Genomic DNA, 144,179 nt, shown 5'->3' on the forward strand with positions numbered 1-144,179 from the left:
AAGTAAAATGTGTTTTAAAACCCGATTTCTACACTCCGACGGGGCAATTTTTAAAATCGATTGAAATTGTATGGAGAAAGGATTGTTTTTTGAAGCCTGTCGAAAATACACTCACCGAGCCGTTTTTTGTATCGACCGACATACAAGTTTGCCTAGCTTACTTTTTCTTCCGGATTGGCCGCGGACCTCACTTTTCAATATCTAGGGATGCCATAGACCACCAAAAGAGGCTTTTTAACATTTTCAACAATTTCGACTTTTTCGGATTTTCATCGTAAGGGGACTCGGGGCGACTTTTTTCGAGTCTGTCTAAAATACACTTACCAGATTTTTCAAAGGTGCGGACCGTCATACAACTTTGCCTAGGTCAATTTTTTGTTCCATATCGATCGCGGGTTTCACTTTTCAATATTTAGGGCTCGAGTAGAGTACGAATATAGGGTTTTCTCATTTTTCGACATTTTCGACTTTTTTGGGATTTTTTCGGGTGTATCGAGCTTCGGCATAGCCATACCGTTTATGTTTCTCAATTTTTTATTTGACTAGTCGTAAGTACTCGAGTAGATGAAACTTTTTGCCGAAGACACCATGCCTCGGAAACGACTCCTTCATGCTCAAAATTGGGGCCAAAGGTGATTTTTGTTACCTTTCCTTAGGGGGCCCAACACTTAGAAAATTTTCAAAATCGCGATTTTTCGATTGCGAGCTAGCGCGTTGCGGTCTTCGGCAATGTTTTAGATCTTGATGAGATAAGACTTTTTGGCCATGAGACATTTACCCCTCCGACCCCTCCTTCCCCCCGCAAATCGCCCATCAAAGTGCAATTTTTGCTTTTTCACCTCTTTGCACGCACTGTTCGGCCCAAATGGCCACTTTCTATGGGTCTGAGCGCTTTGCGGTCTTCGGCAAACTTATAGATCGTACCAATTCCTAATTATATTTGTTCCACACCACCTTCGTACCTATTCATCCGTGGACGCTATTCACGTACCAAGGTAATTTTTGTTCATTTTGTCAACATTTTTCATTTTTGACTGCTTATATCGGCCTTGCCATGAACCGATAGCGCTTCGCTGTGTTCTAACGTAAGTTAGTACTACTCAATACCTTTCCAAATCATGTCTTAGATTGTCATTTGCTTGCATACAGCCGGAGCTATGAGCGATACCGTAAAAAGTACCGAAACTTTGAAAAATCTTTGGATCGCCCATATCCCCCCTTTGGGGGCCAGATATCGAAAACAATTCTGAATAAAAAAGTTGCGCATCAACGTGTTCTAGTTATGCCTTGAACATTTCACTTCGCTAGCTGGCCGGCAACTTAGCCGTAATTGGGATTTTAGGGTGTTCGTGGAGGGCCCATTTCCTGCGACTTGGTATCTTGTGGGCCCTATGTTTCTCTAATATCTCCACGAGTTTTCAAGATAGCGTTCTCATACTTTCAGGGTGTTTAGAGCACTTCAAGACCTTTCCAACGCTATGCCGTTTGCTTCGCTCGGACATCTACAGCCGAAGTTATTTGAGGTACTTGGTACCTTACCCTGTTTTCTCAGTACTTGGTCGAAAATTTCGATCAGCCATATGACCGACTTGGACAACCCTGGGCGGGTTGGCCCCATATAACTTAACTTTCGTCTCGTAAAGGCAAACTTATAAATGTTCTACGTCAACTCGCTATCTCGTACCGCCTTGACGGTATACTTGGTTCAAGGGCCATTTCCAGCGACTTGGTCGCAATTTCGCTCTAAGTTTCGCTAATACCTTCGTCCGTGGACATGGTGATTTTTTGTTCGTATTTTTCCTTGATAGTCCCACTCAAGACTATTTCACACCAGAGCCAAGCGACCCGCTAAGTGCCATACAGTCTGAGCTATAATTCCTGAAAGATACCTCTACCAGTTTTTGCCATACTTGGGTGCAAACCATGAATCACCCATATCTCCATTTTGGAGGCCAGCTACCGCCTGGGCCACAGATACTTTTTTGTTGTTCATACCATGCACAGTTTATAATTGTTCTACGCCAACTTGCTATCTCTTCTCCAACTTGCCGTTATTCTTGGTCCAAGTCCCATTTCGTTCGTTTTTGGACCCATTTTGCTATATGATTCACTAATAGCTTCGGCCATGGACAAGCTGATTTTCTATTTTTATTTTTCCTTGATAGTTCCACTCAAAACCATTCCAAAACACCCCGCAACTCGTCGCTCGATGGCAAACTGACCGAGTTATAATTCATGAAAGGTACCTCTACCTGGTACAGCACATGGTCGGCCCAAATCATAAACCGACCAAACGACCGACTTGGAGCACCCTGACCGGGTTGCTCCCATATAATGAAAGTTGCGTCTCTACCCGCCCATCGTATGAATATTCTACGCCAAGTCGCTATCTCTTACCGGTCAGCCGGTATTCACCTTTCAAGGGTGGTTTTGGTCAAGTGCCATTTCCTGCGACTTGGTCCCCGAATTGGACCATCATCACCTAATATCTCCGTGGTCTTTCAACTCAGCCTCATGAAACTTTCAGGGTAAATAGGTCTCCCCAAGACCTTTCCAACGGTATGCCGTTTGTCTCGCTAGGCCATCTACAGCCGAAGTTATTAAAGGTACTTGGTACCTTACCCTGTTTTTTTCCATACTTGTTCGTACTTGGGTACAAACTTTGGATCGCCCATATCTCCACTTTGGAGGCCAGCCAGCACCTTGGCCTCATATACTTTTTTGTTGGTCATACCATGCACCAAATATAATTGTTCTACGCCAACTTGCTATCTCTTCTCCAACTTGCCGTTATTCTTGGTCCAAGTCCCATTTCGTTCGTTTTTGGACCCATTTTGCTATATGATTCACTAATAGCTTCGGCCATGGACAAGCTGATTTTCTATTATTATTTTTCCTTGATAGTTCCACTCAATACCATTCCAAAACACCCCGCAACTTGTCGCTCGGTGGCAAACTGACCGAGTTATAATTCATGAAAGGTACCTCAATTTGGTACACCACGTGGTCGGCCCAAAACATAAACCGACCAAACGACCGACTTGGAGCACCCTGATCGGGTTGCTCCCATATAATGAAATTTGCGTCTATACCCGCCCAACGTATGAATATTCTACGCCAAGTCGCTATCTCTTACCGGTCAGCCGGTATTCACCTTTCAAGGGTGGTTTTGGTCAAGTGCCATTTCCTGCGACTTGGTCCCCGAATTGGACCATCATCACCTAAAATCTCCGTGGTCTTTCAACTCAGCCTCATGAAACTTTCAGGGTAGATAGGTCTCCCCAAGACCTTTCCAACGGTATGCCGTTTGTCTTGCTCGGCCATCTACAGCCGAAGTTATTAATGGTACTTGGTACCTTACCCTGTTTTTTCCATACTTGTTCGTACTTGGGTACAAACTTTGGATCGCCCATATCTCCACTTTGGAGGCCAGCCAGCACCTTGGCCTCATATACTTTTTTGTTGGTCATACCATGCACCAAATATAATTGTTCTACGCCAACTTGCTAACTCGTCTCTAACTTGCCGTTATTCTTGGTCCAAGTCCCATTTCATTCGTTTTTGGACCCTTGTTGCTCCATGTTTCGCTAATAGCTTCGCCCACCAACATGCTGAATTTCTTTGCGTATTTTTCCTTGATAGTCCCACTCAGGACCATTCCAAATCACACCGTAGATTGTCGCTCGGAGGCAAACTGACTGAGTTATAATTCATGAAAAGTACCTCAACCTGGTACAGCACATGGTCGGCCCAAACCGTAAACCGACCAAACGACCGACTTGGAGCACCCTGACCGGGTTGCTCCCATATAATGAAAGTTGCGTCTTCGAACGTCCAACATATAAATATTCTACGACAAGTCGCTATCTCTTATCGGTCAGCCGGTATTCACGACCCAAAGGTGAAAATGTATGGAGAGCGTTCACAAAATTCCGGACGAATTTTGTAAACGTGTTTTTCCGTTTTCTCTCAATTGCGGGCGAACTAAGCGTCGGATCGAAAAAAACCCAAAAGTAAAATGTGTTTAAAAACCCGATTTCTACATTATTGCCGAAGACACCAAAGCGCTATCTCGAAATTTTAAAAATCGATCGAAAATGTATGGACGGCGTTCACAAAATTCGTCCGGAATTTTGTAAACGTGTTTTTCCGTTTTCTCTCGATTGCGCGCGAACTATGCGTCGGATCGAAAAAAACCCAAAAGTAAAATGTGTTTAAAAACCCGATTTCTACATTATTTCCGAAGACACCAAAGCGCTATCTCGAAATTTTAAAAATCGATCGAAAATGTATGGACGGCGTTCACAAAATTCGTCCGGAATTTTGTAAACGTGTTTTTCCGTTTTCTTGCGATTGCGGGCGATTCAAGCGACGGATCGAAAAAATCTCAAAAGTAAAATGTGTTTAAAAACCCGATTTCTACATTATTGCCGAAGACACCAAAGCGCTATCTCGAAATTTTAAAAATCGATCGAAAATGTATGGACGGCGTTCACAAAATTCGTCCGGAATTTTGTAAACGTGTTTTTCCGTTTTCTCTCAATTGTGGGCGAACTAAGCGTCGGATCGAAAAAAACCCAAAAGTAAAATGTGTTTAAAAACCCGATTTCTACATTATTGCCGAAGACACCAAAGCGCTATCTCGAAATTTTAAAAATCGATCGAAAATGTATGGACGGCGTTCACAAAATTCGTCCGGAATTTTGTAAACGTGTTTTTTCGTTTTCTCGCGATTGCGGGCGAACCAAGCGACGGATCGAAAAAAACCCAAAAGTAAAATGTGTTTAAAAACCCGATTTCTACATTATTGCCGAAGACACCAAAGCGCTATCTCGAAATTTTAAAAATCGATTGAAATTGTATGGAGAAAGGATTGTTTTTTGAAGCCTGTCGAAAATACACTCACCGAGCCGTTTTTTGTATCGACCGACATACAAGTTTGCCAAGCTAACTTTTTCTTCCGGATTGGCCGCGGACCTCACTTTTCAATATCTAGGGGTGCCATAGACCACCAAAAGAGGCTTTTTAACATTTTCAACAATTTCGACTTTTTCGGATTTTCAACGTAAGGGGACTCGGGGCGACTTTTTCCGAGTCTGTCTAAAATACACTTACCAGATTTTTCAAAGGTGCGGACCGTCATACAACTTTGCCTAGGTCAATTTTTTGTTCCAAATCGATCGCGGGTTTCACTTTTCAATATTTAGGGCTCGAAAAGAGTACGAATATAGGGTTTTCTCATTTTTCGACATTTTCGACTTTTTTGGGATTTTTTCGGGTGTATCGAGCTTCGGCATAGCCATACCGTTTATGTTTCTCAATTTTTTATTTGACTAGTCGTAAGTACTCGAGTAGATGAAACTTTTTGCCGAAGACACCATGCCTCGGAAACGACTCCTTCATGCTCAAAATTGGGGCCAAAGGTGATTTTTGATACTTTTCCTTAGGGGGCCCAACACTTAGAAAATTTTCAAAATCGCGATTTTTCGATTGAGAGCTAGCGCTTTGCGGTCTTCGGCAATGTTTTAGATCTTGATGAGATAAGACTTTTTGGCCATGAGACATTTACCCCTCCGACCCCTCCTTCCCCCCGCAAATCGCCCCACAAAGTGCAATTTTTGCTTTTTCCCCTCTTTGCACGCACTGTTCGGCCCAAATGGCCACTTTCTATGGGTCTGAGCGCTTTGCGGTCTTCGGCAAACTTATAGATCGTACCAATTCCTAATTATAATTATTCCACCACACCTTCGTACCTCTTCATCCCTGGCCGCTATTCGCGTACCAAGGTAATTTTTGATCATTTTGTCAACATTTTTCATTTTTGACTGCTTATATCGGCCTTGCCATGAACCGATAGCGCTTCGCTGTGTTCTAACGTAAGTTAGTACTACTCTTTACCTTTCCAAATCATATCTTAGGTTGCCATTTGCTTGCGTACAGCCGGAGCTATGAGCGATACCGTAAAAAGTACCGAAACTTGGAAAAATCGTTTGATCGCCCATATCCCCCCTTTGGGGGCCAGATATCGAAAAAAGTTCTGATTCAAAAAGTTGCGCATCAACGTGTTCTAGTTATGCCTTGAACATTTCACCTCGCTAGCTGGCCGGCAACTTAGCCGTAATTGGGATTTTAGGGTGTTCGTGGAGGGCCCATTTCCTGCGACTTGGTATCTTGTGGGCCCTATGTTTCTCTAATATCTCCACGAGTTTTCCAGATAGCGTTCTCATACTTTCAGGGTGTTTAGAGCACTTCAAGACCTTTCCAACGCTATGCCGTTTGCTTCGCTCGGACATCTACAGCCGAAGTTATTTGAGGTACTTGGTACCTTACCCTGTTTTCTCAGTACTTGGTCGAAAATTTCGATCAGCCATATGACCGACTTGGACAACCCTGGGCGGGTTGGCCCCATATAACTTAACTTTCGTCTCGTAAAGGCAAACTTATAAATGTTCTACGTCAACTCGCTATCTCGTACCGCCTTGACGGTATACTTGGTTCAAGGGCCATTTCCAGCGACTTGGTCGCAATTTCGCTCTAAGTTTCGCTAATACCTTCGTCCGTGGACATGGTTATTTTTTGTTCGTATTTTTCCTTGATAGTCCCACTCAGGACTATTCCATACCAGAGTCAAGCGTCCCGCTAAGTGCCATACAGCCTGAGTTATAATTCATGAAAGGTACCTCTACCAGTTTTTGCCATACTTGGGTGCAAACCATGAATCACCCATATCTCCACTTTGGAGGCCAGCTACCGCCTGGGCCACATATACTTTTTTGTTGGTCATACCATGCACAGTTTATAATTGTTCTACGTCAACTTGCTATCTCTTCCCCAACTTGCCGTTATTCTTGGTCCAAGTCCCATTTCGTTCGTTTTTGGACCCATTTTGCTATATGATTCACTAATAGCTTCGGCCATGGACAAGCTGATTTTCTATTTTTATTTTTCCTTGCTAGTTCCTTTCAAAACCATTCCAAAACACCCCGCAACTCGTCGCTCGGTGGCAAACTGACCGAGTTATAATTCATGAAAGGTACCTCACCTTGGTACACCACGTGATCGGCCCAAAACATAAACCGACCAAACGACCGACTTGGAGCACCCTGATCGGGTTGCTCCCATATAATAAAATTTGCGTCTCTACACGTCCAATTTATGAATATTCTACGCCAAGTCGCTATCTCTTACCGGTAAGCCGGTATCCACCTTCCAAGGGTGATTTTGGGCAAGTGCCATTTCCTGCGACTTGGTCGCCGAATTGGACCATCATCACCTAATATCTCCGTGGTCTTTCAACTCAGCCTCATGAAACTTTCAGGGCAGATAGGTCTCCCCGAGACCTTTCCAACGGTATGCCGTTTGCCTCGCTCGGCCATCTACAGCCGAAGTTATTAATGTTACTTGGTACCTTACCCTGTTTTTTCCATACTTGTTCGTACTTGGGTACAAACTTTGGATCGCCCATATCTCCACTTTGGAGGCCAGCCAGCACCTTGGCCTCATATACTTTTTTGTTGGTCATACCATGCACCAAAAATAATTGTTCAACGCCAACTTACTATCTCTTCTCCAACTTGCAGTTATTCTTGGTCCAAGTCCCATTTCATTCGTTTTCGGACCCATTTTGCTATATGTTTCACTAATAGCTTCGGCCATTGACAAGCTGATTTTTTATTTGTATTTTTCCCTGATAGTCCCACTTAAGATCATTCCAAAACACAACGCAACTTGTCGCTCGATGGCAAACTGACCGAGTTATAATTCATGAAAGGTACCTCTACCTGGTACAGCACATGGTCGGCCCAAACCATAAACCGACCAAACGACCGACTTGGAGCACCCTGACCGGGTTGCTCCCATATAATGAAAGTTGCGTCTTCCAACGTCCAACATATAAATATTCTACGACAAGTCGCTATCTCTTACCGGTCAGCCGGTATTCACCTTTCAAGGGTGATTTTGGTCAAGTGCCATTTCCTGCGACTTGGTCCCCGAATTGGACCATCATCACCTAATATCTCCGTGGTCTTTCAACTCAGCCTCATGAAACTTTCAGGGTACATAGGTCTTCCCAAGACCTTTCCAACGGTGTGCCGTTTGTCTTGCTCGGCCATCTACAGCCGAAGTTATTAATGGTACTTGGTACCTTACCCTGTTTTTTCCATACTTGTTCGTACTTGGGTACAAACTTTGGATCGCCCATATCTCCACTTTGGAGGCCAGCCAGCACCTTGGCCTCATATACTTTTTTGTTGGTCATACCATGCACCAAATATAATTGTTCTACGCCAACTTGCAATCACTTCTGCAACTTGCCGTTATTCTTGGTCCAAGTCCCATTTCATTCGTTTTCGGACCCATTTTGCTATATGTTTCACTAATAGCTTCGGCCATTGACAAGCTGATTTTTTATTTGTATTTTTCCTTGATAGTCCCACTTAAGATCATTCCAAAACACAACGCAACTTGTCGCTCGGTGGCAAACTGACCGAGTTATAATTCATGAAAGGTACCTCTACCTGGTACAGCACATGGTCGGCCCAAATCATAAACCGACCAAACGACCGACTTGGAGCACCCTGATCGGGTTGCTCCCATGTAATGAAAGTTGCGTCTTTACCTGCCAAACGTATGAACATTCTACGCCAAGTCGCTATCTCTTACCGGTCAGCCGGTAATCACCTTTCAAGGGTGATTTTGGTCAAGTGCCATTTCCTGCGACTCGAAATTGAACCCGAATTGAACCATCATCACCTAATATCTCCGTGGTCTTTCAACTCAGCCTCATGAAACTTTCAGGGTAGATAGGTCTCCCCAAGACCTTTCCAACGGTATGCCGTTTGTCTTGCTCGGCCATCTACAGCCGAAGTTATTATTGGTACTTGGTACCTTACCCTGTTTTTTCCATACTTGTTCGTACTTGGGTACAAACTTTGGATCGCCCATATCTCCACTTTGGAGGCCAGCCAGCACCTTGGCCTCATATACTTTTTTGTTGGTCATACCATGCACCAAATAAAATTGTTCTATGCCAACTTGCTAACTCGTCTCCAACTTGCCGTTATTCTTGGTCCAAGTCCCATTTCATTCGTTTTTGGACCCTTGTTGCTCCATGTTTCGCTAATAGCTTCGCCCACCAACATGCTGAATTTCTTTGCGTATTTTTCCTTGATAGTCCCACTCAGGACCATTCCAAATCACACCATAGATTGTCGCTCGGAGGCAAACTGACCGAGTAATAATTCATGAAAAGTACCTCAACCTGGTACAGCACATGGTCGGCCCAAACCATAAACCGACCAAACGACCGACTTGGAGCACCCTGACCGGGTTGCTCCCATATAATGAAAGTTGCGTCTTTACCTGCCAAACGTATGAATATTCTACGCCAAGTCGCTATCTCTTACCGTTCAGCCGGTATTCACCTTTCAAGGGTGATTTTGGTCAAGTGCCATTTCCTGCGACTTGGTCCCCGAATTGAACCATCATCACCTAATATCTCCGTGGTCTTTCAACTCAGCCTCATGAAACTTTCAGGGTAGATAGGTCTACCCAAGACCTTTCCAACGATATGCCGTTTGTCTTGGTCGGCCATCTACAGCCGAAGTTATTAAAGGTACTTGGTACCTTACCCTGTTTTCACCATACTTGTTCGTACTTGGGTGCAAAACATGAATCACCCATATCTCCACTTTGGGGGCCAGCTACCGCCTTGTCCCCATATACTTTTTTGTTGGCCATATAATGCACAGTTTATAAATATTCTACGCCAACTTGCTACCTCGTCTCCAACTTGCAGTTATTCTTGGTCCAAGTCCCATTTCATTCGTTTTTGGACCCATTTTGCTATATGTTTCACTAATAGCTTCGGCCATGGACAAGCTGATTTTCTATTTGTATTTTTCCTTGATAGTCCCACTCAAGACCATTCCAAAACACACCGCAGCTTGTCGCTCGGTGGCAAACTGACCGAGTTATAATTCATGAAAGTTACCTCAACTTGGTACACCACGTGGTCGGCCCAAACTATAATCCGACCAAACGACCGACTTGGAGCACCCTGACCGGGTTGCTTCCATATAATAAAAGTTGCGTCTCTACCCGCCCAACGTATGAATATTCCACGCCAAGTCGCTATCTCTTACCGGTCAGCCGGTAATCACCTTTCAAGGGTGATTTTGGTCAAGTGCCATTTCCTGCGACTTGGTCCCCGAATTGGACCATCATCACCTAATATCTCCGTGGTCTTTCAACTCAGCCTCATGAAACTTTCAGGGTAGATAGGTCTCCCCAAGACCTTTCCAACGGTATGCCGTTTGCCTCGCTCGGCCATCTACAGCCGAAGTTATTCATGGTACTTGGTACCTTACCCTGTTTTCACCATACTTGTTCGTACTTGGGTGCAAAACATGAATCACCCATATCTCCACTTTGGGGGCCAGCTACCGCCTTGTCCCCATATACTTTTTTGTTGGTCATATTATGCACAGTTTATAAATATTCTACGCCAACTTGCTACCTCGTCTCCAACTTGCCGTTATTCTTGGTTCAAGTCCCATTTCATTCGTTTTTGGACCTTTGTTGCTCTATGTTTCACTAATAGCTTCGCCCACCAACATGCTAATTTTCTATTCGTATTTTTCCGTAATAGTTCCTTTCAAGACCATTCCAAATCATAGCGCAACTTGTCACTCGGTGGCAAACTGACCGAGTTATAATTCATGAAAGGTACCTCAACCTGGTACAGCACATGGTCGGCCCAAACCATAAACCGATCAAACGACCGACTTGGAGCACCCTGACCGGGTTGCTTCCATATAATGAAAGTTGCGTCTCTACCCGCCCAACGTATGAATATTCTACGCCAAGTCGCTATCTCTTACCGGTCAGCCGGTATTCATCTTTCAAGGGTGATTTTGGTCAAGTGCCATTTCCTGCGACTTGGTCCCCGAATTTCACCATCATCACCTAATATCTCCGTGGTCTTTCAACTCAGCCTCATGAAACTTTCAGGGTAGATAGGTCTCCCCAAGACCTTTCCAACGGTATGCCGTTTGTCTTGCTCGGCCATCTACAGCCGAAGTTATTAATGGTACTTGGTACCTTACCCTGTTTTTTCCATACTTGTTCGTACTTGGGTACAAACTTTGGATCGCCCATATCTCCACTTTGGAGGCCAGCCAGCACCTTGGCCTCATATACTTTTTTGTTGGTCATACCATGCACCAAATAAAATTGTTCTATGCCAACTTGCTAACTCGTCTCCAACTTGCCGTTATTCTTGGTCCAAGTCCCATTTCATTCGTTTTTGGACCCTTGTTGCTCCATGTTTCGCTAATAGCTTCGCCCACCAACATGCTGAATTTCTTTGCGTATTTTTCCTTGATAGTCCCACTCAGGACCATTCCAAATCACACCGTAGATTGTCGCTCGGTGGCAAACTGACCGAGTTATAATTCATGAAAGGTACCTCTACCTGGTACAGCACATGGTCGGCCCAAACCATAAACCGACCAAACGACCGACTTGGAGCACCCTGACCGGGTTGCTTCCATATAATGAAAGTTGCGTCTCTACCCGCCCAACGTATGAATATTCCACGCCAAGTCGCTATCTCTTACCGTTCAGCCGGTATTCACCTTTCAAGGGTGATTTTGGTCAAGTGCGATTTCCTGCGACTTGGTCCCCGAATTGAACCATCATCACCTAATATCTCCGTGGTCTTTCAACTCAGCCTCATGAAACTTTCAGGGTAGATAGGTCTCCCCAAGACCTTTCCAACGGTATGCCGTTTGTCTTGCTCGGCCATCTACAGCCGAAGTTATTCATGGTACTTGGTACCTTACCCTGTTTTCACCATACTTGTTCGTACTTGGGTGCAAAACATGAATCACCCATATCTCCACTTTGGGGGCCAGCTACCGCCTTGTCCCCATATACTTTTTTGTTGGTCATATTATGCACAGTTTATAAATATTCTACGCCAACTTGCTACCTCGTCTCCAACTTGCCGTTATTCTTGGTTCAAGTCCCATTTCATTCGTTTTTGGACCCTTGTTGCTCTATGTTTCACTAATAGCTTCGCCCACCAACATGCTGATTTTCTGTTCGTATTTTTCCGTAATAGTTTTACTCAAGACCATTCCAAATCACAGCGTAACTTGTCGCTCGGTGAAAAACTGACCGAGTTATAATTCATGAAAGGTACCTCAACCTGGTACAGCACATGGTCGGCCCAAAACATAAACCGACCAAACGACCGACTTGGAGCACCCTGATCGGGTTGCCCCCATATAATGAAAGTTGCGTCTTCCAACGTCCAACATATAAATATTTTACGACAAGTCGCTATCTCTTATCGGTCAGCCGGTATTCACGACCCAAAGGTGAAAATGTATGGAGAGCGTTCACAAAATTCCGGACGAATTTTGTAAACGTGTTTTTCCGTTTTCTCTCAATTGCGGGCGAACTAAGCGTCGTATCGAAAAAAACCCAAAAGTAAAATGTGTTTAAAAACCCGATTTCTACATTATTGCCGAAGACACCAAAGCGCTATCTCGAAATTTTAAAAATCGATCGAAAATGTATGGACGGCGTTCACAAAATTCGTCCGGAATTTTGTAAACGTGTTTTTTCGTTTTCTCGCGATTGCGGGCGAACCAAGCGACGGATCGAAAAAAACCCAAAAGTAAAATGTGTTTAAAAACCCGATTTCTACATAATTGCCGAAGACACCAAAGCGCTATCTCGAAATTTTAAAAATCGATCGAAAATGTATGGACGGCGTTCACAAAATTCGTCCGGAATTTTGTAAACGTGTTTTTTCGTTTTCTCGCGATTGCGGGCGAACCAAGCGACGCATCGAAAAAAACCCAAAAGTAAAATGTGTTTAAAAACCCGATTTCTACATTATTGCCGAAGACACCAAAGCGCTATCTCGAAATTTTTAAAATCGATTGAAATTGTATGGAGAAAGGATTGTTTTTTGAAGCCTGTCGAAAATACACTCACCGAGCCGTTTTTTGTATCGACCGACATACAAGTTTGCCTAGCTAACTTTTTCTTCCGGATTGGCCGCGGACCTCACTTTTCAATATCTAGGGGTGCCATAGACCACCAAAAGAGGCTTTTTAACACTTTCAACAATTTCGACTTTTTCGGATTTTCAACGTAAGGGGACTCGGGGCGACTTTTTTCGAGTCTGTCTAAAATACACTTACCAGATTTTTCAAAGGTGCGGACCGTCATGCAACTTTGCCTAGGTCAATTTTTTGTTCCAAATCGATCGCGGGTTTCACTTTTCAATATCTGGTGCTCGTGTAGAGTACGAATATAGGGTTTTCTCATTTTTCGACATTTTCGACTTTTTTGGGATTTTTTCGGGTGTATCGAGCTTCGGCATAGCCATACCGTTTATGTTTCTCAATTTTTTATTTGACTAGTCGTAAGTACTCGAGTAGATGAAACTTTTTGCCGAAGACACCATGCCTCGGAAACGACTCCTTCATGCTCAAAATTGGGGCCAAAGGTGATTTTTGTTACCTTTCATTAGAGGGCCCAACACTTAGAAAATTTTCAAAATCGCGATTTTTCGATTCCGAGCTAGCGCTTTGCGGTCTTCGGCAATGTTTTAGATCTTGATGAGATAAGACTTTTTGGTCATGAGACATTTACCCCTCCGACCCCTCCTTCCCCCCGCAAATCGCCCCACAAAGTGCAATTTTTGCTTTTTCACCTCTTTGCACGCACTGTTCGGCCCAAATGGCCACTTTCTATGGGTCTGAGCGCTTTGCGGTCTTCGGCAAACTTATAGATCGTACCAATTCCTAATTATAATTATTCCAACCCACCTTCGTACCTCTTCATCCCTGGCCGCTATTCGCGTACCAAGGTAATTTTTGTTCATTTTGTCAACATTTTTCATTTTTGACTGCTTATATCGGCCTTGCCATGAACCGATAGCGCTTCTTTGTGTTCTATCGTAAGTTAGTACTACTCTTATCCTTTCCAAATCATGTCTTAGGTTGCCATTTGCTTGCATACAGCCGGAGCTATGAGCGATACCGTAAAAAGTACCGAAACTTGGAAAAATCCTTGGATCACCCATATCCCCCCTTTGGGGGCCAGATATCGAAAAAAGTTCTGATTCAAAAAGTTGCGCATCAACGTGTTCTAGTTATGTCTAGAACATTTCACTTCGCTAGCTGGCCTGCAACTTAGCCGTAATTGGGATTTTAGGGTGTTCTTGGAGGGCCCATTTCCTGCGACTTGGTATCTTTTGGGCCCTATGTTTCGCTAATATCTCCACGAGCTTTCCAGATAGCGTTCTCATACTTTCAGGGTGTTTAGAGCACTTCAAGACCTTTCCAACGCTTTGCCGTTTGCTTCGCTCGGACATCTACAGCCGAAGTTATTCGAGGTACTTGGTACCTTACCCTGTTTTCTCAGTACTTGGTCGAAAATTTCGATCAGCCATATGACCGACTTGGACAACCCTGGGCGGGTTGACCCCATATAACTAAACTTTTGTCTCGTAAAGGCAAACTTATAAATGTTCTACGTCAACTCGCTATCTCGTACCGCCTTGACGGTATACTTGGTTCAAGGGCCATTTCCAGCGACTTGGTCGCAATTTCGCTCTAAGTTTCGCTAATACCTTCGTCCGTGGACATGGTTATTTTTTGTTCGTATTTTTCCTTGATAGTCCCACTCAGGACTATTTAATACCAGAGTCAAGCGTCCCGCTAAGTGCCATACAGCCTGAGTTATAATTCATGAAAGGTACCTCTACCAGTTTTTGCCATACTTGGGTGCAAACCATGAATCACCCATATCTCCACTTTGGAGGCCAGCTACCGCCTGGGCCACATATACTTTTTTGTTGGTCATACCATGCACAGTTTATAATTGTTCTACGCCAACTTGCTATCTCTTCTCCAACTTGCCGTTATTCTTGGTCCAAGTCCCATTTCGTTCGTTTTTGGACCCATTTTGCTATATGATTCACTAATAGCTTCGGCCATGGACAAGCTGATTTTCTATTTTTATTTTTCCTTGATAGTTCCACTCAAAACCATTCCAAAACTCCCCGCAACTCGTCGCTCGGTGGCAAACTGACCGAGTTATAATTCATGAAAGGTACCTCTACCTGGTACAGCACATGGTCGGCCCAAATCATAAACCGACCAAACGACCGACTTCGAGCACCCTGATCGGGTTGCTCCCATATAATAAAATTTGCATCTATACCCGCCCAACGTATGAATATTCTACGCCAAGTCGCTATCTCTTACCGGTCAGCCGGTATTCACCTTTCAAGGGTGGTTTTGGTCAAGTGCCATTTCCTGCGACTTGGTCCCCGAATTGGACCATCATCACCTAATATCTCCGTGGTCTTTCAACTCAGCCTCATGAAACTTTCAGGGTACATAGGTCTTCCCAAGACCTTTCCAACGGTGTGCCGTTTGTCTTGCTCGGCCATCTACAGCCGAAGTTATTAATGGTACTTGGTACCTTACCCTGTTTTTTCCATACTTGTTCGTACTTGGGTACAAACTTTGGATCGCCCATATCTCCACTTTGGAGGCCAGCCAGCACCTTGGCTTCATTTACTTTTTTGTTGGTCATACCATGCACCAAATATAATTGTTCTACGCCAACTTGCTATCTCTTCTCCAACTTGCAGTTATTCTTGGTCCAAGTCCCATTTCATTCGTTTTCGGACCCATTTTGCTATATGTTTCACTAATAGCTTCGGCCATTGACAAGCTGATTTTTTATTTGTATTTTTCCTTGATAGTCCCACTTAAGATCATTCCAAAACACAACGCAACTTGTCGCTCGGTGGCAAACTGACCGAGTTATAATTCATGAAAGGTACCTCTACCTGGTACAGCACATGGTCGGCCCAAATCATAAACCGACCAAACGACCGACTTGGAGCACCCTGACCGGGTTGCTCCCATATAATGAAAGTTGCGTCTTCTAACGTCCAACATAGAAATATTCTACGACAAGTCGCTATCTCTTACCGGTCAGCCGGTATTCACCTTTCAAGGGTGGTTTTGGTCAAGTGCCATTTCCTGCGACTTGGTCCCCGAATTGGACTATCATCACCTAATATCTCCGTGGTCTTTCAACTCAACCTCATGAAACTTTCAGGGTAGATAGGTCTCCCCAAGACCTTTCCAACGGTGTGCCGTTTGTCTTGCTCGGCCATCTACAGCCGAAGTTATTAATGGTACTTGGTACCTTACCCTGTTTTTTCCATACTTGTTCGTACTTGGGTACAAACTTTGGATCGCCCATATCTCCACTTTGGAGGCCAGCCAGCACCTTGGCCTCATATACTTTTTTGTTGGTCATACCATGCACCAAATATAATTGTTCTACGCCAACTTGCAATCACTTCTGCAACTTGCCGTTATTCTTGGTCCAAGTCCCATTTCATTCGTTTTCGGACCCATTTTGCTATATGTTTCACTAATAGCTTCGGCCATTGACAAGCTGATTTTTTATTTGTATTTTTCCTTGATAGTCCCACTTAAGATCATTCCAAAACACAACGCAACTTGTCGCTCGGTGGCAAACTGACCGAGTTATAATTCATGAAAGGTACCTCTACCTGGTACAGCACATGGTCGGCCCAAATCATAAACCGACCAAACGACCGACTTGGAGCACCCTGATCGGGTTGCTCCCATGTAATGAAAGTTGCGTCTTTACCTGCCAAACGTATGAACATTCTACGCCAAGTCGCTATCTCTTACCGGTCAGCCGGTAATCACCTTTCAAGGGTGATTTTGGTCAAGTGCCATTTCCTGCGACTCGAAATTGAACCCGAATTGAACCATCATCACCTAATATCTCCGTGGTCTTTCAACTCAGCCTCATGAAACTTTCAGGGTAGATAGGTCTCCCCAAGACCTTTCCAACGGTATGCCGTTTGTCTTGCTCGGCCATCTACAGCCGAAGTTATTAATGGTACTTGGTACCTTACCCTGTTTTTTCCATACTTGTTCGTACTTGGGTACAAACTTTGGATCGCCCATATCTCCACTTTGGAGGCCAGCCAGCACCTTGGCTTCATTTACTTTTTTGTTGGTCATACCATGCACCAAATATAATTGTTCTACGCCAACTTGCTATCTCTTCTCCAACTTGCAGTTATTCTTGGTCCAAGTCCCATTTCATTCGTTTTCGGACCCATTTTGCTATATGTTTCACTAATAGCTTCGGCCATTGACAAGCTGATTTTTTATTTGTATTTTTCCTTGATAGTCCCACTTAAGATCATTCCAAAACACAACGCAACTTGTCGCTCGGTGGCAAACTGACCGAGTTATAATTCATGAAAGGTACCTCTACCTGGTACAGCACATGGTCGGCCCAAATCATAAACCGACCAAACGACCGACTTGGAGCACCCTGACCGGGTTGCTCCCATATAATGAAAGTTGCGTCTTCTAACGTCCAACATAGAAATATTCTACGACAAGTCGCTATCTCTTACCGGTCAGCCGGTATTCACCTTTCAAGGGTGGTTTTGGTCAAGTGCCATTTCCTGCGACTTGGTCCCCGAATTGGACTATCATCACCTAATATCTCCGTGGTCTTTCAACTCAACCTCATGAAACTTTCAGGGTAGATAGGTCTCCCCAAGACCTTTACAACGGTGTGCCGTTTGTCTTGCTCGGCCATCTACAGCCGAAGTTATTAATGGTACTTGGTACCTTACCCTGTTTTTTCCATACTTGTTCGTACTTGGGTACAAACTTTGGATCGCCCATATCTCCACTTTGGAGGCCAGCCAGCACCTTGGCCTCATATACTTTTTTGTTGGTCATACCATGCACCAAATATAATTGTTCTACGCCAACTTGCAATCACTTCTGCAACTTGCCGTTATTCTTGGTCCAAGTCCCATTTCATTCGTTTTCGGACCCATTTTGCTATATGTTTCACTAATAGCTTCGGCCATTGACAAGCTGATTTTTTATTTGTATTTTTCCTTGATAGTCCCACTTAAGATCATTCCAAAACACAACGCAACTTGTCGCTCGGTGGCAAACTGACCGAGTTATAATTCATGAAAGGTACCTCTACCTGGTACAGCACATGGTCGGCCCAAATCATAAACCGACCAAACGACCGACTTGGAGCACCCTGATCGGGTTGCTCCCATATAATAAAATTTGCATCTATACCCGCCCAACGTATGAATATTCTACGCCAAGTCGCTATCTCTTACCGGTCAGCCGGTATTCACCTTTCAAGGGTGGTTTTGGTCAAGTGCCATTTCCTGCGACTTGGTCCCCGAATTGGACCATCATCACCTAATATCTCCGTGGTCTTTCAACTCAGCCTCATGAAACTTTCAGGGTAGATAGGTCTTCCCAAGACCTTTCCAACGGTGTGCCGTTTGTCTTGCTCGGCCATCTACAGCCGAAGTTATTAATGGTACTTGGTACCTTACCCTGTTTTTTCCATACTTGTTCGTACTTGGGTACAAACTTTGGATCGCCCATATCTCCACTTTGGAGGCCAGCCAGCACCTTGGCCTCATATACTTTTTTGTTGGTCATACCATGCACCAAATATAATTGTTCTACGCCAACTTGCAATCACTTCTGCAACTTGCCGTTATTCTTGGTCCAAGTCCCATTTCATTCGTTTTCGGACCCATTTTGCTATATGTTTCACTAATAGCTTCGGCCATTGACAAGCTGATTTTTTATTTGTATTTTTCCTTGATAGTCCCACTTAAGATCATTCCAAAACACAACGCAACTTGTCGCTCGGTGGCAAACTGACCGAGTTATAATTCATGAAAGGTACCTCTACCTGGTACAGCACATGGTCGGCCCAAATCATAAACCGACCAAACGACCGACTTGGAGCACCCTGATCGGGTTGCTCCCATGTAATGAAAGTTGCGTCTTTACCTGCCAAACGTATGAACATTCTACGCCAAGTCGCTATCTCTTACCGGTCAGCCGGTAATCACCTTTCAAGGGTGATTTTGGTCAAGTGCCATTTCCTGCGACTCGAAATTGAACCCGAATTGAACCATCATCACCTAATATCTCCGTGGTCTTTCAACTCAGCCTCATGAAACTTTCAGGGTAGATAGGTCTCCCCAAGACCTTTCCAACGGTATGCCGTTTGTCTTGCTCGGCCATCTACAGCCGAAGTTATTAATGGTACTTGGTACCTTACCCTGTTTTTTCCATACTTGTTCGTACTTGGGTACAAACTTTGGATCGCCCATATCTCCACTTTGGAGGCCAGCCAGCACCTTGGCCTCATATACTTTTTTGTTGGTCATACCATGCACCAAATATAATTGTTCTACGCCAACTTGCAATCACTTCTGCAACTTGCCGTTATTCTTGGTCCAAGTCCCATTTCATTCGTTTTCGGACCCATTTTGCTATATGTTTCACTAATAGCTTCGGCCATTGACAAGCTGATTTTTTATTTGTATTTTTCCTTGATAGTCCCACTTAAGATCATTCCAAAACACAACGCAACTTGTCGCTCGGTGGCAAACTGACCGAGTTATAATTCATGAAAGGTACCTCTACCTGGTACAGCACATGGTCGGCCCAAATCATAAACCGACCAAACGACCGACTTCGAGCACCCTGATCGGGTTGCTCCCATATAATAAAATTTGCATCTATACCCGCCCAACGTATGAATATTCTACGCCAAGTCGCTATCTCTTACCGGTCAGCCGGTATTCACCTTTCAAGGGTGGTTTTGGTCAAGTGCCATTTCCTGCGACTTGGTCCCCGAATTGGACCATCATCACCTAATATCTCCGTGGTCTTTCAATTCAGCCTCATGAAACTTTCAGGGTAGATAGGTCTCCCCAATACCTTTCCAACGATATGCCAATTGTCTCGCTAGGCCATCTACAGCTGAAGTTATTCATGGTACTTGGTACCTTACCCTGTTTTCACCATACTTGTTCGTACTTGGGTGCAAAACATGAATCACCCATATCTCCACTTTGGGGGCCAGCTACCGCCTTGTCCCCATATACTTTTTTGTTGGTCATATCATGCACAGTTTATAAATATTCTACGTCAACTTGCTACCTCGTCTCCAACTTGCCGCTATTCTTGGTCCAAGTCCCATTTCATTCGTTTTTGGACCCTTGTTGCTCTATGTTTCACTAATAGCTTCGCCCACCAACATGATGATTTTCTGTTTGTATTTTTCCGTAATAGTTTTACTCAAGACCATTCCAAATCATAGCGTAACTTGTCGCTCGGTGAAAAACTGACCGAGTTATAATTCATGAAAGGTACCTCAACCTGGTACAGCACATGGTCGGCCCAAAACATAAACCGACCAAACGACCGACTTGGAGCACCCTGATCGGGTTGCTCCCATATAATGAAAGTTGCGTCTTTACCCGCCCAACGTATGAATATTTTACGCCAAGTCGCTATCTCTTACCGGTAAGCCGGTATTCACCTTCCAAGGGTGATTTTGGTCAAGTGCCATTTCCTGCGACTTGGTCCCCGAATTGGACCATCATCACCTAATATCTCCGTGGTCTTTCAATTCAGCCTCATGAAACTTTCAGGGTAGATAGGTCTCCCCAATACCTTTCCAACGATATGCCAATTGTCTCGCTAGGCCATCTACAGCTGAAGTTATTCATGGTACTTGGTACCTTACCCTGTTTTCACCATACTTGTTCGTACTTGGGTGCAAAACATGAATCACCCATATCTCCACTTTGGAGGCCAGCTACCGCCTTGTCCCCATATACTTTTTTGTTGGTCATATCATGCACAGTTTATAAATATTCTACGTCAACTTGCTACCTCGTCTCCAACTTGCCGCTATTCTTGGTCCAAGTCCCATTTCATTCGTTTTTGGACCTTTGTTGCTCTATGTTTCACTAATAGCTTCGCCCACCAACATGCTGATTTTCTGTTCGTATTTTTCCGTAATAGTTTTACTCAAGACCATTCCAAATCACAGCGTAACTTGTCGCTCGGTGAAAAACTGACCGAGTTATAATTCATGAAAGGTACCTCAACCTGGTACAGCACATGGTCGGCCCAAAACATAAACCGACCAAACGACCGACTTGGAGCACCCTGATCGGGTTGCCCCCATATAATGAAAGTTGCGTCTTCCAACGTCCAACATATAAATATTTTACGACAAGTCGCTATCTCTTATCGGTCAGCCGGTATTCACGACCCAAAGGTGAAAATGTATGGAGAGCGTTCACAAAATTCCGGACGAATTTTGTAAACGTGTTTTTCCGTTTTCTCTCGATTGCGCGCGAACTATGCGTCGGATCGAAAAAAACCCAAAAGTAAAATGTGTTTAAAAACCCGATTTCTACATTATTGCCGAAGACACCAAAGCGCTATCTCGAAATTTTAAAAATCGATCGAAAATGTATGGACGGCGATCACAAAATTCGTCCGGAATTTTGTAAACGTGTTTTTTCGTTTTCTCGCGATTGCGGGCGAACCAAGCGACGGATCGAAAAAAACCCAAAAGTAAAATGTGTTTAAAAACCCGATTTCTACATTATTGCCGAAGACACCAAAGCGCTATCTCGAAATTTTAAAAATCGATCGAAAATGTATGGACGGCGTTCACAAAATTCGTCCGGAATTTTGTAAACGTGTTTTTTCGTTTTCTCGCGATTGCGGGCGAACCAAGCGACGGATCGAAAAAAACCCAAAAGTAAAATGTGTTTAAAAACCCGATTTCTACATTATTGCCGAAGACACCAAAGCGCTATCTCGAAATTTTAAAAATCGATCGAAAATGTATGGACGGCGATCACAAAATTCGTCCGGAATTTTGTAAACGTGTTTTTCCGTTTTCTCTCAATTGCGGGCGAACCAAGCGACGGATCGAAAAAAACCCAAAAGTAAAATGTGTTTAAAAACCCGATTTCTACATTATTGCCGAAGACACCAAAGCGCTATCTCGAAATTTTAAAAATCGATCGAAAATGTATGGACGGCGTTCACAAAATTCGTCCGGAATTTTGTAAACGTGTTTTTTCGTTTTCTCGCGATTGCGGGCGAACCAAGCGACGGATCGAAAAAAACCCAAAAGTAAAATGTGTTTAAAAACCCGATTTCTACATTATTGCCGAAGACACCAAAGCGCTATCTCGAAATTTTAAAAATCGATCGAAAATGTATGGACGGCGATCACAAAATTCGTCCGGAATTTTGTAAACGTGTTTTTTCGTTTTCTCGCGATTGCGGGCGAACCAAGCGACGGATCGAAAAAAACCCAAAAGTAAAATGTGTTTAAAAACCCGATTTCTACATTATTGCCGAAGACATCAAAGCGCTATCTCGAAATTTTAAAAATCGATCGAAAATGTATGGACGGCGTTCACAAAATTCGTCCGGAATTTTGTAAACGTGTTTTTTCGTTTTCTCGCGATTGCGGGCGAACCAAGCGACGGATCGAAAAAAACCCAAAAGTAAAATGTGTTTAAAAACCCGATTTCTACATTATTGCCGAAGACACCAAAGCGCTATCTCGAAATTTTAAAAATCGATCGAAAATGTATGGACGGCGTTTACAAAATTCCGGACGAATTTTGTAAACGTGTTTTTTCGTTTTCTCGCGATTGCGGGCGAACCAAGCGACGGATCGAAAAAAACCCAAAAGTAAAATGTGTTTAAAAACCCGATTTCTACATTATTGCCGAAGACACCAAAGCGCTATCTCGAAATTTTAAAAATCGATTGAAATTGTATGGAGAAAGGATTGTTTTTTGAAGCCTGTCGAAAATACACTCACCGAGCCGTTTTTTGTATCGACCGACATACAAGTTTGCCTAGCTAACTTTTTCTTCCGGATTGGCCGCGGACCTCACTTTTCAATATCTAGTGGTGCCATGGACCACCAAAAGAGGCTTTTTAACATTTTCAACAATTTCGACTTTTTCGGATTTTCAACGTAAGGGGACTCGGGGCGACTTTTTTCGAGTCTGTCTAAAATACACTTACCAGATTTTTCAAAGGTGCGGAACGTCATACATTTTTGCCTAGGTCAATTTTTTGTTCCAAATCGATCGCGGGTTTCACTTTTCAATATTTAGGGCTCGAGTAGAGTACGAATATAGGGTTTTCTCATTTTTCGACATTTTCGACTTTTTTGGGATTTTTTCGGGTGTATCGAGCTTCGGCATAGCCATACCGTTTGTGTTTCTCAATTTTTTATTTGACTAGTCGTAAGTACTCGAGTAGATGAAACTTTTTGCCGAAGACACCATGCCTCGGAAACGACTCCTTCATGCTCAAAATTGGGGCCAAAGGTGATTTTTGTTACTTTTCCTTAGGGGGCCCAACACTTAGAAAATTTTCAAAATCGCGATTTTTCGATTGCGAGCTAGCGCTTTGCGGTCTTCGGCAATGTTTTAGATCTTGATGAGATAAGACTTTTTGGCCATGAGACATTTACCCCTCCGACCCCTCCTTCCCCCCGCAAATCGCCCATCAAAGTGCAATTTTTGCTTTTTCACCTCTTTGCACGCACTGTTCGGCCCAAATGGCCACTTTCTATGGGTCTGAGCGCTTTGCGGTCTTCGGCAAACTTATAGATCGTACCAATTCCTAATTATAATTATTCCCCACCACCTTCGTACCTCTTCATCCCTGGCCACTATTCGCGTACCAAGGTAATTTTTGTTCATTTTGTCAACATTTTTCATCTTTGACTGCTTATATCGGCCTTGCCATGAACCGATAGCGCTTCGCTGTGTTCTAACGTAAGTTAGTACTACTCTTATTCTTTCCAAATCATGTCTTAGGTTGCCATTTGCTTGCATACAGCCGGAGCTATGAGCGATACCGTAAAAAGTACCGAAACTTGGAAAAATCCTTGGATCGCCCATATCCCCCCTTTGGGGGCCAGATATCGAAAAAAAATCTTATTCAAAAAGTTGCGCATCAACGTGTTCTAGTTATGTCTAGAACATTTCACTTCGCTAGCTGGCCTGCAACGTAGCCGTAATTGGGATTTTGGGGTGTTCTTGGAGGGCCCATTTCCTGCGACTTGGTATCTTTTGGGCCCTATGTTTCGCTAATATCTCCACGAGTTTTCCAGATAGCGTTCTCATGCTTTCAGGGTGTTTAAAGCACTTCAAGACCTTTCCAACGCTATACCGTTTGCTTCGCTCGGACATCTACAGCCGAAGTTATTTGAGGTACTTGGTACCTTACCCTGTTTTCTCAGTACTTGGTCGAAAATTTCGATCAGCCATATGACCGACTTGGACAACCCTGGGCGGGTTGGCCCCATACAACTAAACTTTCGTCTCGTAAAGGCAAACTTATAAATGTTCTACGTCAACTCGCTATCTCGTACCGCCTTGACGGTATACTTGGTTCAAGGGCCATTTCCAGCGACTTGGTCGCAATTTCGCTCTAAGTTTCGCTAATACCTTCGTCCGTGGACATGGTGATTTTTTGTTCGTATTTTTTCTTGATAGTCCCACTCAAGACTATTCCATACCAGAGCCAAGCGTCCCGCTAAGTGCCATACAGCCTAAGCAGTAATTCATGAAAGGTACCTCTACCAGTTTTTGCCATACTTGGGTACAAACTTTGGATCGCCCATATCTCAACTTTGGAGGCCAGCCAGCACCTTGGCCCCATATACTTTTTTGTTGGTCATACCATGCACTAAATATAATTGTACTACGCCAACTTGCTATCTCTTCTCCAACTTGCCGTTATTCTTGGTCCAAGTCCCATTTCATTCGTTTTTGGACCCATTTTGCTATATGTTTCACTAATAGCTTCGGCCATTGACAAGCTGATTTTTTATTTGTATTTTTCCTTGATAGTCCCACTTAAGATCATTCCAAAACACAACGCAACTTGTCGCTCGGTGGCAAACTGACCGAGTTATAATTCATGAAAGGTACCTCTACCTGGTACAGCACATGGTCGGCCCAAATCATAAACCGACCAAACGACCGACTTGGAGCACCCTGACCGGGTTGCTCCCATATAATGAAAGTTGCGTCTTCTAACGTCCAACATAGAAATATTCTACGACAAGTCGCTATCTCTTACCGGTCAGCCGGTATTCACCTTTCAAGGGTGGTTTTGGTCAAGTGCCATTTCCTGCGACTTGGTCCCCGAATTGGACTATCATCACCTAATATCTCCGTGGTCTTTCAACTCAACCTCATGAAACTTTCAGGGTAGATAGGTCTCCCCAAGACCTTTCCAACGGTGTGCCGTTTGTCTTGCTCGGCCATCTACAGCCGAAGTTATTAATGGTACTTGGTACCTTACCCTGTTTTTTCCATACTTGTTCGTACTTGGGTACAAACTTTGGATCGCCCATATCTCCACTTTGGAGGCCAGCCAGCACCTTGGCCTCATATACTTTTTTGTTGGTCATACCATGCACCAAATATAATTGTTCTACGCCAACTTGCAATCACTTCTGCAACTTGCCGTTATTCTTGGTCCAAGTCCCATTTCATTCGTTTTCGGACCCATTTTGCTATATGTTTCACTAATAGCTTCGGCCATTGACAAGCTGATTTTTTATTTGTATTTTTCCTTGATAGTCCCACTTAAGATCATTCCAAAACACAACGCAACTTGTCGCTCGGTGGCAAACTGACCGAGTTATAATTCATGAAAGGTACCTCTACCTGGTACAGCACATGGTCGGCCCAAATCATAAACCGACCAAACGACCGACTTGGAGCACCCTGATCGGGTTGCTCCCATATAATAAAATTTGCATCTATACCCGCCCAACGTATGAATATTCTACGCCAAGTCGCTATCTCTTACCGGTCAGCCGGTATTCACCTTTCAAGGGTGGTTTTGGTCAAGTGCCATTTCCTGCGACTTGGTCCCCGAATTGGACCATCATCACCTAATATCTCCGTGGTCTTTCAACTCAGCCTCATGAAACTTTCAGGGTAGATAGGTCTTCCCAAGACCTTTCCAACGGTGTGCCGTTTGTCTTGCTCGGCCATCTACAGCCGAAGTTATTAATGGTACTTGGTACCTTACCCTGTTTTTTCCATACTTGTTCGTACTTGGGTACAAACTTTGGATCGCCCATATCTCCACTTTGGAGGCCAGCCAGCACCTTGGCCTCATATACTTTTTTGTTGGTCATACCATGCACCAAATATAATTGTTCTACGCCAACTTGCAATCACTTCTGCAACTTGCCGTTATTCTTGGTCCAAGTCCCATTTCATTCGTTTTCGGACCCATTTTGCTATATGTTTCACTAATAGCTTCGGCCATTGACAAGCTGATTTTTTATTTGTATTTTTCCTTGATAGTCCCACTTAAGATCATTCCAAAACACAACGCAACTTGTCGCTCGGTGGCAAACTGACCGAGTTATAATTCATGAAAGGTACCTCTACCTGGTACAGCACATGGTCGGCCCAAATCATAAACCGACCAAACGACCGACTTGGAGCACCCTGATCGGGTTGCTCCCATGTAATGAAAGTTGCGTCTTTACCTGCCAAACGTATGAACATTCTACGCCAAGTCGCTATCTCTTACCGGTCAGCCGGTAATCACCTTTCAAGGGTGATTTTGGTCAAGTGCCATTTCCTGCGACTCGAAATTGAACCCGAATTGAACCATCATCACCTAATATCTCCGTGGTCTTTCAACTCAGCCTCATGAAACTTTCAGGGTAGATAGGTCTCCCCAAGACCTTTCCAACGGTATGCCGTTTGTCTTGCTCGGCCATCTACAGCCGAAGTTATTAATGGTACTTGGTACCTTACCCTGTTTTTTCCATACTTGTTCGTACTTGGGTACAAACTTTGGATCGCCCATATCTCCACTTTGGAGGCCAGCCAGCACCTTGGCCTCATATACTTTTTTGTTGGTCATACCATGCACCAAATATAATTGTTCTACGCCAACTTGCAATCACTTCTGCAACTTGCCGTTATTCTTGGTCCAAGTCCCATTTCATTCGTTTTCGGACCCATTTTGCTATATGTTTCACTAATAGCTTCGGCCATTGACAAGCTGATTTTTTATTTGTATTTTTCCTTGATAGTCCCACTTAAGATCATTCCAAAACACAACGCAACTTGTCGCTCGGTGGCAAACTGACCGAGTTATAATTCATGAAAGGTACCTCTACCTGGTACAGCACATGGTCGGCCCAAATCATAAACCGACCAAACGACCGACTTGGAGCACCCTGATCGGGTTGCTCCCATGTAATGAAAGTTGCGTCTTTACCTGCCAAACGTATGAACATTCTACGCCAAGTCGCTATCTCTTACCGGTCAGCCGGTAATCACCTTTCAAGGGTGATTTTGGTCAAGTGCCATTTCCTGCGACTCGAAATTGAACCCGAATTGAACCATCATCACCTAATATCTCCGTGGTCTTTCAACTCAGCCTCATGAAACTTTCAGGGTAGATAGGTCTTCCCAAGACCTTTCCAACGGTGTGCCGTTTGTCTTGCTCGGCCATCTACAGCCGAAGTTATTAATGGTACTTGGTACCTTACCCTGTTTTTTCCATACTTGTTCGTACTTGGGTACAAACTTTGGATCGCCCATATCTCCACTTTGGAGGCCAGCCAGCACCTTGGCCTCATATACTTTTTTGTTGGTCATACCATGCACCAAATATAATTGTTCTACGCCAACTTGCAATCACTTCTGCAACTTGCCGTTATTCTTGGTCCAAGTCCCATTTCATTCGTTTTCGGACCCATTTTGCTATATGTTTCACTAATAGCTTCGGCCATTGACAAGCTGATTTTTTATTTGTATTTTTCCTTGATAGTCCCACTTAAGATCATTCCAAAACACAACGCAACTTGTCGCTCGGTGGCAAACTGACCGAGTTATAATTCATGAAAGGTACCTCTACCTGGTACAGCACATGGTCGGCCCAAATCATAAACCGACCAAACGACCGACTTGGAGCACCCTGATCGGGTTGCTCCCATATAATAAAATTTGCATCTATACCCGCCCAACGTATGAATATTCTACGCCAAGTCGCTATCTCTTACCGGTCAGCCGGTATTCACCTTTCAAGGGTGGTTTTGGTCAAGTGCCATTTCCTGCGACTTGGTCCCCGAATTGGACCATCATCACCTAATATCTCCGTGGTCTTTCAATTCAGCCTCATGAAACTTTCAGGGTAGATAGGTCTCCCCAATACCTTTCCAACGATATGCCAATTGTCTCGCTAGGCCATCTACAGCTGAAGTTATTCATGGTACTTGGTACCTTACCCTGTTTTCACCATACTTGTTCGTACTTGGGTGCAAAACATGAATCACCCATATCTCCACTTTGGGGGCCAGCTACCGCCTTGTCCCCATATACTTTTTTGTTGGTCATATCATGCACAGTTTATAAATATTCTACGTCAACTTGCTACCTCGTCTCCAACTTGCCGCTATTCTTGGTCCAAGTCCCATTTCATTCGTTTTTGGACCCTTGTTGCTCTATGTTTCACTAATAGCTTCGCCCACCAACATGATGATTTTCTGTTTGTATTTTTCCGTAATAGTTTTACTCAAGACCATTCCAAATCACAGCGTAACTTGTCGCTCGGTGAAAAACTGACCGAGTTATAATTCATGAAAGGTACCTCAACCTGGTACAGCACATGGTCGGCCCAAAACATAAACCGACCAAACGACCGACTTGGAGCACCCTGATCGGGTTGCCCCCATATAATGAAAGTTGCGTCTTCCAACGTCCAACATATAAATATTTTACGACAAGTCGCTATCTCTTATCGGTCAGCCGGTATTCACGACCCAAAGGTGAAAATGTATGGAGAGCGTTCACAAAATTCCGGACGAATTTTGTAAACGTGTTTTTCCGTTTTCTCTCGATTGCGCGCGAACTATGCGTCGGATCGAAAAAAACCCAAAAGTAAAATGTGTTTAAAAACCCGATTTCTACATTATTGCCGAAGACACCAAAGCGCTATCTCGAAATTTTAAAAATCGATCGAAAATGTATGGACGGCGATCACAAAATTCGTCCGGAATTTTGTAAACGTGTTTTTTCGTTTTCTCGCGATTGCGGGCGAACCAAGCGACGGATCGAAAAAAACCCAAAAGTAAAATGTGTTTAAAAACCCGATTTCTACATTATTGCCGAAGACACCAAAGCGCTATCTCGAAATTTTAAAAATCGATCGAAAATGTATGGACGGCGTTCACAAAATTCGTCCGGAATTTTGTAAACGTGTTTTTTCGTTTTCTCGCGATTGCGGGCGAACCAAGCGACGGATCGAAAAAAACCCAAAAGTAAAATGTGTTTAAAAACCCGATTTCTACATTATTGCCGAAGACACCAAAGCGCTATCTCGAAATTTTAAAAATCGATCGAAAATGTATGGACGGCGATCACAAAATTCGTCCGGAATTTTGTAAACGTGTTTTTCCGTTTTCTCTCAATTGCGGGCGAACCAAGCGACGGATCGAAAAAAACCCAAAAGTAAAATGTGTTTAAAAACCCGATTTCTACATTATTGCCGAAGACACCAAAGCGCTATCTCGAAATTTTAAAAATCGATCGAAAATGTATGGACGGCGTTCACAAAATTCGTCCGGAATTTTGTAAACGTGTTTTTTCGTTTTCTCGCGATTGCGGGCGAACCAAGCGACGGATCGAAAAAAACCCAAAAGTAAAATGTGTTTAAAAACCCGATTTCTACATTATTGCCGAAGACACCAAAGCGCTATCTCGAAATTTTAAAAATCGATCGAAAATGTATGGACGGCGATCACAAAATTCGTCCGGAATTTTGTAAACGTGTTTTTTCGTTTTCTCGCGATTGCGGGCGAACCAAGCGACGGATCGAAAAAAACCCAAAAGTAAAATGTGTTTAAAAACCCGATTTCTACATTATTGCCGAAGACATCAAAGCGCTATCTCGAAATTTTAAAAATCGATCGAAAATGTATGGACGGCGTTCACAAAATTCGTCCGGAATTTTGTAAACGTGTTTTTTCGTTTTCTCGCGATTGCGGGCGAACCAAGCGACGGATCGAAAAAAACCCAAAAGTAAAATGTGTTTAAAAACCCGATTTCTACATTATTGCCGAAGACACCAAAGCGCTATCTCGAAATTTTAAAAATCGATCGAAAATGTATGGACGGCGATCACAAAATTCCGGACGAATTTTGTAAACGTGTTTTTTCGTTTTCTCGCGATTGCGGGCGAACCAAGCGACGGATCGAAAAAAACCCAAAAGTAAAATGTGTTTAAAAACCCGATTTCTACATTATTGCCGAAGACACCAAAGCGCTATCTCGAAATTTTAAAAATCGATTGAAATTGTATGGAGAAAGGATTGTTTTTTGAAGCCTGTCGAAAATACACTCACCGAGCCGTTTTTTGTATCGACCGACATACAAGTTTGCCTAGCTAACTTTTTCTTCCGGATTGGCCGCGGACCTCACTTTTCAATATCTAGTGGTGCCATGGACCACCAAAAGAGGCTTTTTAACATTTTCAACAATTTCGACTTTTTCGGATTTTCAACGTAAGGGGACTCGGGGCGACTTTTTTCGAGTCTGTCTAAAATACACTTACCAGATTTTTCAAAGGTGCGGAACGTCATACATTTTTGCCTAGGTCAATTTTTTGTTCCAAATCGATCGCGGGTTTCACTTTTCAATATTTAGGGCTCGAGTAGAGTACGAATATAGGGTTTTCTCATTTTTCGACATTTTCGACTTTTTTGGGATTTTTTCGGGTGTATCGAGCTTCGGCATAGCCATACCGTTTGTGTTTCTCAATTTTTTATTTGACTAGTCGTAAGTACTCGAGTAGATGAAACTTTTTGCCGAAGACACCATGCCTCGGAAACGACTCCTTCATGCTCAAAATTGGGGCCAAAGGTGATTTTTGTTACTTTTCCTTAGGGGGCCCAACACTTAGAAAATTTTCAAAATCGCGATTTTTCGATTGCGAGCTAGCGCTTTGCGGTCTTCGGCAATGTTTTAGATCTTGATGAGATAAGACTTTTTGGCCATGAGACATTTACCCCTCCGACCCCTCCTTCCCCCCGCAAATCGCCCATCAAAGTGCAATTTTTGCTTTTTCACCTCTTTGCACGCACTGTTCGGCCCAAATGGCCACTTTCTATGGGTCTGAGCGCTTTGCGGTCTTCGGCAAACTTATAGATCGTACCAATTCCTAATTATAATTATTCCCCACCACCTTCGTACCTCTTCATCCCTGGCCACTATTCGCGTACCAAGGTAATTTTTGTTCATTTTGTCAACATTTTTCATCTTTGACTGCTTATATCGGCCTTGCCATGAACCGATAGCGCTTCGCTGTGTTCTAACGTAAGTTAGTACTACTCTTATTCTTTCCAAATCATGTCTTAGGTTGCCATTTGCTTGCATACAGCCGGAGCTATGAGCGATACCGTAAAAAGTACCGAAACTTGGAAAAATCCTTGGATCGCCCATATCCCCCCTTTGGGGGCCAGATATCGAAAAAAAATCTTATTCAAAAAGTTGCGCATCAACGTGTTCTAGTTATGTCTAGAACATTTCACTTCGCTAGCTGGCCTGCAACGTAGCCGTAATTGGGATTTTGGGGTGTTCTTGGAGGGCCCATTTCCTGCGACTTGGTATCTTTTGGGCCCTATGTTTCGCTAATATCTCCACGAGTTTTCCAGATAGCGTTCTCATGCTTTCAGGGTGTTTAAAGCACTTCAAGACCTTTCCAACGCTATACCGTTTGCTTCGCTCGGACATCTACAGCCGAAGTTATTTGAGGTACTTGGTACCTTACCCTGTTTTCTCAGTACTTGGTCGAAAATTTCGATCAGCCATATGACCGACTTGGACAACCCTGGGCGGGTTGGCCCCATACAACTAAACTTTCGTCTCGTAAAGGCAAACTTATAAATGTTCTACGTCAACTCGCTATCTCGTACCGCCTTGACGGTATACTTGGTTCAAGGGCCATTTCCAGCGACTTGGTCGCAATTTCGCTCTAAGTTTCGCTAATACCTTCGTCCGTGGACATGGTGATTTTTTGTTCGTATTTTTTCTTGATAGTCCCACTCAAGACTATTCCATACCAGAGCCAAGCGTCCCGCTAAGTGCCATACAGCCTAAGCAGTAATTCATGAAAGGTACCTCTACCAGTTTTTGCCATACTTGGGTACAAACTTTGGATCGCCCATATCTCAACTTTGGAGGCCAGCCAGCACCTTGGCCCCATATACTTTTTTGTTGGTCATACCATGCACTAAATATAATTGTACTACGCCAACTTGCTATCTCTTCTCCAACTTGCCGTTATTCTTGGTCCAAGTCCCATTTCATTCGTTTTTGGACCCATTTTGCTATATGTTTCACTAATAGCTTCGGCCATGGACAAGCTGATTTTCTATCTGTATTTTTCCTTGATAGTCCCACTCAAGACCATTCCAAAACACACCGGAACTTGTCGCTCGGTGGCAAACTGACCGAGTTATAATTCATGAAAGGTACCTCAATTTGGTACACCACGTGGTCGGCCCAAAACATAAACCGACCAAACGACCGACTTGGAGCACCCTGACCGGGTTGCTCCCATATAATGAAATTTGCGTCTATACCCGCCCAACGTATGAATATTCTACGCCAAGTCGCTATCTCTTACCGGTCAGCCGGTATTCACCTTTCAAGGGTGATTTTGGTCAAGTGCCATTTCCTGCGACTTGGTCCCCGAATTGGACCATCATCACCCAATATCTCCGTGGTCTTTCAACTCAGCCTCATGAAACTTTAAGGATAGATAGGTCTCCCCAAGACCTTTCCAACGGTATGCCGTTTGTCTTGCTCGGCCATCTACAGCCGAAGTTATTAATGGTACTTGGTACCTTACCCTGTTTTTTTCCATACTTGTTCGTACTTGGGTACAAACTTTGGATCGCCCATATCTCCACTTTGGAGGCCAGCCAGCACCTTGGTCTCATATACTTTTTTGTTGGTCATACCATGCACCAAATATAATTGTTATACGCCAACTTGCTATCTCTTCTCCAACTTGCAGTTATTCTTGGTCCAAGTCCCATTTCATTCGTTTTCGGACCCATTTTGCTATATGTTTCACTAATAGCTTCGGCCATTGACAAGCTGATTTTTTATTTGTATTTTTCCTTGATAGTCCCACTTAAGATCATTCCAAAACACAACGCAACTTGTCGCTCGGTAGCAAAATTACCGAGTTATAATTCATGAAAGGTACCTCTACCTGGTACAGCACATGGTCGGCCCAAATCATAAACCGACCAAACGACCGACTTGGAGCACCCTGACCGGGTTGCCCCCATATAATGAAAGTTGCGTCTTCCAACGTCCAACATATAAATATTCTACGACAAGTCGCTTTCTCTTACCGGTCAGCCGGTATTCACCTTTCAAGGGTGATTTTGGTCAAGTGCCATTTCCTGCGACTTGGTCCCCGAATTGGACCATCATCACCCAATATCTCCGTGGTCTTTCAACTCAGCCTCATGAAACTTTAAGGATAGATAGGTCTCCCCAAGACCTTTCCAACGGTATGCCGTTTGTCTTGCTCGGCCATCTACAGCCGAAGTTATTAATGGTACTTGGTACCTTACCCTGTTTTTTTCCATACTTGTTCGTACTTGGGTACAAACTTTGGATCGCCCATATCTCCACTTTGGAGGCCAGCCAGCACCTTGGTCTCATATACTTTTTTGTTGGTCATACCATGCACCAAATATAATTGTTATACGCCAACTTGCTATCTCTTCTCCAACTTGCAGTTATTCTTGGTCCAAGTCCCATTTCATTCGTTTTCGGACCCATTTTGCTATATGTTTCACTAATAGCTTCGGCCATTGACAAGCTGATTTTTTATTTGTATTTTTCCTTGATAGTCCCACTTAAGATCATTCCAAAACACACCGCAACTTGTCGCTCGGTAGCAAAATTACCGAGTTATAATTCATGAAAGGTACCTCTACCTGGTACAGCACATGGTCGGCCCAAAACATAAACCGACCAAACGACCGACTTGGAGCACCCTGACTGGGTTGCCCCCATATAATGAAAGTTGCGTCTTCCAACGTCCAACATATAAATATTCTACGACAAGTCGCTATCTCTTATCGGTCAGCCGGTAATCACCTTTCAAGGGTGATTTTGGTCAAGTGCCATTTCCTGCGACTTGGTCCCCGAATTGGACCATCATCACCTAATATCTCCGTGGTCTTTCAATTCAGCCTCATAAAACTTTCAGGGTAGATAGGTCTCCCCAAGACCTTTCCAACGATATGCCAATTGTCTCGCTAGGCCATCTACAGCCGAAGTTATTCATGGTACTTGGTACCTTACCCTGTTTTTACCATACTTGTTCGTACTTGGGTGCAAAACATGAATCACCCATATCTCCACTTTGGAGGCCAGCTACCGCCTTGTCCCCATATACTTTTTTGTTGGTCATATTATGCACAGTTTATAAATATTCTACGCAAACTTGCTACCTCGTCTACAACTTGCGGTTATTCTTGGTCCAAGTCTCATTTCATTCGTTTTTGGACCCTTGTTGCTCTATGTTTCACTAATAGCTTCGCCCACCAACATGCTGATTTTCTATTCGTATTTTTCCGTAATAGTTCCTATCATGACCATTCTAAATTACACTGTGACTTGTCGGTCGGTGGCAAACTGACCGAGTTATAATTCATGAAAGGTACCTCTACCTGGTACAGCACATGGTCGGCCCAAATCATAAACCGACCAAACGACCGACTTGGAGCACCCTGACCGGGTTGCTCCCATATAATGAAAGTTGCGTCTTCAAACGTCCAACATATAAATATTCTACGACAAGTCGCTATCTCTTACCGGTCAGCCGGTATTCATCTTTCAAGGGTGATTTTGGTCAAGTGCCATTTCCTGCGACTTGGTCCCCGAATTGGACCATCATCACCTAATATCTCCGTGGTCTTTCCACTCAGCCTCATGAAACTTTCAGGGTAGATAGGTCTCCCCAAGACCTTTCCAACGGTATGCCGTTTGTCTTGCTCGGCCATCTACAGCCGAAGTTATTAATGGTACTTGGTACCTTACCCTGTTTTTTCCATACTTGTTCGTACTTGGGTACAAACTTTGAATCGCCCATATCTCCACTTTGGAGGCCAGCCAGCACCTTGGCCTCATATACTTTTTTGTTGGTCATACCATGCACCAAATATAATTGTTCTACGCCAACTTGCTAACTCGTCTCTAACTTGCCGTTATTCTTGGTCCAAGTCCCATTTCATTCGTTTTCGGACCCATTTTGCTATATGTTTCACTAATAGCTTCGGCCATTGACAAGCTGATTTTTTATTTGTATTTTTCCTTGATAGTCCCACTTAAGATCATTCCAAAACACAACGCAACTTGTCGCTTGGTGGCGAAATGACCGAGTTATAATTCATGAAAGGTACCTCTACCTGGTACAGCACATGGTCGGCCCAAATCATTAACCGACCAAACGACCGACTTGGAGCACCCTGACCGGGTTGCTCCCATATAATCAAAGTTGCGTCTTCCAACGTCCAACATATAAATATTCTACGACAAGTCGCTATCTCTTACCGGTCAGCCGGTATTCATCTTTCAAGGGTGATTTTGGTCAAGTGCCATTTCCTGCGACTTGGTCCCCGAATTGGACCATCATCACCTAATATCTCCGTGGTCTTTCCACTCAGCCTCATGAAACTTTCAGGGTAGATAGGTCTCCCCAAGACCTTTCCAACGATATAGAAATTGTCTCGCTAGGCCATCTACAGCCGAAGTTATTCATGGTACTTGGTACCTTACCCTGTTTTTACCATACTTGTTCGTACTTGGGTGCAAAACATGAATCACCCATATCTCCACTTTGGAGGCCAGCTACCGCCTTGTCCCCATATACTTTTTTGTTGGTCATATTATGCACAGTTTATAAATATTCTACGCCAACTTGCTACCTCGTCTACAACTTGCGGTTATTCTTGGTCCAAGTCCCATTTCATTCGTTTTCGGACCCATTTTGCTATATGTTTCACTAATAGCTTCGCCCACCAACATGCTGATTTTCTATTCGTATTTTTCCGTAATAGTTTTACTCAAGACCATTCCAAATCACAGCGTAACTTGTCGCTCGGTGAAAAACTGACCGAGTTATAATTCATGAAAGGTACCTCTACCTGGTACAGCACATGGTCGGCCCAAATCATAAACCGACCAAACGACCGACTTGGAGCACCCTGACCGGGTTGCTCCCATATAATCAAAGTTGCGTCTTCCAACGTCCAACATATAAATATTCTACGACAAGTCGCTATCTCTTACCGGTCAGCCGGTATTCATCTTTCAAGGGTGATTTTGGTCAAGTGCCATTTCCTGCGACTTGGTCCCCGAATTGGACCATCATCACCTAATATCTCCGTGGTCTTTCAATTCAGCGACATGAAACTTTCAGGGTAGATAGGTCTCCCCAAGACCTTTCCAACGATATGCCAATTGTCTCGCTAGGCCATCGACAGCCGAAGTTATTCATGGTACTTGGTACCTTACCCTGTTTTCACCATACTTGTTCGTACTTGGGTGCAAAACATGAATCACCCATCTCTCCACTTTGGGGGCCAGCTACCGCCTTGTCCCCATATACTTTTTTGTTGGTCATACCATGCACAGTTTATAATTGTTCTACGCCAACTTGCTATCTCTTCTCCAACTTGCCGTTATTCTTGGTCCAAGTCCCATTTCGTTCGTTTTTGGACCCATTTTGCTATATGATTCACTAATAGCTTCGCCCACCAACATGCGGATTTTCTATTCGTATTTTTCCGTAATAGTTCCAATCAAGACCATTCTAAATCACACCGTGACTTGTCGGTCGGTGGCAAACTGACCGAGTTATAATTCATGAAAGGTACCTCTACCTGGTACAGCACATGGTCGGCCCAAACCATAAACCGACCAAACGACCGACTTGGAGCACCCTGACCGGGTTGCTCCCATATAATGAAAGTTGCGTCTTCCAACGTCCAACATATAAATATTCTACGACAAGTCGCTATCTCTTACTGGTCAGCCGGTATTCATCTTTCAAGGGTGATTTTGGTCAAGTGCCATTTCCTGCGACTTGGTCCCCGAATTGGACCATCATCACCTAAAATCTCCATGGTCTTTCAACTCAGCCTCATGAAACTTTCAGGGTAGATAGGTCTCCCCAAGACCTTTCCAACGGTATGCCGTTTGTCTTGCTCGGCCATCTACAGCCGAAGTTATTAATGGTAGTTGGTACCTTACCCTGTTTTCACCATACTTGTTCGTACTTGGGTGCAAAACATGAATCACCCATATCTCCACTTTGGGGGCCAGCTACCGCCTTGTCCCCATATACTTTTTTGTTGGTCATATTATGCACAATTTATAAATATTCTACGCCAACTTGCTACCTCGTCTCCAACTTGCCGTTATTCTTGGTCCAAGTCTCATTTCATTAGTTTTTGAACCCTTGTTGCTCTATGTTTCACTAATAGCTTCGCCCACCAACATGCTGATTTTCTATTCGTATTTTTCCGTAATAGTTTCAATCAAGACCATTCCAAAACACACTGCAACTTGTCGCTCGGTGGCAAACTGACCGAGTTATAATTCATGAAAGGTACCTCTACCTGGTACAGCACATGGTCGGCCCAAATCATAAACCGACCAAACGACCGACTTGGAGCACCCTGACCGGGTTGCTCCCATATAATGAAAGTTGCGTCTTCCAACGTCCAACATATAAATATTCTACGACAAGTCGCTATCTCTTACCGGTCAGCCGGTATTCATCTTTCAAGGGTGATTTTGGTCAAGTGCCATTTCCTGCGACTTGGTCCCCGAATTGGACCATCATCACCTAATATCTCCGTGGTCTTTCAACTCAGCCCCATGAAACTTTTAGGGTAGATAGGTCTCCCCAAGACCTTTCCAACGGTATGCCGTTTGTCTTGCTCGGCCATCTACAGCCGAAGTTATTAATGGTACTTGGTACCTTACCCTGTTTTTTCCATACTTGTTCGTACTTGGGTACAAACTTTGGATCGCCCATGTCTCCACTTTGGAGGCCAGCCAGCACCTTGGCCTCATATACTTTTTTGTTGGTCATATTATGCACAGTTTATAAATATTCTACGCCAACTTGCTAACTCGTCTCCAACTTGCCGTTATTCTTGGTCCAAGTCCCATTTCATTCGTTTTTGGACCCTTGTTGCTCCATGTTTCGCTAATAGCTTCGCCCACCAACATGCTGAATTTCTTTGCGTATTTTTCCTTGATAGTCCCACTCAGGACCATTCCAAATCACACCGTAGATTGTCGCTCGGAGGCAAACTGACCGAGTTATAATTCATGAAAGGTACCTCTACCTGCTACAGCACATGGTCGGCCCAAATCATAAACCGACCAAACGACCGACTTGGAGCACCCTGACCGGGTTGCTCCCATATAATGAAAGTTGCGTCTTCCAACGTCCAACATATAAATATTCTACGACAAGTCGCTATCTCTTACCGGTCAGCCGGTATTCATCTTTCAAGGGTGATTTTGGTCAAGTGCCATTTCCTGCGACTTGGTCCCCGAATTGGACCATCATCACCTAATATCTCCGTGGTCTTTCAACTCAGCCTCATGAAACTTTCAGGGTAGATAGGTCTCCCCAAGACCTTTCCAACGGTATGCCGTTTGTCTGGCTCGGCCATCTACAGCCGAAGTTATTAATGGTTCTTGGTACCTTACCCTGTTTTTTCCATACTTGTTCGTACTTGGGTACAAACTTTGGATCGCCCATATCTCCACTTTGGAGGCCAGCCAGCACATTGGCCTCATATACTTTTTTGTTGGTCATACCATGCACCAAATATAATTGTTCTACGCCAACTTGCTATCTCTTCTCCAACTTGCAGTTATTCTTGGTCCAAGTCCCATTTCATTCGTTTTCGGACCCATTTTGCTATATGTTTCACTAATAGCTTCGGCCATTGACAAGCTGATTTTTTATTTGTATTTTTCCTTGATAGTCCCACTTAAGATCATTCCAAAACACAACGCAACTTGTCGCTCGGTGGCAAACTGACCGAGTTATAATTCATGAAAGGTACCTCTACCTGCTACAGCACATGGTCGGCCCAAACCATAAACCGACCAAACGACCGACTTGGAGCACCCTGACCGGGTTGCTCCCATATAATGAAAGTTGCGTCTTCCAACGTCCAACATATAAATATTCTACGACAAGTCGCTATCTCTTATCGGTCAGCCGGTATTCACGACCCAAAGGTGAAAATGTATGGACGGCGTTCACAAAATTCGTCCGGAATTTTGTAAACGTGTTTTTTCGTTTTCTCGCGATTGCGGGCGAACCAAGCGACGGATCGAAAAAAACCCAAAAGTAAAATGTGTTTAAAAACCCGATTTCTACATTATTGCCGAAGACACCAAAGCGCTATCTCGAAATTTTAAAAATCGATCGAAAATGTATGGACGGCGATCACAAAATTCCGGACGAATTTTGTAAACGTGTTTTTTCGTTTTCTCGCGATTGCGCGCGAACTATGCGTCGGATCGAAAAAAACCCAAAATTAAAATGTGTTTAAAAACCCGATTTCTACATTATTGCCGAAGACACCAAAGCGCTATCTCGAAATTTTAAAAATCGATCGAAAATGTATGGACGGCGTTCACAAAATTCGTCCAGAATTTTGTAAACGTGTTTTTCCGTTTTCTCTCGATTGCGCGCGAACTATGCGTCGGATCGAAAAAAACCCAAAAGTAAAATGTGTTTAAAAACCCGATTTCTACATTATTGCCGAAGACACCAAAGCGCTATCTCGAAATTTTAAAAATCGATCGAAAATGTATGGACGGCGATCACAAAATTCCGGACGAATTTTGTAAACGTGTTTTTTCGTTTTCTCGCGATTGCGCGCGAACTATGCGTCGGATCGAAAAAAACCCAAAAGTAAAATGTGTTTAAAAACCCGATTTCTACATTATTGCCGAAGACACCAAAGCGCTATCTCGAAATTTTAAAAATCGATCGAAAATGTATGGACGGCGTTCACAAAATTCGTCCGGAATTTTGTAAACGTGTTTTTTCGTTTTCTCGCGATTGCGGGCGAACCAAGCGACGGATCGAAAAAAACCCAAAAGTAAAATGTGTTTAAAAACCCGATTTCTACATTATTGCCGAAGACACCAAAGCGCTATCTCGAAATTTTAAAAATCGATCGAAAATGTATGGACGGCGATCACAAAATTCCGGACGAATTTTGTAAACGTGTTTTTTCGTTTTCTCGCGATTGCGGGCGAACCAAGCGACGGATCGAAAAAAACCCAAAAGTAAAATGTGTTTAAAAACCCGATTTCTACATTATTGCCGAAGACACCAAAGCGCTATCTCGAAATTTTAAAAATCGATTGAAATTGTATGGAGAAAGGATTGTTTTTTGAAGCCTGTCGAAAATACACTCACCGAGCCGTTTTTTGTATCGACCGACATACAAGTTTGCCTAGCTAACTTTTTCTTCCGGATTGGCCGCGGACCTCACTTTTCAATATCTAGTGGTGCCATGGACCACCAAAAGAGGCTTTTTAACATTTTCAACAATTTCGACTTTTTCGGATTTTCAACGTAAGGGGACTCGGGGCGACTTTTTTCGAGTCTGTCTAAAATACACTTACCAGATTTTTCAAAGGTGCGGAACGTCATACATTTTTGCCTAGGTCAATTTTTTGTTCCAAATCGATCGCGGGTTTCACTTTTCAATATTTAGGGCTCGAGTAGAGTACGAATATAGGGTTTTCTCATTTTTCGACATTTTCGACTTTTTTGGGATTTTTTCGGGTGTATCGAGCTTCGGCATAGCCATACCGTTTGTGTTTCTCAATTTTTTATTTGACTAGTCGTAAGTACTCGAGTAGATGAAACTTTTTGCCGAAGACACCATGCCTCGGAAACGACTCCTTCATGCTCAAAATTGGGGCCAAAGGTGATTTTTGTTACTTTTCCTTAGGGGGCCCAACACTTAGAAAATTTTCAAAATCGCGATTTTTCGATTGCGAGCTAGCGCTTTGCGGTCTTCGGCAATGTTTTAGATCTTGATGAGATAAGACTTTTTGGCCATGAGACATTTACCCCTCCGACCCCTCCTTCCCCCCGCAAATCGCCCATCAAAGTGCAATTTTTGCTTTTTCACCTCTTTGCACGCACTGTTCGGCCCAAATGGCCACTTTCTATGGGTCTGAGCGCTTTGCGGTCTTCGGCAAACTTATAGATCGTACCAATTCCTAATTATAATTATTCCCCACCACCTTCGTACCTCTTCATCCCTGGCCACTATTCGCGTACCAAGGTAATTTTTGTTCATTTTGTCAACATTTTTCATCTTTGACTGCTTATATCGGCCTTGCCATGAACCGATAGCGCTTCGCTGTGTTCTAACGTAAGTTAGTACTACTCTTATTCTTTCCAAATCATGTCTTAGGTTGCCATTTGCTTGCATACAGCCGGAGCTATGAGCGATACCGTAAAAAGTACCGAAACTTGGAAAAATCCTTGGATCGCCCATATCCCCCCTTTGGGGGCCAGATATCGAAAAAAAATCTTATTCAAAAAGTTGCGCATCAACGTGTTCTAGTTATGTCTAGAACATTTCACTTCGCTAGCTGGCCTGCAACGTAGCCGTAATTGGGATTTTGGGGTGTTCTTGGAGGGCCCATTTCCTGCGACTTGGTATCTTTTGGGCCCTATGTTTCGCTAATATCTCCACGAGTTTTCCAGATAGCGTTCTCATACTTTCAGGGTGTTTAAAGCACTTCAAGACCTTTCCAACGCTATACCGTTTGCTTCGCTCGGACATCTACAGCCGAAGTTATTTGAGGTACTTGGTACCTTACCCTGTTTTCTCAGTACTTGGTCGAAAATTTCGATCAGCCATATGACCGACTTGGACAACCCTGGGCGGGTTGGCCCCATACAACTAAACTTTCGTCTCGTAAAGGCAAACTTATAAATGTTCTACGTCAACTCGCTATCTCGTACCGCCTTGACGGTATACTTGGTTCAAGGGCCATTTCCAGCGACTTGGTCGCAATTTCGCTCTAAGTTTCGCTAATACCTTCGTCCGTGGACATGGTGATTTTTTGTTCGTATTTTTTCTTGATAGTCCCACTCAAGACTATTCCATACCAGAGCCAAGCGTCCCGCTAAGTGCCATACAGCCTAAGCAGTAATTCATGAAAGGTACCTCTACCAGTTTTTGCCATACTTGGGTACAAACTTTGGATCGCCCATATCTCCACTTTGGAGGCCAGCCAGCACCTTGGTCTCATATACTTTTTTGTTGGTCATACCATGCACCAAATATAATTGTTATACGCCAACTTGCTATCTCTTCTCCAACTTGCAGTTATTCTTGGTCCAAGTCCCATTTCATTCGTTTTCGGACCCATTTTGCTATATGTTTCACTAATAGCTTCGGCCATTGACAAGCTGATTTTTTATTTGTATTTTTCCTTGATAGTCCCACTTAAGATCATTCCAAAACACAACGCAACTTGTCGCTCGGTGGCAAACTGACCGAGTTATAATTCATGAAAGGTACCTCTACCTGGTACAGCACATGGTCGGCCCAAAACATAAACCGACCAAACGACCGACTTGGAGCACCCTGACTGGGTTGCCCCCATATAATGAAAGTTGCGTCTTCCAACGTCCAACATATAAATATTCTACGACAAGTCGCTATCTCTTATCGGTCAGCCGGTAATCACCTTTCAAGGGTGATTTTGGTCAAGTGCCATTTCCTGCGACTTGGTCCCCGAATTGGACCATCATCACCTAATATCTCCGTGGTCTTTCAATTCAGCCTCATAAAACTTTCAGGGTAGATAGGTCTCCCCAAGACCTTTCCAACGATATGCCAATTGTCTCGCTAGGCCATCTACAGCCGAAGTTATTCATGGTACTTGGTACCTTACCCTGTTTTCACCATACTTGTTCGTACTTGGGTGCAAAACATGAATCACCCATATCTCCACTTTGGGGGCCAGCTACCGCCTTGTCCCCATATACTTTTTTGTTGGTTATGTTATGCACAATTTATAAATATTCTACGCCAACTTGCTACCTCGTCTCCAACTTGCCGTTATTCTTGGTTCAAGTCCCATTTCATTCGTTTTTGGACCCTTGTTGCTCAATGTTTCACTAATAGCTTCGCCCACCAACATGCTGATTTCCTATTCGTATTTTTCCGTAATAGTTCCTTTCAAGACCATTCCAAATCATACCGCAACTTGTCGCTCGGTGGCGAACTTACCGAGTTATAATTCATGAAAGGTACCTCTACCTGCTACAGCACATGGTCGGCCCAAACCATAAACCGACCAAACGACCGACTTGGAGCACCCTGACCGGGTTGCTCCCATATAATGAAATTTGCGTCTTCCAACGTCCAACTTATAAATATTCTACGACAAGTCGCTATCTCTTACCGGTCAGCCGGTATTCATCTTTCAAGGGTGATTTTGGTCAAGTGCCATTTCCTGCGACTTGGTCCCCGAATTGGACCATCATCACCTAATATCTCCGTGGTCTTTCCACTCAGCCTCATGAAACTTTCAGGGTAGATAGGTCTCCCCAAGACCTTTCCAACGATATGCGCTTTGCCTCGCTCGGCCATCGACAGCCGAAGTTATTCATGGTATTTGGTACCTTACCCTGTTTTCACCATACTTGTTCGTACTTGGGTGCAAAACATGAATCACCCATATCTCCACTTTGGGGGCCAGCTACCGCCTTGGCCCCATATATTTTTTTGTTGGTCATATTATGCACAGTTTATAAATATTCTACGCCAACTTGCTATCTCTTCTCCAACTTGCAGTTATTCTTGGTCCAAGTCCCATTTCATTCGTTTTTGGACCCTTGTTGCTCCATGTTTCGCTAATAGCTTCGCCCACCAACATGCTGAATTTCTTTGCGTATTTTTCCTTGATAGTCCCACTCAGGACCATTCCAAATCACACCGTAGATTGTCGCTCGGAGGCAAACTGACCGAGTTATAATTCATGAAAAGTACCTCAACCTGGTACAGCACATGGTCGGCCCAAACCGTAAACCGACCAAACGACCGACTTGGAGCACCCTGACCGGGTTGCTCCCATATAATGAAAGTTGCGTCTTCCAACGTCCAACATATAAATATTCTACGACAAGTCGCTATCTCTTATCGGTCAGCCGGTATTCACGACCCAAAGGTGAAAATGTATGGAGAGCGTTCACAAAATTCCGGACGAATTTTGTAAACGTGTTTTTCCGTTTTCTCTCAATTGCGGGCGAACTAAGCGTCGGATCGAAAAAAACCCAAAAGTAAAATGTGTTTAAAAACCCGATTTCTACATTATTGCCGAAGACACCAAAGCGCTATCTCGAAATTTTAAAAATCGATCGAAAATGTATGGACGGCGTTCACAAAATTCGTCCGGAATTTTGTAAACGTGTTTTTCCGTTTTCTCTCAATTGCGGGCGAACTAAGCGTCGGATCGAAAAAAACCCAAAAGTAAAATGTGTTTAAAAACCCGATTTCTACATTATTGCCGAAGACACCAAAGCGCTATCTCGAAATTTTAAAAATCGATCGAAAATGTATGGACGGCGATCACAAAATTCCGGACGAATTTTGTAAACGTGTTTTTTCGTTTTCTCTCGATTGCGCGCGAACTATGCGTCGGATCGAAAAAAACCCAAAAGTAAAATGTGTTTAAAAACCCGATTTCTACATTATTGCCGAAGACACCAAAGCGCTATCTCGAAATTTTAAAAATCGATCGAAAATGTATGGACGGCGTTCACAAAATTCGTCCAGAATTTTGTAAACGTGTTTTTCCGTTTTCTCTCAATTGCGGGCGAACTAAGCGTCGGATCGAAAAAAACCCAAAAGTAAAATGTGTTTAAAAATCCGATTTCTACATTGTTGCCGAAGACACCAAAGCGCTATCTCGAAATTTTAAAAATCGATCGAAAATGTATGGACGGCGATCACAAAATTCCGGACGAATTTTGTAAACGTGTTTTTTCGTTTTCTCGCGATTGCGGGCGAACCAAGCGACGGATCGAAAAAAACCCAAAAGTAAAATGTGTTTAAAAACCCGATTTCTACATTATTGCCGAAGACACCAAAGCGCTATCTCGAAATTTTAAAAATCGATCGAAAATGTATGGACGGCGATCACAAAATTCCGGACGAATTTTGTAAACGTGTTTTTTCGTTTTCTCTCGATTGCGCGCGAACTATGCGTCGGATCGAAAAAAACCCAAAAGTAAAATGTGTTTAAAAACCCGATTTCTACATTATTGCCGAAGACACCAAAGCGCTATCTCGAAATTTTAAAAATCGATCGAAAATGTATGGACGGCGATCACAAAATTCCGGACGAATTTTGTAAACGTGTTTTTTCGTTTTCTCGCGATTGCGGGCGAACCAAGCGACGGATCGAAAAAATCCCAAAAGTAAAATGTGTTTAAAAACCCGATTTCTACATTATTGCCGAAGACACCAAAGCGCTATCTCGAAATTTTGAAAATCGATCGAAAATGTATGGACGGCGTTCACAAAATTCGTCCGGAATTTTGTAAACGTGTTTTTTCGTTTTCTCGCGATTGCGGGCGAACCAAGCGACGGATCGAAAAAAACCCAAAAGTAAAATGTGTTTAAAAACCCGATTTCTACATTATTGCCGAAGACTTCAAAGCGCTATCTCGAAATTTTTAAAATCGATTGAAATTGTATGGAGAAAGGATTGTTTTTTGAAGCCTGTCGAAAATACACTCACCGAGCCGTTGTTTGTATCGACCGACAAACAAGTTTGCCTAGCTAACTTTTTCTTCCGGATTGGCCGCGGACCTCACTTTTCAATATCTAGTGGTGCCATGGACCACCAAAAGAGGCTTTTTAACATTTTCAACAATTTCGACTTTTTCGGATTTTCAACGTAAGGGGACTCGGGGCGACTTTTTTCGAGTCTGTCTAAAATACACTTACCAGATTTTTCAAAGGTGCGGACCGTCATACAACTTTGCCTAGGTCAATTTTTTGTTCCAAATCGATCGCGGGTTTCACTTTTCAATATTTAGGGCTCGAGTAGAGTACGAATATAGGGTTTTCTCATTTTTCGACATTTTCGACTTTTTTGGGATTTTTTCGGGTGTATCGAGCTTCGGCATAGCCATACCGTTTGTGTTTCTCAATTTTTTATTTGACTAGTCGTAAGTACTCGAGTAGATGAAACTTTTTGCCGAAGACACCATGCCTCGGAAACGATTCCTTCATGCTCAAAATTGGGGCCAAAGGTGATTTTTGTTACTTTTCCTTAGGGGGCCCAACACTTGGAAAATTTTCAAAATCGCGATTTTTCGATTGCGAGCTAGCGCTTTGCGGTCTTTGGCAATGTTTTAGATCTTGATGAGATAAGACTTTTTGCCCATGAGACATTTACCCCTCCGACCCCTCCTTCCCCCCGCAAATCGCCCCACAAAGTGCAATTTTTGCTTTTTCACCTCTTTGCACGCACTGTTCGGCCCAAATGGCCACTTTCTATGGGTCTGAGCGCTTTGCGGTCTTCGGCAAACTTATAGATCGTACCAATTCCTAATTATAATTATTCCAACCCACCTTCGTACCTCTTCATCCCTGGCCGCTATTCGCGTACCAAGGTAATTTTTGTTCATTTTGTCAACATTTTTCATTTTTGACTGCTTATATCGGCCTTGCCATGAACCGATAGCGCTTCGCTGTGTTCTATTGTAAGTTAGTACTACTCTTATCCTTTCCAAATCATGTCTTAGGTTGCCATTTGCTTGCATACAGCCGGAGCTATGAGCGATACCGTAAAAAGTACCGAAACTTGGAAAAATCCTTGGATCGCCCATATCCCCCCTTTGGGGGCCAGATATCGAAAAAAGTTCTGTTTCAAAAAGTTGCGCATTATTGTGTTCTAGTTATGCCTCTAACATTTTACTTCGCTAGCTGGCCTGCAACTTAGCCTTAATTGGGATTTTAGGGTGTTCTTGGAGGGCCCATTTCCTGCGACTTGGTATCTTTTGGGCCCTATGTTTCTCTGATATCTCCACGAGTTTTCCAGATAGCGTTCTCATACTTTCAGGGTGTTTAAAGCACTTTAAGACCTTTCCAACGCTATGCCGTTTGCTTCGCTCGGACATCTACAGCCGAAGTTATTCGAGGTACACGGTACCTTACCCTGTTTTCTCAGTACTTGGTCGAAAATTTCGATCAGCCATATGACCGACTTGGACAACCCTGGGCGGGTTGGCCCCATACAATTAAACTTTCGTCTCGTAAAGGCAAACTTATAAATGTTCCACGTCAACTCGCTATCTTGTACCGCCTTGACGGTATACTTGGTTCAAGGGCCATTTCCAGCGACTTGGTCGCAATTTCGCTCTAAGTTTCGCTAATACCTTCGTCCGTGGACATGGTTATTTTTTGTTCGTATTTTTCCTTGATAGTCCCACTCAGGACTATTCCATACCAGAGTCGAACGTCCCGCTAAGTGCCATACAGCCTGAGTTATAATTCATGAAAGGTACCTCTACCAGTTTTTGCCATACTTGGGTGCAAACCATGAATCACCCATATCTCCACTTTGGAGGCCAGCTACCGCCTGGGCCACATATACTTTTTTGTTGGTCATACCATGCACAGTTTATAATTGTTCTACGTCAACTTGCTATCTCTTCCCCAACTTGCCGTTATTCTTGGTCCAAGTCCCATTTCGTTCGTTTTTGGACCCATTTTGCTATATGATTCACTAATAGCTTCGGCCATGGACAAGCTGATTTTCTATTTTTATTTTTCCTTGATAGTTCCACTCAAAATCATTCCAAAACACCCCGCAACTCGTCGCTCGGTGGCAAACTGACCGAGTTATAATTCATGAAAGGTACCTCAATTTGGTACACCACGTGGTCGGCCCAAAACATAAACCGACCAAACGACCGACTTGAAGCACCCTGACCGGGTTGCTCCCATATAATAAAATTTGCGTCTCTACACGTCCAATTTATGAATATTCTACGCCAAGTCGCTATCTCTTACCGGTAAGCCGGTATCCACCTTCCAAGGGTGATTTTGGGCAAGTGCCATTTCCTGCGACTTGGTCGCCGAATTGGACCATCATCACCTAATATCTCCGTGGTCTTTCAACTCAGCCTCATGAAACTTTCAGGGCAGATAGGTCTCCCCGAGACATTTCCAACGGTATGCCGTTTGCCTCGCTCGGCCATCTACAGCCGAAGTTATTAATGTTACTTGGTACCTTACCCTGTTTTTTCCATACTTGTTCGTACTTGGGTACAAACTTTGGATCGCCCATATCTCCACTTTGGAGGCCAGCCAGCACCTTGGCCTCATATACTTTTTTGTTGGTCATACCATGCACCAAAAATAATTGTTCAACGCCAACTTACTATCTCTTCTCCAACTTGCAGTTATTCTTGGTCCAAGTCCCATTTCATTCGTTTTCGGACCCATTTTGCTATATGTTTCACTAATAGCTTCGGCCATTGACAAGCTGATTTTTTATTTGTATTTTTCCCTGATAGTCCCACTTAAGATCATTCCAAAACACAACGCAACTTGTCGCTCGGTGGCAAACTGACCGAGTTATAATTCATGAAAGGTAACTCTACCTGGTACAGCACATGGTCGGCCAAAATCATAAACCGACCAAACGACCGACTTGGAGCACCCTGACCGGGTTGCTCCCATATAATGAAAGTTGCGTCTTCCAACGTCCAACATATAAATATTCTAAGACAAGTCGCTATCTCTTACCGTTCAGCCGGTATTCACCTTTCAAGGGTGATTTAGGTCAAGTGCCATTTCCTGCGACTTGGTCCCCGAATTGGACCATCATCACCTAATATCTCCGTGGTCTTTCAATTCAGCGTCATGAAACTTTCAGGGTAGATAGGTCTCCCCAAGACCTTTCCAACGATATGCCAATTGTCTCGCTAGGCCATCTACAGCCGAAGTTATTCATGGTACTTGGTACCTTACCCTGTTTTCACCATACTTGTTCGTACTTGGGTGCAAAACATGAATCACTCATATCTCAACTTTGGAGGCCAGCTACCGCCTTGTCCCCATATACTTTTTTGTTGGTCATATCATGCACAGTTTATAAATATTCTACGTCAACTTGCTACCTCGTCTCCAACTTGCCGCTATTCTTGGTCCAAGTCCCATTTCATTCGTTTTTGGACCTTTGTTGCTCTATGTTTCACTAATAGCTTCGCCCACCAACATGCTGATTTTCTATTCGTATTTTTCCGTAATAGTTCCTTTCAATACCATTCCAAATCAAACCGCAACTTGTCGCTCGGTGGCAAACTGACCGAGTTATAATTCATGAAAGGTACCTCTACCTGCTACAGCACATGGTCGGCCCAAACCATAAACCGACCAAACGACCGACTTGGAGCACCCTGACCGGGTTGCTCCCATATAATGAAAGTTGCGTCTTCCAACGTCCAACATATAAATATTCTACGACAAGTCGCTATCTCTTATCGGTCAGCCGGTATTCACGACCCAAAGGTGAAAATGTATGGAGAGCGTTCACACAATTCCGGACGAATTTTGTAAACGTGTTTTTCCGTTTTCTCTCAATTGCGGGCGAACTAAGCGACGGATCGAAAAAAACCCAAAAGTAAAATGTGTTTAAAAACCCGATTTCTACATTATTGCCGAAGACACCAAAGCGCTATCTCGAAATTTTAAAAATCGATCGAAAATGTATGGACGGCGTTCACAAAATTCGTCTAGAATTTTGTAAACGTGTTTTTTCGTTTTCTCGCGATTGCGGGCGAACCAAGCGACGGATCGAAAAAAACCCAAAAGTAAAATGTGTTTAAAAACCCGATTTCTACATTATTGCCGAAGACACTAAAGCGCTATCTCGAAATTTTAAAAATCGATCGAAAATGTATGGACGGCGATCACAAAATTCCGGACGAATTTTGTAAACGTGTTTTTTCGTTTTCTCGCGATTGCGGGCGAACCAAGCGACGGATCGAAAAAAACCCAAAAGTAAAATGTGTTTTAAAACCCGATTTCTACATTATTGCCGAAGACACTAAAGCGCTATCTCGAAATTTTAAAAATCGATCGAAAATGTATGGACGGCGTTCACAAAATTCGTCCGGAATTTTGTAAACGTGTTTTTTCGTTTTCTCGCGATTGCGGGCGAACCAAGCGACGGATCGAAAAAAACCCAAAAGTAAAATGTGTTTTTAAACCCGATTTCTACATTATTGCCGAAGACACCAAAGCGCTATCTCGAAATTTTAAAAATCGATTGAAATTGTATGGAGAAAGGATTGTTTTTTGAAGCCTGTCGAAAATACACTCACCGAGCCGTTTTTTGTATCGACCGACATACAAGTTTGCCTAGCTAACTTTTTCTTCCGGATTGGCCGCGGACCTCACTTTTCAATATCTAGTGGTGCCATGGACCACCAAAAGAGGCTTTTTAACATTTTCAACAATTTCGACTTTTTCGGATTTTCAACGTAAGGGGACTCGGGGCGACTTTTTTCGAGTCTGTCTAAAATACACTTACCAGATTTTTCAAAGGTGCGGAACGTCATACATTTTTGCCTAGGTCAATTTTTTGTTCCAAATCGATCGCGGGTTTCACTTTTCAATATTTAGGGCTCGAGTAGAGTACGAATATAGGGTTTTCTCATTTTTCGACATTTTCGACTTTTTTTTGATTTTTTCGGGTGTATCGAGCTTCGGCATAGCCATACCGTTTGTGTTTCTCAATTTTTTATTTGACTAGTCGTAAGTACTCGAGTAGATGAAACTTTTTGCCGAAGACACCATGCCTCGGAAACGACTCCTTCATGCTCAAAATTGGGGCCAAAGGTGATTTTTGTTACTTTTCTTTAGGGGGCCCAACACTTAGAAAATTTTCAAAATCGCGATTTTTCGATTGCGAGCTAGCGCTTTGCGGTCTTCGGCAATGTTTTAGATCTTGATGAGATAAGACTTTTTGGCCATGAGACATTTACCCCTCCGACCCCTCCTTCCCCCCGCAAATCGCCCCACAAAGTGCAATTTTTGCTTTTTCACCTCTTTGCACGCACTGTTCGGCCCAAATGGCCACTTTCTATGGGTCTGAGCGCTTTGCGGTCTTCGGCAAACTTATAGATCGTACCAATTCCTAATTTTAATTATTCCCCACCACCTTCGTACCTCTTCATCCCTGGCCACTATTCGCGTACCAAGGTAATTTTTGTTCATTTTGTCAACATTTTTCATTTTTGACTGCTTATATCGGCCTTGCCATGAACCGATAGCGCTTCGCTGTGTTCTAACGTAAGTTAGTACTACTCTTTACCTTTCCAAATCATATCTTAGGTTGCCATTTGCTTGCGTACAGCCGGAGCTATGAGCGATACCGTAAAAAGTACCGAAACTTGGAAAAATCGTTGGATCGCCCATATCCCCCCTTTGGGGGCCAGATATCGAAAAAAGTTCTTATTCAAAAAGTTGCGCATCAACGTGTTCTAGTTATGTCTAGAACATTTCACTTCGCTAGCTGGCCTGCAACTTAGCCGTAATTGGGATTTTAGGGTGTTCTTGGAGGGCCCATTTCCTGCGACTTGGTATCTTTTGGGCCCTATGTTTCTCTAATATCTCCACGAGTTTTCCAGATAGCGTTCTCATACTTTCAGGGTGTTTATAGCACTTCAAGACCTTTCCAACGCTATGCCGTTTGCTTCGCTCGGACATCTACAGCCGAAGTTATTCGAGGTACTTGGTACCTTACCCTGTTTTCTCAGTACTTGGTCGAAAATTTCGATCAGCCATATGACCGACTTGGACAACCCTGGGCGGGTTGGCCCCATATAACTAAACTTTTGTCTCGTAAAGGCAAACTTATAAATGTTCTACGTCAACTCGCTTTCTCGTACCGCCTTGACGGTATACTTGGTTCAAGGGCCATTTCCAGCGTTTTGGTCGCAATTTCGCTCTAAGTTTCGCTAATACCTTCGTCCGTGGACATGGTTATTTTTTGTTCGTATTTTTCCTTGATAGTCCCACTCAGGACTATTCCATACCAGAGTCAAGCGTCCCGCTAAGTGCCATACAGCTTGAGTTATAATTCATGAAAGGTACCTCTACCAGTTTTTGCCATACTTGGGTGCAAGCCATGAATCACCCATATCTCCACTTTGGAGGCCAGCTACCGCCTGGGCCACATATACTTTTTTGTTGGTCATACCATGCACAGTTTATAATTGTTCTACGCCAACTTGCTATCTCTTCTCCAACTTGCCGTTATTCTTGGTACAAGTCCCATTTCGTTCGTTTTTGGACCCATTTTGCTATATGATTCACTAATAGCTTCGGCCATGGACAAGCTGATTTTCTATTTTTATTTTTCCTTGATAGTTCCACTCAAAATCATTCCAAAACACCCCGCAACTCGTCGCTCGGTGGCAAACTGACCGAGTTATAATTCATGAAAGGTACCTCAATTTGGTACACCACGTGGTCGGCCCAAAACATAAACCGACCAAACGACCGACTTGAAGCACCCTGACCGGGTTGCCCCCATATAATGAAAGATGCGTCTATACCTGCCAAACGTATGAATATTCTACGCCAAGTCGCTTTCTCTTACCGGTCAGCCGGTATTCACCTTTCAAGGGTGGTTTTGGTCAAGTGCCATTTCCTGCGACTTGGTCCCCGAATTGGACCATCATCACCTAATATCTCCGTGATCTTTCAACTCAGCCTCATGAAACTTTCAGGGTAGATAGGTCTCCCCAAGACCTTTCCAACGATATGCGCTTTGCCTCGCTAGGCCATCTACAGCCGAAGTTATTCATGGTACTTGGTACCTTACCCTGTTTTCACCATACTTGTTCGTACTTGGGTGCAAAACATGAATCACCCATATCTCCACTTTGGGGGCCAGCTACCGCCTTGTCCCCATATACTTTTTTGTTAGCCATATAATGCACAGTTTATAAATATTCTACGCCAACTTGCTACCTCGTCTCCAACTTGCCGTTATTCTTGGTTCAAGTCCCATTTCATTCGTTTTTGGACCCTTGTTGCTCTATGTTTCACTAATAGCTTCGCCCACCAACACGCTGATTTTCTGTTCGTATTTTTCCGTAATAGTTCCTTTCAATACCATTCCAAATCTCAGCGTAACTTGTCGCTCGGTGGTAAACTGACCGAGTTATAATTCATGAAAGGTACCTCAACCTGGTACAGCACATGGTCGGCCCAAACCATAAACCGACCAAACGACCGACTTGGAGCACCCTGACCGGGTTGCTCCCATATAATGAAAGTTGCGTCTTCCAACGTCCAACATATAAATATTCTACGACAAGTCGCTATCTCTTATCGGTCAGCCGGTATTCACGACCCAAAGGTGAAAATGTATGGAGAGCGTTCACACAATTCCGGACGAATTTTGTAAACGTGTTTTTCCGTTTTCTCTCAATTGCGGGCGAACTAAGCGTCGGATCGAAAAAAACCCAAAAGTAAAATGTGTTTAAAAACCCGATTTCTACATTATTGCCGAAGACACCAAAGCGCTATCTCGAAATTTTAAAAATCGATCGAAAATGTATGGACGGCGATCACAAAATTCCGGACGAATTTTGTAAACGTGTTTTTTCGTTTTCTCGCGATTGCGGGCGAACCAAGCGACGGATCGAAAAAAACCCAAAAGTAAAATGTGTTTAAAAACCCGATTTCTACATTATTGCCGAAGACACCAAAGCGCTATCTCGAAATTTTAAAAATCGATCGAAAATGTATGGACGGCGATCACAAAATTCGTCCGGAATTTTGTAAACGTGTTTTTCCGTTTTCTCTCGATTGCGCGCGAACTATGCGTCGGATCGAAAAAAACCCAAAAGTAAAATGTGTTTAAAAACCCGATTTCTACATTATTGCCGAAGACACCAAAGCGCTATCTCGAAATTTTAAAAATCGATCGAAAATGTATGGACGGCGTTCACAAAATTCGTCCAGAATTTTGTAAACGTGTTTTTCCGTTTTCTCTCAATTGCGGGCGAACTAAGCGTCGGATCGAAAAAAACCCAAAAGTAAAATGTGTTTAAAAATCCGATTTCTACATTGTTGCCGAAGACACCAAAGCGCTATCTCGAAATTTTAAAAATCGATCGAAAATGTATGGACGGCGTTCACAAAATTCGTCCGGAATTTTGTAAACGTGTTTTTTCGTTTTCTCGCGATTGCGGGCGAACCAAGCGACGGATCGAAAAAAACCCAAAAGTAAAATGTGTTTAAAAACCCGATTTCTACATTATTGCCGAAGACACCAAAGCGCTATCTCGAAATTTTAAAAATCGATCGAAAATGTATGGACGGCGATCACAAAATTCCGGACGAATTTTGTAAACGTGTTTTTTCGTTTTCTCGCGATTGCGGGCGAACCAAGCGACGGATCGAAAAAAACCCAAAAGTAAAATGTGTTTAAAAACCCGATTTCTACATTATTGCCGAAGACACCAAAGCGCTATCTCGAAATTTTAAAAATCGATCGAAAATGTATGGACGGCGATCACAAAATTCGTCCGGAATTTTGTAAACGTGTTTTTCCGTTTTCTCTCAATTGCGGGCGAACTAAGCGTCGGATCGAAAAAAACCCAAAAGTAAAATGTGTTTAAAAACCCGATTTCTACATTATTGCCGAAGACACCAAAGCGCTATCTCGAAATTTTAAAAATCGATCGAAAATGTATGGACGGCGTTCACAAAATTCGTCCGGAATTTTGTAAACGTGTTTTTTCGTTTTCTCGCGATTGCGGGCGAACCAAGCGACGGATCGAAAAAAACCCAAAAGTAAAATGTGTTTAAAAACCCGATTTCTACATTATTGCCGAAGACACCAAAGCGCTATCTCGAAATTTTAAAAATCGATCGAAAATGTATGGACGGCGTTCACAAAATTCGTCCGGAATTTTGTAAACGTGTTTTTTCGTTTTCTCGCGATTGCGGGCGAACCAAGCGACGGATCGAAAAAAACCCAAAAGTAAAATGTGTTTAAAAACCCGATTTCTACATTATTGCCGAAGACACCAAAGCGCTATCTCGAAATTTTAAAAATCGATCGAAAATGTATGGACGGCGATCACAAAATTCGTCCGGAATTTTGTAAACGTGTTTTTCCGTTTTCTCGCGATTGCGGGCGAACCAAGCGACGGATCGAAAAAAACCCAAAAGTAAAATGTGTTTTAACACCCGATTTCTACATTATTGCCGAAGACACCAAAGCGCTATCTCGAAATTTTAAAAATCGATCGAAAATGTATGGACGGCGATCACAAAATTCCGGACGAATTTTGTAAACGTGTTTTTTCGTTTTCTCGCGATTGCGGGCGAACCAAGCGACGGATCGAAAAAAACCCAAAAGTAAAATGTGTTTATAAACCCGATTTCTACATTATTGCCGAAGACACCAAAGCGCTATCTCGAAATTTTAAAAATCGATCGAAAATGTATGGACGGCGTTCACAAAATTCGTCCGGAATTTTGTAAACGTGTTTTTCCGTTTTCTCTCGATTGCGCGCGAACTATGCGTCGGATCGAAAAAAACCCAAAAGTAAAATGTGTTTAAAAACCCGATTTCTACATTATTGCCGAAGACACCAAAGCGCTATCTCGAAATTTTAAAAATCGATCGAAAATGTATGGACGGCGTTCACAAAATTCGTCCGGAATTTTGTAAACGTGTTTTTTCGTTTTCTCGCGATTGCGGGCGAACCAAGCGACGGATCGAAAAAAACCCAAAAGTAAAATGTGTTTAAAAACCCGATTTCTACATTATTGCCGAAGACACCAAAGCGCTATCTCGAAATTTTAAAAATCGATCGAAAATGTATGGACGGCGTTCACAAAATTCGTCCGGAATTTTGTAAACGTGTTTTTTCGTTTTCTCGCGATTGCGGGCGAACCAAGCGACGGATCGAAAAAAACCCAAAAGTAAAATGTGTTTAAAAACCCGATTTCTACATTATTGCCGAAGACACCAAAGCGCTATCTCGAAATTTTAAAAATCGATCGAAAATGTATGGACGGCGATCACAAAATTCGTCCGGAATTTTGTAAACGTGTTTTTCCGTTTTCTCTAAATTGCGGGCGAACTAAGCGTCGGATCGAAAAAAACCCAAAAGTAAAATGTGTTTAAAAACCCGATTTCTACATTGTTGCCGAAGACACCAAAGCGCTATCTCGAAATTTTAAAAATCGATCGAAAATGTATGGACGGCGTTCACAAAATTCGTCCGGAATTTTGTAAACGTGTTTTTCCGTTTTCTCTCAATTGCGGGCGAACCAAGCGACGGATCGAAAAAAACCCAAAAGTAAAATGTGTTTAAAAACCCGATTTCTACATTATTGCCGAAGACACCAAAGCGCTATCTCGAAATTTTAAAAATCGATCGAAAATGTATGGACGGCGTTCACAAAATTCGTCCAGAATTTTGTAAACGTGTTTTTCCGTTTTCTCTCGATTGCGCGCGAACTAAGCGTCGGATCGAAAAAAACCCAAAAGTAAAATGTGTTTAAAAACCCGATTTCTACATTGTTGCCGAAGACACCAAAGCGCTATCTCGAAATTTTAAAAATCGATCGAAAATGTATGGACGGCGTTCACAAAATTCGTCCGGAATTTTGTAAACGTGTTTTTTCGTTTTCTCGCGATTGCGGGCGAACCAAGCGACGGATCGAAAAAAACCCAAAAGTAAAATGTGTTTAAAAACCCGATTTCTACATTATTGCCGAAGACTTCAAAGCACTATCTCGAAATTTTTAAAATCGATTGAAATTGTATGGAGAAAGGATTGTTTTTTGAAGCCTGTCGAAAATACACTCACCGAGCCGTTTTTTGTATCGACCGACATACAAGTTTGCCTAGCTAACTTTTTCTTCCGGATTGGCCGCGGTCCTCACTTTTCAATATCTAGTGGTGCCATGGACCACCAAAAGAGGCTTTTTAACATTTTCAACAATTTCGACTTTTTCGGATTTTCAACGTAAGGGGACTCGGGGCGACTTTTTTCGAGTCTGTCTAAAATACACTTACCAGATTTTTCAAAGGTGCGGACCGTCATACAACTTTGCCTAGGTCAATTTTTTGTTCCAAATCGATCGCGGGTTTCACTTTTCAATATTTAGGGCTCGAGTAGAGTACGAATATAGGGTTTTCTCATTTTTCGACATTTTCGACTTTTTTTTGATTTTTTCGGGTGTATCGAGCTTCGGCATAGCCATACCGTTTGTGTTTCTCAATTTTTTATTTGACTAGTCGTAAGTACTCGAGTAGATGAAACTTTTTGCCGAAGACACCATGCCTCGGAAACGACTCCTTCATGCTCAAAATTGGGGCCAAAGGTGATTTTTGTTACTTTTCCTTAGGGGGCCCAACACTTAGAAAATTTTCAAAATCGCGATTTTTCGATTGCGAGCTAGCGCTTTGCGGTCTTCGGCAATGTTTTAGATCTTGATGAGATAAGACTTTTTGGCCATGAGACATTTACCCCTCCGACCCCTCCTTCCCCCCGCAAATCGCCCCACAAAGTGCAATTTTTGCTTTTTCACCTCTTTGCACGCACTGTTCGGCCCAAATGGCCACTTTCTATGGGTCTGAGCGCTTTGCGGTCTTCGGCAAACTTATAGATCGTACCAATTCCTAATTATAATTATTCCCCACCACCTTCGTACCTCTTCATCCCTGGCCACTATTCGCGTACCAAGGTAATTTTTGTTCATTTTGTCAACATTTTTCATTTTTGACTGCTTATATCGGCCTTGCCATGAACCGATAGCGCTTCGCTGTGTTCTAACGTAAGTTAGTACTACTCAATACCTTTCCAAATCATGTCTTAGATTGTCATTTGCTTGCATACAGTCGGAGCTATGAGCGATACCGTAAAAAGTACCGAAACTTGGAAAAATCTTTGGATCGCCCATATCCCCCCTTTGGAGGCCAGATATCGAAAAAAGTTCTGTTTCAAAAAGTTGCGCATTATTGTGTTCTAGTTATGCCTCTAACATTTTACTTCGCTAGCTGGCCTGCAACTTAGCCTTAATTGGGATTTTAGGGTGTTCTTGGAGGGCCCATTTCCTGCGACTTGGTATCTTTTGGGCCCTATGTTTCTCTGATATCTCCACGAGTTTTCCAGATAGCGTTCTCATACTTTCAGGGTGTTTAAAGCACTTTAAGACCTTTCCAACGCTATGCCGTTTGCTTCGCTCGGACATCTACAGCCGAAGTTATTCGAGGTACACGGTACCTTACCCTGTTTTCTCAGTACTTGGTCGAAAATTTCGATCAGCCATATGACCGACTTGGACAACCCTGGGCGGGTTGGCCCCATACAATTAAACTTTCGTCTCGTAAAGGCAAACTTATAAATGTTCCACGTCAACTCGCTATCTTGTACCGCCTTGACGGTATACTTGGTTCAAGGGCCATTTCCAGCGACTTGGTCGCAATTTCGCTCTAAGTTTCGCTAATACCTTCGTCCGTGGACATGGTTATTTTTTGTTCGTATTTTTCCTTGATAGTCCCACTCAGGACTATTCCATACCAGAGTCGAACGTCCCGCTAAGTGCCATACAGCCTGAGTTATAATTCATGAAAGGTACCTCTACCAGTTTTTGCCATACTTGGGTGCAAACCATGAATCACCCATATCTCCACTTTGGAGGCCAGCTACCGCCTGGGCCACATATACTTTTTTGTTGGTCATACCATGCACAGTTTATAATTGTTCTACGTCAACTTGCTATCTCTTCCCCAACTTGCCGTTATTCTTGGTCCAAGTCCCATTTCGTTCGTTTTTGGACCCATTTTGCTATATGATTCACTAATAGCTTCGGCCATGGACAAGCTGATTTTCTATTTTTATTTTTCCTTGATAGTTCCACTCAAAATCATTCCAAAACACCCCGCAACTCGTCGCTCGGTGGCAAACTGACCGAGTTATAATTCATGAAAGGTACCTCAATTTGGTACACCACGTGGTCGGCCCAAAACATAAACCGACCAAACGACCGACTTGAAGCACCCTGACCGGGTTGCTCCCATATAATAAAATTTGCGTCTCTACACGTCCAATTTATGAATATTCTACGCCAAGTCGCTATCTCTTACCGGTAAGCCGGTATCCACCTTCCAAGGGTGATTTTGGGCAAGTGCCATTTCCTGCGACTTGGTCGCCGAATTGGACCATCATCACCTAATATCTCCGTGGTCTTTCAACTCAGCCTCATGAAACTTTCAGGGCAGATAGGTCTCCCCGAGACATTTCCAACGGTATGCCGTTTGCCTCGCTCGGCCATCTACAGCCGAAGTTATTAATGTTACTTGGTACCTTACCCTGTTTTTTCCATACTTGTTCGTACTTGGGTACAAACTTTGGATCGCCCATATCTCCACTTTGGAGGCCAGCCAGCACCTTGGCCTCATATACTTTTTTGTTGGTCATACCATGCACCAAAAATAATTGTTCAACGCCAACTTACTATCTCTTCTCCAACTTGCAGTTATTCTTGGTCCAAGTCCCATTTCATTCGTTTTCGGACCCATTTTGCTATATGTTTCACTAATAGCTTCGGCCATTGACAAGCTGATTTTTTATTTGTATTTTTCCCTGATAGTCCCACTTAAGATCATTCCAAAACACAACGCAACTTGTCGCTCGGTGGCAAACTGACCGAGTTATAATTCATGAAAGGTAACTCTACCTGGTACAGCACATGGTCGGCCAAAATCATAAACCGACCAAACGACCGACTTGGAGCACCCTGACCGGGTTGCTCCCATATAATGAAAGTTGCGTCTTCCAACGTCCAACATATAAATATTCTAAGACAAGTCGCTATCTCTTACCGTTCAGCCGGTATTCACCTTTCAAGGGTGATTTAGGTCAAGTGCCATTTCCTGCGACTTGGTCCCCGAATTGGACCATCATCACCTAATATCTCCGTGGTCTTTCAATTCAGCGTCATGAAACTTTCAGGGTAGATAGGTCTCCCCAAGACCTTTCCAACGATATGCCAATTGTCTCGCTAGGCCATCTACAGCCGAAGTTATTCATGGTACTTGGTACCTTACCCTGTTTTCACCATACTTGTTCGTACTTGGGTGCAAAACATGAATCACTCATATCTCAACTTTGGAGGCCAGCTACCGCCTTGTCCCCATATACTTTTTTGTTGGTCATATCATGCACAGTTTATAAATATTCTACGTCAACTTGCTACCTCGTCTCCAACTTGCCGCTATTCTTGGTCCAAGTCCCATTTCATTCGTTTTTGGACCTTTGTTGCTCTATGTTTCACTAATAGCTTCGCCCACCAACATGCTGATTTTCTATTCGTATTTTTCCGTAATAGTTCCTTTCAATACCATTCCAAATCAAACCGCAACTTGTCGCTCGGTGGCAAACTGACCGAGTTATAATTCATGAAAGGTACCTCTACCTGCTACAGCACATGGTCGGCCCAAACCATAAACCGACCAAACGACCGACTTGGAGCACCCTGACCGGGTTGCTCCCATATAATGAAAGTTGCGTCTTCCAACGTCCAACATATAAATATTCTACGACAAGTCGCTATCTCTTATCGGTCAGCCGGTATTCACGACCCAAAGGTGAAAATGTATGGAGAGCGTTCACACAATTCCGGACGAATTTTGTAAACGTGTTTTTCCGTTTTCTCTCAATTGCGGGCGAACTAAGCGACGGATCGAAAAAAACCCAAAAGTAAAATGTGTTTAAAAACCCGATTTCTACATTATTGCCGAAGACACCAAAGCGCTATCTCGAAATTTTAAAAATCGATCGAAAATGTATGGACGGCGTTCACAAAATTCGTCTAGAATTTTGTAAACGTGTTTTTTCGTTTTCTCGCGATTGCGGGCGAACCAAGCGACGGATCGAAAAAAACCCAAAAGTAAAATGTGTTTAAAAACCCGATTTCTACATTATTGCCGAAGACACTAAAGCGCTATCTCGAAATTTTAAAAATCGATCGAAAATGTATGGACGGCGATCACAAAATTCCGGACGAATTTTGTAAACGTGTTTTTTCGTTTTCTCGCGATTGCGGGCGAACCAAGCGACGGATCGAAAAAAACCCAAAAGTAAAATGTGTTTTAAAACCCGATTTCTACATTATTGCCGAAGACACTAAAGCGCTATCTCGAAATTTTAAAAATCGATCGAAAATGTATGGACGGCGTTCACAAAATTCGTCCGGAATTTTGTAAACGTGTTTTTTCGTTTTCTCGCGATTGCGGGCGAACCAAGCGACGGATCGAAAAAAACCCAAAAGTAAAATGTGTTTTTAAACCCGATTTCTACATTATTGCCGAAGACACCAAAGCGCTATCTCGAAATTTTAAAAATCGATTGAAATTGTATGGAGAAAGGATTGTTTTTTGAAGCCTGTCGAAAATACACTCACCGAGCCGTTTTTTGTATCGACCGACATACAAGTTTGCCTAGCTAACTTTTTCTTCCGGATTGGCCGCGGACCTCACTTTTCAATATCTAGTGGTGCCATGGACCACCAAAAGAGGCTTTTTAACATTTTCAACAATTTCGACTTTTTCGGATTTTCAACGTAAGGGGACTCGGGGCGACTTTTTTCGAGTCTGTCTAAAATACACTTACCAGATTTTTCAAAGGTGCGGAACGTCATACATTTTTGCCTAGGTCAATTTTTTGTTCCAAATCGATCGCGGGTTTCACTTTTCAATATTTAGGGCTCGAGTAGAGTACGAATATAGGGTTTTCTCATTTTTCGACATTTTCGACTTTTTTTTGATTTTTTCGGGTGTATCGAGCTTCGGCATAGCCATACCGTTTGTGTTTCTCAATTTTTTATTTGACTAGTCGTAAGTACTCGAGTAGATGAAACTTTTTGCCGAAGACACCATGCCTCGGAAACGACTCCTTCATGCTCAAAATTGGGGCCAAAGGTGATTTTTGTTACTTTTCTTTAGGGGGCCCAACACTTAGAAAATTTTCAAAATCGCGATTTTTCGATTGCGAGCTAGCGCTTTGCGGTCTTCGGCAATGTTTTAGATCTTGATGAGATAAGACTTTTTGGCCATGAGACATTTACCCCTCCGACCCCTCCTTCCCCCCGCAAATCGCCCCCCAAAGTGCAATTTTTGCTTTTTCACCTCTTTGCACGCACTGTTCGGCCCAAATGGCCACTTTCTATGGGTCTGAGCGCTTTGCGGTCTTCGGCAAACTTATAGATCGTACCAATTCCTAATTTTAATTATTCCCCACCACCTTCGTACCTCTTCATCCCTGGCCACTATTCGCGTACCAAGGTAATTTTTGTTCATTTTGTCAACATTTTTCATTTTTGACTGCTTATATCGGCCTTGCCATGAACCGATAGCGCTTCGCTGTGTTCTAACGTAAGTTAGTACTACTCTTTACCTTTCCAAATCATATCTTAGGTTGCCATTTGCTTGCGTACAGCCGGAGCTATGAGCGATACCGTAAAAAGTACCGAAACTTGGAAAAATCGTTGGATCGCCCATATCCCCCCTTTGGGGGCCAGATATCGAAAAAAGTTCTTATTCAAAAAGTTGCGCATCAACGTGTTCTAGTTATGTCTAGAACATTTCACTTCGCTAGCTGGCCTGCAACTTAGCCGTAATTGGGATTTTAGGGTGTTCTTGGAGGGCCCATTTCCTGCGACTTGGTATCTTTTGGGCCCTATGTTTCTCTAATATCTCCACGAGTTTTCCAGATAGCGTTCTCATACTTTCAGGGTGTTTATAGCACTTCAAGACCTTTCCAACGCTATGCCGTTTGCTTCGCTCGGACATCTACAGCCGAAGTTATTCGAGGTACTTGGTACCTTACCCTGTTTTCTCAGTACTTGGTCGAAAATTTCGATCAGCCATATGACCGACTTGGACAACCCTGGGCGGGTTGGCCCCATATAACTAAACTTTTGTCTCGTAAAGGCAAACTTATAAATGTTCTACGTCAACTCGCTTTCTCGTACCGCCTTGACGGTATACTTGGTTCAAGGGCCATTTCCAGCGTTTTGGTCGCAATTTCGCTCTAAGTTTCGCTAATACCTTCGTCCGTGGACATGGTTATTTTTTGTTCGTATTTTTCCTTGATAGTCCCACTCAGGACTATTCCATACCAGAGTCAAGCGTCCCGCTAAGTGCCATACAGCTTGAGTTATAATTCATGAAAGGTACCTCTACCAGTTTTTGCCATACTTGGGTGCAAGCCATGAATCACCCATATCTCCACTTTGGAGGCCAGCTACCGCCTGGGCCACATATACTTTTTTGTTGGTCATACCATGCACAGTTTATAATTGTTCTACGCCAACTTGCTATCTCTTCTCCAACTTGCCGTTATTCTTGGTACAAGTCCCATTTCGTTCGTTTTTGGACCCATTTTGCTATATGATTCACTAATAGCTTCGGCCATGGACAAGCTGATTTTCTATTTTTATTTTTCCTTGATAGTTCCACTCAAAACCATTCCAAAACACCCCGCAACTCGTCGCTCGGTGGCAAACTGACCGAGTTATAATTCATGAAAGGTACCTCTACCTGGTACAGCACATGGTCGGCCCAAAACATAAACCGACCAAACGACCGACTTGCAGCACCCTGATCGGGTTGCTCCCATATAATGAAATTTGCGTCTATACCCACCCAACGTATGAATATTCTACGCCAAGTCGCTATCTCTTACCGGTCAGCCGGTATTCACCTTTCAAAGGTGATTTTGGTCAAGTGCCATTTCCTGCGACTTGGTCCCCGAATTGGACCATCATCACCTAATATCTCCGTGGTCTTTCAACTCAGCCTCATGAAACTTTCAGGGTAGATAGGTCTCCCCAAGACCTTTCCAACGGTATGTGATTTGCCTCGCTAGGCCATCCACAGCCGAAGTTATTCATGGTACTTGGTACCTTACCCTGTTTTCACCATACTTGTTCGTACTTGGGTGCAAAACATGAATCACCCATATCTCCACTTTGGGGGCCAGCTACCGCCTTGTCCCCATATACTTTTTTGTTGGTCATACCATGCACAGTTTATAAATATTCTACGCCAACTTGCTACCTCGTCTCCAACTTGCCGTTATTCTTGGTTCAAGTCCCATTTCATTCGTTTTTGGACCCTTGTTGCTCTATGTTTCACTAATAGCTTCGCCCACCAACACGCTGATTTTCTGTTCGTATTTTTCCCTAATAGCTCCACTCAGGACCATTCCAAAACACACCGCAACTTGTCGCTCGGTGGTAAACTGACCGAGTTATAATTCATGAAAGGTACCTCAACCTGGTACACCACGTGGTCGGCCCAAACCATAAACCGACCAAACGACCGACTTGGAGCACCCTGACCGGGTTGCTTCCATATAAGGAAAGTTGCGTCTCGACCCGCCCAACGTATGAATATTCTACGCCAAGTCGCTATCTCTTACCGGTCAGCCGGTATTCACCTTTCAAGGGTGGTTTTGGTCAAGTGCCATTTCCTGCGACTTGGTCCCCGAATTGGACCATCATCACCTAATATCTCCGTGGTCTTTCAACTCAGCCTCATGAAACTTTCAGGGTAGATAGGTCTCCCCAAGACCTTTCCAACGATATGCGCTTTGCCTCGCTCGGCCATCGACAGCCGAAGTTATTCATGGTACTTGGTACCTTACCCTGTTTTCACCATACTTGTTCGTACTTGGGTGCAAAACATGAATCACCCATATCTCCACTTTGGGGGCCAGCTACCGCCTTGTCCCCATATACTTTTTTGTTAGCCATATAATGCACAGTTTATAAATATTCTACGCCAACTTGCTACCTCGTCTCCAACTTGCCGTTATTCTTGGTTCAAGTCCCATTTCATTCGTTTTTGGACCCTTGTTGCTCTATGTTTCACTAATAGCTTCGCCCACCAACACGCTGATTTTCTATTCGTATTTTTCCGTAATAGTTCCAATCAAGACCATTCTAAATCACACCGTGACTTGTCGGTCGGTGGCAAACTGACCGAGTTATAATTCATGAAAGGTACCTCTACCTGCTACAGCACATGGTCGGCCCAAACCATAAACCGACCAAACGACCGACTTGGAGCACCCTGACCGGGTTGCTCCCATATAATGAAAGTTGCGTCTTCCAACGTCCAACATATAAATATTCTACGATAAGTCGCTATCTCTTATCGGTCAGCCGGTATTCACGACCCAAAGGTGAAAATGTATGGAGAGCGTTCACAAAATTCCGGACGAATTTTGTAAACGTGTTTTTCCGTTTTCTCTCAATGGCGCGCGAACTAAGCGTCGGATCGAAAAAAACCCAAAAGTAAAATGTGTTTAAAAACCCGATTTCTACATTATTGCCGAAGACACCAAAGCGCTATCTCGAAATTTTAAAAATCGATCGAAAATGTATGGACGGCGTTCACAAAATTCGTCCAGAATTTTGTAAACGTGTTTTTCCGTTTTCTCTCGATTGCGCGCGAACTAAGCGTCGGATCGAAAAAAACCCAAAAGTAAAATGTGTTTAAAAACCCGATTTCTACATTATTGCCGAAGACACCAAAGCGCTATCTCGAAATTTTAAAAATCGATCGAAAATGTATGGACGGCGATCACAAAATTCGTCCGGAATTTTGTAAACGTGTTTTTCCGTTTTCTCTCGATTGCGCGCGAACTATGCGTCGGATCGAAAAAAACCCAAAAGTAAAATGTGTTTAAAAACCCGATTTCTACATTATTGCCGAAGACACCAAAGCGCTATCTCGAAATTTTAAAAATCGATCGAAAATGTATGGACGGCGATCACAAAATTCCGGACGAATTTTGTAAACGTGTTTTTTCGTTTTCTCGCGATTGCGGGCGAACCAAGCGACGGATCGAAAAAAACCCAAAAGTAAAATGTGTTTAAAAACCCGATTTCTACATTATTGCCGAAGACACCAAAGCGCTATCTCGAAATTTTTAAAATCGATTGAAATTGTATGGAGAGAGGATTGTTTTTTGAAGCCTGTCGAAAATACACTCACCGGGCCGTTTTTTGTATCGACCGACATACAAGTTTGCCTAGCTAACTTTTTCTTCCGGATTGGCCGCGGACCTCACTTTTCATTATCTAGGGGTGCCATGGACCACCAAAAGAGGCTTTTTAACATTTTCAACAATTTCGACTTTTTCGGATTTTCAACGTAAGGGGACTCGGGGCGACTTTTTTCGAGTCTGTCTAAAATACACTTACCAGATTTTTCAAAGGTGCGGACCGTCATACAAGTTTGCCTAGGTCAATTTTTTGTTCCAAATCGATCGCGGGTTTCACTTTTCAATATTTAGGGCTCGAGTAGAGTACGAATATAGGGTTTTCTCATTTTTCGACATTTTCGACTTTTTTGGGATTTTTTCGGGTGTATCGAGCTTCGGCATAGCCATACCGTTTGTGTTTCTCAATTTTTTATTTGACTAGTCGTAAGTACTCGAGTAGATGAAACTTTTTGCCGAAGACACCATGCCTCGGAAACGACTCCTTCATGCTCAAAATTGGGGCCAAAGGTGATTTTTGTTACTTTTCCTTAGGGGGCCCAACACTTAGAAAATTTTCAAAATCGCGATTTTCCGATTGCGAGCTAGCGCTTTGCGGTCTTCGGCAATGTTTTAGATCTTGATGAGATAAGACTTTTTGGCCATGAGACATTTACCCCTCCGACCCCTCCTTCCCCCCGCAAATCGCCCCACAAAGTGCAATTTTTGCTTTTTCACCTCTTTGCACGCACTGTTCGGCCCAAATGGCCACTTTCTATGGGTCTGAGCGCTTTGCGGTCTTCGGCAAACTTATAGATCGTACCAATTCCTAATTATAATTATTCCACCATACCTTCGTACCTCTTCATCCCTGGCCGCTATTCGCGTACCAAGGTAATTTTTGTTCATTTTGTCAACATTTTTCATTTTTGACTGCTTATATCGGCCTTGCCATGAACCGATAGCGCTTCGCTGTGTTCTAACGTAAGTTAGTACTACTCAATACCTTTCCAAATCATGTCTTAGATTGCCATTTGCTTGCATACAGCCGGAGCTATGAGCGATACCGTAAAAAGTACCGAAACTTGGAAAAATCGTTGGATCGCCCATATCCCCCCTTTGGGGGCCAGATATCGAAAAAAGTTCTGATTCAAAAAGTTGCGCATCAACGTGTTCTAGTTATGTCTAGAACATTTCACTTCGCTAGCTGGCCTGCAACTTAGCCGTAATTGGGATTTTAGGGTGTTCTTGGAGGGCCCATTTCCTGCGACTTGGTATCTTTTGGGCCCTATGTTTCGCTAATATCTCCACGAGTTTTCCAGATAGCGTTCTCATACTTTCAGGGTGTTTAGAGCACTTCAAGACCTTTCCAACGCTATGCCGTTTGCTTCGCTCGGACATCTACAGCCGAAGTTATTCGAGGTACTTGGTACCTTACCCTGTTTTCTCAGTACTTGGTCGAAAATTTCGATCAGCCATATGACCGACTTGGACAACCCTGGGCGGGTTGACCTCATATAACTAAACTTTTGTCTCGTAAAGGCAAACTTATAAATGTTCTACGTCAACTCGCTATCTCGTACCGCCTTGACGGTATACTTGGTTCAAGGGCCATTTCCAGCGACTTGGTCGCAATTTCGCTCTAAGTTTCGCTAATACCTTCGTCCGTGGACATGGTTATTTTTTGTTCGTATTTTTCCTTGATAGTCCCACTCAGGACTATTACATACCAGAGTCAAGCGTCCCGCTAAGTGCCATACAGCCTGAGTTATAATTCATGAAAGGTACCTCTACCAGTTTTTGCCATACTTGGGTGCAAACCATGAATCACCCATATCTCCACTTTGGAGGCCAGCTACCGCCTGGGCCACATATACTTTTTTGTTGGTCATACCATGCACAGTTTATAATTGTTCTACGCCAACTAGCTATCTCTTCTCCAACTTGCCGTTATTCTTGGTCCAAGTCCCATTTCGTTCGTTTTTGGACCCATTTTGCTATATGATTCACTAATAGCTTCGGCCATGGACAAGCTGATTTTCTATTTTTATTTTTCCTTGATAGTTCCACTCAAAATCATTCCAAAACACCCCGCAACTTGTCGCTCGGTGGCAAACTGACCGAGTTATAATTCATGAAAGGTACCTCTACCTGGTACAGCACATGGTCGGCCCAAAACATAAACCGACCAAACGACCGACTTGCAGCACCCTGATCGGGTTGCTCCCATATAATGAAATTTGCGTCTATACCCACCCAACGTATGAATATTCTACGCCAAGTCGCTATCTCTTACCGGTCAGCCGGTATTCACCTTTCAAAGGTGATTTTGGTCAAGTGCCATTTCCTGCGACTTGGTCCCCGAATTGGACCATCATCACCTAATATCTCCGTGGTCTTTCAACTCAGCCTCATGAAACTTTCAGGGTAGATAGGTCTCCCCAAGACCTTTCCAACGGTATGTGATTTGCCTCGCTAGGCCATCCACAGCCGAAGTTATTCATGGTACTTGGTACCTTACCCTGTTTTCACCATACTTGTTCGTACTTGGGTGCAAAACATGAATCACCCATATCTCCACTTTGGGGGCCAGCTACCGCCTTGTCCCCATATACTTTTTTGTTGGTCATATTATGCACAGTTTATAAATATTCTACGCCAACTTGCTACCTCGTCTCCAACTTGCCGTTATTCTTGGTTCAAGTCCCATTTCATTCGTTTTTGGACCCTTGTTGCTCTATGTTTCACTAATAGCTTCGCCCACCAACATGCTGATTTTCTGTTCGTATTTTTCCTTAATAGTTCCACTCAGGACCATTCCAAAACACACCGCAACTTGTCGCTCGGTGGCAAACTGACCGAGTTATAATTCATGAAAGGTACCTCTACCTGGTACAGCACATGGTCGGCCCAAATCATATACCGACCAAACGACCGACTTGGAGCACCCTGATCGGGTTGCTCCCATATAATGAAATTTGCGTCTATACCCGCCCAACGTATGAATATTCTACGCCAAGTCGCTATCTCTTACCGGTCAGCCGGTAATCACCTTTCAAGGGTGGTTTTGGTCAAGTGCCATTTCCTGCGACTTGGTCCCCGAATTGGACCATCATCCCCTAATATCTCCGTGGTCTTTCAACTCAGCCTCATGAAACTTTCAGGGTAGATAGGTCTCCCCAAGACCTTTCCAACGGTATGCCGTTTGTCTTGCTCGGCCATCTACAGCCGAAGTTATTAATGGTACTTGGTACCTTACCCTGTTTTTTCCATACTTGTTCGTACTTGGGTACAAACTTTGGATCGCCCATATCTCCACTTTGGAGGCCAGCCAGCACCTTGGCCTCATATACTTTTTGGTTGGTCATACCATGCACCAAATATAATTGTTCTACGCCAACTTGCTATCTCTTCTCCAACTTGCAGTTATTCTTGGTCCAAGTCCCATTTCATTCGTTTTTGGACCCTTGTTGCTCCATGTTTCGCTAATAGCTTCGCCCACCAACATGCTGATTTTCTGTTCGTATTTTTCCGTAATAGTTTTACTCAAGACCATTCCAAATCTCAGCGTAACTTGTCGCTCGGTGAAAAACTGACCGAGTTATAATTCATGAAAGGTACCTCAACCTGGTACAGCACATGGTCGGCCCAAAACATAAACCGACCAAACGACCGACTTGGAGCACCCTGACCGGGTTGCTCCCATAAAATGAAAGTTGCGTCTTCCAACGTCCAACATATAAATATTCTACGACAAGTCGCTATCTCTTATCGGTCAGCCGGTATTCACGACCCAAAGGTGAAAATGTATGGAGAGCGTTCACAAAATTCCGGACGAATTTTGTAAACGTGTTTTTCCGTTTTCTCTCAATTGCGGGCGAACTAAGCGTCGGATCGAAAAAAACCCAAAAGTAAAATGTGTTTAAAAACCCGATTTCTACATTATTGCCGAAGACACCAAAGCGCTATCTCGAAATTTTAAAAATCGATCGAAAATGTATGGATGGCGTTCACAAAATTCCGGACGAATTTTGTAAACGTGTTTTTTCGTTTTCTCTCAATTGCGGGCGAACTAAGCGTCGGATCGAAAAAAACCCAAAAGTAAAATGTGTTTAAAAACCCGATTTCTACATTATTGCCGAAGACACCAAAGCGCTATCTCGAAATTTTAAAAATCGATCGAAAATGTATGGACGGCGATCACAAAATTCGTCCGGAATTTTGTAAACGTGTTTTTCCGTTTTCTCTCGATTGCGCGCGAACTATGCGTCGGATCGAAAAAAACCCAAAAGTAAAATGTGTTTAAAAACCCGATTTCTACATTATTGCCGAAGACACCAAAGCGCTATCTCGAAATTTTAAAAATCGATCGAAAATGTATGGACGGCGATCACAAAATTCGTCCGGAATTTTGTAAACGTGTTTTTCCGTTTTCTCTCGATTGCGCGCGAACTATGCGTCGGATCGAAAAAAACCCAAAAGTAAAATGTGTTTAAAAACCCGATTTCTACATTATTGCCGAAGACACCAAAGCGCTATCTCGAAATTTTAAAAATCGATCGAAAATGTATGGACGGCGATCACAAAATTCGTCCGGAATTTTGTAAACGTGTTTTTCCGTTTTCTCTCGATTGCGCGCGAACTATGCGTCGGATCGAAAAAAACCCAAAAGTAAAATGTGTTTAAAAACCCGATTTCTACATTATTGCCGAAGACACCAAAGCGCTATCTCGAAATTTTAAAAATCGATCGAAAATGTATGGACGGCGTTCACAAAATTCGTCCGGAATTTTGTAAACGTGTTTTTTCGTTTTCTCGCGATTGCGGGCGAACCAAGCGACGGATCGAAAAAAACCCAAAAGTAAAATGTGTTTAAAAACCCGATTTCTACATTATTGCCGAAGACACTAAAGCGCTATCTCGAAATTTTAAAAATCGATTGAAATTGTATGGAGAAAGGATTGTTTTTTGAAGCCTGTCGAAAATACACTCACCGAGCCGTTTTTTGTATCGACCGACATACAAGTTTGCCTAGCTAACTTTTTCTTCCGGATTGGCCGCGGACCTCACTTTTCAATATCTAGTGGTGCCATGGACCACCAAAAGAGGCTTTTTAACATTTTCAACAATTTCGACTTTTTCGGATTTTCAACGTAAGGGGACTCGGGGCGACTTTTTTCGAGTCTGTCTAAAATACACTTACCAGATTTTTCAAAGGTGCGGAACGTCATACATTTTTGCCTAGGTCAATTTTTTGTTCCAAATCGATCGCGGGTTTCACTTTTCAATATTTAGGGCTCGAGTAGAGTACGAATATAGGGTTTTCTCATTTTTCGACATTTTCGACTTTTTTTTGATTTTTTCGGGTGTATCGAGCTTCGGCATAGCCATACCGTTTGTGTTTCTCAATTTTTTATTTGACTAGTCGTAAGTACTCGAGTAGATGAAACTTTTTGCCGAAGACACCATGCCTCGGAAACGACTCCTTCATGCTCAAAATTGGGGCCAAAGGTGATTTTTGTTACTTTTCTTTAGGGGGCCCAACACTTAGAAAATTTTCAAAATCGCGATTTTTCGATTGCGAGCTAGCGCTTTGCGGTCTTCGGCAATGTTTTAGATCTTGATGAGATAAGACTTTTTGGCCATGAGACATTTACCCCTCCGACCCCTCCTTCCCCCCGCAAATCGCCCCCCAAAGTGCAATTTTTGCTTTTTCACCTCTTTGCACGCACTGTTCGGCCCAAATGGCCACTTTCTATGGGTCTGAGCGCTTTGCGGTCTTCGGCAAACTTATAGATCGTACCAATTCCTAATTTTAATTATTCCCCACCACCTTCGTACCTCTTCATCCCTGGCCACTATTCGCGTACCAAGGTAATTTTTGTTCATTTTGTCAACATTTTTCATTTTTGACTGCTTATATCGGCCTTGCCATGAACCGATAGCGCTTCGCTGTGTTCTAACGTAAGTTAGTACTACTCAATACCTTTCCAAATCATGTCTTAGATTGCCATTTGCTTGCATACAGCCGGAGCTATGAGCGATACCGTAAAAAGTACCGAAACTTGGAAAAATCGTTGGATCGCCCATATCCCCCCTTTGGGGGCCAGATATCGAAAAAAGTTCTGATTCAAAAAGTTGCGCTTCAACGTGTTCTAGTTATGTCTAGAACATTTCACTTCGCTAGCTGGCCTGCAACTTAGCCGTAATTGGGATTTTAGGGTGTTCTTGGAGGGCCCATTTCCTGCGACTTGGTATCTTTTGGGCCCTATGTTTCGCTAATATCTCCACGAGTTTTCCAGATAGCGTTCTCATACTTTCAGGGTGTTTAGAACACTTCAAGACCTTTCCAACGCTATGCCGTTTGCTTCGCTCGGACATCTACAGCCGAAGTTATTCGAGGTACTTGGTACCTTACCCTGTTTTCTCAGTACTTGGTCGAAAATTTCGATCAGCCATATGACCGACTTGGACAACCCTGGGCGGGTTGACCCCATATAACTAAACTTTTGTCTCGTAAAGGCAAACTTATAAATGTTCTACGTCAACTCGCTATCTCGTACCGCCTTGACGGTATACTTGGTTCAAGGGCCATTTCCAGCGACTTGGTCGCAATTTCGCTCTAAGTTTCGCTAATACCTTCGTCCGTGGACATGGTTATTTTTTGTTCGTATTTTTCCTTGATAGTCCCACTCAGGACTATTCCATACCAGAGTCAAGCGTCCCGCTAAGTGCCATACAGCCTGAGTTATAATTCATGAAAGGTACCTCTACCAGTTTTTGCCATACTTGGGTGCAAACCATGAATCACCCATATCTCCACTTTGGAGGCCAGCTACCGCCTGGGCCACATATACTTTTTTGTTGGTCATACCATGCACAGTTTATAATTGTTCTACGCCAACTTGCTATCTCTTCTCCAACTTGCCGTTATTCTTGGTACAAGTCCCATTTCATTCGTTTTCGGACCCATTTTGCTATATGTTTCACTAATAGCTTCGGCCATTGACAAGCTGATTTTTTATTTGTATTTTTCCCTGATAGTCCCACTTAAGATCATTCCAAAACACAACGCAACTTGTCGCTCGGTGGCAAACTGACCGAGTTATAATTCATGAAAGGTAACTCTACCTGGTACAGCACATGGTCGGCCAAAATCATAAACCGACCAAACGACCGACTTGGAGCACCCTGACCGGGTTGCTCCCATATAATGAAAGTTGCGTCTTCCAACGTCCAACATATAAATATTCTAAGACAAGTCGCTATCTCTTACCGTTCAGCCGGTATTCACCTTTCAAGGGTGATTTAGGTCAAGTGCCATTTCCTGCGACTTGGTCCCCGAATTGGACCATCATCACCTAATATCTCCGTGGTCTTTCAATTCAGCGTCATGAAACTTTCAGGGTAGATAGGTCTCCCCAAGACCTTTCCAACGATATGCCAATTGTCTCGCTAGGCCATCTACAGCCGAAGTTATTCATGGTACTTGGTACCTTACCCTGTTTTCACCATACTTGTTCGTACTTGGGTGCAAAACATGAATCACTCATATCTCAACTTTGGAGGCCAGCTACCGCCTTGTCCCCATATACTTTTTTGTTGGTCATATCATGCACAGTTTATAAATATTCTACGTCAACTTGCTACCTCGTCTCCAACTTGCCGCTATTCTTGGTCCAAGTCCCATTTCATTCGTTTTTGGACCTTTGTTGCTCTATGTTTCACTAATAGCTTCGCCCACCAACACGCTGATTTTCTGTTCGTATTTTTCCCTAATAGTTCCACTCAGGACCGTTCCAAAACACACCGCAACTTGTCGCTCGGTGGTAAACTGACCGAGTTATAATTCATGAAAGGTACCTCAACCTGGTACACCACGTGGTCGGCCCAAACCATAAACCGACCAAACGACCGACTTGGAGCACCCTGACCGGGTTGCTTCCATATAAGGAAAGTTGCGTATCGACCCGCCCAACGTATGAATATTCTACGCCAAGTCGCTATCTCTTACCGGTCAGCCGGTAATCACCTTTCAAGGGTGGTTTTGGTCAAGTGCCATTTCCTGCGACTTGGTCCCCGAATTGGACCATCATCACCTAATATCTCCGTGGTCTTTCAACTCAGCCTCATGAAACTTTCAGGGTAGATAGGTCTCCCCAAGACCTTTCCAACGAAATGCCAATTGTCTCGCTAGGCCATCTACAGCCGAAGTTATTCATGGTACTTGGTACCTTACCCTGTTTTCACCATACTTGTTCGCACTAGGGTGCAAAACATGAATCACCCATATCTCAACTTTGGAGGCCAGCTACCGCCTTGTCCCCATATACTTTTTTGTTGGTCATATTATGCACAGTTTATAAATATTCTACGCCAACTTGCTACCTCGTCTACAACTTGCGGTTATTCTTGGTCCAAGTCTCATTTCATTCGTTTTTGGACCCTTGTTGCTCTATGTTTCACTAATAGCTTCGCCCACCAACATGCTGATTTTCTATTCGTATTTTTCCGTAATAGTTCCAATCAAGACCATTCTAAATCACACCGTGACTTGTCGGTCGGTGGCAAACTGACCGAGTTATAATTCATGAAAGGTACCTCTACCTGCTACAGCACATGGTCGGCCCAAACCATAAACCGACCAAACGACCGACTTGGAGCACCCTGATCGGGTTGCTCCCATATAATGAAAGTTGCGTCTTTACCTGCCAAACGTATGAATATTCTACGCCAAGTCGCTATCTCTTACCGGTAAGCCGGTATTCACCTTCCAAGGGTGATTTTGGTCAAGTGCCATTTCCTGCGACTTGGTCCCCGAATTGAACCATCATCACCTAATATCTCCGTGGTCTTTCAATTCAGCGTCATGAAACTTTCAGGGTTGATAGCTCTCCCCAAGACCTTTCCAACGGTAGGCCGGTTGTCTTGCTCGGCCATCTACAGCCGAAGTTATTCATGGTACTTGGTACCTTACCCTGTTTTCACCATACTTGTTCGTACTTGGGTACAAACTTTGGATCGCCCATATCTCCACTTTGGAGGCCAGCCAGCACCTTGGCCTCATATACTTTTTTGTTGGTCATACCATGCACCAAAAATAATTGTTCAACGCCAACTTACTATCTCTTCTCCAACTTGCAGTTATTCTTGGTCCAAGTCCCATTTCATTCGTTTTCGGACCCATTTTGCTATATGTTTCACTAATAGCTTCGGCCATTGACAAGCTGATTTTTTATTTGTATTTTTCCCTGATAGTCCCACTTAAGATCATTCCAAAACACAACGCAACTTGTCGCTCGGTGGCAAACTGACCGAGTTATAATTCATGAAAGGTAACTCTACCTGGTACAGCACATGGTCGGCCAAAATCATAAACCGACCAAACGACCGACTTGGAGCACCCTGACCGGGTTGGCCCCATATAATGAAAGTTGCGTCTCTACACGCCCAACTTATGAATATTCTACGCCAAGTCGCTATCTCTTACCGGTAAGCCGGTATTCACCTTCCAAGGGGGATTTTGGTCAAGTGCCATTTCCTGCGACTTGGTCCCCGAATACGACCATCATCACCTAATATCTCCGTGGTCTTTCAACTCAGCCTCATGAAACTTTCAGGGTAGATAGGTCTCCCCAAGACCTTTCCAACGGTATGCCAATTGTCTCGCTAGGCCATCGACAGCCGAAGTTTTTCATGGTACTTGGTACCTTACCCTGTTTTCACCATACTTGTTCGCACTTTGGTGCAAAACATGAATCACCCATATCTCCACTTTGGGGGCCAGCTACCGCCTTGTCCCCATATACTTTTTTGTTGGCCATATAATGCACAGTTTATAAATATTCTACGCCAACTTGCTACCTCGTCTCCAACTTGCCGCTATTCTTGGTCCAAGTCCCATTTCATTCGTTTTTGGACCTTTGTTGCTCTATGTTTCACTAATAGCTTCGCCCACCAACATGCTGATTTTCTGTTCGTATTTTTCCGTAATAGTTTTACTCAAGACAATTCCAAATCACAGCGTAACTTGTCGCTCGGTGAAAAACTGACCGAGTTATAATTCATGAAAGGTACCTCTACCTTTTGCACCACGTGATCGGCCCAAACCATAAACCGATCAAACGACCGACTTGGAGCACCCTGACCGGGTTGCTCCCATATAATGAAAGTTGCGTCCTTACCTGTCAAACGTATGAATATTCTACGCCAAGTCGCTATCTCTTACCGGTAAGCCGGTATTCACCTTCCAATGGTGATTTTGGTCAAGTGCCATTTCCTGCGACTTGGTCCCCGAATTGAACCATCATCATCTAATATCTCCGTGGTCTTTCAATTCAGCCTCATGAAACTTTCAGGGTAGATAGGTCTCCCCAAGACCTTTCCAACGATATGCCAATTGTCTCGCTAGGCCATCGACAGCCGAAGTTTTTCATGGTACTTGGTACCTTACCCTGTTTTCACCATACTTGTTCGCACTTTGGTGCAAAACATGAATCACCCATATCTCCACTTTGGGGGCCAGCTACCGCCTTGTCCCCATATACTTTTTTGTTGGCCATATAATGCACAGTTTATAAATATTCTACGCCAACTTGCTACCTCGTATCCAACTTGCCGCTATTCTTGGTCCAAGTCCCATTTCATTCGTTTTTGGACCTTTGTTGCTCTATGTTTCACTAATAGCTTCGCCCACCAACATGCTGATTTTCTATTCGTATTTTTCCGTAATAGTTCCAATCAAGACCATTCTAAATCACACCGTGACTTGTCGGTCGGTGGTAAACTGACCGAGTTATAATTCATGAAAGGTACCTCAACCTGGTACACCACGTGGTCGGCCCAAACCATAAACCGACCAAACGACCGACTTGGAGCACCCTGACCGGGTTGCTTCCATATAAGGAAAGTTGCGTATCGACCCGCCCAACGTATGAATATTCTACGCCAAGTCGCTATCTCTTACCGGTCAGCCGGTAATCACCTTTCAAGGGTGGTTTTGGTCAAGTGCCATTTCCTGCGACTTGGTCCCCGAATTGGACCATCATCACCTAATATCTCCGTGGTCTTTCAACTCAGCCTCATGAAACTTTCAGGGTAGATAGGTCTCCCCAAGACCTTTCCAACGATATGCGCTTTGCCTCGCTCGGCCATCGACAGCCGAAGTTATTCATGGTACTTGGTACCTTACCCTGTTTTCACCATACTTGTTCGTACTTGGGTGCAAAACATGAATCACCCATATCTCCACTTTGGCGGCCAGCTACCGCCTTGTCCCCATATACTTTTTTGTTGGTCATATTATGCACAATTTATAAATATTCTACGCCAACTTGCTACCTCGTCTCCAACTTGCCGTTATTCTTGGTTCAAGTCCCATTTCATTCGTTTTTGGACCCTTGTTGCTCTATGTTTCACTAATAGCTTCGCCCACCAACATGCTGATTTTCTGTTCGTATTTTTCCTTAATAGTTCCTTTCAATACCATTCCAAATCAAACCGCAACTTGTCGCTCGGTGGCAAACTGACCGAGTTATAATTCATGAAAGGTACCTCTACCTGCTACAGAACATGGTCGGCCCAAACCATAAACCGACCAAACGACCGACTTGGAGCACCCTGACCGGGTTGCTCCCATATAATGAAAGTTGCGTCTTCCAACGTCCAACATATAAATATTCTACGACAAGTCGCTATCTCTTATCGGTCAGCCGGTATTCACGACCCAAAGGTGAAAATGTATGGAGAGCGTTCACACAATTCCGGACGAATTTTGTAAACGTGTTTTTCCGTTTTCTCTCAATTGCGGGCGAACTAAGCGTCGGATCGAAAAAAACCCAAAAGTAAAATGTGTTTAAAAACCCGATTTCTACATTATTGCCGAAGACACCAAAGCGCTATCTCGAAATTTTAAAAATCGATCGAAAATGTATGGACGGCGATCACAAAATTCGTCCGGAATTTTGTAAACGTGTTTTTCCGTTTTCTCTCGATTGCGCGCGAACTATGCGTCGGATCGAAAAAAACCCAAAAGTAAAATGTGTTTAAAAACCCGATTTCTACATTATTGCCGAAGACACCAAAGCGCTATCTCGAAATTTTAAAAATCGATCGAAAATGTATGGACGGCGATCACAAAATTCCGGACGAATTTTGTAAACGTGTTTTTTCGTTTTCTCGCGATTGCGGGCGAACCAAGCGACGGATCGAAAAAAACCCAAAAGTAAAATGTGTTTAAAAACCCGATTTCTACATTATTGCCGAAGACACCAAAGCGCTATCTCGAAATTTTAAAAATCGATCGAAAATGTATGGACGGCGTTCACAAAATTCGTCCGGAATTTTGTAAACGTGTTTTTCCGTTTTCTCTCAATTGCGGGCGAACTAAGCGTCGGATCGAAAAAAACCCAAAAGTAAAATGTGTTTAAAAACCCGATTTCTACATTATTGCCGAAGACACCAAAGCGCTATCTCGAAATTTTAAAAATCGATCGAAAATGTATGGACGGCGATCACAAAATTCGTCCGGAATTTTGTAAACGTGTTTTTTCGTTTTCTCGCGATTGCGGGCGAACCAAGCGACGGATCGAAAAAAACCCAAAAGTAAAATGTGTTTAAAAACCCGATTTCTACATTATTGCCGAAGACACCAAAGCGCTATCTCGAAATTTTAAAAATCGATCGAAAATGTATGCACGGCGTTCACAAAATTCGTCCGGAATTTTGTAAACGTGTTTTTTCGTTTTCTCGCGATTGCGGGCGAACCAAGCGACGGATCGAAAAAAACCCAAAAGTAAAATGTGTTTAAAAACCCGATTTCTACATTATTGCCGAAGACACCAAAGCGCTATCTCGAAATTTTAAAAATCGATCGAAAATGTATGGACGGCGATCACAAAATTCGTCCGGAATTTTGTAAACGTGTTTTTCCGTTTTCTCTCGATTGCGCGCGAACTATGCGTCGGATCGAAAAAAACCCAAAAGTAGAATGTGTTTAAAAACCCGATTTCTACATTATTGCCGAAGACACCAAAGCGCTATCTCGAAATTTTAAAAATCGATCGAAAATGTATGGACGGCGTTCACAAAATTCGTCCGGAATTTTGTAAACGTGTTTTTTCGTTTTCTCGCGATTGCGGGCGAACCAAGCGACGGATCGAAAAAAACCCAAAAGTAAAATGTGTTTAAAAACCCGATTTCTACATTATTGCCGAAGACACCAAAGCGCTATCTCGAAATTTTAAAAATCGATCGAAAATGTATGGACGGCGATCACAAAATTCCGGACGAATTTTGTAAACGTGTTTTTTCGTTTTCTCGCGATTGCGGGCGAACCAAGCGACGGATCGAAAAAAACCCAAAAGTAAAATGTGTTTAAAAACCCGATTTCTACATTATTGCCGAAGACACCAAAGCGCTATCTCGAAATTTTAAAAATCGATCGAAAATGTATGGACGGCGTTCACAAAATTCGTCCGGAATTTTGTAAACGTGTTTTTTCGTTTTCTCGCGATTGCGGGCGAACCAAGCGACGGATCGAAAAAAACCCAAAAGTAAAATGTGTTTAAAAACCCGATTTCTACATTATTGCCGAAGACACCAAAGCGCTATCTCGAAATTTTAAAAATCGATCGAAAATGTATGGACGGCGTTCACAAAATTCGTCCGGAATTTTGTAAACGTGTTTTTTCGTTTTCTCGCGATTGCGGGCGAACCAAGCGACGGATCGAAAAAAACCCAAAAGTAAAATGTGTTTTAAAACCCGATTTCTACATTATTGCCGAAGACACCAAAGCGCTATCTCGAAATTTTAAAAATCGATCGAAAATGTATGGACGGCGATCACAAAATTCGTCCGGAATTTTGTAAACGTGTTTTTCCGTTTTCTCTCGATTGCGCGCGAACTATGCGTCGGATCGAAAAAAACCCAAAAGTAAAATGTGTTTAAAAACCCGATTTCTACATTATTGCCGAAGACACCAAAGCGCTATCTCGAAATTTTAAAAATCGATCGAAAATGTATGGACGGCGATCACAAAATTCCGGACGAATTTTGTAAACGTGTTTTTTCGTTTTCTCGCGATTGCGGGCGAACCAAGCGACGGATCGAAAAAAACCCAAAAGTAAAATGTGTTTAAAAACCCGATTTCTACATTATTGCCGAAGACACCAAAGCGCTATCTCGAAATTTTTAAAATCGATTGAAATTGTATGGAGAGAGGATTGTTTTTTGAAGCCTGTCGAAAATACACTCACCGAGCCGTTTTTTGTATCGACCGACATACAAGTTTGCCTAGCTAACTTTTTCTTCCGGATTGGCCGCGGACCTCACTTTTCATTATCTAGGGGTGCCATAGACCACCAAAAGAGGCTTTTTAACATTTTCAACAATTTTGACTTTTTCGGATTTTTAATGTAAGGGGACTCGGGGCGACTTTTTCCGAGTCTGTCTAAAATACACTTACCAGATTTTTCAAAGGTGCGGACCGTCATACAAGTTTGCCTAGGTCAATTTTTTGTTCCAAATCGATCGCGGGTTTCACTTTTCAATATTTAGGGCTCGAGTAGAGTACGAATATAGGGTTTTCTCATTTTTCGACTTTTTCGACTTTTTTGGGATTTTTTCGGGTGTATCGAGCTTCGGCATAGCCATACCGTTTGTGTTTCTCAATTTTTTATTTGACTAGTCGTAAGTACTCGAGTAGATGAAACTTTTTGCCGAAGACACCATGCCTCGGAAACGACTCCTTCATGCTCAAAATTGGGACCAAAGGTAATTTTTGTTACCTTTCCTTAGGGGGCCCAACACTTAGAAAATTTTCAAAATCGCGATTTTCCGATTGCGAGCTAGCGCTTTGCGGTCTTCGGCAATGTTTTAGATCTTGATGAGATAAGACTTTTTGGCCATGAGACATTTACCCCTCCGACCCCTCCTTCCCCCCGCAAATCGCCCCACAAAGTGCAATTTTTGCTTTTTCACCTCTTTGCACGCACTGTTCGGCCCAAATGGCCACTTTCTATGGGTCTGAGCGCTTTGCGGTCTTCGGCAAACTTATAGATCGTACCAATTCCTAATTATAATTATTCCACCATACCTTCGTACCTCTTCATCCCTGGCCGCTATTCGCGTACCAAGGTAATTTTTGTTCATTTTGTCAACATTTTTCATTTTTGACTGCTTATATCGGCCTTGCCATGAACCGATAGCGCTTCGCTGTGTTCTAACGTAAGTTAGTACTACTCAATACCTTTCCAAATCATGTCTTAGATTGCCATTTGCTTGCATACAGCCGGAGCTATGAGCGATACCGTCAAAAGTACCGAAACTTGGAAAAATCGTTGGATCGCCCATATCCCCCCTTTGGGGGCCAGATATCGAAAAAAGTTCTGATTCAAAAAGTTGCGCTTCAACGTGTTCTAGTTATGTCTAGAACATTTCACTTCGCTAGCTGGCCTGCAACTTAGCCGTAATTGGGATTTTAGGGTGTTCTTGGAGGGCCCATTTCCTGCGACTTGGTATCTTTTGGGCCCTATGTTTCGCTAATATCTCCACGAGTTTTCCAGATAGCGTTCTCATACTTTCAGGGTGTTTAGAGCACTTCAAGACCTTTCCAACGCTATGCCGTTTGCTTCGCTCGGACATCTACAGCCGAAGTTATTCGAGGTACTTGGTACCTTACCCTGTTTTCTCAGTACTTGGTCGAAAATTTCGATCAGCCATATGACCGACTTGGACAACCCTGGGCGGGTTGACCCCATATAACTAAACTTTTGTCTCGTAAAGGCAAACTTATAAATGTTCTACGTCAACTCGCTATCTCGTACCGCCTTGACGGTATACTTGGTTCAAGGGCCATTTCCAGCGACTTGGTCGCAATTTCGCTCTAAGTTTCGCTAATACCTTCGTCCGTGGACATGGTTATTTTTTGTTCGTATTTTTCCTTGATAGTCCCACTCAGGACTATTCCATACCAGAGTCAAGCGTCCCGCTAAGTGCCATACAGCCTGAGTTATAATTCATGAAAGGTACCTCTAGCAGTTTTTGCCATACTTGGGTGCAAACCATGAATCACCCATATCTCCACTTTGGAGGCCAGCTACCGCCTGGGCCACATATACTTTTTTGTTGGTCATACCATGCACAGTTTATAATTGTTCTACGCCAACTTGCTATCTCTTCTCCAACTTGCCGTTATTCTTGGTACAAGTCCCATTTCGTTCGTTTTTGGACCCATTTTGCTATATGATTCACTAATAGCTTCGCCCACCAACACGCTGATTTTCTGTTCGTATTTTTCCCTAATAGTTCCACTCAGGACCGTTCCAAAACACACCGCAACTTGTCGCTCGGTGGTAAACTGACCGAGTTATAATTCATGAAAGGTACCTCAACCTGGTACACCACGTGGTCGGCCCAAACCATAAACCGACCAAACGACCGACTTGGAGCACCCTGACCGGGTTGCTTCCATATAAGGAAAGTTGCGTATCGACCCGCCCAACGTATGAATATTCTACGCCAAGTCGCTATCTCTTACCGGTCAGCCGGTATTCACCTTTCAAAGGTGATTTTGGTCAAGTGCCATTTCCTGCGACTTGGTCCCCGAATTGGACCATCATCACCTAATATCTCCGTGATCTTTCAACTCACCCTCATGAAACTTTCAGGGTAGATAGGTCTCCCCAAGACCTTCCCAACGATATACCAATTGTCTCGCTAGGCCATCTACAGCCGAAGTTATTCATGGTACTTGGTACCTTACCCTGTTTTTTCCATACTTGTTCGTACTTGGGTACAAACTTTGGATCGCCCATATCTCCACTTTGGAGGCCAGCCAGCACCTTGGCCTCATATACTTTTTTGTTGGTCATATTATGCACAGTTTATAAATATTCTACGCCAACTTGCTAACTCGTCTCCAACTTGCCGTTATTCTTGGTCCAAGTCTCATTTCATTCGTTTTTGAACCCTTGTTGCTCTATGTTTCACTAATAGCTTCGCCCACCAACATGCTGATTTTCTGCTCGTATTTTTCCGTAATAGTTCCACTCAAAACCATTTCAAAACTTAGCGAAACTTGTCGCTCGGTGAAAAACTGACCGAGTTATAATTCATGAAAGGTACCTCAACCTGGTACAGCACATGGTCGGCCCAAACCATAAACCGACCAAACGACCGACTTGGAGCACCCTGACCGGGTTGCCCCCATATAATGAAAGTTGCGTCTCTACCCGCTCAACGTATGAATATTCTACGCCAAGTCGCTATCTCTTACCGGTCAGCCGGTAATCACCTTTCAAGGGTGGTTTTGGTCAAGTGCCATTTCCTGCGACTTGGTCCCCGAATTGGACCATCATCACCTAAAATCTCCGTGGTCTTTCAACGCAGCCCCATGAAACTTTCAGCGTAGATAGGTCTCCCCAAGACCTTTCCAACGATATGCCAATTGTCTCGCTAGGCCATCTACAGCCGAAGTTATTCATGGTACTTGGTACCTTACCCTGTTTTCACCATACTTGTTCGCACTTGGGTACAAACTTTGGATCGCCCATATCTCCACTTTGGAGGCCAGCCAGCACCTTGGCCTCATATACTTTTTTGTTGGTCATATTATGCACAGTTTATAAATATTCTACGCCAACTTGCTAACTCGTCTCCAACTTGCCGTTATTCTTGGTTCAAGTCCCATTTCATTCGTTTTTGGACCCTTGTTGCTCTATGTTTCACTAATAGCTTCGCCCACCAACATGCTGATTTTCTGTTCGTATTTTTCCGTAATAGTTTTACTCAAAATCAATCTAAATCACAGCGTAACTTGTCGCTCGGTGAAAAACTGACCGAGTTATAATTCATGAAAGGTACCTCAATTTGGTACACCACGTGGTCGGCCCAAAACATAAACCGACCAAACGACCGACTTGAAGCACCCTGACCGGGTTGCCCCCATATAATGAAAGATGCGTCTATACCTGCCAAACGTATGAATATTCTACGCCAAGTCGCTTTCTCTTACCGGTCAGCCGGTATTCACCTTTCAAGGGTGGTTTTGGTCAAGTGCCATTTCCTGCGACTTGGTCCCCGAATTGGACCATCATCACCTAATATCTCCGTGGTCTTTCAACTCAGCCTCATGAAACTTTCAGGGTAGGTAGGTCTCCCCAAGACCTTTCCAACGGTATGCCGTTTGTCTTGCTCGGCCATCTACAGCCGAAGTTAATAATGGTACTTGGTACCTTACCCTGTTTTCACCATACTTGTTCGTACTTGGGTGCAAAACATGAATCACCCATATCTCCACTTTGGGGGCCAGCTACCGCCTTGTCCCAATATACTTTTTTGTTGGTCATATTATGCACAGTTTATAAATATTCTACGCCAACTTGCTACCTCGTCTCCAACTTGCCGTTATTCTTGGTTCAAGTCCCATTTCATTCGTTTTTGGACCCTTGTTGCTCTATGTTTCACTAATAGCTTCGCCCACCAACATGCTGATTTTCTGTTCGTATTTTTCCGTAATAGTTTTATTCAAGACCATTCCAAAACACACCGCAACTTGTCGCTCGGTGGCAAACTGACCGAGTTATAATTCATGAAAGGTACCTCAACCTGGTACAGCACATGGTCGGCCCAAAACATAAACCGACCAAACGACCGACTTGGAGCACCCTGATCGGGTTGCCCCCATATAATGAAAGTTGCGTCTTTACCTGCCAAACGTATGAATGTTCTACGCCAAGTCGCTATCTCTTACCGGTAAGCCGGTATTCACCTTCCAAGGGTGATTTTGGTCAAGTGCCATTTCCTGCGACTTGGTCCCCGAATTGGACCATCATCACCTAATATCTCCGTGATCTTTCAACTCAGCCTCATGAAACTTTCAGGGTAGATAGGTCTCCCCACGACCTTTCCAACGGTATGCCGTTTGCCTCGCTCGGCCATCTACAGCCGAAGTTATTCATGGTACTTGGTACCTTACCCCGTTTTCACCATACTTGTTCGTACTTGGGTGCAAAACATGAATCACCCATATCTCCACTTTGGGGGCCAGCTACCGCCTTGTCCTCATATACTTTTTTGTTGGTCATATTATGCACAATTTATAAATATTCTACGCCAACTTGCTACCTCGTCTCCAACTTGCCGTTATTCTTGGTTCAAGTCCCATTTCATTCGTTTTTGGACCCTTGTTGCTCTATGTTTCACTAATAGCTTCGCCCACCAACATGCTGATTTTCTGTTCGTATTTTTCCGTAATAGTTTTACTCAAGACCATTCCAAATCACAGCGTAACTTGTCGCTCGGTGAAAAACTGACCGAGTTATAATTCATGAAAGGTACCTCAACCTGGTACAGCACATGGTCGGCCCAAAATATAAACCGACCAAACGACCGACTTGGAGCACCCTGATCGGGTTGCCCCCATATAATGAAAGTTGCGTCTTTACCTGCCAAACGTATGAATGTTCTACGCCAAGTCGCTATCTCTCACCGGTCAGCTGGTATTCACCTTTCAAAGGTGATTTTGGTCAAGTGCCATTTCCTGCGACTTGGTCCCCGAATTGGACCATCATCACCTAATATCTCCGTGGTCTTTCAATTCAGCCTCATGAAACTTTCAGGGTAGATAGGTCTCCCTAAGACCTTTCCAACGATATGCCAATTGTCTCGCTGGGTCATCTACAGCCGAAGTTATTCATGGTACTTGGTACCTTACCCTGTTTTCACCATTCTTGGCCATACTTGGGTACAAACCTTGAATCACCCATATGTCCACTTTACAGGCCAGCTAGCGCCTTGGCAACGTATGGTTTTTTGTTGGGTACAACATGAATAGTTTATAATTTTTCTACGCCAACTTGCTACCTCGTCACCAACTTGCCGCTATTTCGTTTCCAACGTTTCCAAAACAGTACTGTTTCGCGAGATTGGATTGATGCAGCCTGAGCTACGCTTGATTTTGTGTTTTTAACGGTACTGAAAACCGGCTTAACGGGGGAAAAATCTTTGATATGGGCAATGAAAGTTCTGAAAGGTTGTCATTGTGTGCAACAAAAAAATTAAACCCAAAAACCATCGTTTGGTGCAGACGGGTATTGTTGTTATATTATATACCCCCGTCAGCATACCACCCCCGCGCGATATGATCGGCTGAATACAGCATACGTTTCCAAAACTGTTGTGTTTTGCGAGATTGGTTTGATGCAGCCAGAGCTACGCTTGGTGTTGTGTTTTTTACGGTACCGAAAACCGGCTCAACGAAGCCAAAATCGGTGGTGTCTGCCCTCATCTATGATTGTTTGAAATTAAGGGCGGGCAAGATAGCGCTAAGAATGCTATCGATCACGCACCACGCGAACTGTTGTGTCTTAAACGTACCTGAATCAATAGAAGCATCTACCTGAATCTCTAGCAGCATCGTACCTGAATCTCTAGAACGATCGTACTTTCTATTTAATTATTTACCTGCGTACCAACATGCCGAAAATTAATTGAAGGCCTCTGCCCGTTTGTATGAAACGTACCCTTAAACCTTATGAACAAATTAGGTACAACTTTAGCTCGTGTTCCACTGGCGTCTCAAATTTAAAAACGTCTGATAAAACAGCACAAACTTTTGCATACGAGCTAGAGGCTTATTGTTTGGCTTAAATGTTGTTCGCCACAAGGCGTATATTTTGTCCGTGTATAGAATTTTGATCTCAGCTACCGAAAAGGGCGATATGGCCGAAGCACATGAGTGACAAAAATAGTGAACGAGATACGTGTTTATCAATTTACCATGCATAATTGCCTTATCGTCGGTGTTCTACAGTAACGAAATGGTTTTCAAGGGCGATCTTTATCACTAATGTGGGAAAAGGAAAAAGTAACAGAGGGGAATATGACCATGACCAAGTTTAACCAACGGGTAATTTTCCCCCGAATACGAGTAGCCATACGTATGCGCCAAGTGCGCCACAACCGGTATGCAACAGTTCCGAACTGGTTTCTCCTGCAATTTCAATGCCACCAATGAGATAACGGTGACGCGCCAGTCAAGTAGCGGTTCTTTTTCCTTCGAATTCCAGCAACGAATGGTGTACATCGATTGACCCTGACCCTGAAACCAACTTTATATTTCAAGGGCAGTCTCTTTAAAAGGTGTAACTAAGCGAAGTGAAAAACGATCGGGCTGTTGTTTAATTCTTGCTAACGGCTCATGCATGTCTTCAACAGTGGCGCACACTTGGCTATCCAGTGCATGGTACTTTTCATGAATTATCGCACGGGCAGTATGTAACCGAGCGGTTAGCTGGGCAAAGATTTAGAAAGCTTGTATTTGTTTTTATAAGCAGAAATAATCCGGTACATTGGATTCTTTTTTATCTTTACCATAAGTGAAAGAAAATGAGGCAGTGAAAGAGGCGAATATGGCGATGACTAAGTTAAAAAATGTTTATTTTTTCTCAAAATATTAGCCGTCAAACGTTTGCGCCGAGTTCACCGCAGCCAGTAACCATACAGCAACCCGTATAGTTTACTCGCAGATTTCGACTTTGCGTTTACGTTCTCTTTCTGGCACACGGAGCAGAAAGCCAGGTGCGCCAGAGTGTGTCTGCTATGAAGTCGAAGCTCGCACATGCTGTAACAGATGCACTATGAGGCAGTTGGAGGAAATCCGCCGAAATGGAATTAAATACGTATAAAGCTTGCCTTGAACAAACTTGATCGTACGCCAAGAAATTATGTGTAACATTCTAGACGGATGTATTTGTTTCATAGTCCAATTAAAATAGAACATTACATTTATTTTTAAAAGAATACAAAGTTTTCTCACAAACTATTAACCTCATACGGTTCTACTGTGTTTGCAAATGTGCGGAGTTTCCAACGTTTCTGTTCGCACGCTCGTCTGGCTCATGCGTTGTCTCGCTCACGCACGCCAGTTCTTGTGGCAAAACCCGACACAGTGTGAGAGCGAACGTTACTCTGCTGCACTCTCCTTCTCGGTTGTGCTGGCGCGATGCCGTAGCATGCTCTCTCTTTCGCTCGTTTAATGCCTCTGGAGTCCGTCCTTCAACTATCGTATTTGCTAAATCTGGGTCAATGACCGTGCGTGCCCTACTTTCGTTGCTTGAATTCGGAGAAAGAGAATCCGTTAGAATGACTTGGTTATTACATCACCTGTTCTTCCACGGCGTCGCCGTCATAACAATGGTTATAGTTACCAAGGTTCATTCGGAGCTTTTGCACCAGAATTTTTCGCAACAAATTTTTTTTTTCCCTTGACGGCTAATCGGTCGTTTGGGTCGTTGACCGATCGCGGTGTACTCTTGGCATGGCAGAATAAGGTACCTGAATGATGAATTATCGTTATGGCTGTATACAACCGAGCGCCTTGCTAGGCACAGTTTCAGAAAGGTTGTTATTATCTTTTACGGCATAAATTACAAAAACAAAATATAATCATGTTTTCTGGAGTTGCCATAAGGCGCATTTTATGCGAGTACAAATAAAAACCAACCTCGCGCGTGATGATCGGCTGCATACAACATATGTTTCCAAAACTGTTTCGTTCGGGACGGGAGTAAAAATGAGTTGTACTTTTCGTTTAACTATATACCTGCCTGCCAATATTCCAATCAAAAATTAATCTTTCGTTACCTGTTTCCATGAAAAGTGCGCTAAAACTATACCTGTGTGCAACATTTTGTACTTGCTGACACGATGGGTACAATACTAGCTCGTGTTTCACAGGCGTTTTAAATGATAAAACTTCTGCTGGAACAGCAAACCGAGACATCATCTGTTCGCTTTCAAGTTAAAGCAAAACTTGTAGCTCATGTAACAAAATGGACCGATGGTGAACAAGATCTAAGCGTTAACGGTCACAGCCCATCAAGTAAGACATATCTCGCATAGCTGTTAACCATTCCGTTTAAAAATATTAAACGAGGGCGAACTTTGTAACATTTTTGGCGTGAAAAATGAGTGAAATCGTGCATGAAGCGCGTGTGAAACGTGAAATAAAACAGCAAAATAAATCACGAGAGCCAGCGAGAGTGAATTCAACGAGTGCGAGTATCGAAGCAAGGAAAAATGAAGCCAAAGCTCAAATTGCTTGAATACGAGCGTCTAATCGTTGAAAGTCTTTTCTTTCCTTGCATTAATTTTAATTGAGTTTTATTTTCGTAGATACTTGCTCTTTATAGATACTCGCTCAGGAAACGCATTTTGTGTTTTTAGTAAATTCTTTCGTTCGAGGATAGTTTTCAACAAAACACAAGTATGTTTATTGCAGCTTGACTATGTCAGCCGTTTTTTTATTATGGCTGATAGAACATTTACACGAATTTTACTCGACGGCAGATTTGCTAACTGCCGGGTGATGTTCACGACTATGATGATCAAATTTTTCCTGCAAAAGTTTCGGGCTAACATCAAACTCAAACGAAACCCAATATGTGAGTTAAATCGTGCATGTAATAAAAGTCATCATAAACATCGAGAGCCAGCGATAGCGAAATAAATAATGCGAGTAACGAATCCAGCGAAAATGAAGCCTTTGCATAAATAACTTGAAAACGAATGTTTAATATGTGATGTTTGTTTATTTGCATGCATTAAAAATAAGCTATGTCTACATTTACATGCATTAATTTATTTTATTGCATGCATTAAATTAATTAAAGGCATGCACTAATAAAGTTAAATTAATTTTTCCTATTAAAATAGATTGAGCGAGTGGACGCTTGACGACGACGATGAATTGTCCGGTTTCCTTCGTTTCGCACCCCTGTTGCGTTGATCCAAACAGCCAAAAAGGGTTGCATCGTCCAGCGCCGTCGACTCCGCAATCGGCAAGCCGTCGAAATCACCGGTGCTGCAACTTTCCTGGTCTTCGTCCACCACTTGAGTTTTCGTTAGCACAGCCTGCATGTACCGATCCAGCTCGTCCCACTCCGCCTGCATCTGAAAAGATGAACATGTATCAATATACGCCATAAGTTCGGTGATGTATCTTATCAGGGCGTCCTGGTGTTCTTTCTCGAATGCTGCTTTGCGGACTGTCGGCAGTCGGTGGAATCGCTTCCTTGCAGCCCGGTGACACCTCGCTGCGGTATATGGTGGTTTTTGTTGTCCGTACTTTGCGACGAAGTAATCGATTGTAGTGAGCGGAACGGATTGGGGCTTTCCGTTTGCCTCGTCAAACAGCCGCTTTTCTTCCTTTGTAAGCCGGTGGTTTTCCGAACGCGATGCTTCGATGATATAAGGCAGTTTCGTGGCAGGATCAGCATGCTTCCACAGCTTTTTCCGGTCGGCGCAAGTCAGATTTAAGGTGCTGTGTTGTTTTGTAAAAATATTGTAAGGTGTTATGGTTCGGTTTGCTTTCTTGTTGTATGTTGTTTTGGTTTGGTTCTGGTGGCTAGAAATAAACAAAACAAAACAAACAATACAGTCAATGAAAACAAAGGAACCTTTTGGTTGATTATTTAAGACTTACGAATATTGTTGCATTTCTTGTGGGGTTGTTTTCGGCGTCTTGCCCAAACACTCCCGGACTCCTTTCTTCTGCACGATGCAGAGCATTTCGTCCAGCGTCCGATGCATGTTTATGGTCTGCAACAACATTTTAGTAGCGCTCTTTGCTTCTTCGGCCGTACGGTTGCCGACAGCGACGCGAGCCCAGTCTATTTCCTGCAGCCGGGCATCTGCATTTAGCACGTCCTCTGCTGGCAAAATTGCTCGAAGCCCGTGGACCAAATCATTGTACTCTGATTCCGTCCACTGTTCGGCAGCTACGTTTCCGAAATTCGCTCCTTGTTCGGAGTCCGCCGATCCGAACAGATCCTCACTTGCATTCATCAGATTATAAGCCATTTTCTTCACCAAACTTTTTATTTTTCCTTGAGAGTAACTTGTTACGTCTGCTTTTTTTGACCGTAGAAATGAGTCTACAAAATGGCGTCGTTTTTTGCGGCAGGTACATCGTACAAGATGGACATCTTCTGTCCTGCTTCCCAAAATGTCAGTTGAACGAAAAAGGAATTTATTATTTGACAATAGTTCACAAACAATATTTAGAACACGTTGTTTCTTTCTGCGTGAATGTGCCAATAATATTTCGATGATGTGAAAGAAACATGACTAAATTTTGAATAACGACTAGAGAGAACAATTCTTTTTAAAACTAGAATAATAAAAAAATTGGTTCATTGGTTTTCTTTATGCTTTTTGAAGAACTGAACCCGCATCTTGTAAACACGATGACATTGAAGAATATTGTCAAAAAGAAAACTTCTTACGGAATACATGTTTCGGAATAGCATCCCTACTTAAAGGCATCTCCCATCTTAGGCATAGTCGATTTTTCATAAATTCATAGAAATTCATATGTTAGGATGCTGGGAGATGAATGGGATGCTGCATGGAGATGAATCTTGATCTCCTACATCTCCCATCTCAATACAGCATCCCTACTTCAAGGCATCTCGGACTTAGTCGATTTTTCATAAATTCATAGAAATTCATATGTTAGGATGCTGCGAGATGAATGGGATGCTGCATGCAGATGAATATTGATCTCCTACATCTCCCGTCTCAATACAGCATCCCTACTTAAAGGCATCTCGGACTTAGTCGATTTTTCATAAATTCATAGAAATTCATATGTTAGGATGCTGCGAGATGAATGGGATGCTGCATGGAGATGAATCTTGATCTCCTACATCTCTCATCTCAATACAGCATCCCTACTTAAAGCCATCTCGGACTTAGTCGATTTTTCATAAATTCATAGAAATTCATATGTTAGGATGCTGGGAGATGAATGGGATGCTGCATGGAGATGAATCTTGATCTCCTACATCTCCCATCTTAATACAGCATCCCTACTTAAAGCCATCTCGGACTTAGTCGATTTTTCATAAATTCATATAAATTCATATGTTAGGATGCTGGGAGATAAATGGGATGCTGCATGGAGATGCATCTTGATCTCCTACATCTCCCATCTTAATACAGCATCCCTACTTAAAGCCATCTCGGACTTAGTCGATTTTTCATAAATTCTAAGAAATTCATATGTTAGGATGCTGGGAGATGAATGGGATGCTGCATGGAGATGAATCTTGATCTTCTTCATCTCCCATCTTAATACAGCATCCCTACTTAAATGCATCTCGGACTTAGTCGATTTTTCATAAATTCTAAGAAAAACATATGTTAGGATGCTGCGAGATGAATGGGATGCTGCATGGAGATGAATCTTGATCTTCTTCATCTCCCATCTTAATACAGCATCCCTACTTAAAGGCATCGCGGACTTAGTCGATTTTTCATAAATTCTAAGAAATTCATATGTTAGGATGCTGGGAGATGAATGGGATGCTGCATGGAGATGAATCTTGATCTCCTACATCTCCCATCTCAATACAGCATCCCTACTTAAAGGCATCTCGGACTTATTCGATTTTTCATAAATTCATAGAAATTCATATGTTAGGATGCTGGGAGATGAATGGGATGCTGCATGGAGATGAATCTTGATCTTCTCCATCTCCCATCTCAATACAGCATCCCTACTTAAAGGCATCTCGGACTTAGTCGATTTTTCATAAATTCTAAGAAATTCATATGTTAGGATGCTGGGAGATAAATGGGATGCTGCATGGAGATGAATCTTGATCTCCTACATCTCCCATCTCAATACAGCATCCCTACTTAAAGGCATCTCGGACTTAGTCGATTTTTCATAAATTCATAGAAATTCATATGTTAGGATGCTGGGAGATGAATGGGATGCTGCATGGAGATGAATCTGGATCTCCTACATCTCCCATCTCAATACAGCATCCCTACTTAAAGGCATCTCGGACTTAGTCGATTTTTCATAAATTCATAGAAATTCATATGTTAGGATGCTGCGAGATGAATGGGATGCTGCATGGAGATGAATCTTGATCTACTTCATCTCTCATCTTAATACAGCATCCCTACTTAAAGGCATCTCGGACTTAGTCGATTTTTCATAAATTCTAAGAAAAACATATGTAAGGATGCTGCGAGATGAATGGGATGCTGCATGGAGATGAATCTTGATCGTCTTCATCTCCCATCTTAATACAGCATCCCTACTTAAAGGCATCTCCCATCTTAGGCATAGTCGATTTTTCATAAATTCATAGAAATTCATATGTTAGGATGCTGGGAGATGAATGGGATGCTGCATGGAGATGAATCTTGATCTCCTACATCTCCCATCTCAATACAGCATCCCTACTTCAAGGCATCTCGGACTTAGTCGATTTTTCATAAATTCATAGAAATTCATATGTTAGGATGCTGCGAGATGAATGGGATGCTGCATGCAGATGAATATTGATCTCCTACATCTCCCGTCTCAATACAGCATCCCTACTTAAAGGCATCTCGGACTTAGTCGATTTTTCATAAATTCATAGAAATTCATATGTTAGGATGCTGCGAGATGAATGGGATGCTGCATGGAGATGAATCTTGATCTCCTACATCTCTCATCTCAATACAGCATCCCTACTTAAAGCCATCTCGGACTTAGTCGATTTTTCATAAATTCATAGAAATTCATATGTTAGGATGCTGGGAGATGAATGGGATGCTGCATGGAGATGAATCTTGATCTCCTACATCTCCCATCTTAATACAGCATCCCTACTTAAAGCCATCTCGGACTTAGTCGATTTTTCATAAATTCATATAAATTCATATGTTAGGATGCTGGGAGATAAATGGGATGCTGCATGGAGATGCATCTTGATCTCCTACATCTCCCATCTTAATACAGCATCCCTACTTAAAGCCATCTCGGACTTAGTCGATTTTTCATAAATTCTAAGAAATTCATATGTTAGGATGCTGGGAGATGAATGGGATGCTGCATGGAGATGAATCTTGATCTTCTTCATCTCCCATCTTAATACAGCATCCCTACTTAAATGCATCTCGGACTTAGTCGATTTTTCATAAATTCTAAGAAAAACATATGTTAGGATGCTGCGAGATGAATGGGATGCTGCATGGAGATGAATCTTGATCTTCTTCATCTCCCATCTTAATACAGCATCCCTACTTAAAGGCATCGCGGACTTAGTCGATTTTTCATAAATTCTAAGAAATTCATATGTTAGGATGCTGGGAGATGAATGGGATGCTGCATGGAGATGAATCTTGATCTCCTACATCTCCCATCTCAATACAGCATCCCTACTTAAAGGCATCTCGGACTTATTCGATTTTTCATAAATTCATAGAAATTCATATGTTAGGATGCTGGGAGATGAATGGGATGCTGCATGGAGATGAATCTTGATCTTCTCCATCTCCCATCTTAATACAGCATCCCTACTTAAAGGCATCTCGGACTTAGTCGATTTTTCATAAATTCTAAGAAATTCATATGTTAGGATGCTGGGAGATAAATGGGATGCTGCATGGAGATGAATCTTGATCTCCTACATCTCCCATCTCAATACAGCATCCCTACTTAAAGGCATCTCGGACTTAGTCGATTTTTCATAAATTCATAGAAATTCATATGTTAGGATGCTGGGAGATGAATGGGATGCTGCATGGAGATGAATCTGGATCTCCTACATCTCCCATCTCAATACAGCATCCCTACTTAAAGGCATCTCGGACTTAGTCGATTTTTCATAAATTCATAGAAATTCATATGTTAGGATGCTGCGAGATGAATGGGATGCTGCATGGAGATGAATCTTGATCTACTTCATCTCTCATCTTAATACAGCATCCCTACTTAAATGCATCTCGGACTTAGTCGATTTTTCATAAATTCTAAGAAAAACATACGTTAGGATGCTGCGAGATGAATGGGATGCTGCATGGAGATGAATCTTGATCTTCTTCATCTCCCATCTTAATACAGCATCCCTACTTAACGGCATCTCGGACTTAGTCGATTTTTCATAAATTCTAAGAAAAACATATGTTAGGATGCTGCGAGATGAATGGGATGCTGCATGGAGATGAATCTTGATCTTCCTCATCTCCCATCTTAATACAGCATCCCTACTTAAGGGCACCTCGGACTTAGTCGATTTTTCATAAATTCTAAGAAAAACATATGTTAGGATGCTGCGAGATGAATAAGATGCTGCATGGAGATGAATTTTGATCTCCTACATCTCCCATCTCAATACAGCATCCCTACTTAAAGGCATCTCGGACTTAGTCGATTTTCATAAATTCTAAGAAAAACATATGTTTGGATGCTGCGAGATGAATGGGATGCTGCATGGAGATGAATCTTGATCTTCTCCATCTCCCATCTTTATACAGCATCCCTACTTAAAGGCATCTCGGACTTAGTCGATTTTCATAAATTCTAAAAAATTCATATGTTAGGATGCTGCGAGATGAATGAGATGCTGCATGGAGATGAATCTAGAACTTCTCCATCTCCCATCTTAATACAGCATCCCTAATTAAAGGCATCTCGGACTAGGTCGATTTTTTATAAATTCTAATAAAAACATATGTTTGGATGCTGCGAGATGAATGGGATGCTGCATGGAGATGAATCTTGATCTCTTACATCTCCCATCTCAATACAGCATCCCTACTTAAAGGCATCTCGGACTTAGTCGATTTTTCATAAATTCATAGAAATTCATATGTTAGGATGCTGCGAGATGAATGGGATGCTGCATGGAGATGAATCTTGATCTCCTACATCTCCCATCTTAATACAGCATCCCTACTTGAAGGCATCTCGGACTTAGTCGATTTTTCATAAATTCTAAGAAATTCATATGTTAGGATGCTGGGAGATGAATGGGATGCTGCATGGAGATGAATCTGGATCTCCTACATCTCCCATCTCAATACAGCATCCCTACTTAAAGGCATCTCGGACTTAGTCGATTTTTCATAAATTCTAAGAAATTCATAAGTTGTGATGCTGCGAGATGAATGGGATGCTGCATGGAGATAAATTTTGATCTTCTTCATCTCCCATCTTAATGCAGCATCCCTACTTAAAGGCATCTCGGACTTAGTCGATTTTTCATAAATTCTAAGAAAAACATATGTTAGGATGCTGCGAGATGAATAAGATGCTGCATAGAGATGCATCTTGATCTTCTTCATCTCCCGTCTCATTACAGCATCCCTACTTAAAGGCATCTCGGACTTAGTCGATTTTTCATAAATTCTTAGAAAAACATATGTTAGGATGCTGCGACATGAATGGGATGCTGCATGGAGATGAATCTTAATCTTCTTCATCTCCCATCTTAATACAGCATCCCTACTTACAGGCATCTCGGACTTTAGTCGATTTTTCATAAATTCTAAGAAAAACATATGTTAGGATGCTGCGAGATGAATGAGATACTGCATGAAGTTGAATCTTGATCTTCTCCATCTCCCATCTTAATACAGCATCCCTACTTAAGGGCATCTCGGACTTAGTCGATTTTTCATAAATTCTATGAAAAACATATGTTAGGATGCTGGGAGATGAATGGGATGCTGCATGGAGATGAATCTTGATCTCTTACATCTCCCATCTCAATACAGCATCCCTACTTAAAGGCATCTCGGACTTAGTCGATTTTTCATAAATTCTTAGAAAACATATGTTAGGATGTTAAGGAATCTCGGACTACTTTAAGGAATCTCGGACTTAGTAGATTTTTCATAAATTCTAAGAAAAACATATGTTAGGATGCTGCGAGATGAATGGGATGCTGCATGGAGATGAATCTTGATCTTCTTCATCTCCCATCTTAATACAGCATCCCTACTTAAAGGCATCTCGGACTTAGTCGATTTTTCATAAATTCTTAGAAAAACATATGTTAGGATGCTGCGAGATGAATGGGATGCTGCATGGAGATGAATCTTGATCTCCTACATCTCCCATCTCAATACAGCATCCCTACTTAAAGGCATCTCGGACTTAGTCGATTTTTCATAAATTCATAGAAATTCATATGTGAGGATGCTGCGAGATGAATGGGATGCTGCATGGAGATGAATCTTGATCTCCTACATCTCTCATCTCAATACAGCATCCCTACTTAAAGGCATCTCGGACTTAGTCGATTTTTCATAAATTCATAGAAATTCATATGTTAGGATGCTGCGAGATGAATGGGATGCTGCATGGAGATGCATCTTGATCTCCTACATCTCCCATCTTAATACAGCATCCCTACTTAAAGCCATCTCGGACTTAGTCGATTTTTCATAAATTCTAAGAAATTCATATGTTAGGATGCTGGGAGATGAATGGGATGCTGCATGGAGATGAATCTTGATCTTCTTCATCTCCCATCTGAATACAGCATCCCTACTTAAAGGCATCTCGGACTTATTCGATTTTTCATAAATTCATAGAAATTCATATGTTAGGATGCTGGGAGATGAATGGGATGCTGCATGGAGATGAATCTTGATCTTCTCCATCTCCCATCTCAATACAGCATCCCTACTTAAAGGCATCTCGGACTTAGTCGATTTTTCATAAATTCTAAGAAATTCATATGTTAGGATGCTGGGAGATAAATGGGATGCTGCATGGAGATGAATCTTGATCTCCTACATCTCCCATCTCAATACAGCATCCCTACTTAAAGGCATCTCGGACTTAGTCGATTTTTCATAAATTCATAGAAATTCATATGTTAGGATGCTGGGAGATGAATGGGATGCTGCATGGAGATGAATCTTGATCTCCTACATCTCCCATCTCAATACAGCATCCCTACTTCAAGGCATCTCGGACTTAGTCGATTTTTCATAAATTCATAGAAATTCATATGTTAGGATGCTGCGAGATGAATGGGATGCTGCATGCAGATGAATATTGATCTCCTACATCTCCCGTCTCAATACAGCATCCCTACTTAAAGGCATCTCGGACTTAGTCGATTTTTCATAAATTCATAGAAATTCATATGTTAGGATGCTGCGAGATGAATGGGATGCTGCATGGAGATGAATCTTGATCTCCTACATCTCTCATCTCAATACAGCATCCCTACTTAAAGCCATCTCGGACTTAGTCGATTTTTCATAAATTCATAGAAATTCATATGTTAGGATGCTGCGAGATGAATGGGATGCTGCATGGAGATGAATCTTGATCTCCTACATCTCTCATCTCAATACAGCATCCCTACTTAAAGGCATCTCGGACTTAGTCGATTTTTCATAAATTCATAGAAATTCATATGTTAGGATGCTGGGAGATGAATGGGATGCTGCATGGAGATGAATCTTGATCTCCTACATCTCCCATCTTAATACAGCATCCCTACTTAAAGCCATCTCGGACTTAGTCGATTTTTCATAAATTCATATAAATTCATATGTTAGGATGCTGGGAGATGAATGGGATGCTGCATGGAGATGCATCTTGATCTCCTACATCTCCCATCTTAATACAGCATCCCTACTTAAAGCCATCTCGGACTTAGTCGATTTTTCATAAATTCTAAGAAATTCATATGTTAGGATGCTGGGAGATGAATGGGATGCTGCATGGAGATGAATCTTGATCTTCTTCATCTCCCATCTTAATACAGCATCCCTACTTAAAGGCATCTCGGACTTAGTCGATTTTTCATAAATTCATAGAAATTCATATGTTAGGATGCTGCGAGATGAATGGGATGCTGCATGGAGATGAATCTTGATCTATTTCATCTCCCATCTTAATACAGCATCCCTACTTAAATGCATCTCGGACTTAGTCGATTTTTCATAAATTCTAAGAAAAACATATGTTAGGATGCTGCGAGATGAATGGGATGCTGCATGGAGATGAATCTTGATCTCCTACATCTCTCATCTCAATACAGCATCCCTACTTAAAGGCATCTCGGACTTAGTCGATTTTTCATAAATTCATAGAAATTCATATGTTAGGATGCTGGGAGATGAATGGGATGCTGCATGGAGATGAATCTTGATCTCCTACATCTCCCATCTTAATACAGCATCCCTACTTAAAGCCATCTCGGACTTAGTCGATTTTTCATAAATTCATATAAATTCATATGTTAGGATGCTGGGAGATGAATGGGATGCTGCATGGAGATGCATCTTGATCTCCTACATCTCCCATCTTAATTCAGCATCCCTACTTAAAGCCATCTCGGACTTAGTCGATTTTTCATAAATTCTAAGAAATTCATATGTTAGGATGCTGGGAGATGAATGGGATGCTGCATGGAGATGAATCTTGATCTTCTTCATCTCCCATCTTAATACAGCATCCCTACTTAAAGGCATCTCGGACTTAGTCGATTTTTCATAAATTCATAGAAATTCATATGTTAGGATGCTGCGAGATGAATGGGATGCTGCATGGAGATGAATCTTGATCTATTTCATCTCCCATCTTAATACAGCATCCCTACTTAAATGCATCTCGGACTTAGTCGATTTTTCATAACTTCTAAGAAAAACATATGTAAGGATGCTGGAAGATGAATGGGATGCTGCATGGAGATTAATCTTGATCTTCTTCATCTCCCATCTCAATACAGCATCCCTACTTAAAGCCATCTCGGACTTAGTCGATTTTTCATAAATTCATAGAAATTCATATGTTAGGATGCTGCGAGATGAATGGGATGCTGCATGGAGATGAATCTTGATCTTCTTCATCTCCCATCTCAATACAGCATCCCTACTTAAAGCCATCTCGGACTTAGTCGATTTTTCATAAATTCATAGAAATTCATATGTTAGGATGCTGGGAGATGAATGGGATGCTGCATGGAGATGAATCTTGATCTTCTTCATCTCCCATCTTAATACAGCATCCCTACTTAAATGCATCTCGGACTTAGTCGATTTTTCATAAATTCTAAGAAATTCATATGTTAGGATGCTGCGAGATGAATGGGATGCTGCATGGAGATGAATCTTGATCTTCTTCATCTCCCATCTTAATACAGCATCCCTACTTAGAGGCATCTCGGACTAAGTCGATTTTTCATAAATTCTAAGAAATTCATATGTTAGGATGCTGGGAGATGAATGGGATGCTGCATGGAGATGAATCTTGATCTTCTTCATCTCCCATCTTAATACAGCATCCCTACTTAAAAGCATCTCGGACTTAGTCGATTTTTAATAAATTCTAAGAAAAACATATGTAAGGATGCTGCGAGATGAATGGGATGCTGCATGGAGATGAATCTTGATCTTTTTTTCATCTCCCATCTTAATACAGCATCCCTACTTAAAGGCATCTCGGACTTAGTCGATTTTTCATAAATTCATAGAAATTCATATGTTAGGATGCTGCGAGATGAATGGGATGCTGCATGGAGATGAATCTTGATCTCCTACATCTCCCATCTCAATACAGCATCCCTACTTAGAGGCATCTCGGACTTAGTCGATTTTTCATAAATTCTAAGAAAAACATATGTAAGGATGCTGCGAGATGAATGGGATGCTGCATGGAGATGAATCTTGATCTTCTTCATCTCCCATCTCAATACAGCATCCCTACTTACAGGCATCTCGGACTTAGTCGATTTTTCATGAATTCTAAGAAATTCATATGTTAGGATGCTGGGAGATGAATGGGATGCTGCATGGAGATGAATCTTGATCTTCTTCAGCTCCCATCTTAATAGAGCATCCCTACTTAAATGCATCTCGGACTTAGTCGATTTTTAATAAATTCTAAGAAAAACATATGTAAGGATGCTGCGAGATGAATGGGATGCTGCATGGAGATAAATCTTGATCTCCTACATCTCCCATCTTAATACAGCATCCCTACTTAAAGGCATCTCGGACTTAGTCGATTTTTCATAAATTCATAGAAATTCAAATGTTAGGATGCTGCGAGATGAATGGGATGCTTTATGGAGATGAATCTTGATCTTATTCATCTCTCATCTTAATACAGCATCCCTACTTAAAGGCATCTCGGACTTAGTCGATTTTTCATAAATTCTAAGAAAAACATATGTTAGGATGCTGCGAGATGAATGGGATGCTGCATGGAGATGAATCTTGATCTTCTTCATCTCCCATCTTAATACAGCATCCCTACTTAAAGGCAACTCGGACTTAGTCGATTTTTCATAAATTCTGAGAAATTCATATGTTAGGATGCTGCGAGATGAATAGGATGCTGCATGGAGATGAATCTTGATCTTCTTCATCTCCCATCTTAATACAGCATCCCTACTTAAAGGCAACTCGGACTCAGTCGATTTTTCATAAATTCTGAGAAATTCATATGTTAGGATGCTGCGAGATGAATAGGATGCTGCATGGAGATAAATCTTGATCTTCTTCATCTCCCATCTTAATACAGCATCCCTACTTAAATGCATCTCGGACTTAGTCGATTTTTCATAAATTCTAAGAAAAACATATGTTAGGATGCTGCGAGATGAATGGGATGCTGCATGGAGATGAATCTTGATCTTCTTCATCTCCCATCTTAATACAGCATCCCTACTTAAATGCATCTCGGACTTAGTCGATTTTTCATAAATTCTAAGAAAAACATATGTAAGGATGCTTCGAGATGAATGGGATGCTGCATGGAGATGAATCTTGATCTTCTTCATCTCCCATCTTAATACAGCATCCCTACTTAAAGGCATCTCGGACTTAGTCGATTTTTCATAAATTCTAAGAAATTCATATGTTAGGATGCTGCGAGATGATTGTATGCTGCCTGGAGATGAATCTTGATCTCCTACATCTCCCATCTCAATACAGCATCCCTAATTAAAGGCATCTCGGACTTAGTCGATTTTTCATAAATTCTAAGAAAAACATATGTTAGGATTCTGCGAGATGAATGGGATGCTGCATGGAGATGAATCTTGATCTTCTTCATCTCCCATCTCGATACAGCATCCCTACTTAAAGGGATCTCGGACTTAGTCGATTTTTCATAAATTCTAAGAAATTCATATGTAAGGATGCTGCGAGGAGAATGGGATGCTGCATGGAGATGAATCTTGATCTTCTTCATCTCCCATCTTAATACAGCATCCCTACTTAAAGGCATCTCGGACTTAGTCGATTTTTCATAAATTCTAAGAAAAACATATGTTAGGATGCTGCGAGATGAATGGGATGCTGCATGGAGATGAATCTTAATCTTCTTCATCTCCCATCTTAATACTGCATCCCTACTTAAAGGCATCTCGGACTTAGTCGATTTTTCATAAATTCTAAGAAAAACATATGTTAGGATGCTGCGAGATGAATGGGATGCTGCATGTAGATGAATCTTGATCTTCTTCATCTCCCATCTTAATACAGCATCCCTACTTGAAGGCAACTCGGACTTAGTCGATTTTTCATAAATTCTAAGAAATTCATATGTTAGGATGCTGGAAGATGAATGGGATGCTGCATGGAGATGAATCTTGATCTTCTTTATCTCCCATCTTAATACAGCATCCCTACTTAAAGGCATCTCGGACTTAGTCGATTTTTCATAAATTCTAAGAAAAACATATGTTAGGATGCTGCGAGATGAATGGGATGCTGCATGGAGATGAATCTTGATCTTCTTCATCTCCCATCTTAATACAGCATCCTTACTTAAAGGCATCTCGGACTTAGTCGATTTTTCATAAATTCTAAGAAATTCATATGTTAGGATGCTGGGAGATGAATGAGATGCTGCATGGAGATGAATCTTGATCTCCTACATCTCTCATCTCAATACAGCATCCCTACTTAAAGCCATCTCGGACTTAGTCGATTTTTCATAAATTCATAGAAATTCATATGTTAGGATGCTGCGAGATGAATGGGATGCTGCATGGAGATGAATCTTGATCTCCTACATCTCCCATCTTAATACAGCATCCCTACTTAAAGCCATCTCGGACTTAGTCGATTTTTCATAAATTCTAAGAAATTCATATGTCAGGATGCTGGGAGATGAATGGGATGCTGCATGGAGATGAATCTTGATCTCCTACATCGCTCATCTCAATACAGCATCCTTACTTAAAGCCATCTCGGACTTAGTCGATTTTTCATAAATTCTAAGAAAAACATATGTTAGGATGCTGCGAGATGAATGGGATGCTGCATGGAGATGAATCTTGATCTTCTTCATCTCCCATCTTAATACAGCATCCCTACTTAAAGGCATCTCGGACTTAGTCGATTTTTCATAAATTCTAAGAAAAACATATGTTAGGATACTGCGAGATGAATGGGATGCTGCATGGAGATGAATCTTGATCTTCTTCATCTCCCATCTTAATACAGCATCCTTACTTAAAGCCATCTCGGACTTAGTCGATTTTTCATAAATTCTAAGAAAAACATATGTTAGGATGCTGCGAGATGAATGGGATGCTGCATGGAGATGAATCTTGATCTTCTTCATCTCCCATCTTAATACAGCATCCTTACTTAAAGGCATCTCGGACTTAGTCGATTTTTCATAAATTCTAAGAAATTCATATGTTAGGATGCTGCGAGATGAATGGGATGCTGCATGGAGATGAATCTTGATCTCCTACATCTCCCATCTCAATACAGCATCCCTACCTGAAGGCATCTCTGACTTAGTCGATTTTTCATAAATTCTAAGAAAAACATATGTTCGGATGCTGCGAGATGAATGGGATGCTGCATTGAGATGAATCTTGATCTTCTTCATCTCCCATCTTAATACAGCATCCCTACTTAAAGGCATCTCGGACTTAGTCGATTTTTCATAAATTCTAAGAAAATCATATGTTAGGATGCTGCGAGATGAATCGGATGCTGCATGGAGATGAATCTTGATCTTCTTCATCTCCCATCTTAATACAGCATCCCTACTTAAAGGCATCTCGGACTTAGTCGATTTTTCATAAATTCTAAGAAAAACATATGTTAGGATGCTGCGAGATGAATGGGATGCTGCATTGAGATGAATCTCGATCTTCTTCATCTCCCATCTTAATACAGCATCCCTACTTAAAGGCATCTCGGACTTAGTCGATTTTTCATAAATTCTAAGAAAATCATATGTTAGGATGCTGCGAGATGAATGGGATGCTGCATGGAGATGAATCTTGATCTTCTTCATCTCCCATCTTAATACAGCATCCCTACTTAAAGGCATCTCGGACTTAGTCGATTTTTCATAAATTCTAAGAAATTCATATGTTAGGATGCTGCGAGATGAATGGGATGCTGCATGGAGATGAATCTTGATCTTCTTCATCTCCCATCTTAATACAGCATCCCTACTTAAAGGCATCTCTGACTTAGTCGATTTTTCATAAATTCTAAGAAAAACATATGTTAGGATGCTGCGAGATGAATGGGATGCTGCATTGAGATGAATCTTGATCTTCTTCATCTCCCATCTTAATACAGCATCCCTACTTAAAGGCATCTCGGACTTAGTCGATTTTTCATAAATTCTAAGAAAATCATATGTTAGGATGCTGCGAGATGAATGGGATGCTGCATGGAGATGAATCTTGATCTTCTTCATCTCCCATCTTAATACAGCATCCCTACTTAAAGGCATCTCGGACTTAGTCGATTTTTAATAAATTCTAAGAAAAACATATGTTAGGATGCTGCGAGATGAATGGGATGCGGCATTGAGATGAATCTTGATCTTCTACATCTCCCATCTTAATACAGCATCCCTACTTAAAGGCATCTCGGACTTAGTCGATTTTTCATAAATTCTAAGAAAAACATATGTTAGGATGCTGCATCCCATTCATCTCCCAGCATCCTAACATATGAATTTATATGACTTTATGAAAAATCGACTAAGTCCGAGATGGCTTTAAGTAGGGATGCTGTATTAAGATGGGAGATGAAGAAGATCAAGATTCATCTCCATGCAGCATCCGATTCATCTCGCAGCATCCTAACATATGATTTTCTTAGAATTTATGAAAAATCGACTAAGTCCGAGATGCCTTTAAGTAGGGATGCTGTATTAAGATGGGAGATGAAGAAGATCAAGATTCATCTCAATGCAGCATCCCATTCATCTCGCAGCATCCGAACATATGTTTTTCTTAGAATTTATGAAAAATCGACTAAGTCAGAGATGCCTTCAGGTAGGGATGCTGTATTGAGATGGGAGATGTAGGAGATCAAGATTCATCTCCATGCAGCATCCCATTCATCTCGCAGCATCCTAACATATGAATTTCTTAGAATTTATGAAAAATCGACTAAGTCCGAGATGCCTTTAAGTAAGGATGCTGTATTGAGACGGGAGATGTAGGAGATCAAGATTCATCTCCATGCTGCATCCCATTCATCTCGCTGCATCCAAACATATGTTTTTCTAAGAATTTATGGAAAATCGACTAAGTCCGAGATGCCTTTAAGTAGGGATGCTGTATTAAGATCGGAGATGAAGAAGATCAAGATTCATCTCCATGCAGCATCCCATTCATCTCGCAGCATCCTAACATATGTTTTTCTAAGAATTTATGAAAAATCGACTAAGTCCGAGATGCCTTCAAGTAGGGATGCTGTATTAAGATGGGAGATGAAGAAGATCAAGATTCATCTCCATGCAGCAGCCCATTCATCTCGCAGCATCCTAACATATGTTTTTCTAAGAATTTATGAAAAATCGACTAAGTCCGAGATGCCTTTAAGTAGGGATGCTGTATTAAGATGGGAGATAAATAAGATCCTAAATCATCTCCATGCAGCATCCCATTCATCTCCCAGCATCCTAACATATGTTTTTCTTAGAATTTATGAAAAATCGACTAAGTCCGAGATGCCTTTTAGTAGGGATGCTGTATTGAGATGGGAGATGAAGAAGATCAAGATTCATCTCCATGCAGCATCCCATTCATCTCCCAGCATCCTAACATATGTTTTTCATAGAATTTATGAAAAATCGACTAAGTCCGCGATGCCTTTAAGTAGGGATGCTGTATTAAGATGGGAGATGAAGAAGATCAAGATTCATCTCCATGCAGCATCCCATTCATCTCGCAGCATCCTAACATATGTTTTTCTTAGAATTTATGAAAAATCGACTAAGTCCGAGATGCCTTTAAGTAGGGATGCTGTATTGAGATGGGAGATTAAGAAGATCAAGATTCATCTCCATGCAGCATCCCATTCCTCTCGCAGCATCCTAACATATGTTTTTCTTAGAATTTATGAAAAATCGACTGAGTCCGAGATGCCTTTAAGTAGGGATGCTGTATTGAGATGGGAGATGAAGAAGATCAAGATTCATCTACATGCAGCATCACATTCATCTCGCAGCATCCTAACATATGTTTTTCTTAGAATTTATGAAAAATCGACTAAGTCCGAGATGCCTTTAAGTAGGGATGCTGTATTAAGATGAGAGATGAAGAAGATCAAGATTCATCTCCATGCAGCATCCCATTCATCTCGCAGCATCCTAACATATGTTTTTCTTAGAATTTATGAAAAATCGACTAAGTCCGAGATGCCTTTAAGTAGGGATGCTGTATCGAGATGGGAGATGAAGAAGATCAAGATTCATCTCCATGCAGCATCCCATTCATCTCGCAGCATCCTAACATATGAATTTCTTAGAATTTATGAAAAATCGACTAAGTCCGAGATGCCTTTAAGTAGGGATGCTGTATTGAGATGGGAGATGAAGAAGATCAAGATTCATCTCCATGCAGCATCCCATTCATCCCCCAGCATCCTAACATATGAATTTCTTAGAATTTATGAAAAATCGACTAAGTCCGAGAAGCCTTTAAGTAGGGATGCTGTATTAAGATGGGAGATGAAGAAGATCAAGATTCATCTCCATGCAGCATCTCATTCATCTCCCAGCATCCTAACATATGTTTTTCTTAGAATTTATGAAAAATCAACTAAGTCCGAGATTCCTTGAAGTAGGGATACTGTATTAAGATGGGAGTTGAAGAAGATTGAGATTCATCTCCATGCAGCATCCCATTCATCTCGCAGCATCCTAACATATGTTTTTCTTAGATTTTATGAAAAATCAACTAAATCCGAGATGCATTTAAGTAGGGACGCTGTATTAAGATGGGAGATGCAGAAGATCAAGATTCATCTCCATGCACCATCCCATGCATCTCGCAGCATCCTAACATATGTTTTTCTTTGATTTTCTTAAAAATCGACTTAGTCCGAGATGCCTTTTAGTAGGGATGCTCTATTAAGATGCGAGATGAAGAAGATCAAGATTCATCTCCATGCAGCATCTCATTCATCTCGCAGCATCCTAACATATGTTTTTCTTAGAATTTATTAAAAATCGACTAAGTCCGAGATGCCTTTACATAGGGATGCTGTATTGAGATGGGAGTTGAAGAAGATCAAGATTCATCTCCATGCAGCATCCCATTCATCTCGCAGCATCCTAACATATGTTTTTCTTAGAATTTATGAAAAATCGACTAAGTCCGAGATGCCTTTAAGTAGGGATGCTGTATTAAGATGGGAGATGAAGAAGATCAAGATTCATCTCCATGCAGCATCCCATGCATCCCGCAGCATCCAAACATATGAATTTCTTTGAATTTATGAAAAATCGACTAAGTCCGAGATGCCTTTAAGTAGGGATGCTGTATTGAGATACAGGATGTAGGAGATCAAGATTCATCTCCATGCAGCATCCCATTCATCTCGCAGCATCCTAACATATGTTTTTCTTAGAATTTATGAAAAATCGACTAAATTCGAGATGCCTTTAAGTAGGGATGCTGTATTAAGATGGGAGATGAAGAAGAACAAGATTCATCTCCATGCTGCATCTCATTTATCTCGCAGCATCCTAACATATGTTTTTCTTAGAATTTATGAAAAATCGACTAAGTCCGAGATGCCTTTAAGTAGGGATGCTGTATTGAGATGGGAGATGGAGAAGATCAAGATTCATCTCCATGCAGCATCCCAGTCATCTCGCAGCATCCTAACATATGAATTTCTTAGAATTTATGGAAAATCGACTAAGTCCGAGATGCCTTTAAGTAGGGATGCTGTATTAAGATGGGAGATGTAGAAGATCAAGATTCATCTCCATGCAGCATCCCATTCATCTCGCAGCATCCTTACATATGAATTTCTAAGAATTTATGAAAAATCGACTAAGTCCGAGATGCCTTTAAGTAGGGATGCTGTATTAAGATGGGAGATGGAGAAGATCAAGATTCATCTCCATGCAGCATCCCATTCATCTCGCAGCATCCTAACATATGTTTTTCTTAGAATTTATGAAAAATCGACTAAGTCCGAGATGCCTTTAAGTAGGGATGCTGTATTAAGATGGGAGATGAAGAAGATCAAGATTCATCTCCATGCAGCATCCCATTCATCTCCCAGCATCCTAACATATGAATTTCTTAGAATTTATGAAAAATCGACTAAGTCCGAGATGCCTTTAAGTAGGGATGCTGTATTGAGATGGGAGATGTAGGAGATCCAGATTCATCTCCATGCAGCATCCCATTCATCTCCCAGCATCCTAACATATGAATTTCTTAGAATTTATGAAAAATCGACTAAGTCCGAGATGCCTTTAAGTAGGGATGCTGTATTGAGATGAGAGATGTAGGAGATCAAGATTCATCTCCATGCAGCATCCCATTCATCTCCCAGCATCCTAACATTTGAATTTCTTAGAATTTATGAAAAATCGACTAAGTCCGAGATGCCTTTAAGTAGGGATGCTGTATTGAGATGAGAGATGTAGGAGATCAAGATTCATCTCCATGCAGCATCCCATTCATCTCGCAGCATCCTAACATATGAATTTCTAAGAATTTATGAAAAATCGACTAAGTCCGAGATGCCTCTAAGTAGGGATGCTGTATTAAGATGGGAGATGATGAAGATCAAGATTCATCTCCATGCAGCATCCCATTCATCTCGCAGCATCCTAACATATGAATTTCTAAGAATTTATGAAAAATCGACTAAGTCCGAGATGCCTCTAAGTAGGGATGCTGTATTAAGATGGGAGATGATGAAGATCAAGATTCATCTCCATGCAGCATCCCATTCATCTCGCAGCATCCTAACATATGTTTTTCTTAGAATTTATGAAAAATCGACTAAGTCCGAGATGCCTTTAAGTAGGGATGCTGTATTAAGATGGGAGATGAAGAAGATCAAGATTCATCTCCATGCAGCATCCCATTCATCTCGCAGCATCCTAACATATGTTTTTCTTAGAATTTATGAAAAATCGACTAAGTCCGAGATGCCTTTAAGTAGGGATGCTGTATTAAGATGGGAGATGAAGAAGATCAAGATTCATCTCCATGCAGCATCCCATTCATCTCCCAGCATCCTAACATATGAATTTCTATGAATTTATGAAAAATCGACTAAGTCCGAGATGCCTTTAAGTAGGGATGCTGTATTGAGATGGGAGATGTAGGAGATCAAGATTCATCTCCATGCAGCATCCCATTCATCTCCCAGCATCCTAACATATGAATTTCTTAGAATTTATGAAAAATCGACTAAGTCCGAGATGCCTTTAAGTAGGGATGCTGTATTGAGATGAGAGATGTAGGAGATCAAGATTCATCTCCATGCAGCATCCCATTCATCTCCCAGCATCCTAACATATGAATTTCTATGAATTTATGAAAAATCGACTAAGTCCGAGATGCCTTTAAGTAGGGATGCTGTATTAAGATGGGAGATGTAGGAGATCAAGATTCATCTCCATGCAGCATCCCATTCATCTCCCAGCATCCTAACATATGAATTTCTAAGAATTTATGAAAAATCGACTAAGTCCGAGATGCCTCTAAGTAGGGATGCTGTATTAAGATGGGAGATGATGAAGATCAAGATTCATCTCCATGCAGCATCCCATTCATCTCGCAGCATCCTAACATATGTTTTTCTTAGAATTTATGAAAAATCGACTAAGTCCGAGATGCCTCTAAGTAGGGATGCTGTATTAAGATGGGAGATGATGAAGATCAAGATTCATCTCCATGCAGCATCCCATTTATCTCGCAGCATCCTAACATATGTTTTTCTTAGAATTTATGAAAAATCGACTAAGTCCGAGATGCCTCTAAGTAGGGATGCTGTATTAAGATGGGAGATGAAGAAGATCAAGATTCATCTCCATGCAGCATCCCATTCATCTCCCAGCATCCTAACATATGAATTTCTTAGAATTTATGAAAAATCGACTAAGTCCGAAATGCCTTTAAGGAGGGATGCTGTATTGAGATGAGAGATGTAGGAGATCAAGATTCATCTCCATGCAGCATCCCATTCATCTCCCAGCATCCTTACATATGAATTTCTATGAATTTATGAAAAATCGACTAAGTCCGAGATGCCTTTAAGTAGGGATGCTGTATTGAGATGGGAGATGTAGGAGATCAAGATTCATCTCCATGCAGCATCCCATTCATCTCCCAGCATCCTAACATATGTTTTTCTTAGAATTTATGAAAAATCGACTAAGTCCGAGATGGCTTTAAGTAGGGATGCTGTATTAAGATGGGAGATGAAGAAGATCAAGATGCATCTCCATGCAGCATCCCATTCATCTCCCAGCATCCTAACACATGTTTTTCATAGAATTTATGAAAAATCGACTAAGTCCGAGATGCCTTTAAGTAGGGATGCTGTATTGAGATGAGAGATGTAGGAGATCAAGATTAATCTCCATGCAGCATCCCATTCATCTCGCAGCATCCTAACATATGAATTTCTATGAATTTATGAAAAATCGACTAAGTCCGAGATGGCTTTAAGTAGGGATGCTGTATTGAGACGGGAGATGTAGGAGATCAAGATTAATCTCCATGCAGCATCCCATTCATCTCGCAGCATCCTAACATATGAATTTCTATGAATTTATGAAAAATCGACTAAGTCCGAGATGGCTTTAAGTAGGGATGCTGTATTGAGATGAGAGATGTAGGAGATCAAGATTAATCTCCATGCAGCATCCCATTCATCTCGCAGCATCCTAACATATGAATTTCTATGAATTTATGAAAAATCGACTAAGTCCGAGATGCCTTTAAGTAGGGATGCTGTATTGAGACGGGAGATGTAGGAGATCAATATTCATCTGCATGCAGCATCCCATTCATCTCGCAGCATCCTAACATATGTTTTTCTTAGAATTTATGAAAAATCGACTAAGTCCGAGATGCCTTTAATTAGGGATGCTGTATTAAGATGGGAGATGAAGAAGATCAAGATTCATCTCCATGCAGCATCCCATTCATCTCGCAGCATCCTAACATATGTTTTTCTTGGAATTTATGAAAAATCGACTAAGTCCGAGATGCCTTTAATTAGGGATGCTGTATTAAGATGGGAGATGATGAAGATCAAGATTCATCTGCATGCAGCATCCCATTCATCTCCCAGCATCCTTACATATGTTTTTCTTAGAATTTATGAAAAATCGACTAAGTCCGAGATGCCTTTAAGTAGGGATGCTGTATTGAGATGGGAGATGAAGAAGATCAAGATTTATCTCCATGCAGCATCCCATTCATCTCGCAGCATCCTAACATATGTTTTTCTTAGAATTATATGAAAAATCGACAAAGTCCGAGATGCCTTTAAGTAGGGATGCTGTATTGCGATTAGAGATGAAGAAGATCAAGATTCATCTCAATGCAGCATCCCATTCATCTCCCAGCATCCTAACATATGTTTTTCTTAGTATTTATGAAAAATCGACTAAGTCCGAGATGCCTTTAAGTAGGGATGCTGTATTAAGATGGGAGATGAAGAAGATCAAGATTAATCTCCATGCAGCATCCCATTCATCTCCCAGAATCCTAACATATGAATTTCTAAGAATTTATGAAAAATCGACTAAGTCCGAGATGCTCTTAAGTAGGGATGCTGTATTAAGATGCGAGATGAAGAAGATCAAGATTCATCTCCATGCAGCATCATATTCATCTCGCAGCATCCTTACATATGTTTTTCTTAGAATTTATGAAAAATCGACTAAGTCCGAGATGCCTTTAACTAGGGATGCTGTATTGAGATGGGAGATGAAGAAGATCAAGATTCATCTCCATGCAGCATCTCATTCATCTCGCAGCATCCTAACATATGAATTTCTTAGAATTTATGAAAAATCGACTAAGTCCGAGATGCTCTTAAGTAGGGATGCTGTATTAAGATGCGAGATGAAGAAGATCAAGATTCATCTCAATGCAGCATCCCATTCATCTCGCAGCATCCTAACATATGAATTTCTTAGAATTTATGAAAAATCGACTAAGTCCGAGATGCTCTTAAGTAGGGATGCTGTATTAAGATGCGAGATGAAGAAGATCAAGATTCATCTCAATGCAGCATCCCATTCATCTCCTAGCATCCTTACATATGTTTTTCTTGGAATTTATGAAAAATCGACTAAGTCCGAGATGCCTTTAAGAAGGGATGCTGTTTTAAGATGGGAGATGTAGAAGATCAAGATTTATCTCCATGCAGCATCCCATTCATCTCGCAGCATCCTAACATATGTTTTCTTAGAATTTATGAAAAATCGACTAAGTCCGAGATGCCTTTAAGTAGGGATGCTGTATTAAGATGGGAGATGAAGAAGATCAAGATTCATCCCCATGCAGCATCCAATTTATCTCGCAGCATCCCAACATATGTTTTTCTTAGAATTTATGAAAAATCGACTAAGTCCGAGATGCCTTTAAGTAGGGATGCTGTATCAAGATGGGTGATGATGAAGATCAAGATTCATCTCCATGCAGCATCCCATTCATCTCCCAGCATCCTAACATATGTTTTTCTTTGATTTTCTTAAAAATCGACTTAGTCCGAGATGCCTTTTAGTAGGGATGCTCTATTAAGATGCGAGATGAAGAAGATCAAGATTCATCTCCATGCAGCATCTCATTCATCTCGCAGCATCCTAACATATGTTTTTCTTAGAATTTATTAAAAATCGACTAAGTCCGAGATGCCTTTACATAGGGATGCTGTATTGAGATGGGAGTTGAAGAAGGTCAAGATTCATCTCCATGCAGCATCCCATTCACCTCCCAGCATCCTAACATATGAATTTCTATGAATTTATGAAAAATCGACTAAGTCCGAGATGCCTTTAAGTAGGGATGCTGTATTGAGATGGGAGATGTAGGAGATCAAGATTCATCTCCATACAGCATCCCATTCATCTCCCAGCATCCTAACATATGAATTTCTTAGAATTTATGAAAAATCGACTAAGTCCGAGATGGCTTTAAGTAGGGATGCTGTATTAAGATGGGAGATGTAGGAGATCAAGATTCATCTCCATGCAGCATCCCATTCATCTCCCAGCATCCTAACATATGAATTTCTTAGAATTTATGAAAAATCGACTAAGTCCGAGATGCCTTTAAGTAGGGATGCTGTTTTAAGATGGGAGATGAAGAAGATCAACATTCATCTCCATGCAGCATCCCATTTATCTCGCAGCATCCTAACATAAGTTTTTCTTAGAATTTATGAAAAATCGACTAAGTCCGAGATGCCTTTAAGTAGGGATGCTGTATTAAGATGGGAGATGAAGAAGATCAAGATTCATCTCCATGCAGCATCCCATTCATCTCGCAGCATCCTAACATATGTTTTTCTTAGAATTTATGAAAAATCGACTAAGTCCGAGATGCCTTTAAGTAGGGATGCTGTTTTAAGATGGGAGATGAAGAAGATCAACATTCATCTCCATGCAGCATCCCATTTATCTCGCAGCATCCTAACATAAGTTTTTCTTAGAATTTATGAAAAATCGACTAAGTCCGAGATGCCTTTAAGTAGGGATGCTGTATTAAGATGGGAGATGAAGAATATCAAGATTCATCTCCATGCAGTACCCCATTCATCTCGCAGCATCTTAACATATTGTTTTCTTAGAATTTATGAAAAATTGACTAAGTCCGAGATGCCTTTAAGTAGGGATGCTGTATTAAGATGGGAGATGAAGAAGATCAAGATTTATCTCCATGAAGCATCCCATTCATCTCGCAGCATCCTAACATATGAATTTCTTAGATTTTATGAAAAATCGACTAAGTCCGAGATGCCTTTAAGTAAGGATGCTGTATTAAGACGGGAGATGAAGAAGATCAAGATTCATCTCCATGCAGCATCCCATTCATCTCGCAGCATCCCAACATATGAATTTCTTAGAATTTATAAAAAATCGACTAAGTCCGAGATGCCTTTAAGTAGGGATGCTGTATTAAGATGGGAGATGAAGAAGATCAAGATTCATCTCCATGCAGCATCCCATTCATCTCGCAGCATCCTAACATATGATTTTCTTAGAATTTATGAAAAATCGACTAAGTCCGAGATGCCTTTAAGTAGGGATGCTGTAATAAGATGGGAGATGAATAAGATCAATATTCATCTCCATGCAGCATCCCATTCATCTCGCAGCATCCTAACATATGTTTTTCTTGGAATTTATGAAAAATCGACTAAGTCCGAGATTCCTTTAAGTAGGGATGCTGTATCGAGATGGGAGATGATGAAGATCAAGATTTATCTCCGTGCAGCATCCCATTCATCTCGGAGCATCCTTACATATGAATTTCTTAGAATTCATGAAAAATCGACTAAGTCCGAGATGCCTTTAAGTAGGGATGCTGTATCGAGATGGGAAATGAAGAAGATCAAGATTCATCTCCATGCAGCATCCCATTCATCTCGCAGCATCCTAACATATGTTTTTCTTAGAATTTATGAAAAATCGACTAAGTCCGAGATGCCTTTAAGTAGGGATGCTGTATCGAGATGGGAGATGTAGAAGATCAAGATTCATCTCCATGCAGCATCCCATTCATCTCGCAGCAACCTAACATATGTTTTTCTTAGAATTTATGAAAAATTGACTAAGTCCGAGATGCCTTTAAGTAGGGATGCTGTATTAAGATGGGACAACAAGAAGATCAAGATTCATCTCCATGCAGCATCCCATTCATCTCCCAGCATCCTAACATATGTTTTTCTTAGAATTTATGAAAAATCGACTAAGTCCGAGATGCCTTTAAGTAGGGATGCTGTATTAAGATGGGAGATGAAGAAGATCAAGATTCATCTCCATGCAGCATCCCATTCATCTCGCAGCATCCTAACATATGATTTTCTTAGAATTTATGAAAAATCAACTAAGTTCGAGATGCCTTTAAGTAGGGATGCTGTATTAATATGGGAGGTGAAAAAGATCAAGATTCATCTCCATGCAGCATCCCATTCATCTCGCAGCATCCTAACATATGTTTTTCTTAGAATTCATGAAAAATCGACTAAGTCCAAGATGCCTTTAAGTAGGGATGCTGTATTAAGATGGGAGATGAAGAAGATCAAGATTCATCTCCATGCAGCATCTCATTCATCTCCCAGCATCCTAACATATGTTTTTCTTAGAATTTATGAAAAATCGACTAAGTCCGAGATGCCTTTAAGTAGGGATGCTGTATTAATATGGGAGATGTAGAAGATCAAGATTCATCTCCATGCAGCATCCCATTCATCTCGCAGCATCCTAACATATGTTTTACTTAGAAGTTATGAAAATTCGACTAAGTCCGAGATGCCTTTAAGTAGGGATGCTGTATTAATATGGGAGATGAAGAAGATCAAGATTAATCTCCCTGCAGCATCTCATTCATCTCGCAGCATCCTAACATATGTTTTTCTTAGAAATTATGAAAAATCGACTAAGTCTGAGATGCCTTTAAGTAGGGATGCTGTATTAAGATGGGACAACAAGAAGATCAAGATTCATCTCCATGCAGCATCCCATTTATCTCCCAGCATCCTAACATATGTTTTACTTAGAATTCATGAAAAATCGACTAAGTCCGAGAATCCTTAAAGTAGGGATGCTGTATTAAGATGGGAGATGTAGAAGATCAAGATTCATCTCCATGCAGCATCCCATTCATCTCGCAGCTTCCTTACATATGAATTTCTTAGAATTTATGAAAAATCGACTTAGTCCGAGATGCCTTTAAGCAGGGATGCTGTATTAAGATGGGAGATGAAGAAGATCAAGATTCATCTCCATGCAGCATCCCATTCATCTCGCAGCATCCTAACATATTGTTTTCTTAGAATTTATGAAAAATCGACTAAGTCCGAGATGCCTTTAAGTAGGGATGCTGTATTAAGATGGGAGATGAAGAAGATCAAGATTCATCTCCATGCAGCATCCCATTCATCTCCCAGCATCCTAACATATGTTTTTCTATGAATTTATGAAAAATCGACTAAGTCCGAGATGCCTTTAAGTAGGGATGCTGTATTAGGATGGGAGATGATGAAGATCAAGATTCATCTCCATGCAGCATCCCATTCATCTCGCAGCATCCTAACATATGTTTTTTCAAGAATTTATGAAAAATCGACTAAGTCCGAGATACCTTTAAGTAGGGATGCTGTATTGAGATGGGAGATGTAGGAGATCAAGATTCATCTCCATGCAGCATCCCATTCATCTCCCAGCATCCTAACATATGTTTTTCTTAGAATTTATGAAAAATCGACTAAGTCCGAGATGCCTTTAAGTAGGGATGCTGTATTAAGATGGGAGATGTAGAAGATCAAGATTCATCTCAATGCCGCATCCCATTCATCTCGCAGCATCCTAACATATGTTTTTCTTAGAATTTATTAAAAATCGACTAAGTCCGAGATGCCTTTAAGTAGGGATGCTGTATTAAGATGGGAGATGAAGAAGATCAAGATTCATCTCCATGCAGCATCCCATTCATCTCGCAGCATCCTAACATATGATTTTCTTAGAATTTATGAAAAATCGACTAAGTCCGAGATGCCTTTAAGTAGGGATGCTGTATTAAGATGGGAGATGAAGAAGATCAAGATTCATCTCAATGCAGCATCCCATTCATCTCCCAGCATCCTAACATATGTTTTTCTTAGAATTTATGAAAAATCGACTAAGTCCGAGATGCCTTTAAGTAGGGATGCTGTATTGAGATGGGAGATGAAGAAGATCAAGATTCATCTCAATGCAGCATCCCATTCATCTCCCAGCATCCTCACATATGTTTTTCTTAGAATTTATGAAAAATCGACTAAGTCCGAGATGCCTTTAAGTAGGGATGGTGTATTGAGATGGGAGATGCAGAAGATCAAGATTCATCTCCATGCAGCATCCCATTCATCTCCCAGCATCCTAACATATGTTTTTCTTAGAATTTATGAAAAATCGACTAAGTCCGAGATGCCTTTAAGTAGGGATGCTGTATTTAGACGGGAGATGAAGAAGATCAATATTCATCTCCATGCAGCATCCCATTCATCTCGCAGCATCCTAACATATGTTTTTCTTAGAATTTATGGAAAATCGACTAAGTCCGAGATGCCTTTAAGTAGGGATGCTGTATTAAGATAGGAGATGAAGAAGATCAAGATTCATATCCATGCAGCATCTCATTCATCTCCCAGCATCCTAACATATGTTTTTCTTAGAATTTATGGAAAATCGACTAAGTCCGAGATGCCTTTAAGTAGGGATGCTGTATTAAGATGGGAGATGAAGAAGATCAAGATTCATCTCCATGCAGCATCCCATTCATCTCGCAGCATCCTAACATAAGAATTTCTATGAATTTATGAAAAATCGACTAAGTCCGAGATGCCTTTAAGTAGGGATGCTGTATTAAGATGGGAGATGTAGAAGATCAAGTTTCATCTCCATGCAGCATCCCATTCATCTCGCAGAAATTCCCGCATTCATGAATGGGATGCTGCATGGAGATGAATCTTGATCTCCTACATCTCCCATCTCAATACAGCATCCCTACCTGAAGGCATCTCTGACTTAGTCGATTTTTCATAAATTCTAAGAAAAACATATGTTCGGATGCTGCGAGATGAATGGGATGCTGCATTGAGATGAATCTTGATCTTCTTCATCTCCCATCTTAATACAGCATCCCTACTTAAAGGCATCTCGGACTTAGTCGATTTTTCATAAATTCTAAGAAAATCATATGTTAGGATGCTGCGAGATGAATCGGATGCTGCATGGAGATGAATCTTGATCTTCTTCATCTCCCATCTTAATACAGCATCCCTACTTAAAGGCATCTCGGACTTAGTCGATTTTTCATAAATTCTAAGAAAAACATATGTTAGGATGCTGGGAGATGAATGGGATGCTGCATGGAGATGAATCTTGATCTTCTGCATCTCCCATCTCAATACACCATCCCTACTTAAAGGCATCTCGGACTTAGTCGATTTTTCATAAATTCTAAGAAAAACATATGTGAGGATGCTGGGAGATGAATGGGATGCTGCATTGAGATGAATCTTGATCTTCTTCATCTCCCATCTCAATACAGCATCCCTACTTAAAGGCATCTCGGACTTAGTCGATTTTTCATAAATTCTAAGAAAAACATATGTTAGGATGCTGGGAGATGAATGAGATGTTGCATGGAGATGAATCTTGATCTTCTTCATCTCCCATCTTAATACAGCATCCCTACTTAAAGGCATCTCGGACTTAGTCGATTTTCCATAAATTCTAAGAAAAACATATGTTAGGATGCTGCGAGATGAATGGGATGCTGCATGGAGATGAATATTGATCTTCTTCATCTCCCGTCTAAATACAGCATCCCTTCTTAAAGGCATCTCGGACTTAGTCAATTTTTCATAAATTCTTTGAAAAACATATGTTAGCATGCTGGGAGATGAATGGGATGCTGCATGGAGATGAATCTTGATCTTCTCTATCTCCCATCTTAATACAGCATCCCTACTTGGAGGCATCTCGGACTTAGTCGATTTTTCATAAATTCTAAGGAAAACATATGTGAGGATGCTGCAAGATGAATTAGATGCTGCATGGAGATGAATCTTAATCTTCTGCATCTCCCATCTCAATACAGCATCCTTAATTAAAGGCATCTCGGACTTAGTCGATTTTTCATAAATTATAAGAAAAACATATGTTATGATGCTGCGAGATGAATGGGATGCTGCATGGAGATGAATCTTAATCATCTTCATCTCCCATCTCAATACAGCATCCCTGCTTAAAGCCATCTCGGACTTAGTCGATTTTTCATAAGTTCTAAGAAATTCATATTTTAGGATGCTGGGAGATGAATGGGATGCTGCATGGAGATGAATCTTGATCTTCTTCATCTCCCATCTTAATACAGCATCCCTACTTAAAGGCGTCTCGGACTTAGTTGATTTTTCATTAATTTTAAGAAAAACATATGTTAGGATGCTGCGAGATGAACGGGATGCTGCATGGAGATGAATCTTGATCTTCTTCATCTCCCATCTTAATACAGCATCCCTGCTTAAAGGCATCTCGGACTTAGTCGATTTTTCATAAATTCTAAGTAAAACATATGTTAGGATGCAGCGAGATGAATGGGATGCTGCATGGAGATGAATCTTGATCATCTTCATCTCCCATCTTAATACAGCATCCCTAATTGAAGGCATCTCGGACTTAGTCGATTTTTCATAAATTCTAAGAAAAACATATGTTAGGATGCTGCGAGATGTATGGGATGCTGCATGGAGATGAATCTTGATATTCATCATCTCCCATCTTAATACAGCATCCCTAATTGAAGGCATCTCGGACTTAGTCGATTTTTCATAAATTCTAAGAAAAACATATGTTAGGATGCTGCGAGATGAATGGGATGCTGCATGGAGATGAATATTGATCTTCTTCATCTCCCGTCTAAATACAGCATCCCTACTTAAAGGCATCTCGGACTTAGTCGATTTTTCATAAATTCTTAGAAAAACATATGTTAGGATGCTGGGAGATGAATGGGATGCTGCATGGAGATGAATCTTGATCTTCTGCATCTCCCATCTCAATACAGCATCCCTACTTAAAGGCATCTCGGACTTAGTCGATTTTTCATAAATTCTAAGAAAAACATATGTGAGGATGCTGGGAGATGAATGGGATGCTGCATTGAGATGAATCTTGATCTTCTGCATCTCCCATCTCAATACAGCATCCCTACTTAAAGGCATCTCGGACTTAGTCGATTTTTCATAAATTCTAATAAAAACATATGTTAGGATGCTGGGAGATGAATGAGATGCTGCATGGAGATGAATCTTGATCTTCTTCATCTCCCATCTTAATACAGCATCCCTACTTAAAGGCATCTCGGACTTAGTCGATTTTCCATAAATTCTAAGAAAAACATATGTTAGGATGCTGGGAGATGAATGAAATGCTGCATGGAGATGAATCTTGATCTTCTTCATCTCCCATCTCAATACAGCATCCCTACTTAAAGGCATCTCGGACTTAGTCGATTTTTCATAAATTCTAAGAAAAACATATGTTAGGATGCTGCGAGATGAATGGGATGCTGCATGGAGATGAAACTTGATCTTCTACATCTCCCATCTTAATACAGCATCCCTACTTAAAGGCATCTCGGACTTAGTCGATTTTTCATAAATTCATAGAAATTCTTATGTTAGGATGCTGCGAGATGAATGGGATGCTGCATGGAGATGAATCTTGATCTTCTTCATCTCCCATCTTAATACAGCATCCCTACTTAAAGGCATCTCGGACTTAGTCGATTTTCCATAAATTCTAAGAAAAACATATGTTAGGATGCTGGGAGATGAATGAGATGCTGCATGGAGATGAATCTTGATCTTCTTCATCTCCTATCTTAATACAGCATCCCTACTTAAAGGCATCTCGGACTTAGTCGATTTTCCATAAATTCTAAGAAAAACATATGTTAGGATGCTGCGAGATGAATGGGATGCTGCATGGAGATGAATATTGATCTTCTTCATCTCCCGTCTAAATACAGCATCCCTACTTAAAGGCATCTCGGACTTAGTCGATTTTTCATAAATTCTAAGAAAAACATATGTTAGGATGCTGGGAGATGAATGGGATGCTGCATGGAGATGAATCTTGATCTTCTGCATCTCCCATCTCAATACACCATCCCTACTTAAAGGCATCTCGGACTTAGTCGATTTTTCATAAATTCTAAGAAAAACATATGTGAGGATGCTGGGAGATGAATGGGATGCTGCATTGAGATGAATCTTGATCTTCTTCATCTCCCATCTCAATACAGCATCCCTACTTAAAGGCATCTCGGACTTAGTCGATTTTTCATAAATTCTAAGAAAAACATATGTTAGGATGCTGGGAGATGAATGAGATGTTGCATGGAGATGAATCTTGATCTTCTTCATCTCCCATCTTAATACAGCATCCCTACTTAAAGGCATCTCGGACTTAGTCGATTTTCCATAAATTCTAAGAAAAACATATGTTAGGATGCTGCGAGATGAATGGGATGCTGCATGGAGATGAATATTGATCTTCTTCATCTCCCGTCTAAATACAGCATCCCTTCTTAAAGGCATCTCGGACTTAGTCAATTTTTCATAAATTCTTTGAAAAACATATGTTAGGATGCTGGGAGATGAATGGGATGCTGCATGGAGATGAATCTTGATCTTCTCTATCTCCCATCTTAATACAGCATCCCTACTTGGAGGCATCTCGGACTTAGTCGATTTTTCATAAATTCTAAGGAAAACATATGTGAGGATGCTGCAAGATGAATTAGATGCTGCATGGAGATGAATCTTAATCTTCTGCATCTCCCATCTCAATACAGCATCCTTAATTAAAGGCATCTCGGACTTAGTCGATTTTTCATAAATTATAAGAAAAACATATGTTATGATGCTGCGAGATGAATGGGATGCTGCATGGAGATGAATCTTAATCATCTTCATCTCCCATCTCAATACAGCATCCCTGCTTAAAGCCATCTCGGACTTAGTCGATTTTTCATAAGTTCTAAGAAATTCATATTTTAGGATGCTGGGAGATGAATGGGATGCTGCATGGAGATGAATCTTGATCTTCTTCATCTCCCATCTTAATACAGCATCCCTACTTAAAGGCGTCTCGGACTTAGTTGATTTTTCATTAATTTTAAGAAAAACATATGTTAGGATGCTGCGAGATGAACGGGATGCTGCATGGAGATGAATCTTGATCTTCTTCATCTCCCATCTTAATACAGCATTCCTACTGAAAGGCATCTCGGACTTAGACGAATTTTCATAAATTCTAAGAAAATCACATGTTAGGATAATGCGAGATGAATGGGATGCTGCATGGAGATGAATCTCGATCTCCTGCATCTCCAGTCTTAATACAGCATCCCTGCTTAAAGGCATCTCGGACTTAGTCGATTTTTCATAAATTCCAAGAAAAAAATATGTTAGGATGCTGCGAGATGAACGAGATGATGCATGGAGATGAATCTTGATCTCCTGCATCTCCCGTCTCAATACAGCATCCCTACTTAAACGCATCTCGGACTTAGTCGATTTTCCATAAATTCTAAGAAAAACATATGTTTGGATGCTGGGAGATGAATGGGATGCTGCATGGAGATGAATCTTGATCTTCTTCATCTCCCATCTTAATACAGCATCCCTACTTAAAGGCATCTCGGACTTAGTCGATTTTCCATAAATTCTAAGAAAAACATATGTTAGGATGCTGCGAGATGAATGGGATGCTGCATGGAGATGAATCTTGATCTTCTTCATCTCCCATCTTAATACAGCATCCCTACTTAAAGGCATCTCGGACTTAGTCGATTTTTCATAAATTCTAAGAAAATCACATGTTAGGATGCTGCATGGAGATGAATCTTGATCCTCTTCATCTGCCATCTTAATACAGCATCCCTACTTCAAGGCATCTCGGACTTAGTCGATTTTTCATAAATTCTAAGAAAATCACATGTTATGATGCTGCGAGATGAATGGTATGCTGCAAGGAGATGCATCTTGATCCTCTCCATCTCCCATCTCAATACAGCATCCCTACTTCAAGGCATCTCGGACTTAGTCGATTTTTCATAAATTCTAAGAAATTCATATGTTAGGATGCTGGGAGATGCATGGGATGCTGCATGGAGATGGATCTTGATCTCCTACATCTCCCATCTCAATACAGCATCCCTACTTAAAGCCATCTCGGACTTAGTCGATTTTTCATAAATTCTAAGAAATTCATATGTTAGGATGCTGCGAGATGAATGGGATGCTGCATGGAGATGAATCTTGATCTCCTACATCTCCCATCTCAATACAGCATCCCTACTTAAAGCCATCTCGGACTTAGTCGATTTTTCATAAATTCATAGAAATTCATATGTTAGGATGCTGGGAGATGAATGGGATGCTGCATGGAGATGAATCTTGATCTTCTTCATCTCCCATCTTAATACAGCATCCCTACTTAAAGGCATCTCGGACTTAGTCGATTTTTCATAAATTCTAAGAAATTCATATGTTTGGATGCTGGGAGATGAATTGGATACTGCATGGAGATGAATCTTGATCATCTTCATCTCCCATCTTAATACAGCATCCCTAATTGAAGGCATCTCGGACTTAGTCGATTTTTCATAAATTCTAAGAAATTCATATGTTAGGATGCTGCGAGATGAATGGGATGCTGCATGTAGATGAATCTTGATCTTCTTCATCTCCCATCTTAATACAGCATCCCTACTTAAAGGCATCTCGGACTTAGTCGATTTTTCATAAATTCTAAGAAAAACATATGTTAGGATGCTGCGAGTTGAATGGGATGCTGCATGGAGATGAATCTTGATCATCTTCATCTCCCATCTTAATACAGCATCCCTAATTGAAGGCATCTCGGACTTAGTCGATTTTTCATAAATTCTAAGAAATTCATATGTTAGGATGCTGCGAGATGAATGGGATGCTGCATGTAGATGAATCTTGATCTTCTTCATCTCCCATCTTAATACAGCATCCCTACTTAAAGGCATCTCGGACTTAGTCGATTTTTCATAAATTCTAAGAAAAACATATGTTAGGATGCTGCGAGTTGAATGGGATGCTGCATGGAGATGAATCTTGATCTTCTTCATCTCCCATCTTAATACAGCATCCCTACTTAAAGGCATCTCGGACTTAGTCGATTTTTCATAAATTCTAAGAAATTCATATGTTTGGATGCTGGGAGATGAATTGGATACTGCATGGAGATGAATCTTGATCATCTTCATCTCCCATCTTAATACAGCATCCCTAATTGAAGGCATCTCGGACTTAGTCGATTTTTCATAAATTCTAAGAAATTCATATGTTAGGATGCTGCGAGATGAATGGGATGCTGCATGTAGATGAATCTTGATCTTCTTCATCTCCCATCTTAATACAGCATCCCTACTTAAAGGCATCTCGGACTTAGTCGATTTTTCATAAATTCTAAGAAAAACATATGTTAGGATGCTGCGAGTTGAATGGGATGCTGCATGGAGATGAATCTTGATCTTCTTCATCTCCCATCTTAATACAGCATCCCTACTTAAAGGCATCTCGGACTTAATCGATTTTTCATAAATTCTAAGAAAAACATATGTAAGGATGCTGCGAGATGAATGGGATGCTGCATGGAGATGAATCTTGATCTCCTACATCTCCCATCTCAATACAGCATCCCTACTTAAAGCCATCTCGGACTTAGTCGATTTTTCATAAATTCTAAGAAAAACATATGTAAGGATGCTGCGAGATGAATGGGATGCTGCATGGAGATGAATCTTGATCTTCATCATCTCCCATCTTAATACAGCATCCCTAATTGAAGGCATCTCGGACTTAGTCGATTTTTCATAAATTCTAAGAAAAACATATGTTAGGATGCTGGGAGATGAATGGGATGCTGCATGGAGATGAATCTTGATCTCCTACATCTCCCATCTCAATACAGCATCCCTACTTAAAGGCATCTCGGACTTAGTCGATTTTTCATAAACTCTAAGAAAAACATATGTTAGGATGCTGCGAGATGAATGAGATGCTGCATGGAGATGAATCTTGATCTTCTTCATCTCCCATCTTAATACAGCATCCCTACTTGAAGGCATCTGGGACTTAGTCGATTTTTCATAAATTCTAAGAAAAACATATGTTAGGATGCTGCGAGATGAATGGGATGCTGCATGGAGATGAATCTTGATCTTCTTCATCTCCCATCTCAATACAGCATCCCTATTTAAAGGCATCTCGGACTAAGTCGATTTTTCATAAATTCTAAGAAAAACATATGTTAGGATGCTGCGAGATGAATGGGATGCTGCATGGAGATGAATCTTGATCTTCTAAATCTCCCATCTTAATACAGCATCCCTACTTAAAGGCATCTCGGACTTAGTCGATTTTTCATTAATTCTAAGAAAACAATATGTTAGGATGCTGCGAGATGAATGGGATGCTGCATGGAGATGAATCTTGATCTCTTACATCTACTATCTCAATACAGCATCCCTACTTAAAGCCATCTCGGACTTAGTCGATTTTTCATAAATTCATAGAAATTCATATGTTAAGATGCTGCGAGATGAATTCGATGCTGCATGGAGATGAATCTTGATCTCCTACATCTCCCATCTCAATACAGCATCCCTACTTAAAGGCATCTCGGACTTAGTCGATTTTTCATAAATTCTAAGAAAAACATATGTTAGGATGCTGGGAGATGATTGGGATGCTGCATGGAGATGAATCTTGATCTCTTACATCTACTATCTCAATACAGCATCCCTACTTAAAGGCATCTCGGACTTAGTCGACTTTTCATAAATTCATAGAAATTCATATGTTAGGATGCTGCGAGATGAATGGGATGCTGCATGGAGATGAATCTTGATCTTCTTCATCTCCCATCTTAATACAGCATCCCTACTTAAAGGCATCTCGGACTTAGTCGATTTTTCATAAATTCTAAGAAAAACATATGTTAGGATGCTGCGAGAAGAATGGGATGCTGCATGGAGATAAATCTTGATCTCTTACATCTACTATCTCAATACAGCATCCCTACTTAAAGCCATCTCGGACTTAGTCGATTTTTCATAAATTCTAAGAAATTCATATGTAAGGATGCTGCGAGATGAATGGGATGCTGCATGGAGATGAAACTAGATCTTCTACATCTCCCATCTTAATTACAGCATCCCTTCTTAAAGGCATCTCGGACTTAGTCGATTTTTCATAAATTCTAAGAAAAACATATGTTAGGATGCTGCGAGATGAATGGGATGCTGCATGGAGATGAATCTTGATCTTCTTCATCTCCCATCCTAATACAGCATCCCTTCTTAAAGGCATCTCGGACTTAGTCGATTTTTCATAAATTCTAAGAAATTCATATGTTAGGATGCAGCGAGATGAATGGGATGCTGCATGGAGATGAATCTTGATCATCTTCATCTCCCATCTTAATACAGCATCCCTAATTGAAGGCATCTCGGACTTAGTCGATTTTTCATAAATTCTAAGAAAAACATATGTTAGGATGCTGGGAGATGAATGGGATGCTGCAGGGAGATGAATCTTGATCTCCTACATCTCCCATCTCAATACAGCATCCCTACTTAAAGGCATCTCGGACTTAGTCGATTTTTCATAAACTCTAAGAAAAACATATGTTAGGATGCTGCGAGATGAATGAGATGCTGCATGGAGATGAATCTTGATCTTCTTCATCTCCCATCTTAATACAGCATCCCTACTTGAAGGCATCTGGGACTTAGTCGATTTTTCATAAATTCTAAGAAAAACATATGTTAGGATGCTGGGAGATGAATGGGATGCTGCATGGAGATGAATCTTGATCTCCTACATCTCCCATCTCAATACAGCATCCCTACTTAAAGCCATCTCGGACTTAGTCGATTTTTCATAAATTCTAAGAAAAACATATGTAAGGATGCTGCGAGATGAATGGGATGCTGCATGGAGATGAATCTTGATCTTCATCATCTCCCATCTTAATACAGCATCCCTAATTGAAGGCATCTCGGACTTAGTCGATTTTTCATAAATTCTAAGAAAAACATATGTTAGGATGCTGGGAGATGAATGGGATGCTGCATGGAGATGAATCTTGATCTCCTACATCTCCCATCTCAATACAGCATCCCTACTTAAAGGCATCTCGGACTTAGTCGATTTTTCATAAACTCTAAGAAAAACATATGTTAGGATGCTGCGAGATGAATGAGATGCTGCATGGAGATGAATCTTGATCTTCTTCATCTCCCATCTTAATACAGCATCCCTACTTGAAGGCATCTGGGACTTAGTCGATTTTTCATAAATTCTAAGAAAAACATATGTTAGGATGCTGCGAGATGAATGGGATGCTGCATGGAGATGAATCTTGATCTTCTTCATCTCCCATCTCAATACAGCATCCCTATTTAAAGGCATCTCGGACTAAGTCGATTTTTCATAAATTCTAAGAAAAACATATGTTAGGATGCTGCGAGATGAATGGGATGCTGCATGGAGATGAATCTTGATCTTCTAAATCTCCCATCTTAATACAGCATCCCTACTTAAAGGCATCTCGGACTTAGTCGATTTTTCATTAATTCTAAGAAAACAATATGTTAGGATGCTGCGAGATGAATGGGATGCTGCATGGAGATGAATCTTGATCTCTTACATCTACTATCTCAAAACAGCATCCCTACTTAAAGCCATCTCGGACTTAGTCGATTTTTCATAAATTCATAGAAATTCATATGTTAAGATGCTGCGAGATGAATTCGATGCTGCATGGAGATGAATCTTGATCTCCTACATCTCCCATCTCAATACAGCATCCCTACTTAAAGGCATCTCGGACTTAGTCGATTTTTCATAAATTCTAAGAAAAACATATGTTAGGATGCTGGGAGATGATTGGGATGCTGCATGGAGATGAATCTTGATCTCTTACATCTACTATCTCAATACAGCATCCCTACTTAAAGGCATCTCGGACTTAGTCGACTTTTCATAAATTCATAGAAATTCATATGTTAGGATGCTGCGAGATGAATGGGATGCTGCATGGAGATGAATCTTGATCTTCTTCATCTCCCATCTTAATACAGCATCCCTACTTAAAGGCATCTCGGACTTAGTCGATTTTTCATAAATTCTAAGAAAAACATATGTTAGGATGCTGCGAGAAGAATGGGATGCTGCATGGAGATAAATCTTGATCTCTTACATCTACTATCTCAATACAGCATCCCTACTTAAAGCCATCTCGGACTTAGTCGATTTTTCATAAATTCTAAGAAATTCATATGTAAGGATGCTGCGAGATGAATGGGATGCTGCATGGAGATGAAACTAGATCTTCTACATCTCCCATCTTAATTACAGCATCCCTTCTTAAAGGCATCTCGGACTTAGTCGATTTTTCATAAATTCTAAGAAAAACATATGTTAGGATGCTGCGAGATGAATGGGATGCTGCATGGAGATGAATCTTGATCTTCTTCATCTCCCATCCTAATACAGCATCCCTTCTTAAAGGCATCTCGGACTTAGTCGATTTTTCATAAATTCTAAGAAATTCATATGTTAGGATGCAGCGAGATGAATGGGATGCTGCATGGAGATGAATCTTGATCATCTTCATCTCCCATCTTAATACAGCATCCCTAATTGAAGGCATCTCGGACTTAGTCGATTTTTCATAAATTCTAAGAAAAACATATGTTATGATGCTGCGAGATGAATGGGATGCTGCATGGAGATGAATCTTGATCTTCTACATCTCCCATCTCAATACAGCTTTCCTACTTAAAGGCATCTCGGACTTAGTGGATTTTTCATAAATTCTAAGAGAAACATTTGTAAGGATCCTGCGAGATGAATGGGATGCTGCATGGAGATGAATCTTGATCTCCTACATCTCCCATCTCAATACAGCATCCCTGCTTAAAGGCATCTCGGACTTAGTCGATTTTTCATAAATTCTAAGTAAAACATATGTTAGGATGCAGCGAGATGAATGGGATGCTGCATGGAGATGAATCTTGATCATCTTCATCTCCCATCTTAATACAGCATCCCTAATTGAAGGCATCTCGGACTTAGTCGATTTTTCATAAATTCTAAGAAATTCATATGTTAGGATGCTGCGAGATGAATGGGATGCTGCATGTAGATGAATCTTGATCTTCTTCATCTCCCATCTTAATACAGCATCCCTACTTAAAGGCATCTCGGACTTAGTCGATTTTTCATAAATTCTAAGAAAAACATATGTTAGGATGCTGCGAGTTGAATGGGATGCTGCATGGAGATGAATCTTGATCTTCTTCATCTCCCATCTTAATACAGCATCCCTACTTAAAGGCATCTCGGACTTAATCGATTTTTCATAAATTCTAAGAAAAACATATGTAAGGATGCTGCGAGATGAATGGGATGCTGCATGGAGATGAATCTTGATCTCCTACATCTCCCATCTCAATACAGCATCCCTACTTAAAGCCATCTCGGACTTAGTCGATTTTTCATAAATTCTAAGAAAAACATATGTAAGGATGCTGCGAGATGAATGGGATGCTGCATGGAGATGAATCTTGATCTTCATCATCTCCCATCTTAATACAGCATCCCTAATTGAAGGCATCTCGGACTTAGTCGATTTTTCATAAATTCTAAGAAAAACATATGTTAGGATGCTGCGAGATGAATGAGATGCTGCATGGAGATGAATCTTGATCTTCTTCATCTCCCATCTTAATACAGCATCCCTACTTACAGGCATCTCGGAGTCAGTCGATTTTTCATAACTTCTAAGTAAAACATATGTTAGGATGCTGCGAGATGAATGAGATGCTGCATGGAGATGAATCTTGATCTTCTTCATCTCCCATCTCAATACAGCATCCCTACTTAAAGGCATCTCGGACTTAGTCGATTTTTCATAAATTCTTAGAAAAACATATGTTTGGATGCTGCGAGATGAATGGGATGCTGCATGGAGATGAATCATGATCTTCTGCATCTCCCATCTCAATACAGCATCCCTACTTAAAGGCATCTCGGACTTAGTCGATTTTTTCATAAATTCTACGAAAAACATATGTTAGGATGCTGAGAGATGAATGGGATGCTGCATGTAGATAAATCTTGATCTTCTTCATCTCCCATCTCAAAACAGCATCCCTACTTAAAGCCATCTCGGACTTAGTCGATTTTTCATAAATTCTAAGAAAAACATATGTTAGGATGCTGCGAGATGAATGGGATGCTGCATGGAGATGAATCTTGATCTTCTTCATCTCCCATCTTAATACAGCATCCCTACTTAAATGCATCTCGGACTTAGTCGATTTTTCATAAATTCTAAGAAAAACATATGTTAGGATGCTGCGAGATGAATGGGATGCTGCATGGAGATGAATCTTGATCTACTTCATCTCCCATCTTAATACAGCATCCCTACTTAAATGCATCTCGGACTTAGTCGATTTTTCATAAATTCATAGAAAAACATATGTTAGGATGCTGCGAGATGAATGGGATGCTGCATGGAGATGAATCTTGATCTTCTTCATCTCCCATCCTAATACAGCATCCCTACTTAAAGGCATCTCGGACTTAGTCGATTTTTCATAAATTCTAAGAAAAACATATGTTAGGATGCTGCGAGATGAATGGGATGCTGCATGGAGATGCATCTTGATCTCCTACATCTCCCATCTTAATACAGCATCCCTACTTAAAGCCATCTCGGACTTAGTCGATTTTTCATAAATTCATAGAAATTCATATGTTAGGATGCTGCGAAATGAATGGGATGCTGCATGGAGATGAATCTTGATCTTCTACATCTCCCATCTCAATACAGCATCCCTACTTAAAGGCATCTCGGACTTAGTCGATTTTTCATAAATTCTAAGAAAAACATATGTTAGGATGCTGCGAGATGAATGGGATGCTGCATTGAGATGAATCTTGATCTTCTTCATCTCTCATCTCAATACAGCATCCTTTCTTAAAGGCATCTCGGACTTAGTCGATTTTTCATAAATTCTAAGAAAAACATATGTTAGGATGCTGCGAGTTGAATGGCATGCTGCATTGAGATGAATCTCTATCTTCTTCATCTGTCATCACAATACAGCATCCTTTCGTAAAGGCATCTCGGACTTAGTCGATTTTTCATAAATTCTTAGAAATTCATATGTTAGGATGCTGCGAGATGAATGGGATGCTGCATGGAGATGAATCTTGATCTTCCTCATCTAAAGTCTTAATACAGCATCCCTGCTTAAAAGCATCTCGGACTTAGTCGATTTTTCATAAATTCTAAGAAATTCATATGTTAGGATGCTGCGAGATGAATGGGATGCTGCATGGAGATGAATCTTAATCTTCTTCATCTCCCATCTTAATACAGCATCCCTACTTAAAGGCATCTCGGACTTAGTCGATTTTTCATAAATTCTAAGAAAAACATATGTTAGGATGCTGGGAGATGAATGGGATGCTGCATGGAGATGAATCTTGATCTTCTTCATCTCCCATCTTAATACAGCATCTCTGCTTAAAGGCATCTCGGACTTAGTCAATTTTTCATAAATTCTAAGAAATTGATATGTTAGGATGCTGGGAGAAGAATGGGATGCTGCATGGAGATGAATCTTGATCTCCTACATCTCCCATCTCAATACAGCATACCTACTTGAAGGCATCTCGAACTTAGTCGATTTTTCGTAAATTCTCAGAAATCCATATGTTTGGATGCTGCGAGATTAATGGGATGCTGCATGGAGATGAATCTTGATCTTTTTCATCTCCCATCTTAATACAGCATCCCTACTTAAAGGCATCTCGGACTTAGTCGATTTTTCATAAATTCTAAGAAATTCATATGTTAGGATGCTGCGAGATGAATGGGATGCTGCATGGAGATGAATCTTAATCTTCTTCATCTCCCATCTTAATACAGCATCCCTACTTAAAGGCATCTCGGACTTAGTCGATTTTTCATAAATTCTAAGAAAAACATATGTTTGGATGCTGGGAGATGAATGGGATGCTGCATGGAGATGAATCTTGATCTTTTTCATCTCCCATCTTAATACAGCATCCCTACTTAAAGGCATCTCGGACTTAGTAGATTTTTCATAAAATCTAAGAAAAACATATGTTAGGATGCTGCGATTCGTATGGGATGCTGCATGGAGATGAATCTTGATATCCTACATCTCCCATCTCAATACAGCATCCCTACTTGAAGGCATCTCGGACTCAGTCGATTTTTCATAAATTCTCAGAAATCCATATGTTTGGATGCTGCGAGATGGATGGGATGCTGTTTGGAGATGAATCTTGATCTTCTTCATCTTCCATCTTAATACAGCATCCCTACTTAAAGGCATCTCGGACTTAGTCGATTTTTCATAAATTCTAAGAAAAACATATGTTAGGATGCTGCGAGATGAATGAGATGCTGCATGGAGATGAATCTTGATCTTCTTCATCTCCCATCTTAATACAGCATCCCTACTTAAAGGCATCTCGGACTTAGTCGATTTTTCATAAATTCTAAGAAAAACATATGTTAGAATGCTGGGAGATGAATGGGATGCTGCATGGAGATGAATCTTGATCTTCCTCATCTCCAGTCTTAATACAGCATCCCTGCTTAAAAGCATCTCGGACTTAGTCGATTTTTCATAAATTCTAAGAAATTCTTTTGTAAGGATGCTGGGAGAAGAATGGGATGCTGCATGGAGATGAATCTTGATCTCCTACATCTCCCATCTCAATACAGCATCCCTACTTAAAGGCATCTCGGACTTAGTCGATTTTGCATAAATTCTAAGAAAAACATATGTTAGGATGCTGCGAGATGAATGGGATGCTGCATGGAGATGAATCTTGATCTTCTTCATCTCCCATCTTAATACAGCATCCCTACTTAAAGGCATCTCGGACTTAGTCGATTTTTCATAAATTCTATGAAAAACATATGTTAGGATGCTGGGAGATGAATGGGATGCTGCATGGAGATGCATCTTGATCTTCAACATCTCCCATCTTAATACAGCATCCCTACTTACAGGCATCTCGGACTTAGTCGATTTTTCATAAATTCTAAGAAAAACATATGTTAGGATGCTGCGAGATGAATGGGATGCTGCATGGAGATGAATCTTGATCTTCTTCATCTCCCATCTTAATACAGCATCCCTACTTAAAGGCATCTCGGACTAAGTCGATTTTTCATAAATTCTATGAAAAACATATGTTAGGATGCTGGGAGATGAATGGGATGCTGCATGGTGATGAATCTTGATCTTCTTCATCTCTTATCTTAATACAGCATCCCTACTTACAGGCATCTCGGACTTAGTCGATTTTTCATAAATTCTAAGAAAAACATATGTTAGGATGCTGCGAGATGAATGGGATGCTGCATGGAGATGAATCTTGATCTTCTTCATCTCCCATCTTAATACAGCATCCCTACTTAAAGGCATCTCGGACTTAGTCGATTTTTCACAAATTCTAAGAAAAACATATGTTAGGATGCTGCGAGATGAATGGGATGCTTCATGGAGATAAATCTTGATCTTCTACATCTCCCATCCTAATACAGCATCCCTACTTAAAGGCATCTCGGACTTAGTCGATTTTGCATAAATTCTAAGAAAAACATATGTTAGGATGCTGCGAGATGAATGGGATGCTGCATGGAGATGAATCTTGATCTTCTTCATCTCCCATCTTAATACAGCATCCCTACTTAAAGGCATCTCGGACTTAGTCGATTTTTCATAAATTCATAGAAATTCATATGTTAGGATGCTGGGAGATGAATGGGATGCTGCATGGAGATGAATCTTAATCTTCTTCATCTCCCATCTTAATACAGCATCCCTACTTAAAGGCATCTCGGACTTAGTCGATTTTTCATGAATTCTAAGAAAAACATATGTTTGGATGCTGCGAGATGAATGGGATGCTGCATGGAGATGAATCTTGATCTTCTTCATCTCCCATCTTAATACAGCATCCCTACTTAAAGGCATCTCGGACTTAGTCGATTTTTCATAAATTCATAGAAATTCATATGTTAGGATGCTGGGAGATGAATGGGATGCTGCATGGAGATGAATCTTGATCTTCTCCATCTCCCATCTCAATACAGCATCCCTACTTAAAGGCATCTCGGACTTAGTCGATTTTTCATAAATTCTAAGAAATTCATATGTAAGGATGCTGCGAGATGAATGGGATGATGCATGGAGATGAATCTTGATCTTCTTCATCTCCCATCTTAATACAGCATCCCTACTTAAAGCCATCTCGGACTTAGTCGATTTTTCATAAATTCTAAGAAATTCATATGTTAGGATGCTGGGAGATGAATGGGATGCTGCATGGAGATGAATCTTGATCTCCTACATCTCCCATCTTAATACAGCATCCCTACTTAAAGCCATCTCGGACTTAGTCGATTTTTCATAAATTCTAAGAAAAACATATGTTAGGATGCTGCGAGATGAATGGGATGCTGCATGGAGATGAATCTTGATCTTCTTCATCTCCCATCTTAATACAGCATCCCTACTTAAATGCATCTCGGACTTAGTCGATTTTTCATAAATTCTAAGAAAAACATATGTTAGGATGCTGCGAGATGAATGGGATGCTGCATGGAGATGAATCTTGATCTACTTCATCTCCCATCTTAATACAGCATCCCTACTTAAATGCATCTCGGACTTAGTCGATTTTTCATAAATTCATAGAAAAACATATGTTAGGATGCTGCGAGATGAATGGGATGCTGCATGGAGATGAATCTTGATCTTCTTCATCTCCCATCCTAATACAGCATCCCTACTTAAAGGCATCTCGGACTTAGTCGATTTTTCATAAATTCTAAGAAAAACATATGTTAGGATGCTGCGAGATGAATGGGATGCTGCATGGAGATGCATCTTGATCTCCTACATCTCCCATCTTAATACAGCATCCCTACTTAAAGCCATCTCGGACTTAGTCGATTTTTCATAAATTCATAGAAATTCATATGTTAGGATGCTGCGAAATGAATGGGATGCTGCATGGAGATGAATCTTGATCTTCTACATCTCCCATCTCAATACAGCATCCCTACTTAAAGGCATCTCGGACTTAGTCGATTTTTCATAAATTCTAAGAAAAACATATGTTAGGATGCTGCGAGATGAATGGGATGCTGCATTGAGATGAATCTTGATCTTCTTCATCTCTCATCTCAATACAGCATCCTTTCTTAAAGGCATCTCGGACTTAGTCGATTTTTCATAAATTCTAAGAAAAACATATGTTAGGATGCTGCGAGTTGAATGGCATGCTGCATTGAGATGAATCTCTATCTTCTTCATCTGTCATCACAATACAGCATCCTTTCGTAAAGGCATCTCGGACTTAGTCGATTTTTCATAAATTCTTAGAAATTCATATGTTAGGATGCTGCGAGATGAATGGGATGCTGCATGGAGATGAATCTTGATCTTCCTCATCTAAAGTCTTAATACAGCATCCCTGCTTAAAAGCATCTCGGACTTAGTCGATTTTTCATAAATTCTAAGAAATTCATATGTTAGGATGCTGCGAGATGAATGGGATGCTGCATGGAGATGAATCTTAATCTTCTTCATCTCCCATCTTAATACAGCATCCCTACTTAAAGGCATCTCGGACTTAGTCGATTTTTCATAAATTCTAAGAAAAACATATGTTAGGATGCTGGGAGATGAATGGGATGCTGCATGGAGATGAATCTTGATCTTCTTCATCTCCCATCTTAATACAGCATCTCTGCTTAAAGGCATCTCGGACTTAGTCAATTTTTCATAAATTCTAAGAAATTGATATGTTAGGATGCTGGGAGAAGAATGGGATGCTGCATGGAGATGAATCTTGATCTCCTACATCTCCCATCTCAATACAGCATACCTACTTGAAGGCATCTCGAACTTAGTCGATTTTTCGTAAATTCTCAGAAATCCATATGTTTGGATGCTGCGAGATTAATGGGATGCTGCATGGAGATGAATCTTGATCTTTTTCATCTCCCATCTTAATACAGCATCCCTACTTAAAGGCATCTCGGACTTAGTCGATTTTTCATAAATTCTAAGAAATTCATATGTTAGGATGCTGCGAGATGAATGGGATGCTGCATGGAGATGAATCTTAATCTTCTTCATCTCCCATCTTAATACAGCATCCCTACTTAAAGGCATCTCGGACTTAGTCGATTTTTCATAAATTCTAAGAAAAACATATGTTTGGATGCTGGGAGATGAATGGGATGCTGCATGGAGATGAATCTTGATCTTTTTCATCTCCCATCTTAATACAGCATCCCTACTTAAAGGCATCTCGGACTTAGTAGATTTTTCATAAAATCTAAGAAAAACATATGTTAGGATGCTGCGATTCGTATGGGATGCTGCATGGAGATGAATCTTGATATCCTACATCTCCCATCTCAATACAGCATCCCTACTTGAAGGCATCTCGGACTCAGTCGATTTTTCATAAATTCTCAGAAATCCATATGTTTGGATGCTGCGAGATGGATGGGATGCTGTTTGGAGATGAATCTTGATCTTCTTCATCTTCCATCTTAATACAGCATCCCTACTTAAAGGCATCTCGGACTTAGTCGATTTTTCATAAATTCTAAGAAAAACATATGTTAGGATGCTGCGAGATGAATGAGATGCTGCATGGAGATGAATCTTGATCTTCTTCATCTCCCATCTTAATACAGCATCCCTACTTAAAGGCATCTCGGACTTAGTCGATTTTTCATAAATTCTAAGAAAAACATATGTTAGAATGCTGGGAGATGAATGGGATGCTGCATGGAGATGAATCTTGATCTTCCTCATCTCCAGTCTTAATACAGCATCCCTGCTTAAAAGCATCTCGGACTTAGTCGATTTTTCATAAATTCTAAGAAATTCTTTTGTAAGGATGCTGGGAGAAGAATGGGATGCTGCATGGAGATGAATCTTGATCTCCTACATCTCCCATCTCAATACAGCATCCCTACTTAAAGGCATCTCGGACTTAGTCGATTTTTCATAAATTCTAAGAAATTCATATGTAAGGATGCTGCGAGATTAATGGGATGCTGCATGGAGATGAATCTTGATCTCCTTCATCTCCCATCTTAATACAGCATCCCTACTTAAAGGCATCTCGGACTTAGTCGATTTTTCATGAATTCTAAGAAAAACATATGTTTGGATGCTGCGAGATGAATGGGATGCTGCATGGAGATGAATCTTGATCTTTTTCATCTCCCATCTTAATACAGCATCCCTACTTAAAGGCATCTCGGACTTAGTCGATTTTTCATAAATTCTAAGAAATTCATATGTTAGGATGCTGCGAGATGAATGGGATGCTGCATGGAGATGAATCTTGATCTTCTTCATCTCCCATCTTAATACAGCATCCCTACTTAAAGGCATCTCGGACTTAGTCGATTTTTCATAAATTCTAAGAAAAACATATGTTTGGATGCTGGGAGATGAATGATATGCTGCATGGAGATGAATCTTGATCTCCTACATCTCCCATCTTAATACAGCATCCCTACTTAAAGGCATCTCGGACTTAGTCGATTTTTCATAAATTCATAGAAATTCATATGTTAGGATGCTGGGAGATGAATGGGATGCTGCATGGAGATGAATCTTGATCTCCTACATCTCCCATCTTAATACAGCATCCCTAATTGAAGGCATCTCGGACTTAGTCGATTTTTCATAAATTCATAGAAATTCATATGTTAAGATGCTGCGAGATGAATTCGATGCTGCATGGAGATGAATCTTGATCTCCTACATCTCCCATCTCAATACAGCATCCCTACTTAAAGGCATCTCGGACTTAGTCGATTTTTCATAAATTCTAAGAAAAACATATGTTAGGATGCTGGGAGATGATTGGGATGCTGCATGGAGATGAATCTTGATCTCTTACATCTACTATCTCAATACAGCATCCCTACTTAAAGGCATCTCGGACTTAGTCGACTTTTCATAAATTCATAGAAATTCATATGTTAGGATGCTGCGAGATGAATGGGATGCTGCATGGAGATGAATCTTGATCTTCTTCATCTCCCATCTTAATACAGCATCCCTACTTAAAGGCATCTCGGACTTAGTCGATTTTTCATAAATTCTAAGAAAAACATATGTTAGGATGCTGCGAGAAGAATGGGATGCTGCATGGAGATAAATCTTGATCTCTTACATCTACTATCTCAATACAGCATCCCTACTTAAAGCCATCTCGGACTTAGTCGATTTTTCATAAATTCTAAGAAATTCATATGTAAGGATGCTGCGAGATGAATGGGATGCTGCATGGAGATGAAACTAGATCTTCTACATCTCCCATCTTAATTACAGCATCCCTTCTTAAAGGCATCTCGGACTTAGTCGATTTTTCATAAATTCTAAGAAAAACATATGTTAGGATGCTGCGAGATGAATGGGATGCTGCATGGAGATGAATCTTGATCTTCTTCATCTCCCATCCTAATACAGCATCCCTTCTTAAAGGCATCTCGGACTTAGTCGATTTTTCATAAATTCTAAGAAATTCATATGTTAGGATGCAGCGAGATGAATGGGATGCTGCATGGAGATGAATCTTGATCTTTTTCATCTCCTGTCTTAATACAGCATCCCTGCTTAAAGGCATCTCGGACTTAGTCGATTTTTCATAAATTCTAAGAAATTCATATGTAAGGATGCTGCGAGATGAATGGGATGCTGCATGGAGATGAATCTTGATCTTCTTCATCTCCCATCTCGATACAGCATCCCTACTTAAAGGCATCTCGGACTTAGTCGATTTTTCATAAATTCTAAGAAATTCATATGTTAGGATGCTGGGAGATGAATGGGATGCTGCATGGAGATGCATCTTGATCTCCTACATCTCCCATCTTAATACAGCATCCCTACTTAAAGCCATCTCGGACTTAGTCGATTTTTCATAAATTCTATGAAATTCATATGTTAGGATGCTGGGAGATGAATGGGATGCTGCATGGAGATGAATCTTGATCATCTTCATCTCCCATCTTAATACAGCATCCCTACTTAAAGGCATCTCGGACTTAGTCGATTTTTCATAAATTCTAAGAAATTCATATGTTAGGATGCTGGGAGATGAATGGGATGCTGCATGGAGATGAATCTTGATCTTCTTCATCTCCCATCCGTATACAGCATCCCTACTTAAAAGGCATCTCGGACTTAGTCGATTTTTCATAAATTCTAAGAAAAACATATGTTAGGATGCTGCGAGATGAATGGGATGCTGCATGGAGATGAATCTTGATCTCCTACATCTCTCATCTCAATACAGCTACCCTACTTAAAGGCATCTCTGACTTAGTCGATTTTTCATAAATTCTAAGAAATTCATATGTTAGGATGCTGGGAGATGAATGGGATGCTGCATGGAGATGAATCTTGATCTTCTTCATCTCCCATCTTAATGCAGCATCCCTAATTAAAGGCATCTCGGACTTAGTCGATTTTTCATAAATTCTAAGAAAAACATATGTTAGGATGCTGCGAGATGAATGGGATGCTGCATGGAGATGAATCTTGATCTTCTTCATCTCCCATCTTAATACAGCATTCCTACTTAAAGGCATCTCGGACTTAGTCGATTTTTCATAAAATCTAAGAAAAACATATGTTAGGATGCTGCGAGATGAATGGGATGCTGCATGGAGATGAATCTTGATCTTCTTCATCTCCCATCTTAATACAGCATTCCTACTTAAAGGCATCTCGGACTTAATCGATTTTTCATAAATACTAAGAAAAACATATGTTAGGATGCTGCAAGATGAATGGGATGCTGCATGGAGATGAATCTTGATCTTCTTCATCTCCCATCTTAATGCAGCATCCCTAATTAAAGGCATCTCGGACTTAGTCGATTTTTCATAAATTCTAAGAAAAACATATGTTAGGATGCTGCGAGATGAATGGGATGCTGCATGGAGATGAATCTTGATCTTCTTCATCTCCCATCTTAATGCAGCATCCCTACTTAAAGGCATCTCTGACTTAGTCTATTTTTCATAAATTCTAAGAAAAACATATGTTAGGATGCTGCGAGATGAATGGGATGCTGCATGGAGATGAATCTTGATCTTCTTCATCTCCCATCTTAATACAGCATCCCTACTTAAAGGCATCTCGGACTTAGTCGATTTTTCATAAATTCTTAGAAAAACTTATGTTAGGATGCTGGGAGATGAATGGGATGCTACATGGAGATGAATCTTGATCTTCTTTATCTCCCATCTCAATACAGCATCCCTACTTAAAGGCATCTCGGACTTAGTCGATTTTTCATAAATTCTAAGAAAAACATATGTTAGGATGCTGCGAGATGAATGATATGCTGCATGGAGATGAATCTTGATCTTCTTCATCTCCCATCTTAATACAGCATCCCTACTTGACGACATCTCGGACTAAGTTGATTTTTCATAAATTCTAAGAAAAACATATGTTAGGATGCTGGGAGATGAATTGGATGCTGCATGGAGATGAATCTTGATCTTCTTCATCTCCCATCTTAATACAGCATCCCTACTTAAAGGCATCTTGGACTTAGTCGATTTTTCATAAATTCTAAGAAATTCAAATGTTAGGATGCTGGGAGATGAATGGGATGCTGCATGGAGATGAATCTTGATCTTTTTCATCTGCCATCTCAATACAGCATCCCTACTTAAAGGCATCTCAGACTTAGTCGATTTTTCATAAATTCTAAGAAAAACATATGTTAGGATGCTGCGAGATGAATTGGATGCTGAATGGAGATGAATCTTGATCTCCTACATCTCTCATCTCAATACAGCATCCCTACTTAAATGCATCTCGGACTTAGTCGATTTTTCATAAATTCTAAGAAAAACATATGTTAGGATGCTGCGAGATGAATGGGATGCTGCATGGAGATGAATCTTGATCTTCTTCATCTCCCATCTTTATACAGCATCCCTACTTAAATGCATCTCGGACTTAGTCGATTTTTCATAAATTCTAAGAAAAACATATGTTAGGATGCTGCGAGATGAATGGGATGCTGCATGGAGATGAATCTTGATCTTCTTCATCTCCCATCTTAATACAGCATCCCTACTTAAAGGCATCTCGGACTTAGTCGATTTTTCATAAATTCTAAAGAATTCATATGTAATGATGCTGGGAGATGAATGAGATGCTGCATGGAGATGCATCTTGATCTCCTACATCTCCCATCTTAATACAGCATCCCTACTTAAAGGCATCTCGGACCTAGTCGATTTTTCATAAATTCTAAGAAATTCATATGTTAGGATGCTGGGAGATGAATGGGATGCTGCATGGAGATGAATCTTGATCTTCTTCATCTCCCATCTTAATACAGCATCCCTACTTAAAGGCATCTCGGACTTAGTCGATTTTTCATAAATTCTAAGAAATTCATATGTTAGGATGCTGGGAGATGAATGGGATGCTGCATGGAGATGAATCTTGATCTTCTTCATCTCCCATCTTAATACAGCATCCCTACTTAAAGCCATCTCGGACTTAGTCGATTTTTCATAAATTCTAAGAAATTCATATGTTAGGATGCTGGGAGATGAATGGGATGCTGCATGGAGATGAATCTTGATCTCCTACATCTCTCATCTCAATACAGCATCCCTACTTAAAGCCATCTCGGACTTAGTCGATTTTTCATAAATTCATAGAAATTCATATGTTAGGATGCTGCAAGATGAATGGGATGCTGCATGGAGATGAATCTTGATCTTCTTCATCTCCCATCTTAATACAGCATCCCTACTTAAAGGCATTTCGGACTTAGTCGATTTTTCATAAATTCTAAGAAATTCATATGTTAGGATGCTGGGAGATGAATGAGATGCTGCATGGAGATGAATCTTGATCTCCTACATCTCTCATCTCAATACAGCATCCCTACTTAAAGCCATCTCGGACTTAGTCGATTTTTCATAAATTCATAGAAATTCATATGTTAGGATGCTGCGAGATGAATGGGATGCTGCATGGAGATGAATCTTGATCTACTCCATCTCCCATCTTAATACAACATCCCTACTTAAATGCATCTCGGACTTAGTCGATTTTTCATAAATTCTAAGAAATTCATATGTTAGGATGCTGGGAGATGAATGAGATGCTGCATGGAGATGAATCTTGATCTCCTACATCTCTCATCTCAATACAGCATCCCTACTTAAAGCCATCTCGGACTTAGTCGATTTTTCATAAATTCATAGAAATTCATATGTTAGGATGCTGCAAGATGAATGGGATGCTGCATGGAGATGAATCTTGATCTTCTTCATCTCCCATCTTAATACAGCATCCCTACTTAAAGGCATCTCGGACTTAGTCGATTTTTCATAAATTCTAAGAAAAACATATGTTAGGATGCTGGGAGATGAATGAGATGCTGCATGGAGATGAATATTGATCTCCTACATCTCTCATCTCAATACAGCATCCCTACTTAAAGCCATCTCGGACTTAGTCGATTTTTCATAAATTCATAGAAATTCATATGTTAGGATGCTGCGAGATGAATGGGATGCTGCATGGAGATGCATCTTAATCTCCTACATCTCCCATCTCAATACAGCATCCCTACTTAAAGGCATCTCGGACTTTGTTTGTACGATCACGATGGAACCATACAATGATCTTAACCTATAGCGCTCACCTATTCCTACCCAGAGTGCAAGTGAACATATTGCTCACCCTAACCAGTTCACATCCACGTGATCGACTAACATACCGAAGTTACCACAAGTCAAAGTTATACGTTTACAAGCGCAAGACCAATCGAAAACCCCGAAAGCAATCTCGACCCAAAATGTATTATCCGTGAGTGTAGTCGAGTCTCGTACTCGTCATCTGTAATCGTCGGATAGAATATCCAGTACACGGTTGTCTTTCCAAATGAAATCTACATACAGAACTCGCTCTTGGCAAATGGGTGGCATTGGCGCAATCAGGAGCGAGTTCCCGTCCGGGTGCCAAGTGATTGGCAAATGTCTGGGGGAAAGCAACCATATATTGATTTGTCTGTTAGTGTACTGGGTGTTTGAGGTATGTAGTATCCACGCTTGGTTGGGTGTGTCAGAGGACCATGGATGCGTTCACAACCCCAATTGGGGTACATCGGGAATGATTTTGTGGAACCGATGTGCCCGGCACACACTAAGTTTTGTTGCAAGTTAATAGTGTGCCATGTCCGGGGGGGTTGTGATTAAACTCTGGTGAATTGCGTACTGTGGTGATTGGGGTATGAAAGCCCCGCAGTTGCAATGATCGGACGCGCCTAGCGTGTCCTTTAGTTGATGGTAGGGAAATGAAGGCCCTTGTCAGCTCACCTAAGTATTCATGGAAGTTTGGCATAAGGTCGCTGTGGTAGGGGTATGAAGGCCCCGTCAGCGCATGCACAATCGGGCGCACGAGCGCTTAGCGGAGTCGAATGCCGCTCAAGTGCCTGTCCGGTGCATCGGGTGTGTGTGATACGAGGGCAATGAGGTTCGCACGGGGGCTCGCCTCCCGTGTGCTACCGGACTTGACAACATATAGAACGTGGTGTTTGCTCCTCCGGGTGCAATGGGACAATGAACATTCGAACGCAAAGTCGGAATTCTGGTTGATCCTACCAGTAATATACGCTCGTCTCAAAGGTTAAGCCATGCATGTCTAAGTACAAACAGATTTAATGTGAAACCGCATAAGGCTCAGTATAACAGCTATAATTTACGAGATCATCAACCTAGTTACTTGGATAACTGTGGAAAATCTAGAGCTAATACATGCAACATGCCAGGACCCTCGCGGGAACTGGTGCACTTATTAGTCAAACCAATCGCGGGTTCTCCGTGTCATTGAGTTGAAGTCTGGATAATGATGCTGATCGTATGGTCTCGCACCGACGACAGATCTCGCAAATATCTGCCCTATCAACTATGGATGGTA

The sequence above is a fragment of the Anopheles coustani genome (genome assembly GCF_943734705.1).
Source record: "Anopheles coustani chromosome X unlocalized genomic scaffold, idAnoCousDA_361_x.2 X_unloc_24, whole genome shotgun sequence".
Taxonomy (NCBI): Eukaryota; Metazoa; Arthropoda; class Insecta; order Diptera; family Culicidae; genus Anopheles; species Anopheles coustani.